Here is a 144179-nt window from a genome sequence, read left to right on the forward strand (position 1 = left end):
CACTGAGAATTGTACAGCGTTAATGCTGAAGGACTTCCTGATTCCCAAAGTCATTTTCTCCTCATTACTCACGCGGGTATTAGCACCTCTTGTTTTCCACTGAGATAACACTCTGTACCTAAGCTGGCTCTTACAGCAGTGTCACTATTAGTAGATATTTGTAGGTTAAACATTTTGTTCGGCTGTAATGGATCAAGGGAAACATAAAATGCACAAAAAGTACCAGGGCATTTCAGTCTTTACCTGCAGCTCACTTTTTGTGCTGGTTCCAGTGATACAAGGTACAAAACCAATCATGATAATATGATGCTGAATGAAATGCAAATGAATGTTAGCCCGGTACATATGCCATAAATGTAATTTTGTTGCACTCACTAATGAAGGGGGGCCGCATAAATGCTTGAATGTTGTTATTGCTTTTGGAAATCAAATGGGACATTGGATTTTAAATTGTCCAAATGTGTAAACAACGATAATGTAGAAGAATAACAACAGTAAACCACCTATGAGTATAAAGCAATTGTGACTGAGGGGAGCAGGTGAAATGCCTGAAATCGGGCAATTGTTATGTAAAATACAAATAATGATTTACCCCAATGATGTGCTCTGGACCATGTACACAATCTCACAGCTCTCATTCTTCTATGCTTAAAGTATAGGTACTCGAATATTATTCTGAGATGACTCAAAATGAAAAGACCCAATCTCAAATTCCTTCTGTCAAGTCAGAATAAGTGAAGACCATTTCCACATTCACATTTCACGTGTTATACTGCTCTCAGTTTAACTCTAGTGCACATAGGTCTAATACTGAATTTGGCATAGGTTTGTACTTTATTTGAGTGGGGTGTGGGGTGATTTGTGCCTGCGGGTCTGCTAACAACTCAAAGCTAATAAGCAAATGATCCAAATCCTCACTGTGATAGTGTTTTAATTGCTGATAGCATCAGTAGGCCTACGTGGTCTAAATCTAATGTGCAACTGCAATATAACTGCACCACAAGAGACTGTGTGAGTCTGTGTGACCTTGTCTGTTTGCAAAGGTGAAAAAGGCTTTTGTTCATTATTGAAAACTTTGTAAATATTAAGGGGGTAGTTAAATGACTGGGTGGCAATATAGTACAATATGTGTCAAATTTATTCATTTTTTGTTATATCAAACACAATTTCATGGTTGACATGACGGAAGAGGATTAACACCCAATTTTTCTACCTTTAAAAGAAGCAGGCTGCTAATACTGTAGTGGCTAATCCTCCAGCACTCGGGGCGTGGATGTGCTACATCTCTCAGTTTGCGTGAGGGAGGGAGCTGACTCAAGCAGTGACGGAGGACGGGTGCAGGGGCTACAGGGAAATCAAGAGTTGTTGTACCCAGCAGCTAGAGAGTGACTTGACAGTGTCAAAGGATTATGTACTGTGAGGCTAACAATACTAATGGCACTTCTTTTGCATTATGATAATTGCCAAGACAAAATTGCCACCTAATTTCTCCCTGTTTCTAATTATTGGGCTCTTCAATGCAAGCAGGCAGAGGGAGCAGCATTGGCAGGCAATTAAACTCCTGCAATTATGCCTCTATTGTAAAATACGACATTACCAAAGATTTGTAGGTCAATGAATGATTGCTCCCCAGGACAATTAAAAACAGGATAAATTTGGACATGTAATTGTATTTTGGAAAGTTTACTTTTGTTCAAACTTTTGTAAGCCATAAAATGAAAAGATTAATGTCCGAGCGAGAAGCGTGCCACACTGTATAGTTTAAATACCACTCACTATTATGATACAGTCTGTATTTAGCCTATAGTCTTCTCTGCAAATCCACCTGTTCTTTGTTTAAAAGTAAAGAAATCATAATCTCCAGACTTGCTTTGTTCTCGCTGTATTCATCTATGGCTATATTATTTCAGTTTCAAGTGGTCCGCCCACCAGGTTCAGCAGCATGTTCACCTGCTTTTGAGGTTCACCTGACTTTGATAATTAGGCTCTGGTTTATGAGTGAAATGAATGGTGTGAAGTAGAAAAAGGCATTGTTTGCACAGGTGTAAAGCTGGGGAAAATAAATGAATAATAATTATGGGTATTATTTTTCTATTGTTTTATTATTGTAGCCTGGGCCATAGAACCGTAAATTGTGAAAATAATTGGATAATGATTAAATTGACATAATTAGCAAACAGATGATAAATTGCTTTCATTTGGGTGGACAGTCTGGTTTCTGATGCTTAAAATATTCTTTCGACTGCTACTTTCAGCCACCATGACTGACTGTTGTCCAACATTTGCCTGGCAAGCCAAGACTACACAGATTTCCAATAGAAACATAGTCTGGTCCCCAGTCTTAGCGTCTGGAATTTACATGGGTGTAATTGACAAATGGATTATCGACTCATGAAACACATGTAAAGTGCATTGTGCGCTCTGCTGAGAAGGTGATCGGCTGCAGACTTCCATCTCTGCAGGACCTGTATGTCTCCAGGGCTCTGGGACGAGCAGGTTGGATCACAGCCAACGCTTCTCACCCTGGACACAAACTATTTGAGCCACTCCCCTCAGGTAGGAGGCCACTCCCCTCAGGCAGGAGGCCACTCCCCTCAGGCAGGAGGCCACTCCCCTCAGGCAGGAGGCTATGGTGCATCTGGACCAGAACCTCCCGCCACAAGAACAGTTTATTTCCTTCTGCCATTGGACTCAACTTACCTGACACTTTAACAATACTCAACCAATACTATTCAGGCACTGCTCACTTTCCGCACTATTTCTGACCATCTGTACATTTGTGTGTAAATATCTGTGTACATACCAAAACAAGTGTATTTTAATAACTTCTTAATTTATGCATGCCATATTTGATTCTATAGATGTTGCTAGTGACAGTGACAGACTGATCCACCCTCGCTGTGTGAAGGAGAGGTTTTGCAGGTCTTTCTTTCCTGCTGCTGTCAGACTCTACAACAAACACTGTTAGCCCTGAACACGTGTCATTCAGCTTCATAATCATGTGCAATACTGTCGTATTCATGTGCAATACGTTGACATAATGTCAATCATCTTGGTGCAATATTCTCTGTCCATATAACAGCAGAGTATAAGAGGTTTTTTGTAAGTTATCTGTTTTTTATTATTTTCTTCTGTACCTACTTTGTGTTGCAACACTGGAATTTCCCCATTGTGGGACAAATAAAGGCATTTATCTTATCTTATCATTATTTTATGTTGCACCTTTAACGCTGAGATGAGTTCCTATGTTTGCAAACTGTGTTCAATGACAATGGCAATAAACCTTTTCTGATTGTGATTCTAAAATCGGCCCTCAGAAGCGACTATTGTTGTGATTTTGGGCCTTACAAAAATAAATTGAATTGAATTGAATTAAAAAACCAACAACAAAACACAGAGTACTGAGGAAAAAGTGCAAGATTAATGGGTAAAGCATTAAATGCTGTTAAGCAGATTTGAAACTAGTTTGGGGTTGTTCTAAAAATAAAACAAATGAGCTGATTTGTTTCCCATGCATCATAGAAATTAACTTGTCCGACTGCACGACTCGGCTGAGTTTGGCCTCAGATCCAAGGGAGGAAGTAGTGGACCTGTGAAATCTTTTGTATTAGAAAATACAGAGAAAGTCTGTCTGCAACCCAGGCTAGACCAACACAACACATCACTTTAAGCAGACCCACCAACCAAACTAAAGCCCTGTACAGTATCTAAACATCAGCTATTTTGGATATTTGCAACTCAAAGCAGAAAGTATAGCTTGCTCTAAGGAATTCTTTTTGATTGTAAAAAAAAAAAAAGTCCCCAGCAAGTCTTTTACACAGACAATGCATGTGCCATTACTGCTGTATGAAGAATGACAGTGACAGCTCTGTAAAATTGTTTCGTTTTGAAAGCTGAAATCATCATGTTCACAGGCAGGCATCATAAATCATGAATTGCCATATGTTATGCGCCAGAAATATTTCAACAGCTTTATACTGCGCCACCACTTCCATCACCCACAACAGTCTTTTTTATTGCTTTCCTTTTCACCCCATCCTTCTTTTATGGAAGCTTTCAAAAGTGTTCCTTTCCTCTGTATGACACATTGCAGGGCTGAGGATAAAGACCCTGGATACAAATAGACAGACGCTCGTGGTTGAAAACAATGCACATTTAACCTGTCATTGATCAAAATAACAGATGCGAGAACGTCGGTAAAAGCATCATTCTACACATTTGGAAGTTTGCGCTTCTTGAAGACCACAATGACGATGTAAAATGGGGCCATTTAAATGTCCAAAGATGTAATACAAACAGGACCATTTGCCCCTCAAAGTGCTGTCACAGGGAAATCACCAAAAGGGTCACTCCCTCCTCCTCCCCAACCTCCGAGCTTCACTGTTATTAATGGCGTCATCATTTTTTTCCTCAGCTCACTCTATTTCCCTCTGATAGTGGGTTTGCTTCATCGTGTTCTGCCATGTTTCTGTAATTGCTCCAACAGCCCGCCTTATGCTGACTGTATGATTTTGTGCGCGCGCCTCTCTGTGGGCGCATATGCACGTCTATGTTGGTCCGCACCCCCCGAGCCCGGCTGTGAGTTTGTGGGGCAGAACCACGCTGCAGGCTAGCAGGCGCACTGAGCGAAATGACAGTCTCCAGGCCACTGTTGGTTGATGACCGTGAAGACATTGCGGTTAACGTAAAGTGAGCAACCGGCTGTCACTGTAAGGTGCATCTGTGACAATACCCTCATGTAGGCTTAAAACGAACGATTGTCAAACTGTGCCAAGGACTCACAACCACTTTAGAGTTTTAAAGTGTACTGCAAAGTCAAGAAAGGACTACTGCAATTTGTCAGTCTCTCGCTTTTCAAAAAAAAAAAAAGAAAACTCTTAAAGGTTGAGGTGGGCAGGAATAAAAGCTGAGCCGGCGGTCGAATGAAGAGAATGCCTGACTATCACTGGTGCCTGTCGGGGTCAGATAGAGTGAGGAGTAAGTGCTTGGAAAGCTACAAAACAAGAGACACTTGTGTGGAGGAGGTGTGGGGCCAGGCATGAGCGCCGCTGCCTTTACCCATCATTAAACGAAGCCACTTAAAGAAAAAAACGCTCCACTCAAAAAGGTCAATACGAGGCCCTCCATAAAACGTGATGGTTTTACACCGCTATCTGGAGAATCGTTCGCACTGCAATGGAGAGGCAGAATGTTTGGACAACAGCATTTCAAATAAACAGTTTAATCTATCAGATGTTGTGAGTGAGGAGTCTTTGGATTGGAGCAGAAAAGCACTAAATAAGGGGCCAATTTTGGGTTGTAGAGAGGGATGATTACAGCACATCAATTCTAACCTCTCAATTGTTAAGTCAAACTTGTGTCACCTTCTGCTTGCTCTCCCGCTACACATATACATGCACACACTATAACACTAACACAGTTTATTATGCAGTAACATTACCAGATCCCCTTAGGCAGCTGTGCATCTCCGTATGACTGATGAGGGTAATTTCTTCCAAACAACAGAATGATCACTTTGCTAGTGTGAGCTACAGACCCTCCCCCTCTCTGGTCCTCTCCTGCTCCTGTCTCATCCTTAACTTACAAAAAACACAAGTAATGATGGATATTTAGGACAAAAGAAGATTCCGTTTTATTTCAGATATTGTTATTATCCATTAATACAGTTATGCTCTAGTAAAGGGCACAGTTTACGACACAAAACTCTATTATGATATATTTGACGTACATTTTTAATGACATGGGCATATCATAGAACTTGATCCAGTTTAAACAAGAACAATAACTGATGGAGAGAAAACTTTGAGTGTGACAATAAATTAAATATGCATTAAATTGCATGCATATCATATTAACAAACCAATAAGATCAAGATATGCCAGTCAGCAGCTTCAACACTATAGTTTGGGTGCTTACAGAGTGTATCAAAACTGTAACTGTAAAAGGTTTGCAATTTGTAATAAAACAATTTATCTTATTGTATTTTGTCTGTTTTGTTAGTGAATGTAATGACAAATATTTCAGGTCAGGATTTGTGATGTATAGTTTCAATATTGATTTTTAACCTCTAAAAAGACATGTGTGATGGGGGCCTCCAAGATCTCTCAGCCGCAGGGCTCAAATATATTACTTAGCATACAGAATGCAGCCTTAAACTCTTCCTATACCTAATCCTCTGACATAGCAACATCCAAATATTTCTTAATGAAATGTGTTTATTTGTACAGTATTTCTTTCAGTATCATGATAAGTCGACAATTAATCAGATTAATTTTTTTACATTTTTCTTGCTCAGTGTCAACTTGAATCCGATAAGAAAAAGACATATTAAGTTTAAGGAATATGGGTGTAACGGCTGTACACAGTTTGAATTGAGCCACCTTGAGTTTATTGTTTGTGCAGAGCCGGGCATCACAGACACCGAGCAAAGAGTAGTTAAGGCTTGTCTGACTCTCTCTTCTGGCCTCATAGGTTCAGCCTCACTGGTCTGTCTTTACCTATTCTCCCATCTGTCAGTCACACTCCAAAACAAATCCACCTGTCCACCGCCAGGCTGGGCTGAACGGGCAGTGCCACAGCTGTCTGTGGCAGGCCCTGGACCATGCAGCGCCCTCCACTGGTGATGGAAAGCCCATTAAGATACTTATTACCACAGCTGTCAGCCCCATCTCCTTCACCTACACAGATATGACAGCCTAATGAAGACAGTCAGCATTAATATTGCGCCCTGAACATAGAAGTCATGCTTCTGTGGTTTTTTGGGGCCCTTGTGTCCTTGATCGCAAGAACTCTCCAGGTTTTGAAACATTATAGCAATCCATGCGTTAAGAGACAGCATTCTCACCGCACCACTTGATTGCCTCCACAATGAAGCTATTAATGCCGCATTATGTAAATCGTAATGGTCGCAAACATCTAATAGGATAAAGGGTAACTACAGTGCAATTTAATGCCGCTGACTTTCACTGGCTCTTTGAAGGATGTTTTAAATTATAAGCCCAGCTAATTTAATTCACTGTTTTATGGCTGAAAATGCATTTTTAAAGGTTGACTGAATCTCTATTTCAGAACTCGAGTTTAATCAGTCATGTACATTGCACACTAGAACGTCCTCTAAAGAGACTGACAAAGTTGCCGGGGATCTGGGCTCTCTGTTTTAAAGGGACATGGCCCCTACCCACTTCTCCTCTTTTGCTCTCTGTATAATTGTGGGAGGGAGTGCATTGTTGTAAAGGATGAAGAGACCGGTGCCTTTAAGAGGGCTGTCTCCACTCTCCCTCATGCTCTGCCTCAACCACACTGACACTCCTCCTGTGAGCATTAGTGAGGCAGCTTCTGTCCCTTATGTCTCTATGGAGGAAACAGAACACACTTCCCAGGGCAACACAGCAGAGAAGGACAGTGCTCCAGGGATGACGCCCCAGGTGCCGACCTCCAGTGGACTCAACTGCACTGCTAGGATGAGAAAAAGAAGAGGAGACACAGCTGTACCCATTCTGGAGTAAAACATCCAGAAGCACAAAAGCTGCAACTTTCACAGCTGGGTCAAAGCAAAGGATTCATTTTCAGTTGACGAAACATGATCAGAAGATGCAGCTATGTCCACAGCCTCAGAGAATAAGGTAAATTCTTGAATTTTATTGCTTTCATGTGGTTTGAATAAAGTTTTAAAGAGAACCATTGTTGTGTCAATACTTTTTAAAAGCATGACTGCTGTTAATATGATGAATATCTGAATGCACTTTTTGTTTTATCTGTCACCAGGCTACTTTCCCAATCGCCATTTGTGGTCTGAAATTGAGATGGTCTTTGTCCCAACAGTCCTGTTAATTCAGCAGCCCGGCGTTTATCTTATTTCTCCAGCTCTTACTGAGAGGAAACATTAAAGGCTTCACTGATAGTGCTCCTGGGGACTGGGGAATATTTCTTATGAAGTCTTTAAAACTTTACCACTGTTGACTGGAAGGAAAAAATGCCACAGAATATTTGGTGAGCTGTATCTCTGCATAGAGTGAGACTTTTATAGTTCATAAACATGTTCACAGGGTGCCAAGTGGCCAGTGCCCACAGCCCATACCTAAGCAGGGACAATTCTGGGATATACGCAGGACTGGATGTTAACAGACAAATGCAAATACAGAATAGTGGAAGCATGGCAATGTGCTCTGTGTACCAGGGTCAAACCTACAACACTCCTGTCCCGACACCAGTGGTCAACAGTGTCCCAATCCCACCAAAACCACTGCCACAAATTGCCCCACCTCCTGCTGTCAAACTAGGACAAGAAGGCTTCAAAAAAGTCTGTCGAAGTGAAGAGGACAGCCCCAGTCCGTTTCCAGGACTGCCCTCCGGAGTGTTGGAGATGCGCGTGAAGGAGGGCAGCAAAATCCGTAACCTAATGGGTTTCGCCATGGCTCGGATGCAAGGCGAGAAGGGGGCGAGCGGAACCGAAGGAAGCGCCAGAGGTCTGAGGCAGGTGGTCTTCAGCGGGTCGGGCCGAGCAGTCACCAAAACCATCACTTGTGCTGAGATCATGAAGCGGAAAGTAGGGTCCCTTCACCAGCTCACCAAGCTGCGCTACAAGACAGTCAAAGAGGTGTGGGAGAACAGTGAAGGGGGCGCGTCTGAGATGACCGTGCACAGGTCAGTTCCCTCCATCAGCATTCTGCTATCCAAAGACCAACTTGACCCCACGGAACCTGGCTACCAACCTCCGGAGGCTCTGAGCGCGCTTTGGGAAGAGAGAGAGGGGTTTGATTCGTCACCGCCAGCAGCATGTAAAAGACCTGCAGGACTTTTGCCATACGGCGCTGCTTCCCCCCCTGGTAAAAGAGTGTGTCTGGGGGAAGGGTCTTGGGCCGCGCTCCCCCCTTTGCGACTGCAGGCCGAACTCGTGTCAAACAGTGGAGAGGATTGAATCAGAAGGAGTTCATTTGGAGCTGCCCTCCGCTCAAGCACAATGCTGAGACAATCAGAACGTTCACTCAGATAGAACTGTGCACTCCGAGAAGAACTACTGGAGAGCATGTGGGCCATTTGGAAGCTTGACTCAATAGCATTTCGAGGGACGTTGTTCTTGGGACGTCCTACATCACATATCAAAACTGACATTTTCATTCAATGCGTTTTTTCACATTGATACAAGAAAAAGCCATGAAAGTCTCGGGTAACAGATTTCCCGGTTTTGCTTCTTGTGACAGACATTGGCCCTTCCATCTTTACTATGTAGCGGCTGAGAGTATGACAAAAACAAGCCATCGCTAAAAACAAATGCAAATAATTTCATGTCTGATTACAAAAACAAATTAAATATTGTCTTTCTGCCAGCCATTTATTTTTGTATTTAATCTTCCCAACTTCCACACTCCATTTGCAGAGCTTTGATTGAACTGAGTAAAGTAAATCAGTGTGTTGATGGTCTGATAATGGCAGTGAAATTTGTCTGTAGAAAAGCTGATTTAATGACAAAGCTGTTGATAAGGCGCCGCTCCCTGTAACCACCACGGGCTGACAGAAACGCCCAAGGCAAAAATACAGGCTAAGATTATCATTAAGATAGCAGCATAGCATTGCACAACACAGTGGGGAAAAGGATTAAAACTAGGTCTATAAAACTAGATAAACCCTCACATACTGTCCTGCAAAATATAAGTCAACCATGAGATCCTTTTCGAACAACACACCTGTAAAAATCCACCTTTCAGTCTAATACTGAAGTCTTGAGGCAAACACTTTAATACATCACATATTTCCTATAGTTTTGATCTGATTTCTTCTATTAACATGAAATTACATGTGTCAAAAGATATTTTATTGTAATAGTTTGACCATAGGGACCTTCATTCATTATAAAATGTTTACTGATTTCATTGTGAGAAATTATGAAAATTGTTAGGTGACGTACTAATTTCATATTGCTTTTTTCCCCCGCTAACTAATTTAAATGTTAAAAAAAAATGACTTTGAATGGAGCAATTGGACTCAACCAAACTACATGCCAAAGGTTGTTTTTTAAATGGCCGAGGTTAGGAATTAAAAAAAAATGCCTATAAAATTATTTTAAAAACACAAGCTTTTCAATTTTAAAAACGCATTGAAAGCATTTAAATTCACAAAAAGATATAAGAAAAAAACTATAAGGACAATGTTCTAAATTCTGTAGAACTGTAACATCTCATCTGCTCTGACTTCAGGGTATAATAAATTAAAGTCGCTAACTCTTGTCTGCAGCCTTACCATTGATCTTAATGAAAATCTCCAAAAGCAGATGTTGCCCTCCTTTGCTATATTAATCAAAGTGACAATACGCTTGAAGGGAATGCTAAGGCTTCTCCTGATCTACCACAGGACTTTTTTATATAATGGTCAGGTACCACACAGAGTGATTAGCCTCCCTCTCGATCCTATTAAGGACATCACAGTATAGCAGAGCATCCAAGGTTGAATAAGAAACGCTGCAACTGCAGCAGCAAGCAATGAACTGTGTGTCCTCAAGTCTAGAAGGTTATCACTGTGGGTCGTTGTTATCACACAGTTAACAGCTTTTTACACTGGAGCCCATGGGGCAGCTAGATGCGGGTCAAAGAGATAGTGACACTGTAAGTAAATTTCCAATCGAGTAGAAAGGATCCCGGGCCAAGTGTGAAAATGCAGGAGAAGGTAATTGGGGATAGCAGCATTGCATACCTGAGTGAGAGAACAGATAAAATGTAGTGACAAAAGTATTATCCCACAGCCAAATTCAATGTGACTGGCATGAAATGGTTCAGTGTAGGAGTCGACAAAGTGCATTAGTAGGTGAGGAAGGTTATTTACTAGTGCCTTTCTCTAGCCGATAATGTTTGTTTTCAAGTCAAGGTTGATTAGCAGAGGATCCAGGCCAGACTGTGACTGTGTGTGCATCTTTACCCAGCTGCACAGTGACTTTTCTGCTTCATTTAATCCAATGAGAGAAAATGTATCTGTTCTTTGTATGGCCCAAAATATGAAATGCCAAGTGTTTGTTCGTTTTTTCATAATTCGTGTTAATTGTATTTTAATGCAACCAAAATCACAAAAGGTGATTTTGTTTTAAAAGGGCAGGTCATCTTTTTCCGAAATATCAGCCCACCTCTGTATCACAGCCTCTCTGGACACACCAGTTAGCTAAATTCAATAGATTAAATGGTAAATATAAATGGACTATAAATATAATAGATTATAAATAAATAAATTCACTGCGTGCTGACATAAATAACCTGGGTATTTATTTTAAACAATTATTTTTTATGAATACATTTATTGTTTCTTCTTTTTAAATGAAGATGAAGCAAATATTATGAATGGTGTGAGTGAAAGGAAATACATTTTACTTTTTCCACATTTATCCTATAACCAAATAGGTAAATATAGGTTATCATAGGGCCTTAGTTGAGATTCATATTTGTTTGCCTACAAGCTTGCACACAAATTTAGGTTATTATTGTTCTGTTAGACAACCGTTAGACTTCATCACTATTTTATACATGTTCTAATGACCATTTATACATTTTAAACCCATTGTTGTACCATTCTGCTCAGCTTGACCAATTAGGCCTATTGCTGTTTATCGTGGTGGACAAAGGAGTACCGGTAACCTCCCGTTTACTGAAGCCAATAAGTGCATGCTGTGAATGTGAATTAATTCATTTTGAAGTTAACATAATGAAAGTGTTGGCACTCACTTTCTCCCCTCTCTGCTGCTGCTGCAGATGAGAGTGAGGTCTCCGGGATGGCGTGGGAGTTCGCTATCTCCCTGCCTCCAGATGGCTCCGTCTTCTCTTATCTAGAAGAAGGGGTGCTGCCTCAATTTTTCAACCCGCCTTATCTCGGAATCCTTTAAATTGAATATTTACTGGGGCTATGTTTTTTGCCTGTGTTAGCCCTTCTCAAGTCAGCATTCTTCTTGCTTTTTCTCACTCTCAATACACTTTGTCTGCCTGTGTCAAGTAATGGGACAGTGATTGATTATGTGATTGCTGCAAGAGAATAGAAAAGGTTAAGCAGTTAAGTGGGGAGCAGTGATGTTAACCAACAACAGAAAAACTGCAATATTTAACATGAGACAAGACACACTTCCATATATGTCAAAAGAAAAAGGCCAAATTAATCACTCCCCTCAATGGTCCATTGTTTTCTCTGCAGTGTACACAAGAGGTTGGGAGAGCACTTAAGCAGCCAGTGAAAACATATTATTTGCAATATGACTGGCTGGTCTATCAGCATAAACAAGCCGTGCCCCAGCTACTCCCTGGTAAGTGTCTTGAAAATGTCTTTTTGTGAAATGCCTCCATGTTGGATTAATCAGTGCAGTTGAGGATGTAATTGCCGTGCTTAAGTCAAAGCTGTAAGTGGCGATAATGAATGCTGACTACAGGGCTGCCAGCATCCAGGGCACAAGAAATGAGAAAGTTCAGTGAAACAAAATGTCCCCAGCTGCCTCGCGGAAGACATTGCAGATTATCCCATTGAATTTTGCAGCAGACGCTTAGCATTTGGGTAAACATAATTTACAATAAAGTGGTAGGTATAAAGTAGAAATACATAAACACATTAGAAAATTATTTGAGTTATAATTCGAGGCCATTTTAGTTGGAATTTTTATATGTATATTTTTTTACATGCATTTTTGGTTCACAATCATATCCATATCCGCTGAAAAACTTGTCCAGAATACTGCTGCCCTCTAGTGGGTGTTAAAAAAAGTGTATTTTGTTTATTGGACTGCAGCAGTGACTAAGATCACTACATTCTTGCCATCGGCTCTATGGCTGGGACTGCATGGAAACAATTTAGAACATCTCTGTTTTAATATGTAATTCATGTCTCTCTGTACATTCGTCCTTCAAATAAAGACTAAACTGAAGTAAACTGTTCTTAGTTTACTCCATTGTTTATTCATTGTTCTATACAAATGAATACCTGGGATGACTGTGGTTAAGGTGCTTGTTCTAAGATGAAGGGTTGGCAGTTGATTTCTGCTGTGACCAGTTTATACTGTCAGTGAGTGAAACACTTCAGCCACCATGCATGTGTGAAAATGTGTGAGAGCGATTGATGATTGGCTTCTGCTACCAACACATAGAGAGAGAGAGAGTGAGAAAGAGACAGTGAGGGAGAGAGAGAGAAAAGGAGACAGAGAAAGAGTGACCCAACCTCTAAACAATAGTTTTCTGTACTTTAATATTATAGTTTACCAATTCTGCACCACCAGCTCCTATGGCAGAAAGCATAGTCTCCGACATGACCACACCCAAATGTGAGCTGTGACACCTGTGTACTCTCTCCATTTCAGTGTACACATATTGAGAAGAGGTATGTATATATGAAATATTTGAAGTGTGAAATGTTTACTGGTACCTGATCAAAGGGTAGTCTTTACAAAACCAACATTTAGGGCTGTCGAATTTGAGTGTGAAAAATAAAATTAACTGTAGTCAAGTTTTGATTCTTGTTTTTAGCTTCCCAACATTAAAAAAATGAAATACATTTTTACAGTGGGAACTCTTGAACCCATATTAACAACAACAAACATGTTTTGCTGTAAATCAGAAAATATAGACCTCTTAAGTTTTCATCTAGACCAGGGGCGTCTAACCTTTTTGAAGCTCGCTTGAACTAGCCACTGTACAAAAAGGCATGTAACATTTATTTCAGGTCTTTGTCACAAAGCAAGGAGGTTTGAGGTTTTTGTGGTAGAATAACTTGAATATCTAATCAAAACATCCTGCCTTTTATTTGGGCATATTTATATAACTAGGCTAACCTGGCTCACGCCAGATTGATATCACTCTGATTTGAGTTCTACAAAATATCAATCTGGACTCGCCTTAAGCAGCTGGGGAAAGGCTTAACGTCCTGAAGAATATTTGAATTCGATCTTGTCAAAGCCCAAAAATCTAAATGTTGTTAAATTCAGTCAGAGAAAAGCACACATTTCCCCCGTCCTGAATTACACAAATTGCTTCTATGATTATGTTTATATATTACAAAAAAAAGGTCAGTAAAACAATCTATAAAAATTGGCCAAAGTATGCTTTTCCCAAAGCCTAGTACCTTCCCTTGCCTCCAAAGTTGGTTCCTCCAAAGTAATTTCATTCCAATCCAAGTAAATTGTCCTCAGTCGAAAAAGACAGGCTTTAGGGGGAACGAGCAGTCACACAAATATATATTAAAATGCATACAAATGGGGGTGTGATGGTCACATAATATTCTGGGGGTCACATGTATTCTGGGGGTGCCACTTTTTGCACTATTCTGACCAACTGTAAATTGTGCATATATGCAGACCAAGTTTATTTTATTTTATTTGTACGTTCAAAAAATGTATGCATGCTCTTTTTTTTTAAAATATATTTTACAACACTTTTTATTCAGTGTTGTATGTTGCACCTTAATGCCAAAGTCATTGACAATGGCAATAAACCTTTCTGATTCTGATTCTGGGGGGGGGGGACATAATGTGGTGGTGGGGTCTTTCTCGGGACGGGGACTTATTATTTTACTTTATTTTATTAAACAATGTATTGTATTTAATTTTATTTCATTAAATAACCCTACAATGAACTGGCCCCTGTCCAGGGAGTATCCCACCTAAGGCCCAAAGTCACTAGAATAGGCTCCAGTCACCCACGGAACCCTGAGCGGAACAAGTGGTAGAAAATTAAAGGTTAAATAATAAATAATGAATAATAAATAATAAATAATAGATAATAAATAATAAATAATATATTTAAATTAGTTTGTGTGTTTAGTATGTTTTAATTCAAAAGCAATTTAAATCCATCCTCTTATTTTTGATTTTCTAAAATTATCATGGTGCATTAAAGGTAGTTTCACCAATTCAAATCATTGAAGGCTACACCAATGTATCCTTGGTATATTAGCCACCTGCTAACCAAACAGAGGACACATGCCTCTGGTGGACAGAACATTGTACCACCTGGATCCTTAACCACGCTCAGATCAGCAAGGCAAGGCCCCCCAGCTATGGTTTTGAAACCCTAATCCAGACCACATACAGTATGAGCCCTTGTTTTCAAGAATAAGGAAGTTTACATTTCCATTCAGTTTCTGCTCTGAGTGAATTGTTCAAACTGAAACATAGTGCGTTGGGGGTCCTGATAGAGTAATATCACAGTTATGATTACTTTGTACAAATCACACAGGGATCACAATCCTCTGAACCAAATCAACTCACATATCTTCTTCCTGAAAGCGACTGTCCATTTTCACCCACTTTATGGGGTCGGGTCACGGAGGCAGCATTCTTAGCAGGAAGGGCCAGACTTCCCTTTCCACACTCCCTCTAGCTCGTCCGGAGAGATCCACAGGGTTCCCAGTCCAGCTGAGAGGCATTGTCCCTGCAAGCATGTCCTAGGTCTTCCTCATAACATCACTGCAAACAGCAGAGATCAGCTCCTGTGTTCCTCCAACTGGACAAATTCAACCCCTGACTGAGACTAGAAATTCTGTTCATGAAAGCATTGAACAGAACCAGTGACAAAGGGATCGAAATGCAGAGAGGAGACAACAACACCTTCTCCAGATGCACAAAGCGCGTGAATGCATGTGGACTGGTTGGGAAAACCCTCATGAACCCCATGAACCCTTGAACACCCGATGGTGTATTGAGCTGGTCCAGTGCGTCATGACAGGTCCTCCTAAATCTGAGATTCCATTTTCGGTCGGATTCTCCTCTTCAGATCTCTGGAATAGACCTTACGGGGGAGGCTGAGGAGTGTGATCCCTCTGTAGTTGGAACACACCCAGGCAACAGGTCCCTGCCAGCACACAGGCCAACAGACAGCTACAGAATCAGTTTTAAGATTCCATTAATTGTTTTTAATGCTTAAATGGAATGGCCCCATTATATTTGAGTTTTTTTTTTTTTCCATGCATGTCCACTCCAGAGCACTGCGCTTTGCTGACCTGCTCCCACTGAATGTGCCCAGGACACATTTCAAACCAGAGATCTGGGCTCTGTTTTTTATTTATTTATTTATTTTTATTTATTTATTTCAAAAAACAAAGTCCAAATGACTACAACTGAATAATTGAACACTCCTGGACACATGAGGGATTACGCTGACATTTCAAACCAGAGGAGACAGGGCTTTCTCTGCTGCTGCCCCCAGACTGTGGAACAGCCTATCCCTTAGTTACAGATTGGCCCAATATCTAATTTTTTTTAAACTGCATGTTTGTAACTGGCTTTCAATTCAATTTTAGCTGTTTCTCATGTTTTACTTTATGTGTGTTTTTTCATCTCTGCTTGTCTACAGCACTTTGGGCTGCCTCTGAGTCTTCAGTCTCTGCTTCCTCCTCAGGTGGAAAGAAGTATTCCTCCCACCGTTTTGACAACATCCCCAGTAGAAGTCAACACTTCGCCACCCTCACTGTAAATAGTGTTGGTGAAGCACTGCTTCACCCTCAAGGCATCGGACGGTCTGCCAGTATTTCTTTGAGGACGACCAATAGTTCTGATCCATGGCCTCTCTGAACTCCTCTCAGCCCTGAGGTTTTACCTCTGCGACAGCACGAGCTGTGGCCTGCCTGACACCTGGTACCTGCCTCAGGACATAGCAACAAAAAGTTCCCATGTTTTTACATGTTGGAGCCAGCAATTTCCATTGCTATTTAATTTTAATAATGTGAATGCAGGGCATTATGTGTCATAGCACTTAACATTAGTGTGAGCAATGGTGTCTCAAGTCAGCCCCAGGACATTTTTAAACACATTGTATCATATTTCATCATAGGTGTAGGTTTATGTTCCCTTTTGCTCAGAGGCTCTCCTTCTACTGCACTTCTCTCAGACATAAATATTCAGTCTGTGCTTTAGACAGAGCCTCACTACACAACACTACAGACTTTTAATAGTTGATAGTTAAGGAGGCTATTTTTGTTAAATAATAGAATCCCTCTTTTGCCATGATGGAGGTTTAAAGTTCAATTTACTGGTTGTGTACAACAGCATTTTCTATGGCCCATTACAAGGCTGTTAGGGGAACAAAGAAGATTCTTTTCAGGCGAAACTTAAAACAGGACAGGCTATTATCATGAGATTCCACCCAATCGGCAGGGCTTACACAGCTCAGAGTAAGATAAATATCTGAGCTCTCAGGTTAGGTCCACAGATTGAGGATGACTTTTTGGATGAAAGTGGAAACCCTTTTTTTTCTAAAGTCCTTTGTTTCAGCATCCTTATTTTCACCTCTCCACAAATCTGAATTGTAACTGTTCCTGGAGGGGCCACTGCTTGTCTCCATAGAAAAAGCATATGCCATTAGGAATACATTCTAGGCAAGAAGTCAGATCTAAGTCAACAAGCAGCTCCATCACAGGTGTTAAAGTTATATTGTGTACCGGTGTAGTCCCTCATTCATCCAGGAGAGTTCCATTGTAGAAAAAGGTTCAGTTGAAGTCATCTGGACTCAAACAAAACGTTTCGACTCTCATCCAAGAGTCATTGTCAATTTGCAAATTTAGACCAGGAACTCAGATATTTATTCTATTTTTTGATAAGCCCTGCCCACCAGGCGGGCCCTCCTGAAGTAGAAGAAAATGTTATTTGTTTCAACAGAAACTTACACCTCTTGGTTTTCTATCAGGCTAGCCTCTTGTTTACTATCAGTCCTTTAATGGGCTATTAGTCTCCCTTTTGTGTCCCTGGCTCACTCACCCTGAGCACCTGATTAGTGTCCGAATGCCCTGTACGTCTACCTCTCCAGGGATTCAAATAAACCACAGGAAGATTGAATCTTAATCAGTCAATCAATCAATCAATCAATCAATTAATCACTCAATCAATCAATCATTCCTGTTTAAAGAAGGCCTTTCTTTTTTAACAAAAATAGCCTATTTAACTCCTTTTTCAAACCATCTTTTCTCCCTGCTTAGAATCTCTTTTGAAGACAGTGAGGTGAAGATTATTTATTTATTCTTTATACCATAATCAGAATCTTCCATGATAAAACATAATGCTCCATTCAATACAGCCGAATGTTATTGAATGTCATTACTTTCATAACTTTGAGGACAATATACATTTCATCATCACAATCTAAAACCTGTTCTCTCTCTCTCCTGCATTTCCCTTCTCATTCTAATAACCAAGTAAACCAACACTAAAGTTGAGACATGTACTAACTATATGCCTGATTTAATCATATTAGAGACAGTTATGTGAATGAAACAATCAGAAAGGTCCACGCGCTGCAGTTCTCCAGTGCTAATGAGCCTCGCGGTAAATTAATCCTCCAGATTTAACATGCTTTGTGTTTAAATTCTCCTTGAACGCATTGGGACGATATCAAACTCCCCAAAAGCTAAATATCTCCTCTGCCTAAGGTCTGGATGTGTGTCTGTGATTCCTCCTCTGCCCTGCACATTGGGCCCTAAAGGCTCTGGCCTCTCCAGTGCGGAGGAAAGACTCCGACTCAAGGAGCCCACAACTTAGAGAGTTCCATTCAAAGAGTCAGTTTCATGGGAGTTTGCGCTCTGCAATAGACAAGAGTCAGAGCAGCATAGTGAGGTCAGGTCTCATAGTGACGAGCAGCTGCTGTGAAAAGTGGGAGGGCCGTGTCCCTTAATGCATGGGCCCTATGCGTGTGACTGTGAGGTTAAGAGCAAGCCCACACCGGCCCACACATGTCAATTTAGTAAATGCATAAGGCCCGAAGTCACTGGGATTTAGTAGGTCTACTACAATGTTGTTTGAAAACGGCTAATGTAATTAATACATTCTAGTTTAAATTCACTATTCTGTTGAAAATTATATAGACTAATAGCTTTAAAACAAATATATTTCAATGTAACAGGAAATGTTGTTTTGGTTGGACAAGGCATGTAGTCACCAGAAGATGGCATCAGCGAGCAACCGAATGCTTTGGAGCCTTGCATGATAAGATGAAGATAAGTTTGACCAAGCATAGGTTAGATATACAGTGGCAGGAAGACGGCGCTGCACGCACGCCTCCGCACGCACACACGCCTCCGCACGCACACACGCCTCCGCACGCACACACGCCTCCGCACGCACACACGCCTCCGCACGCACGCCTGTATGAGTCCAGGATACCCCGACATACGCCTGAACGCACGCCTGCACGCACACTAGACACTCGGAAAGTTCGCAGTGTGTGTCCAGTTGTTCAGTGAAGTAGACAGCAACACTTTGCAACGAGCCAGCGGTAAGTGAAAAACATATATATATATATATATATATATATATATATATATATATATATATATATATATATATATATATATATATATATATATATATATATATATTGTTTTGGTGGGCTTATTGTGAAACTGTAAATGAAATGTTTCTGTGTGGATTTTGGTACTGATTGGTTTTGCGTTTGGATCACATTTTGAAACATGATTGTCTTTTTCTATGTAATATTTAACTTTATAAGGTTACAGCTGTCGAGCCATGTCCCAGTTGCAGTGCATCATCCTTTTGTCCCTGTGCTCCTGGATTTATGGCCATTCAGAAGAAGAAGAAAAAGTGAGAGTTCTTATGTCTCAATACCCTCTTATTGATGGGTAAGATCTTTATTAAGAAAAACATTTATCTCAACTAAACTCAACTAATCTAATACAAATTATTACATCTTGTGTCAGTCACAATGATCTTGCTCTTCAGCTGAGAAAACTCTATAACAACAATGTGAACAAAATTGACCTCCATAATATGAGCAAAATTGCAACTGACATCAACCGTTTCCGTGCTGGTCATGTCCAGGCTCAGGTAGCAATATACATTTTTTTTTTTAAAGATAACTTAATATATATACATAATTGTAATTTTCAGATGTTCTTAATGCTTCTTTTATTGCCAGATGTTTTCCGTGTACGTGTTGTGTGGCGCTCAGGAGAAAGATGCTGTGAGGCTCACACTGGAACAAATAGATGTGCTCAGACGCCTATGCACAATGTATAAAGACTTTGAGCTGGTCACATCCACCAAGGGTCTCCATATTTATATTACACTTGTTATATTTGTAATGGCGTGATACTCCATTTATAGCTCATCAATCTTTCGTCAATGTAGAACTGAGAAACTCACATCAGAATCGCAGCATAGCCTTCATGCTGAGTATCGAGGGAGGTCACTCCATAGACAGCAGCCTACCAGCTCTGCGGATGTTTTACCAGCTCGGGGTCCGCTCCATGGCTCTCACACACACATGCAACACACCGTGGTAATGTGTTTATTCTCTATATTTCTGTTGGACTGATCTAATGAAAACAAAACTGCATATTATTCCTATATCATTCTCACCATGTCACTAGTAAGAACTGTAAGCGCATAATAATAAGAATTGATTTCATTTCCTGTTTCCTAAATTAAACTTTATTGCACAAAATTTGCAAATATACATATTTACATATCCATGCAAACTAGTTCCATAGGTACGTCCACGCTATGCTACATTTCTGAAAACAGTGCTCGTTATTCTACACAGGGCGGAATCATCGTCAAAGCTTTATAAATTTTATCAAAGAAAGAATGACAGTTTGACATCTTTCGGAAGAGTAAGTTAACATGTATCAAATCAATTCCAGCTTGTTACATCTTTCTTACCTTAATACACTAAATACTTGTCTGTGTTATTAGGCTGTAGTGAAGGAGATGAACCGTTTGGGCATGATCATAGACCTCTCCCACACTTCATGGGGAACAGCTCAAGCAGTGCTGGATCTGTCAAAGGCGCCTGTCATTTTCAGCCACTCGTCTTCATATACTGTGTGTGGCAATGGGCGCAATGTACCAGACTGGCTGTTGGAAAAACTGGTAAGAAAACTGAGCTGACAATCATGCTTTGAAAAAAGCTTTTTTATTGAATTGATGGGTTTATTCCATGTCAGTGACACTCAAGATGCTCTTTCCCTCACAGCAACAAATAACAAATAGTCCTAATGGATATCACTGATGCTGTGTGAAATATTCCTCTTCTCTTGAGGAATAGTACTGTTTTATGGACATGTATCTGTAACGTCAATGTGTATTTCCCCTCAGAAAAACAACCAGGGTCTTATTATGGTCAATTTCCATTCCAATTTCATTTCCTGTAAAAAGAAGGCAAACATATCTATGGTGGCTGGTGAGAGCATTTATTTATTTATTTAATATTAGCTCATTTATATTTTGAATTGTTGTTGAATGTTGTATTCATTTGTTTTTTTGTTTTTTCATGCAGACCATTTTGATCATATTAAGAGGATAATCGGTGCAGATTCGATAGGAATTGGTAGTGACTTTGAGGGGGCTGAAAGGTATGAACTCAGTAATGCAAGAGGGTTAGGGTTACTAAAACTAAAACATGCATTATACCAACCTTTTTATAAGCATTATTATTTGAGCAAATGTAATGGCTAAAGGGCTGGATGTGTATTTGTCTATCTTTAGCTTCCCTCAGGGGTTGGAGGATGTATCAAAGTATCCTGCCTTGATCCAGGAATTACTGCGAAGAAACTGGAGTGAACAGGAATTGGCGAAGGTTCTTCGTCTGAACTTCTTGAGAGTTTTTGAGGCAGTGGAAATGGTGAAAAGCTTTATTATGCATTTAACCATTTGAGGAAAAAAGCAATGTCAATATATAATATATTTCAACAGGTCCGTGACAAAATGATCAAGGAGCCTCCCAGTGAGATGCAGATCAGCACGGAGGAAGTGCTGAACCCCTGCAGACTGGAGCTGAGGCACCCAGGCTCAGCCGGCCATCCCTCTGTGTCACGTGTGTCATCTGATCAAAATCAACTATCTGTTCCACACATCATTTTATCTGCAGTCCCACTTCTTTTGACTTTATCTTTACTGTAATGACTGACAAACTACTGTTGTTTGTATCCTATGTGTGTGATCAATTGATTAAAATATAGTCCCTTAAATTGTCACAGTTTGTTGTGCAGCTGCAGTTCATGTGTGTTTCAAGAGAATAACAATAATTAATTTAAAAAAGGAAAACAAACAAACAAATTCTCAAGACTGTATTTTTGACATAGAAACAAACATGGTTTCCGGTAATAAACATATCTTGATTAGATGCTATTTTGTAGCTTCCACATATGGAAGGCCATGTCAAGCAAGCATGTCAGCAAAACTATGAATCATTATTACATATAATATTTACAATAACACTTGCAATGTCCAGGGAACAGTTTATAGAAAAATAAATAAATAAATAAAAAAAGTGTGCTTTAAAATTCAAAGGAGTTCATGTGACACTACAAGTGATAAACGATCACTACAAAATGGTGCAACACTAGTCCTTTCATATGGAACTTTATAATACTGTCGACAGTTGCCTCATTGATCAAAATATGATTTCATTTCTGAAATGTTAAGATAGCTTTGATTTGCAATAAATGTTAAAACTGTGAAAAAATAGAATACTGCTGTTGTCAATTCTAAAAAAAAGACAATTAATTTCCCATCGCTTTACAGTTTGAAGTCCACAGCAGCTCAGGCAGAATGCAGTCTGTTCTAAAAGGAAGTGGGCTGGTCATGAGTATATAGTGATGACCTCGCGACCTCCGCCTCTGACCAGTAACACTCTCTCCAGCCCCTCGGTCAGCACCTCCAAAAACTCCATGTCTAAGAGCAGAGTCAAGAAACGCACAACACCAAGCAGTCCGGGATCTATGTACCTCACATGAAACAGCGTAAATACAACAAAATATAGTAGTTCAGTCCAGCCAAAGGATACAATTCTCATCACCGTCGCTGTTCCTGGGAGGTCCCGGCATGTTGAGGAGAACTAACCGAGCATCATGTGACCTGTTCACGATGACCTCGTTCAACTTCACTGCTGTGTGCATTCGTCGGACATTGGACTGATCTCTGCAGGATAAAAATGAGAGATAAAATTGCACGTAAACTATATAATCAAATCTATGAAGACAAAATTGAGCAAAGCATTCATTCAGACTGAAATACCTAATTGCAGCCCCCAGCTACCTCCACCTCTTCAGATCTCACATGCTCCTTGTCCTAACACCAATGTCTGTCTGCCACTGCCCATCATTCTTCTTCCATCCCTTCTACAAATATATGCTTGTTCATCTAATGCTTCCCTTTGTTTCCTTCTGAGACTCTCCTGGGTGAATTGGAAATGTGAAGAATACACATGTGTAACTCACGGTTTAAGGCTGATCAGCTCCCTAAAGTTCTCAGGAGCATTGTTCCTCTTTCTTCTCTCTGCCTCCGCCTTCTCTTTTGTCCATGTCATGTGAACCTTCTCTGGTGGGGCTTCAAACACTTCCTCTTCCTCGTCCGATATCAAGCTGCCCATGCGCACCAAAGAGTGTCTGTCCTTCACCAGCTGGGCCTGACAGAACAAGTAGAGTCTCAGAAAATGTTCAAATTGAATGTGTCAAGGAGAAAGCGGGCGAATTCTGCATACTTCTCTCTGTCGTTCTGCTGTGGAGAGCCTCATTTGCCTCAGCATCTGTGATCTCTGCTCCATCATTAGTGTCCGCTCATATGTGTACGCTGAGATGTCACTGTCGTGCTGAAGTACACATTTTAAAGTTTAGAACTTCAAGCCATGTTTTGATTAGGTGTAGTTTTTAATTGTCGTAATTAAAACGTACCATTTCCACAACTTCCACCTCAGCCTCTATTCTTAACTGGTAAAGAAAGGTGGCCAGATCTTTTTTCATCTGGATGCTGTTGTCGTCCATTTGTGCTACGGTAAAAATGCGCATTTTGCATTTCCTCCAAACCTAGCAATAAAAAAACAGGTTAGGTAGTGGAATCAATTTAAAGTAAGAATATAAGAGCTATTTATTACTTTATGTTGCTTCAGCAAGAATGGTAGCAGCATCAGCATCCCTCCATCATGGACAATCCACCACACGTCAATGTTGCCGTCCATGAAGCGCTCGTGGTTGTTTGGATAGAACGACACATTTTTGGGCACCATCAGAGCCAAATGAGCAGCAGTAACGTAGCGAACAGTGTCTGAGAGGGACAAATGCAATCACGTGTAAAAACACATCTTATTACAAATAAACCAGTACTGCACTGAGTAAAACAACTTACTGATGAAGGTCTTCCAAGCACGTGGGTCCTCACTCTGTCTCCAGCCATAGGGCCAGCCCATGACCACAGTATTGTGCTTCATGCCCCCGAGACCACAGGACTGGATGAGATGGACGATGCCTTCTCGCACCTTATTTGCCACCACAACCTGACAGAAACCCTTGACCCGTTCTATCTCCATCATGTTTTTAACAGCCTGGAAATAATTGAATGGTTAAAAATGAGTACAAAAGTAAAAATTGGACATGCTTTTTTAGGCACCTGTTCAGCAGCCTGCAGTTCACCAAAGCTATCAAGGAAGTTTCCTTGTATGACTGTTCCCACAATGGTGAGGCCCTTTCCTGCTTTCAGCTGGGAGGCAAAGGTGAGCATCCTGGGATATTTCACATGCAGGTCTTCATCCAACTTCAACAGGACCAGCAACTGGGGTCTGTAAATGAAAATAGACATGTTAAAGTGCCTTGTTTTCCGTTTCAGAAGAAACAACAATAATACAACCAGGGTTATAAAATTATCACCATCTGGTTTAATACACATAAGTGTGTAAAGTATGTCTGGACAAAGTGCTATTCCAAAAATGAATATTTTAAATCATAAAGCACCAAATACAATTAATATCACTTTGTTCTATAAATAGCTGTACCTCCAGTTTTTGGTATGTGGGGGTCCGACCTCCAATCTTAACAAGGCATAACGTGCAGCACTTAGAGAAAGTCCTCTTATGCCATCACCCCACTCCTTTTCAGCCCTGGTAAACACAAACAAAAAATGCAAATCAATGCTCATAAAAAGGTTATTATGGTTGTAGTTGACGTCAAATTCCAATGCAAATAACACCTACCCTTGGTATTCAATGTACTTGTAGATCATCCCAGCAATACCCATGGCCACAATGGCATAGTACCAAGAGGAAATGAACATCAGAGCCAGGCAAATGCTCATTCCAAGAAATGACAATGTCCTATATGGAGAAAAAAGAGGAGTTTCATCTGTTGTGGCTCTACAGTGGCTCGCAAAAGTATTTGTACCACTGGAACTTGTCCACATTTTGTCCCATCACAACCACAAATTAAATAAATTGCATTGGCATTTTTTGTGAAAGAACAACACAAAGTGGCACACAAGGAAAATTATTCATTAGTTTCAGATTAAAAAAACAAAAAAGTAGTGCAAAAGTATTCAGGGCCCCTGAGTTAATACTTCCTGGAACTGCCTTTCGCTGCGATAACAGCTGCAAGTCTTTTCATATTTATCTCTATCACCTTTGCTCACCTACAGGCAGATGTTTTTGCCCATTCTTCTTTGGAAAACAGCTCACGCTCAGTCAAATTTGATGTGGAGCGTTCGTGAACAGCAGTTTACAGATCTTGTCACAGATTCTTGATGGATTTAGATTTAGACTTTGACTTTGCCTTTCTAACACATGGAAATGTTTTGTTTTAAACCATTCCATTGTAGCTCTGGCTTTATGTTCAGGGTCATTGTCCTGCTGAAGGTGAACCTCTGCCCCAGTCTCAAGTCTGTTACAGATGCCAACAGGTTTTCTTCACAGATTTCCCTGCATTTGGCTCCATCCATCTTCCCATCAGCAGCTTCTCTGTCTCTGCTGAAGAAAAGCAGCCCCACATCACGATGCTGCACCACCATGTTTGACAGTGTGGATGGTGTGTCCTGTTGGTTTTCCACCTCACAAAAAGGTCAGTTTTAGTCTGATCAGACCAGAGCATCTTCTCCCACATGTTTGCTGTGTCCCCCACATGACTTTTGGAAAACATCAAACAGGACTTTTTTATGGCTGTTCTTCCTGCCACTCTTAGCCAGATTAGTAGGTTTGTAATTGTGCCATACTCTTTCCATTTCCAGAAGAGGGATTGTACAGTGCTCCGTAAGATGTTCAAAGCTCTGGAAATATTTCTATAACCTAACCCTGCTCACAACCCTCTCCACAACTTTATCCCTGACCTGTCTGGTGAGTTCCTTGGACTTTATGATGCTGTTTGCTGCCCAACATTCTCTTAACAAACTTCTGTGGCCTTCACAGAACTGCCACATTTATCCTGAGATTAGATTTCACGCCAATGGACTCTATTGAATCATTTGTTCAACATTCAATCTTTCAGGAACCATCAAGCAACATCAAAGCAGTTGTTCGTTGATTACGTTTCTATTCCGCACTTTTAAGTTTTTTTACTAAAAACAAATATATATCTGGAAATTATGAATAATTTTCCTTCCACTTCAAAATTGTGTGCCGCTTAGTGTTGCTCTTTATATATTATGTACCAGTATTTAAAACATTAAAAAAAACACCTCCCTCACCAGTGATAGTACTTGAATCTTGGCCTCCAGTTTGGGGTTCGCAACAAGGTCTGCACTGCACAGGCCAGGTTAACAAACAGATAGCACATCAAAAAGAACCTGCAAAAGGAACCATGTTTAACTTGTCAATATAAACACTGGGATGTGGATGCACGGAAACTAGTTTTGCATGCCCAGCGTTCCATTTGCATGTGCCTGTTTACTCACATTGAAAGTATAGGAGCTACCATATCCAGCGAGGCAATCAATATCCCCAGCTCAGCGATCAGTCCCGTTAGCAGCAGGGCCCATGTGGGCTCTCCATTTGTCTTCCCATGGCCAAATACCTGACACATGATGATGCAATTACAGCAATCTTATTAGATTCGGCCCAGATGTTGAGATGTTGGGTGAGTGAGTCATGAAAACACAAAGTTTGGCTTCAAAATGATAGAAGCTTTTTACTATCTTCAGACTATTTATTAGAAAAGTCGTCTTATAGTGCTTCACATTTTCTGGCAAACACATTTGTATTCAAATGAAGTGGGTGTAATAACAGAAGTGTACCCTGAGGAAAGGGATGATGTTGTCTTTGGCAATGGCCTGCAGGAGTCGAGGTGCTCCGGTGAGGGTCTGCAGACCAGCCCCAATCGTGGAGAAGAAAGAGCCAATCACAATAACCCAGGGAGACGGCCAAGACAGAGTGCCCACCACCAAGTTATTATTCACTGCATCCCCAAATCTGAAACAGAACAGCGATGTTTCTTAAACAGATGTGTGGTTTGTTCAATTACAAAATTACAACTTGAATACAATTTGTTTACGATGAATAGTTCAGATCTTACTTGTCTCGAAGAACAACACCTTCAATGCATGCCCCAAAAAGAACCACAAAGCTTATATCTTAAAACCAGAAGTCAAGAAAAACCTTGAGCATTTTTCTAAACTAGAGAGAGAAAATGAGTGCACTGGACGAACAAGGATACAAACAAAAGACGTAGTGGCAATGGCTAATATGGTTCCTACTGGGATGGACTTCTGAGCATCCCTCAGGTCACCAGACCTGTTAGAGCCTGCCATGATTCCTACAGACAGAAAAATATATATATTTTGTGTAAGTGTCATAATAGCATATGATGATACCTGTTTACAATGATGACAGTTGCATACCTGTGGCAGAAGGAAAGAATATTCCAACTAGTAGAGTGAATGATGTGGCGATATCGGCTGTCAGATACATGGACACCTTATCTAGGCCCCCATGAGCATCCTCAGATGGAAGTCCTGTCTTTTCAAGGACCTGTCCCTTGTACATGTAGTTGCTCCACATGTTGTCTATAATGGGGAAAATACATTATTGTTTTTCTCAACAAATTTGATCCACGTTTGTTCCCTTTTTAACAAAAGTCTCACCACTGATGATCCCACTGCTCAGACCTGGGATGCCCTGAATCTGTGTCACATTGTTCTGAAGGAAGTAATCATCGCACTGACTATTGCTCAGGTTGCCGGGGGTACAGAAATGCTCCCATAGCTGACTGGGCACCGTCTCATTGTCTTGCGTTACAGTTTTGGCGCACACATCGAATTTGTTGCTCACCAAAGTCCGATTTCCCAGCATGCAGATTCTTAGAAAAAGCAAAAAGACAAGCAATGATGATAACAAGCTTAAAATAGAACACAACTGCATTTTGAATTTATCCAAAACATGCTAAAGATTCCATTTCCTGTTTTGGAGGCCAATGGCTTGTTTTTACAGCCTCTTCCTCTGACTTACGGGAATTCTGGAGGATGGCTTGTAGATTTGATTGCTCCGGCATAGATCGACACAATTGAGATAATAACACAGGCGAGGAAGAGGGAGGCCAACTTGTTGACATATTTGACGCCCACAAAAACCACTACAGCCATCAGGCTCAGGCAAATGGATCCATACACTCTCATGTTGTTTAGGGTGGCACTGTCAGTTCCATGGTGGTCGGCAGCATGGAAGATTGCTGCTTGGGGGACAAGATATTTCTAAAAAAAAAAGACAGAAATAATAGGCTCATAAAATAGAAGTGAACTGGCGCATTTGGACAAAGCAAGAAGAATGCTTGTGAACTAACCAAAAAAATTTCAATAGCTCCAAGAATATACATAGAGGAAGCAAATGTGGTGGCCAAGTAGAAACACAGGCCAACAGCTCCTCCGAACTCTGGGCCCAAAGAACGTGAAATCATGAAATATGATCCACCAGCTAAAACAACAACAGAGCAAACAAACTCTTACAGCAAGAATATTACTCATCTACTACTAACACTTGCACGACGCTGCCATCTTGTGGACAAACATGAAAATACATTTTAAAGTCTTAAATTTGACTTGCAGTACCTGGAACAACTCCATTTGTTGCGATGGCACTCATAGATATGGCAGTGAGCATTGTCTGCAAAGATAACAAGAAAACACCATTAGAGGACTGTAATACCAAGAGGATCAATTAGAAATACTGTAAAGTAAGATAGATCCATGAATATTTAAAGCATCACCGTGTAAGATTTAAACCAACACATAAACCAAAATAAAAACATTTATTCATGCTCAATAAATTAACTTTCATTATGGGGTTTTATTGTACTATTAAACTTTAAAAACATGCATTCTTACTTTTTAGTAGTTTGACTTTTTTAGTATGCTTGTAAATAGGCATGGCAATATATCCTAAAATGTTTATCACAAAAGGGGAAATTTGCATAAAAATATAATTGGCAATGTAACGTGATGGTGGAGAAAATATTTAACGGTGACATTTATAATAGTTGTACTTATGTCAGGCCATCTAATTTATAAGTTCCTTTTCCTCTCCCATTTAAGTGGTTAGATTTGAGCTGTAATATCTGTCTACTCATGCAATTGTACCACAATACATCAAATTCAATATTACCTCCAAAGCAAATGAAGATATATGGCAGCTCAGCCCGACATGTAAGCATGCTTTTCTTTCACTGGCTATGTTAAAATGCACTCCAAAAGTCTGATCATGATCGGATCTCTGGAGTTATCAGGTTATTCAAATTTCATCTGATGTGAGAAACATGATTTCGTTCTGATTGTTCAAACCTTTGCAGATTTTGACAAGGACAATAATTGTCATTTGTCTTCATTTGTGTTTTTCCATAATTATTATGGAAAAACACAAATGAAGGACAAAATTAAATGTGTTATTTTAAAATTCAGCGCGTTTTGTTTTCCAAGATTTAGGCTGAATAATAATGTTGTTTTTGCTAATCAGATATATTTTGTGCATATAAACAGCAAAAATCTGATCTAATTATTCATCTTATTCAATCATCCCTGGTATACTAACACAAGTGCAGCACATCAGGACGATCAGAAGAGACTGCATGACGCCGGCCATACCAACTATCCAGGTCAATCTAAGGAACAGAATGACACCAAATATGTTCTGTAGGCATGGCAGGTAGACCCCCATCAGAGTGCCCATGTTGGGGGACTGAAAGAGAGCAGAGCAAGCGTTAGAGGGACACGTATTCACCATTGATCCATTCTATCGACTGCAGTACGTGTTAAAGGTCGTTCAATAACACTAGCTTCTGAGTATAACCTAGATCGTGCACGGCCTCAACTTCAGTGTGCGCTCAGAGGCAATCAATCAACAAGTGTTAATCGAAAATGTAGAGGAAATGAAAGATGGCATTATATGAATAGAATGGAGCCAGTGTACCTTGGGTGTGTGGCGGCGTAAAGACTCTGGGATGTCCTCCTCTTCGTGCTCCTTGGCTCCTTGCGTGATACTAGTGTAGTTGACCAGGCGGCTGAGGAATGAGGAGACTTTGGGCCTGATGTCCAGCTCTTCCTAGCACCGAAACAGAGATGGATATGAAGTGAGTTTTTAAGATTGGATACAAGGGAAACGTTCATTTGCAGAGGAAAGTAGTTCAAAGTGCTTTACAGATCAAGAAAATATGCATTAAACTCCCTATACAAACAAATAAAAACACAAATAATCATTATAAATTTGACTTTTAAAAGATAAAAGTGTAACTAAAATCCTTTCTGTAAAATGCACAGAAAAACAAGGCTGTAAACGAAAGATGCAAACCTCAAACAATGCCAGATTCCTGTCATAGTAGTCATTATTTTTTCCTCCGGCCTCGGCATTGTTGAGAAAAGGGCTGTCTTCTTTGTTTCCCTGTCCTGCAATCGCACACACATGAAGTACACGATGAACAAGTACACGATGAACAAGTACACAATGAACAAGTACACGTTCAAAATACATTGCATATGGTTGTAGAAGCAAATGTTCACTCAGACAAGAAAACAAGGTGAAATCGTTGTTCTTTGAAGGAGATCAGAAGAGCATGAATAAATTGTCAGGAAACTGGATAGAAAAGCATGTACAGAAGGTCATGATTATCCAATTAGAAACAGTTTGAAGCAGATAAGTCCACTGTGCTGGAGGTCGTTTAATAACCAAAGCTCACAGTCCCGAAGTCTCCTTACATAAATCAAACTACTTCCAGGCCTCACAGAGAATAGTTGGGTGCATGTCCAGACTCACCTGTGTCGTAAGGCTCTGTGGTGCTGCTGGTGCTGAGCATGTGTGCAGTGTACTGTGCAGTGTACTGTGCAGTGTACTGTGCAGTGTACTGTGGCGAGGGGAACAGTGAATGAGTATCCAGGACGCCCGGTGACTCAAGGTGACACCAAAGGCCAGTTTGACCACATGGTGCACTGTGAGGGTGGTGCAGGGGTTCAGACACACACAGGGCACACATGTGGAAGCTTTGCATGGATTTGTTTTTCATAAGCACTATTTTTGTGTGTTTATTAAATGTACCGTTGTCAATTTGGCATTTTTCAGGGCAAATAACATCATCTTGACTTGTTTTTTACTTCTGATAAAAGCTCAAAATGTATGTGTTATGGTTTTGATTGAAGGATTACACTGCCATCTAGTGTTGGCTGGATACAAGTGATTTTTCAAGACATTGGGTGCTGTGTTTAGTGAAAGCTAAGGCTGTGGAGGACGTGGTGAAATCTTGACTAATTACATGCAGGGAAAGGGCGGTATTTAGCATTTTATAGTGTAAACAAAGGTTTTCACTAGAGTTTTTTTGGGGCATAAAACACAACTGGCTGCCAACTGCCATTAAAAGTAACACCACCACCACCACCACCACCACAACAACAACAACAACAACAACAGCATCCTTGGTTGCTAACTACTTTTGCAGTGAGGGGGGAAAACACAAACGGGGGCTGTTGTTAATAAACGTATTATAAATGTAAAATTAAGAAGATTAAAGAGTTATTAAAGAGTTATGGAGGCAAAAGTCATGCTGTGAGCACAAAACACTGCAAAAATGACAAGCAAGAACTTGCCAGCTCCCACCTGAACAGTCTGGATTACTGCCCATTCAGGCTCAGCAAGGTGTGTGCAAGGTCCTTTCTGTTCCTAATACTACTCCATTTAGAACATGGCATTTGTTTTTGTAAATATTGCTTTTCACAGATAATACATATCACACATACTTTTCAGAATTATGAAAATATAAGACCGTTGCCATAGAGATTAACAATTTAAAACTAAATATTACATGTTGGAATCTGGAAAAACTCCCCTAAATGTTGCATAAAATAGGAAGCAAAACCCATGAATAAGATTTCACAAAAATATATGATTTTTGAGAATCGCTCAAAAATACTGCAAATTCTTGCAAAATATGTTTTAAATATTATAATTGAAATAGTTACATCTAAAGTGTAGTGTTCATTTACAAACTTTTTCAAAAACCTCATTTATACAGTTCATAACATTTCTGAGGGTCCCCATTTGTTGTGTTGTTGTGCTGTTGTTACCTAAACATGTTCTGGACGCAGCATTACTGCTCACGGCCTGGAAACATTTAGAAAAATGTATATGTAAAACATTGTAAATATTCCTGAGGTCAGTGACCTCAGGAATCATTTTCCAGCTGGTCACAGCTGGAAAATGAAAGGGAAACACCCTAAAGTGCTATGTTTAATAAGGAAAAACATGTGTTTTTGTAAACTCTGTTTACTGTTTAAAAACTCTTTATTGTAAGTTTTCAGATACACATCAGTTGGACCTTTCTCATCCAAAAAATGAACAAAGCGTCATTGTGTGCTATTCTGAAAAACAAAACAGTCTTTTATATAATGTTATTTCTCATAAAATAAGAGCAATGCAGTTATTGTTTTCCTCCAGAATTGTTGGCGCGTGCACGCCCCCTGGTGGGCAGAAAGTGGGTGCAGCGGGCGAGAGCGAAGTCTGTTCTCTAGAACTGAGGGAAAAAAAGAAAAAAAACTGTGCCAAAGTGGCACCGCCACCGTAATCCTTCTTGACCGGTTGTATTAGTAAACATAGGACGGCCAACCTCGAGAGAAAATAAGTTTTACACAGACTAAAAACACATTTTCAGGCCGCCCAAGGAATCTGTGACTTGTTGGTGCAGAGTGCAAGACGTTGGACATTTTACACAAATCAATCTACTTTATAGAATATTTTAGCGACAAGACTTTTCCCTCGTTCTCCACCTAAGGGAGTTCCCTCTCAATTATAAGTGCGATTACAACGGAAGTTCTGATCTTTGGCAAAAAGAGGCAAACGTGGGCGGGGCGGAACAAGATGTGTAGGTTGATCTTGATCTTTTATGGCTGGAGTAAGGTTGTTGGCGCCGCCATGTTTGTTTTGGTTCAGGTTGTTTTGACTGCCGCCAAAACCCGAATGCTGCTCTGTGATTGGTTCCAGTCACGCCCTAAATGCCATGTGATTGGCCCGTTAAACCACTGTGCGAACAGAATCAGCGGTAGCCTAACAAGATGGATTTGTGAACACATAAAAATCTTCATCTTGCTGGCAAGATTGATAAATGCACTGTGCTTTTGAAAAAGTTTAATTTCTTTCATTTTGTCCTACTTCTCAAGAATCACAGATATATATTAATGAATTATCAATATTTCTGACCTTATAGATGTTATTTTTAGCTAAAAGTAAACTATTTGATACTATTTATAAGAGGGGAAAAGCCACGCGTTGCCCTTTCAAAAGCCGATCACAGAAAGTAATATCACAAATCATTAGCCTCTTAGGCAGTTAAAAGCGTCTTTGCTAAATTTCCTCTTTAATGAAGACTTAACACTGTGCACAGCTTAGCGCAGTTAGACCTCATGAACTTTGTGGGGCTTGTTGTCAACAAGGTGTGAACTTGTAGGACAAACATTACAAACACTTTGGGCTTTTTATGGGTCCAAACGATGTTATTGTGCCACACAGGAAAAACAAAGCAATTTTACCCTAAGTATTGTCCACACAGTTTCAATCTGCTTCTGTAGCAAGCAACAGTAATTGGCCCATGGCTGAACTGAAGTTAGGAATGTGATCCTGCTGTGCTAAGACATATTAGCTTTGATGTGCGTGCTGATGATCAAAACAGAGATGCTGGAGTCTGAAAAACAGCAGTTACAAGTGCACTACAGGTTAGGTGAGGTAAACTAAGGATAGGGACTGTGCTTTTCAACTGAAAAATAGTACATATATTATTGCTGTAATTAGGTCAGATCACTCAGATTAGGTCAAACAGAAGGTTATATTTTTAAGGTCAGACTAGAGTCTAGTCTGACCTTAAAAATATAACTTTCTGTTTAATGAGTAAAAATAACAAGCAGTACTTTATTACTAGTCACTAGACATTACATTCACTTTTTCCTTTTCCTTCTCTACATATGAGAGTTTTATACTCGACTACATTTTTGAACTGGACTGAAAAGTAGAAAGTACTTTTAACATGGTTTGAGGGAACACTTTTAGCAGATTCATTTTAGATTAATTTAGATTACATAAATCTGGAACCATCTTTCTGAAAATGTGAGACAGGCCTCTATGTCCAAATCCAGGCTAAAACAGGTCTGTTTATACCACTCAAAGGTTGTATCTGCACTCTTATCTTTGAAAGTACATTCTATAATGATTATTTATGATTTTATCTGCATATCTATCATATTTTCCTTTTTTGTATGCAGGCATATTCAAACTATGACCAAATGTGGCCTTCAGACCAATTTTAGTTTGCCCTCCGGCTTCTACCTAAATTGGTTCAAACAACAAAAGTTGTACTTTTTACTGTAAGATTGGAAACATTCAAGCATTTTGATGTTATACCAACCTAATATGAATGTTCCAAGTCTTGTTAAAGGTGTGGAGGCTCATCAAAACTATGTCAAATGCAACATTTCGATTGATTCACTTTGTCAAATTCAACATTGTCGAGTTGTTTGTGGCCCTCAAAAAATGTGGACACCCCTGATGTAAAGCACTTGAATTACTTTGTGAGTGACTTGTGCTCTACAAATAAACTTGCCTCGCCTTAGAGCATCGAGCATAATTCCACCTTGATTAGATTCCTTTTTAACAACAATAGAAAGACCCTGGACCCTGTTTGTGAGAGTGCAATGCAGACTACATTTGTTCCAGCTCCTTCATCATCACTGCCACATTCATACATCTCAAGTACACATTAGAAAGTCATTGCATTGTTTTCCATGATATATATTTGAAAACATTGCTCGAAGATACTGTTTTTTCTCATTGCCAACAATTGCACGGCATCCTTTAAAAGTAAATGAAACTGCATTCTGCCACTTTTCCATTACCTCCGACTGAATGTAAACACAAGCAGTCGCAGAGTAGAAGTTGTTTCAGGCAAGTTGCTCCTGCCACAATGACCCCACTGTTTACGCTGGACATGGCTGGGGACTTGGAGCTGGCCCCTGAAACAGGCTGTGCACTGTCATATCCTCCGAGCTGCGCGCTGACGTCACACTGCCCCTCTAACCCAGCATGTAACACCCCTGTACAAGCCGTCCACTCCCTTCCTCGCCCATCATGAAGTCAAGACATCCTTATTCATACGGAAAGCCGGGCGGAAAGCACCTTAATAAAATATACAAAAGCAACTTAAATGTCAGCGATTCAAAAGCAGCTGCTGAATACTGTATATTGAAGCGGCATCAGTGCTTCAAATTTCACGTATTTCATGTATTTTAGACACATTTCATCTCACTTTGGGCGAATGGCAAACTTTGACACCAACGGTCATGTCGTTTCTCATGCTCTGAGGGTTGTTTCAGGTCCCATTATCTCTCCTGCACAACCTCACGTGAAAGGGGCAAAGTGCAACACATGACACTACTTTTAATGTGATGTAGAAAGTTAGATTTTGTATTGAGTAGTAGAAAAGTAAAGTAGACCTGGTCCCTGACATTAAAACAGACAAGAGCAATACTATACTTACAGCATACAGCACAGTGGGACATATTCACAAAATGCAGTGTTTACAGATTTCATTTCATTTCAATATCATCAGTTAAATATCATGTCTTTTTGTTTGTTTGCCATCTTTGTAAAAAACGGTTGTGTTGTAACCCAAGCCGCCTGGAGTGGCCTCAAATCAGGTTAGAATAACTGTGAACACCGCAGGGACTACAGGCTCTTTTCATGGCATCTATAGTTAGAGAGTCTAGCACACATTTGTGGCCCTTTTGAGCGCCTCTAACCAGTGCCCCACCCGTGTGCCTGCCCTTTCAAAGCTTTCCCCTCTCCACTCAACCCACACAAACCAGGAGCTCGTCTCTTGTTTTGTCTTGCCTCACCATTCCCTACTGCTCGTGTTTTTTTCCAATGCTTACACGGTTTCAACTAATGAAAGAGACATGCTTAGGCAGAGGCTACACGTGGGGAGAAGTTCAGCTCCCGTCCGTCCGGCTCATCCAATACGTGTGAAAGCAAATCCCTCTTCCTTCTGTCTTTTGTTTGGAGATGAACTCAAGACTTTTCTTGCAGGGGTGGTATTCTGCCCCTGTCACAACCCCACCCCCTTCTGATCCTTTCTGTGCAACATTCTCACGCCTCCCATTGTGTTTTAGAGTTTACGAATACTAAGATTGTTTCTCCGCACATGTATTCTATCCTTTAATCTTTTATCAAGGAAAGAAGCGAGAAAATTAGCTAACTTTGTAACCCCATGTTGCCCTGGAGACTATACACAAGTTGTTGTTGTTGTTGTTGTTGTTGTTGTGTTCATCCAGACAAGGCTGTGCAGTGATTCATGTGTAATTCATAGCACATCGCGTCCAAACTTTAAACATATATGGAGTGTGTTGGGGACGAAAAGAAGTTCTGACTCACCATCAGAGCTGACAGTGTCTTGATGGTCAGTGTAGTCTTGTCCAGTGTCCCTGTAGTCCACCCAGTTGACCCCCTCCAGGCTGTCATAGCTGCTCTGTCCTCTGTCCTTCACCGGCACCACTGTGAAATGAGGCATATTTTCATCACTCTGTCTCCAAACTCTAACTCCTCATAGCAAGTTAGCCTGTTAGCCAGTCCCAGCTTCACTATAATGGCAACTACATTCCACCAGACTGTGCTCACTTCCTCCAGGGGTCATTAACATACGGCCCGCCCCTGGGACAGCCCCCTTTTTGGGTCCTCTGGTGTGCATGAGTTCTTCTCTGTGTTTAGAAAGACCATCACAGATCAACAAGTAAAAGCTCTGATAAAGGACTGCTTTGGCCTGATGCTTAGGTGAAAGAAACTGCTGGGTCAGATTAGGTTGTTATCTATGTCCTATTGATTGTAGTAAACGTTTAACAAATCTATGACAATCTATTTAGCACTGCCTCTCCCCAGACTAAACGTGGCAGTCTGGAAAATAATCAAACTATGACTAACTAGGATGTGCACAGTGGAGGAGGGGCGGAGGGACGGGAACATGATGACAAATAGCTTCTCGTTCTTTTAAATGGAAAAGTAAAGTTTGCCCTTTCAGAAGAAGAGTTATTTAGAGCCATAAAAGTTCCACATCAAAGGCTCGTGCTCAAGGTGCTTATTAACAAGACTGTGCTTAGATAGCTGCTTTTGAGAAGGCAAGTGTTTCAGAAGTTTTCAAATAGTCCAGTTGTGTTAATATTGTGGGAAATGAATCATATCCAATAGGGGAATGTTATGTTAAGTTTGAATTATTGCTTTCTATTGCTATATCTGTATATCTATGTAGCTATCTAACACTTTTATCAACATAAAATGATAGTAGCTTTTTAACATTACCTTGTGGCTTTTTGCAATTTATTATATAGATCCAGACCCTCTTAAAACTAGTAAACAGTATTTATACTTAAATAGTAGTGGAGTCATTTTGATACTGCGCATCAGTTTTTTTTAACTACAACTGAAACAGCAACCCTACCACTACTATTTCTGAAATACATTTTCCCATGGGAATATTAGCTCAGGAATTTTAGGAATTAAAAAAAGTTAATTAATTGACATTTATACAATAATATTTTTCAAACACATTTAGTCTGTTAGCAGTAAGTTTGTGGTTACAACTTAGAAACCCTATTTATGAGTTTCAGCTTCCTGTTATAAACCACATTTTGAGGACTCCTCACCATTCAAAGATGGATTACGTGTTTTTTAATTTAATTTATATTAATTACGTGTTTCTGCTAATTGATACAGCAACGGTCCTAGTTTTTAATAATTTTAATAATTTTTAATAATTTTTTAATTTATTTTTCACTTTCTGTGAAAAATAATACAACGAGCTTTGATGCCCATGGGTTATGAGAAACTATACGTGTTCTTTAGAAAAGCATCACTAGATGGCAGTGTTTGAACGTTTCAACTTTCTGTCCCTTACCATTAGCCAAGAGTTCTATCATGGGAAATTATCAATATACAATACAGTTTATTTCCATATTTGGGCTAATGTTCATATAGCTTATCATTATATTAAAGATTTTTATTTTTTTATTTTTTTGACATGCCTTATTAATTTTTTTTTATTGACAGTCCACTTTTTACTAACGAACTTAGAAGGTAATTTGAGGCATTTGCTCAAAACAATGTTTTCTTTGGATTTTGATTACTAACCCAATCTAATTGGATGTGAAAGTTCAGCTCTCTCTAGCACTGACATTGATTGGGCTTTTCTCATACTGTGCCCGAGGAGACTTAAGTCGATCCAATTACCTTTAGCTGCCATCATTAGTTTGACTTGGCCCCAAGGGGCCTTTCACTTGGTCCCCACCTCTGAAGCTCTGCTGTTGACAATGAAGCAGCTATGTTCTTTACCAGTGCACCTGCTTAATGCAAATACAATGGTCACTAATCTTACTAATCTAATCTTACTAACTTAATTTGTATGTTTCAAAACACTATGGAGACAAAATATTACAAAGCTTCAGATTTACTTTTTGAGTGTATTTTAAATAAAAAGATACAGTTCTAAATAAATGTTTTTTAAAGCAGCACCAGGGAAGATTCCTGGTTGGGGCACGCCTCCTGCATGTGTCCATGGATATAGAAAGTTAAAACCAACTCTAGAATAGTATCTATGGAGATCAGTCTAGGGTGCAGTTTTTTTCTATAGAAAATATGTAGTGCGGGCTCAGCAGGGGGGGGGGCTTGTACCCGGGGCCCAACATTTGGTGCTACACCACTGAACATCTCCATGGAGACAAGCAGGTGACCTGAACACTACCAGGCCAAGTTTCGAGTTAGCTCTGTTAAGACGTAAGCCTGATGTATGATTATGCACATTTTCAAGTTGTATTTTTAATATTAAGATAAATACTTCTCAAAAATGCATTTCATTTCATTTTTTTTTTTTTTTTTTTGGTGGAATATATTACAGTGAGGCTTTAGCTATATTATCTAAGCCTCTGCAGTATGATTGACACAGAATAGAACTACATCATCTGTAGGCTACACAGTAACAGTCCATCCAGTCAACATCACATTTAGGCCAAGCTGAGGTTTTAGCCTGACAGGCTTATACATACAAACGATGACATATCTGTCACATTATTAATAATCATCATGGCTGTTTGTTTGTGTTCATTCATTTGTCAAATATTTGGCTTTGACAATAGGGGATGTGTGCTCTGTCAGAAATAGCCTCCAAACAGCAAACACTCACCATCCTCCCAGGAAGTAAACTCTTGATGGACATGATAACATCAGCACATACTCTTGACAGATTGCAAACTATAACATAAGACTGAGAACAATTTCATAAAAGGACTCAAAGTTTGGAACATCGTACCATCAGAATGCAGCAGCCAAGGTTTTAACTAAAAAGAGAGCAAAACACTCCTACCTACTCTGGTTTCCTTCTGCTTTTACGATTGATTTTAAAATCTTACTGACTTTCATGGTCTGGCCCCTGAGTATAAAGCAGAACTACTGTCCCCATGAGCCAGTGCTCTGCCTGAGGTCCTCGGGCAAAAAGCGCCTGACTGTTCCCAGGTCCAGACTCAGAGAGCAGAGGGGATCCTGCGATATACGGGCCCCTCGGCTGAGGAACGAGCTGCCAGTGGAGCTCAGGCTGGTGAAGTCTGCATCTTATAAACTGCTTTCAATTAAACTCATGCTTTTATGGATACACACAAGAGATTTTTATTTTTTGCATTTTGTTGTTTTAATTGTCTTTTATAACTTTTATATCCCGTTCCTGGGATGCTGCAAATAAATAAAAGTTACTATTTTTTGATGATAATACATAGATTAAGGTATTTCCTTACTGTGTGACTAGTTACTGCCCAACATGTGACAATGCAGCTTATCTTATGTGATGATCCTACAAGATGGTTGTTAAGACACATATTTAGTGGTGCCTGTTTGTCCAGGAAATGGCTGCAGTTTATCATGCTAGCATTAGCAGCATGTGAATATGGACCAGAACAGACACAGGGAATTCTTTGCAGGTCAGATTTGCTGATTCATAGAAACCCATTCACTGGCAAAGGTGGGTCATGGTGTAAACAGGAAATACATAAATCATGCAATTAGCCCATGGGATTTGAAAAGTTTCTCTGTAGACACAGTATGCACAAAGGACCATTTAAAAACATGTCTGCAAAGAACCGTGCAAAGATAATTGTAGTGGAAACTCTGCTCGCTGAGTTTCTCAATATGAAATACTGCATTTGGAAGTATTTCATCTCTTAGTTTATGATCACCTCTTATTTGTGCAAGCTTCTCGGCCTTTATACATCTCACCTTTAACTTGCTCACATGGATTGTCCTCTTAAAATTAGATTTGAAGTTTATAATGGTTCTTTAAAAGGCACATTAGAAAGGAATCATTAGTTTTGCAATTACAAAGCAGTCTGCGGTGGTCCCACTTGACTTTTATTGTCTAAACAAATTTGATACAAACTTGTGGTTTTGACCTTTGAAAAAAGCACTGAAGAGATCAGTTAACAAGGGCCAGACAAAAACAAGTATGTCTTATACACAGCAGGGGATTTTCTAATAACATAATAGGCTTAAAATAAATTAAGTGGTAATCTTGTGGTCCTTTAAAAACATCTTCCAGGGTCACCACCAACTCCTTAGTCCTTTGTGATTTATTATTTTTTTATTTAGCAGTCACACATAACCTCCCATGCCCCAAAAAACAAAATAATAATAATCATCATCATTTTAATGGACTTGAGGCACTAAATATTGCATTACCGGTCGTCATTCATTCTCTCACATTTAGCCCCAGCTGCCTTGGGGCTGATCGACAGAGACGAGCCTGGCAATCCATGCCAACGGCCTCTCAAACCACTACCAATACCTGATAGACACAACGACTGGTGTCCGCCTGCTCTTCCGCCTGAGCCGCACACGCCCTTTCACACGAATACTAAATATAAACCTTCAAAACTATAAAATAATAAACAAATAAAATCACATCAGAGAAATTCTTTATTTTAATATTTGTAAATATGTCATACTTCTCCATAGATACTGTATGTGGTACTCACTCTGGACGTCACATGGGTATTGTACACAATAGTTTCTGTAAACATAGTCCAGGAAAGCCAAGTGGTATTTGGTCACAGTTCTTAATCGATGAAAGAGCCAGGAGTTACACAGGAGAATCTTATAATTCTTCTTCGACATCAAACACTAAGTGATAACAATTAACAGCTACGCTTAAAATACTTTACATTCACGTCTTGATATAAACAATTTGATAAATAGCCTATATATTTTAGATGTAACAAAAGAATATATTTATCGATTCTTATATAGTCCACATTTATTTGCTTCTTTCTGGCTTTTTTTTTTTTTTTTCCATTCGATAGGGGTTTTAAATGTATCTTTTTTTTTTTTTTTACAATAAATACATTTGTAAAAAATAAAATAATAAAAATACCTTCTCTCACGTGTCAGAATTTGGACATTGAAAACATAAAGACAAGATGTGACTTTAAACATAAGTCTCCATACGACACTGGACAGTTTACACACATTCCTCCTCACAAACTTGTAAAGGCTAGTTTGAAATCAGTTCACAACGGTAGCAATAGTCATGTATCGGCCAAAAAGAGCTAATGTCTGACTATAATCTAGACTATAATCCAGAAAAAGAAGCCCTCCTTGGTTATTTTAAAGCTTGTATGCAATTCCCTTTTAACATGACAGACTAGACCTTTTCCTTGTCCTCTGTCTCTGACCTCCTGTTTTTAGATCTGAATGACATGGACAGGGTCAAAACCCACAGGAGAGGATCGTGGCCAATTAAACTCGGTACGGTATGTTTCTGTAATAATAACTAGCAATTCTTTTCATACAGCTATGCCACTTTTACTGGTGTGCATCCTGGACTACAAGTAACACCTCACGCCATCTTCCAGGGACAATTATCTTGTTCAAAAGTCTTGTTCCAATGAGAAACAGAGGCAGGTGAACGTGGCACATTCCCCCCTCGCCCGTCTGCTTTTTTTTACGCTCCTGTGAACAGATAACAGTCTACACACTAAATTTAGTGGGTTCCTGAGTCAACACGTTAAATTGTCTCTCCTTTTTGTACAGTAAAATATGAAGTGTCTTCTTTGATAAGGCACTAACACAGATGAGAAATTCTGCCAACGGAGGCGAGAACGAGAACAGCGTCATATACCGTAGCATAATAAATAAATAATACAACGTAATGTAAATATACTTATGTGCACCAAGGTATTAGGAGAAAAAAAATGCATTTAAATTGAACTGAAATGTTTGAATTTCTCTTATGTTCTGCCCCATTCGTGTGCTTTATGTAAGAGTCAGAGGGCAAACAGACGATGCATGATGTAATGTTAAAGTATAATGTTACTTGTCCGACCTCGGTACCCAGACCTCTCTGTACACCAACATTTTCAGATTGATAACCAGTGCTTCAGCTGAAAAGGGAAAAATACAATGTTAGAAACTCAGTCGTTCACATTTTGTAGTTTTGTTGTTGTTTGATACTTATATTAAACCAGCACTTACTTTAAACTGGCGTACGTCACCCTCTGCCACTTTGTGATAGTCTTGTTCAGGTGTGATGCAGTAGGCTATTCGCTGCAAAGAATGAATGCAACATATCACATTTTCAATCTTATTTTTTATTTATTTTTTTCGTTTCCTTTGGTCTGGTCACAGTGAATCATCTGTCTCTTTGTGCGTGCAGCAGTTTGTATTCGGCTGACAGAATCTTGTGCGTTTGTCCTGGCACATCTCAAATCTGGAAAACTAAGCCCCATAACAACGGCTGCTAAATAATCCTAACCCGACCCGTAGTTTATGTTGTGTTATGAGTGTTTCTTTACAACAACTACACGACACTATTGTGAAACGGTAACAGCGGTGTGACGAGTTATTACTTACTGGAACGGGGGGACATATTTTTGCCACTAAATTTAAAAACATGCACGCAAATCCGAATCAAGAGACAGAGTAACCAGAGCTTCTACTGGAGGCAACTGTGCAATTCCTTTGAGACGCACAAACTTCAGTTACCACGTGCTGTCAGGCAAAGGCAACAAGATTTGTAACAGCATTCCAGCCGCTCGCAGAGACCGTTTGACATTAAGCACATCTAAGACAAAACTTTAAACGTCGGCTCAAGAGGAACCAGATCTATCCCCAATGAACCTGAAGTGCTGCTGTTTGTATTTAACATGTGTACTGTGTTATATATTGTTTCTGCAGATGGAAAGCAGCCAATGGGCTAATTCTGGCATATTTACATTGTATGTCCCTTTAAATAAACACTTTAATCTAAAAAAGAAAAAGAATCCTGCACAGATTTAAAGATAATTCATACTTGGTCAATGAGTTTACACTTCTAGCACTTTCTAATATACATCTACATGAACAGCTAAACCAACATTTGCTAGAGTTATCTTTGGTACAGATAAATAGCAAATACAGTGAGACAAAAAAATTCAGTTTCAGACGTTTTTTTGGGAATGTTCTAATTCTCACCTGTAAATTAAATAAATAACTGAATCGGGATGACTGACTCTCTTGTTTTCGCTAGTGTTCTCCAGGAATGGTGATGAGTGGGAAACCCTTAACACAACAGGAAAGCGTTTGTGTACACTTGAGTGGAGCTGGCAAGGCTTGACTGATGAGGGATTCAAATAGCTGTGAAATACTTTGATGATGAGGGTCAATAAATCCTCATTGGTTTGATGCAATCGCTCCACTCCCCCGCACTTGTGTCCTCGGGTAAGAGCAGGAATGTTAACTGATAAATGGTTATAGTTGTTATTTTTTTCCCCAAGTTGAAGAAAACAGTACAGTAGTGTGTAACGTATCACAACATCTAGGAGTGGTTATGCAATGACTTACAGTATGTGGAGTGTGTGTGAAACCCTGCTGTATCCATAATGCACATGAGAAAGACTAAGTAGACTCTTGAGCATCTAAGTGACAGAAATTTCCTTTTCTCACACAGGTCTTGATACTGACCTCTTTGAAAGTGTGTCCCGGCACAGTGCAGAATTTATACACAGCGTAAACAGGAACCAAAAGCATGGACGACATGGCGATGCCCCAGCCCAAGACGTTAGACCAGTGAGGGAAGACATAATCGTCGTACTTGAGGCTCGTAGCTGTAAGGGTGCTGGCTATAACAACAAACTGTGAAGAGAAATGCGACATGGTTTGGGTAAGTTTGTGTTACAGCTCGAGGACAAACACGAATGAATGAAAACAAACAGTTGAAAAGACTAGATAGGGAGTAGAAAGAAACACATGCTTCGAATTACCACCATCCTCACAAAGTGACGTTGCCTGAGGATCTGTCTACACTCAAATCGAACAATTCACCTAAGCTCTAACCCGTTCCTGACACCGCTCACAGATGGCCTTTATGACTGGAGCCATTGCACGTCCATGTAAAGGCCATGCTACAGAACTTTGCCTGACATGTGACAAATGCCAAAAGGGAGAAAGAGTGCTGAGGGTGAAGGTTCCCAGGCAGAATATTATGAAAATGCTCGGAAAATCTGTAATTTTCAGTAAATATTCTACTGTCAATACAAAAAAAAAATACTTCATGTGCACTATGTAACTTTTCTGGTGGGGGTTCTCATGGAATGTTGCACAAAATGGTATTGAAGTAATCTATCTTGCATTTATTCAGTGCATTATGTGCTAAAATATACCTTGAAAACATGTATGAAAACAGATCTGACTCGTAACTTGGTCAGGTGACTTCATTTGCATGCAGCCATAGAGAAAATAAGTTAAAAACCATACAGTTGAATTGTCCAGGCAAAACTATAACATCTCTCAACAACAAAGAGGTAGCAGACCCTTTACCAGAAAAGTTACAAAGTACAAATTTAATTAGAGCAGCACATTTCCCCAACCAAATGTGTGACTGTTAGATGAAAAGATGTGTATGACATTGCTTATTTTAAGGTCATATGTCGGACAGGCTCACGGCTTTCTTTCTCTAAGACACAAAAGCTTGTCAGGGCCATTTACATATCAAAACAAATGTTGACACTGTGTTCATTCATAACGCTTTGTTCTTTTTGTATCATGAACAATTATCCCTGAATAGAGCTGGTAATTTACACTATTTGGATGATGGCGCGGACAGCCTTGTGAATGACAGGAAGCACGTGATCGCTCCACTCTCGGCTGGGCAACAGTTGACACGGCTTTGCTCTTCCGCTAATGCACGTGGACTGACCTCCTTCAACAGTTTATCTTCAAACCACACAGGAACTTGTGTGTGGTGCCGAAAATGGGATAATTGTGCTTCAGAATTTCAGAGAAGTTCCTGTATCTCAGACTAAGTTGCATTTTGACGGCCTAATAACAATAAATATTTCATTATATTCATCATTCTTTGTTTTATTTTGAGTGTCACTGCAAGTCATTTTCAAGCTAATACGAATAGATTTGATTTATTTATTTTTATGGGACCCTTTGTATGTTATAAAGCCCCAGTAATATACACATGTTTTAAGAAATATGCCACATTTGGTGTGATTTTCTAACATATTGAAGTGTATTGTGTTCCTCTCACCAGCAGAAAAGCTGGACTAACATACTTCCAGCATAGTCTCCAATAGAGTCCTGGCCTAAAGCCCATCATTTGCTCAATATCATCACTGAAGCGGTCCACACCTAGGACAAACACAGAACCAAAGTTACATCACACATGTTCAAGGACAATACATGTTGTATACATTCCCACTGGGAGGTATAGTAAAACAATGACAAACTACACCCATGTGCATGACCTAGTTGCTTAGTGATTGTGTAGAGTATTTGGTTTGTATGAGTGTTATTGTGAGTGTTTCTTACCGTAAAACCATGACACTCCAATAGCCTCAATCAGCACAGCGAACAGTATGGAGGTCCCTGCTGCATACTTGTCCAGCAGAGTCAACACATAGATTCCTCCCTGCAGCAGGGACACAGACAGACAGATCAGTGTGTGCATTGTGGTAATATTCATCTCTCTGCTACAGTGATATGTGACACAATGTTGTTTAACGCCCTACTGTGTAAGATTGCAGCCAAAATAAATAGACTTAACACCTACAAGTACTTGATTACAGCTGCTTTAATAGTCCTATTCCTAGGACTATTCCTAGTCCTGAGTAATCCTACTCAGACAAGACTGAAATAATCGTTTTTGGCCCACAGAAACAAAGAGAAAGTGTTAGCGGTCACCTCCAGAGTCTCGCTCTAAAACCTGCAAACCAAATTAGAAATTTGGGGGTAATAATGGACTCAGACTTGAACTTTAATAGCCACGTCAAATCAATAACATCAGCAGCTTTTTACCATCTAAAAAACATTGCCAAAATCAAAATATAGTGTCAAAACCAGATTTAGAGAGACTTATCCATGCGTTTGTCTCCAGTAGATTAGACTACTGTAACGGCCTGCTCACTGGCCTCTCCAAACGAGCTGTAAAACAGCTGCAGTACATCCAGAACGCTGCTGCTCGGGTCCTGACTAGAACCAGGAAGTATGATCACATTAGTCCTTTTCTCAGGTCTCTGCACTGGCTCCTGTGGCTCAGAGAATAGACTTTAAATCAGCTCTGCTTGTGTACAAGTCTCTCCATGGCCTAGCACCAAAGTACATCTTGGATATGTTAGTGCCATATGAACCATCTCGGACTCTGAGGACCTCAGGGACCGGCCTCCTGCTGGTGCCAGAGTCAGGACTAAACATGGGGAATCTGCGTTTCAGTTTTATGCAGCTAAAATCTGGAACAGTCTTCCTGAAGATGTGAGACAGGCTTCTACTCTGACAATGTTCAAATCTAAGCTAAAAACAGTTTTGTTTAGCTGCGCATATGACTGAAACATTTTTTTCTTTGCACTCTTCTCTTTTGTTTGTGATTTTATTAGTTTAGAAAATCAGTTGGATTGATAATTTTTAATTTAGTTAATTTTATTGTATTTCTGTTTCTGTAATTTATTTGTGATTTGAATGCATTTTTCCTGCTGTGAAGCACTTTGAATTGCCTTGTGTATGAAATGTGCTCTACAAATAAACTTGCCTTGCCTAAAACAACTTCAAAAACATACTTCCAGCATAGTCTCCAGTACAGTCCTGGCCTAAAGCCCATCATTTGCTCAATATCAATGCTGTCTTGTTTCTCCACAAATTTGACATGTAGCTTTCCTGGAGGAGGATCTGCCACCTGCTTGTCTCAATGGAAATGTTCTTTCTTTGCCTCTAACATTCAACAGAATTGAAAAAAATAAAACAAATAAATCTATCATTTTCCACCTATCATGGAAAATGTTCTAAAGCTTGGTTTTAACTTTCCCTCCCCTCTGTGGAGTAATGCAGGTGGTGTGCCCACTACAAGGAATCTGCTTTAAATAATGAAAGAGACAGATGACTTATGGATACAGCAGCGAAAAAGAATGCAATAATGTAGGTGACATACCTACTCATACTACAATAAATAACATGTATTTGGAAATACTTATTCCATAGCTAATAAACACTAATTATCTTGTGTAAATGATGACTGTAACATAGCACTCTGCCTTACAAAGCAGTGCTCTTGATTTGCTCAAATACAGACGAAAGACTGATTTGTCCAGTGATGATTTGAACACTTTTGCGTATGTACTATGCTTATATCCTTGAAAATAAAAAAAGCTGAGTGTAGTTTTGTGTGCTCCCTGCTATAATGGGTCCACAGTTGCTGGTCGATGGCTTTGATGACTCTAAGGCATCGACAAGAATAATGCTGCTTTAAATAATGATTATATTCGTTGACCAAATGCATCATACTTTTCAAAGACTGAATTTATCAAAGCTGGAAACCTGCATCTCTTGGTAATAAATTATTCTTCTACAATAGAACATACATTACATTATGATTAGTTAGGTTTAAATTGAATGTCTCTTTGATAAAACCTTGTGAAAATGATGTGCCTAATATCACGATGCAGCTCACTGCCTGAATCATAGCAGGTTTTATTAAGGTTACATAAAAAAAACAACGCTTTTATCTCTAACAACTGCCTAAAAAGCATGTTTGATCAATTATACTGTCAACTACATCTTGAAGCACTGGCATTCATTTCAAATCAAGTTAATGACACTGAAATGCAAATGTAAAAAAGTGAAAGTTAGTACTGACATTTGTAACACAGCACAGCGCAATCAGAAAGGTTCCAAAGGCTGTGGCAAAGGTGAACAACTTTCTATTCCTCTTTAGAATCTTAAAGTCGTCGGTCAAGCCTGTGATGACTGCCTCCATGCCTCCCATCTAGAAAATCCAACACAATCAACGTTAGAACACTGGGGTGAACCGCCAACTCATTATCTGTACATGAAGGAAACTCACTGCACTGTCGAGGCCCAACGTCAGCAACATGATGAAGAAGACGATGGCCCAAAACGTGGAGCCGGGCAGTGTGGAAATGGCTTCTGGGTAAATGATGAATACCAAACCTGCCCCTGAGACGGACAGTCAAAAACACACACATTAAGAACATCTTCAGAATATGATTTGTCCAATAAACTGTAACTGACCCTCAGTAGCTACATCTTCTATTTTCACCCCATGTTTGTAAGCCATGTATCCGAGTACTGAGAAAATAGCGAATCCAGAGAAGAAACTGGTGACGCAGTTCACCGTGCTTGTTAAAAGGGCATCTCTGAAAGAGTGAAAGAAAATAAAGTAAGTAAAGACATATGTGAAGATATTAAAATTCAAGATGTATAACGATTACAATAATATAATAGTTCTGTTATTGCCAGCACAACTTGTTTATTGGAATTGTGAAGCTGATATCAGGAAAAGCAAAGCAAACAGACTGGACAAGACGGAAGCATTTAAGAAACTAATCAACCAAACGACTGTAATGGCAAAAGCATTATGAATTTACAAACTTCAGCTGCAGCAAGATATGTTTTGTCCGTGGGGTATGATGTATTAAAATAAATAATTGACTTGACTGATGTTTCGCCCACAGCATTTGCTATAACTGAGGCGCTGCAACCAATTATGAGGAAAAAAGATAAGCCCAGATTTAATCCAATGTTTGCTTTTCTGTGACGCCAAACAGCACAAAGTAGTCAACAACGCCTTTGGCCATGACTTTTCTAGTGTTTCCAGTCGGTATTTTGTTCTACACATTATGGTACAGATAGATTGGATTACTTTGTGTATTATGTAGTTTTTAAGTCATATTCTTACCTGTAGCAATTGTTGTCAAATTTGTTGTAACTGGCAAAAGCAATGAGCACACCGAATCCTGCTCCTAATGAGTAGAAGATCTGGGTAGCAGCGTCTATCCATACCTAGAGAACAAACCAAAAACAAATATGTATGTGTGTGTGTGTGTTTAGTTTAAATTCTTTGTCAACTTGATGTATCTGGTTCAATTCAACCATAAAGGCTCCATTTGCATGCTCTGCTAATACTTTAAATTGGTATTTACGTAACTGCCCGTAAATGTTCTAAGAGGTAAACTTTTCCTCACCCAGACAAACGCATGGTGCACTTTGAGTCAAGATTATATCAGTGAAATGTATACATGGAACAGTTCCTGGATTCAGTATGAATCAGAGCCCAGGCATGTGGAAAGGAACGCCGACTTAAATACTGCAAACTGAGTAGCAATACCAAAAGTATCTCTTACTGGGAAAACTATTTTGAATGAAAGCGTCACTGCTAACCTCCAAATTGTTGAGTCTTTTAAAGTCAATGTGGAGATAGGCTCTTATTCCATCCATAGAGCCGGGTAGAGTGACTCCACGGATCAGCAGCACAAAGAGCACCACGTAGGGCATAGTGGCAGTAATGTACACCACCTGGAAAAGGAAACTTACAAAAGGTTAACAACTACAACATTTTATAGAATACTTATACAAACTGTTCTCCCAAACCTACTGAGAATGGTGAATTAAACCGTAAGCGAGCCGTACCTTCCCTGATGACTTGACGCCTTTCCACAAACTGAAGAACAGAATGAAGAGCACTGCGATCAGACACAAGGACAGGTCCCATCGTGGCATCCCCAGGTCTTGGATCCCTCCGCTCTCGTGGAGGCGCAGCACACCCCTTCTGCACAGGAGAAGAATAACTCAATCATTTCCTGCTCCTTTTGTTGGTTGTTTTTAACCTAATTTTACCTAGTTATTTATGAATTAGATGTTATTATTATTATTTAGTTCCAAAGCTAAATGTTAAACCAAACTTTTTCGATTTTCTTTTACAGTATATCAAAGTCTAACCACCTTGTACATTTCTATCTTAGAAATGACACAGGTTTGGATGTAATTGAGACCCAGGGACCAGCCCCAGCTCCGGTCACTCAGACAGGACAATTGTGAACCCAATTGTCTGCAGGAGCGTGCAGCATGCAGCCTTTTGAGGCAAACCGTTTACAAGTGAGTGTCACTCGTCCCCCAGGGCCCCAAGGACAAAAACAGCACCGTCTAATCCTCTCTTTAGAGGCCTATGTATGGACTCAGGAGCTACAATCCTACAATCCATAAATCAGCAATTTTATAGTGATTCTGAACATTTCAAAAGCTTCTCCTATATGTGTGTGTGTGTGTGTGTGTGTGTGTGTTGTTTAATTTGAGTATGAAAAATTGGTCGCTGTTGTTGTTGTTGTTGTTGTTGTTGTAGCAACCAGAAGCATATGTCTTCAAATAAAGAAACAGCTGTATTAATGGTGCATGTTTTTCTTTCTACATATTCGTGGAAAGCTGTGTGTTTCTAGACGAGACGAGTGGAATTTGTCTGCGACAGCACAGTAGCTCCAGAGCTCCAGTTACAGTTACATATTGGAATGCACTTAAACTCTTAGTTGTTATTCCTGGCAATGGATGCAAATCCATGACGTGTGGCTGGTTTGTGGTTGACAGTGTTTGTGTTTCCTTGTGCCACATGGATGGTACAGTGAGACAGGTCCATTTCAGGGGAGGTCTATGACGGGCACAATGGACATTTGTGATACTATGAGTGTTTATTTTTTCCAAAATGTTTTTATTCCAGAGCAACATTATTGTTTCACCGTTGTTTCTCCTCCTTTTTAAGGAGCGGTTTCTTCCCCACACTGGCATGTGGAGTGATGTTATGGTTGATAAACAGTGGAGTTGGTCAGACAGAGGGTCTTTACACAACAGATGGCCTCACGGAAAGCTACAGCTCAACACGCTAACATCTGAAGTATCCTAATGTGCACAAGAGTGATGCAGTCCCTCTTCTTGTCTATCTCATCTGATAATACATTCAAAGACATAAGGCCTTTTGGGAGAAAGATAGTGACAAGAGGACACAATTTGTTTGGCAAGGGAAATTTAGAGCCTGGACATCTTGAGTTAGCGTTGTAATGCCCTTAGGTCTCCTTGTTCATTTGATAATGTTGATAGCGTGCGGCCAGTAAGTGCGTACTATAACATCAATCCTTGTCCCTATGGTCCCATTACTGTAAACACATTTACTGTTATCATCACTCAGCAAACTGCCTTTACACCACTTTCCTGACACTCACTATTCCCATTAAGTTCTCCTTTGTGTACTCAAGAGTCGCATGCTGCTGTGTGCATGGTGCATCTACAGTCAACATTGGACAACAAACAAGCTATTAAAATAAAAACAAATAAAGAAATTATTAAAGGCATATCAAGTATCCATTCCAGCCAAATGTTTTAAATTGAATTCCATCTCCTTTTCATTTAAACGCTTTATACAAAGAAATATGGAGGTTGTTGTGTGCGAAAACTAAATGTAATTCCCTCAGTCAGTGTAATTTGATTTGGTTTAAATTTGTGCAATTTATTAAACCCAGTTAGATCTTAAGTGAAATCCCTGATGTGAATGACTGCACAGATTAGGTAACGGTACAAACTGATGTCTTAGAAATAAATTCAAATGAGCAATGAGAATGAAAAGCCAATACTTAGTCCGGACCAATGAAGAACTGTCTTCTAATTAAGGGGAAAAAAGAAGAAACATTTGACTTTTTCACTTACATTGGTTCAATATTGATTTTTTATTTTCAAAAACTAAATAAAAATGGCTTTTAGTACAGATTTTCTAACCATAAACAAGGCAGACTTTGAATGATTGTAAGTCAAATGGTCAATTTCCCTTCCACTTAAGTATTTCACTGACGATACATTATGGCTGTCTCACTAATACACATAAGGCCAAGATCAGAGAGTGTAATTTGCTGTTCCATAACATCAGAGCTCTCTTTCAGCACATTTTATTTGTTCCAGGACCAGAGTAAAGCCATCAAACTAAAGGTCATTAGCTGTAGCCTGTTGGTCAAACTTGATGAAATGCACATGTTTCTCTGCTTTTCTATAAAACAGTGTAGTAGTGGATTGTGTCAAAGTACTGTACAGCCTTCTTCCCAAGCATACCCAGGTTACCCAGAGGTAATAGAGAATGGGTGAACCTCGGAGTGAATAATGCTAAATTTCCTTATGTGAACGATACTTTACAGCTGTTGCATAACTTTTCTGTCATCTCTCCCAGTGTAGACTTGTTTTACCTTGGTTTTCCATAATAAATCCTTCCCCTAACGTGCAAAGATTCAAAACTAATTTGTTTTTGCAAGGTGCCTTCACTGACCCAAACCCCCGTGTTTATTAGAGCTTGGCACGAGCATAAAAAGAACAGTGGCTTGTGACCCCTTGTGCCTGACTTCCAAGTTCATCATATTATTATTTATTTTCCTTTAATCAGACAATGTGCAGAAGTAAAGCGCAGGTCGGAGATTACTTTCACATCCTGAAAGCCAATTACTGACAGCAATATGCCCACATCTACTTTTTTGGCACATCCTGGTTCCTCTGCTTTGTCCCTTCCTCACCTCAGTTTCTAATAAACCTTGTCTCATGCTTTGAATCAAAACAACATCATTTTATTCATACAATGTTAAGTTGTAAAGACCATTGGAGGAAAATAAGTTAATGGGGTGTCACAGCAAAAGTGGAATGGTCAAACTATTGCATTGTTTTTGATCATTTTTGGGGTTTACAATATATTTACATACAATAAAGACCTGTATGATAAAGAACATAAATGTAGCAAATTAATACAATAATGAATGCAGGCAATATAACTTAACAGATGAATGTATGAGTTGACCAAAGAAATTCACATTTTTATCAGACCGTGTGGGGGCCGGCACAATACCTCTAAAACAGGCTGTGCCAAATTAATAACTTCAAAAATGGTCAGAAAGTCTCCTTTACAGAAGAAAAAAAACTGGACACCTTCCTTTATATCAAACATGCTCCGACTGCTCTAACATATTTTTTATATATTTATTTATCAGAGATGTTTCAAGTTCAAAACTGAATATGCCCATGTCCAGATATATTCTACACCATTTACTGTAGTTGTACAACAAATCTGCATACAATAGCTGTAGACAGACACAGCTCTGGAGGATGTCTGTGGAAAAGAGGTGAAGCCAGGCACTGTTGATTCAGGGGGCCCATGCTGTGCCTTGGCATCGCTTCACTGCTTGAGAAGGATTTACTGCCCCCAACAGAGGCTCACCCCTCACCATATTCTGTCTAGAAGGACCTCATTGTTAGACTGTCCATCTTAGATAAGTCCACTTGGAAATAGACCAATATCAACCAAAACCTTCATATCGGGGCTTGAATAACAGTCCCGGCCTGATTTCACAGTAATAAGCTAAAACTCATGGATTGAATGATTTGGATTTGGATGAGGAAAAGGAAATCAAAAAGCTCAATCGTCTGGGACGCACTGCACTGTCAGTAGTGGCACATGTCCCAGGTATTGTCCCTGGTCACTCGAGCAGACTTCCGCTGGACTACACCACTAATGCTCACAGAGGCCGGGAACACACAGATGGACTGCTTTTCCTGCATACAGTACTTCAAAGGAAGCATTTGAACTTTTATGTATACACCTTCTACAAAACAAACAGTGAGGCATGGATAATTTTAGGACTCTTCCACTTACAGTGTCAGCGGGTCACACTTTTCAACTGAACCCACATTCTGTATGTCATATATAAATTTAGACCAAAGACCAAACATGTTGACTATTTTTGAAGTCATAAAAATAACATGGCCATTGTACACAACTATAGGAATCAAGGAACTACAAATACATAATACATAAAAGCTCATGATCCACAAAGGGTATAACTGGTGCAATAAAAGCAAATCTTCCTCACTTTAAGCGCTGCCATTCTGCACCTACAGATTCACTGACCACTACCAGTCATTCAAGCACATAAAGGGCATCCATAGTCTCGCAGGAGCTACGTCGTGCTCCAGGACATCCGTGCCGATAGAGAGCATTATTGAGGATCAAGAATCCCTGAACCAAATATTTCTTCTCGTCATTTAATATCTTAATAAATCAGAGAATAAATGAACACTTACTCATAGTACTCTGCTGAAGGGGTGAGCTTATACTTGGCGTAGGATGTCCCGTTGCCGAGGACAGAGCTGTTGATGCCTTGGGGGTCGGTGCAGTTGAGACTGTTCCAAATGTTGCCGCACCTGAGCCAGGGCAGCTCTCTTGTCATGGAGGAAAACAGGTAGTGCAGGGACCAGGCGATGATGACGTTGTAGTAGAAGCCCACATACAAGGCTATAAGGATTACTGTATATCCCACACCTAAGGGCACAACACCAGAGATTAGAATTACAAGCTGCAGTGTGCGCAGTATTCTTCTTTTATTTTGCAAAATGTTGAGTTGACAATTTATTTTTCAGAAACTCAAAAGTCATAAAACATCATATCCTTTCATCTCTCTCAGCACAAAAAAATACCTAATTTGGGCCCCTGCAGCCATCAAAACAGTATTCACTCCTGTTTCAGCACTTTTTCAGCGCTAAACCAAACCTCTAATGTAACTATATCCAATTGAACTGTTGTCAAGTTCAAGTTAATTCTGATACATGTCTCAAACTGATGGATTCAACATCAAACGTGTTCTTGGTGAATAGATATTGATTTGGCATTTACAGTAACATGAATGAGGGCGAGGAGTTGAAGAACAAGAGGGGACCTGAAAAAAGCCAGAGGTGAAACAAGAAGCTCACTGTGACAAAGAGATTAGTTTTAAGTGACACCTTGAGGAAAAGAACTGCAACTGTGGGCTAAAATGAAAGGCCAGAGCCCAAGAGAGATGAACAGAAAATGAGAGGTTGTCAGAGATTAAAGCGAGAGAAGACGAAGGGCATGTTATGTGCACGTGAGCAGGTATGTGACTGTGAGTCTAGGTCACCTTTAAATACAGGACAGATCTTCCAAACTGTGGCTGCCCCTTCTCTGTTGAACTGGCCAAGAGCAAGTTCCATATAGAACAATGGCATCCCCGCGATGAACAAAAATAGGACATAAGGGATCAAAAAGGCACCTGAAAGACAAGGAAGTTATAACGTTATTAGTCTGTCAGATGAGGTGAAAGGTCAAGAGGGCAACCAGGGGTCACTGATGTCAGGTACACAAATAGTGATAATGTACAGTACGGGTAAGTAGGCAAATTAAGAAGCTCAACATATCCTTTTACAGAGTAAAATGTTATGGTCACGTGTCTTAATCTCATACTCATTATCACATTATCTACCATAATAATATGCAGATTTAATTCAATCTAATGTATGAATTAAAGACGGACCAGACTGTAGCCTATGCCAATTGTATTACCCTACTATGCACTCCTGCAAGTAATAAAGTACATAAGTAAGTAATTAAGTAAATAAATAAGTACAGTAAGATACTTACAAAGTCAGTGCTTCACAGCTGTCAATTCGCCCAGAAAAAACTTCCTGTCCGGATCACGTGAATTGTTCATTTTGATTCATAATTTAAATTGAGCGCATGATGCGCGGGTTTAACCAGACTATTTACAAGGTTTGGTATATTTATATTGAAAATAGGTTTTCCATTCCGTGTGTACTATCTTTTACATCAATAGAACTTTGACCAGCACAAGTTTGTTCACTCACCTCCTCCATTCTTGTAGCACAAGTAAGGGAATCTCCAAACATTGGCCAGGTCGACTGCAAAACCAATCACTGACAGGAGAAAGTCTATTTTCTTGCCCCACGTTTCTCGGTCATCTTCGGGGTTCCCGGGCGGACCTGTCCGGTGTCCGGTTGAGGGCATGACGGACGAGCTGGTGTATTGCACGCCATTCTGGTCCTTGACGAGTATCAGTTCTACCTCCTTCTTCTCCACGTTGCATTGCTTAAGCGGAGCCACTGAAGAGAGCTTGTGTTCTGGCACCACTTGGATATTCATCTTCTCCAGGTGAGAAGTGCGTGGAGAGCCCACACTGCGCGCTGGCCCCCTGCGGCGGAGCGGATGCTTTCAGACGCTGCGACTGAACAAGAAGGATGGCAATAGTTTGATTTAAAAAAATAAATCGGCCAGTTCTGTCCACGGAACTACTGGCCACACATCTGTGTACATTGGTTGCAGAGAAAGGAAGATTAACTGAGCTTTGGAGAGGTTTGGAGGTGTGCGTAAAGTTGTGAGCATTACAATTACGCACTACACATCTCTGGAACTCCTTGTGGTTGTGCATTCATAACAACAAATACATCAGGAAAAGAAGATGACAAGTCAAAATGCAAAATCCTATGCGCCATTGAATGGCATAAGAACTGAATAATAAAAACGACCAGGTGGGTCAAATGCAATCAAATGTCTACGTTGTCATTTCAAAAAAACACCGACCGTTACTCTCTCGCGTGTGGTGTTCTTGTTGTGCTACAGAAAGCTCTTCATGACTTTGTGCCCCTGACGTCCAGACGAGTGTGATGAAAGACTGCCCATTCTTAAGCAACCAAGACTCGCCTCCTTCTAACGGGGACTACATTAAAAACCGAGCTTTTTAAACCGCCTTTTCCTCTCTCTCCCTCACGTGATCCATCATAATTGAACACTGTCCTCCCAAACGTGATGGTTTTGTTTGGGAGGCGCGTCTATAGTATCAAAAGCAACAGAGTTGTTTCAACAAGAGTTCTTTACTAAACCACCTGTTCTGTTCAGGGGCACATGCTGAACACATGCTGAACTTGTTTGATAAAAAAATAACCTTGTGGTGTTGGACTCTGCAGGGCACCTGGCTCAACACTCTGGCTCTTGCACAGTATCAAGACTTTCTGCTTTAAGCTCACGTAACTCACATTTTATACCAATAGTTGGTTTCTACATAAAACTCAAACTTTTTAATGTTATAATTTGAAGTTTATCTGTTTCTTCTCTGTACTAAACTGATTGGATTACAGTCTTCTTAGAAGCCGTAAAAGCATTGTGTTCCATGTGTAATCCAATTCCACAGCAGCTTTGGCCAGGGGCAATGATTTCTATTAGATATGGTTGATCACTTCATCCCATTAAAGTCAATGAATGTCTTTTTTGCTCTCTGCTTCTGTTTTTACAAAAGCCTAATAGGGCTGGTTTGTGTGTTTTGTTTGTGAAGATTGAATATCTGCAGTGATGGTAAAGCCGCATCTAACAAGCCCAGCGTGTTGCCCCTCTTGTTTTCTTCTTCTTCATTATTATTATTATTATCATTCTGAGAGATCAATCGTGCAGATACAGAGATGTTAAAGAGGACTATGCAGATGTGCAACAGGCCGAGATTGCAAAAAGATATAAGTAATATAAGTATCACACTGGTATGTCATGAAGACTGCGTTTGATCCCAGAACTTATAACAACATAACAATGAATTTAACCATATCCTACTAAGATAAGTTGGTTCATTCTCTTTAACTCCTTCACAATAAAGCCAGTGTTATGGGGATTTACTCAACCATTTAAACTCTCCTCATCCCTTCACAACCCTTGACCTGCTACCATTAAAAACATATGAAACATCGGCCAGTAAAATACCCAGATCTTTAAGAGTGCCTGCTTTATTTTTTAATTTCGTTTAAAATATTTTTGGTGTGAATATTTGTGTTCTAACGTAACATAGCAAGAGCAAAAACTATACTTTGAAGTCCTTCAGGTGGACTGTAACTAATGTGTCCTGTCCAATATGTATTCAGCACTTTATTGTTTTAAGGTGATATAAGGTATAAGTAAAGTTGAGTAAAAAGAGGGTCAATATTTACTAAATGTATAGTCTAATCACAGCTCAGTAGAACGTTGGTAGTCGTGATAATCATTGAAAGCAGCATACAGTTAAGAAAATAAGGTAATTCATTAGTAATAATTAAAAATGTGAAAAAATGTCATCATTTGAAATATCCTTTCGATGGATATTTCAACGTACTATTTATGGCATCTAGAGTTTTTGTGTGTTTTTCAAGTTACAACTCCCCATTCCTTCAGACATAGCATTAGCATTAAGTGGGCTTAAATTGAGGGCCTAGTTAAAGCTTTCTGAACCAGTAGAAACAGCTTTCCCATGTCCCATCAAACTCAGATTGTCTCAGAAGCTCTGCCTCTGTGTCTGCTCATGGATTAAGCAGCTCACAAATGTGAAGTCTTCTTCCAGTCTTAAACGTTTAGGTATTTTGAGTTAGAAGCATGGTTTCTTGGTAGTTGCATAACTTCACATGTTTGTCACCTACCCATTAGAATGTTATGCAGTTAGAATGCCAAACAGCACAGAACACAATGCACACACGTAACTTAATGGCCTACTTGAAAATATTTTGTGTAGGAATGAGAACTCACATGATAAAATTACGTCAAGATTGTGCACAAATGTTAAAAGAATATCTTGTGAGTTTTGTGAGTGTGTTTACATTTGGGTAATGCAGAGTATTAGTGTAAGCATATACATTTAGAGGTTTTCTCGGGTGTGCTTGAAAGGGTTTAGCCCATATCTTTTAGTCTTTACGTTATATTATGGTGATTATTTTCTGCAGCACCTTGTGTTTCCTTCATCTCTGTTTTACAATATTTATGTGTTCTTTGTATTTCATAACTGTCTATGTATTAATCATTATTTCTTGTTTAATATGATGACCTGAGATCACACTAAGGGTTAGAAAATGGATAGAAGTTTAATAGTTCTAGTGCTGTAACAACTGTATAAAAATGCATACAGTAAAAATATTTTCATTTCAGTTGATGATTTCCTCATACTCATTCCATAACTGCAACCACACTTGTTATAAGTCTAGTGGTGGAGTGTAACAAAATTACTTTATTCAAGTTTGAGGGGTTAGTTTTAGCACATTTATGGTGAAATTCTTCCTTAAACATTCAGTTCAAGTTCTGGCTTTGCGAAAATAAAAATATATGCACAAAAGTCTAGAAACTTCAAAAATCTGGACAAAAATCAAGATCACCACATTTCACTTTAATTCATCAAACATCTAGGCAAAATACTTCTACTTTTTCCTCTAAAAGTCCATTTCAATACTTTTACTGAATCAGATTTGCATCTGTGATACTTTTACTAATGAGTTTGGACAGCACAGAACTAAAGCGTACTGTCAGCACCTTAAGCAAGACAGTAAAAACGTCATTATCCAGATTGTTTTACTAGATATTATGAAGTTTTGCTGAAGGCCTTTTTTGTACATCTGAAAAAATAAAATAATTTTGTAAGAGAATTTGCATTTTTATGACACACAACAATGGCCGTGGTGAAGACTCAAAGTGGATTGTTCTTTTAGTGAACTACTGTAATTATTCAAACTTGTGTGCCGTGGATGTGCCCTGGAGTGTGCAGTGTGGACAGTGGGTTTTTGGTATTACTTGCTTTGTGCCAAGAAATAATTAATTCCGCTTCTTCCGCCTGTTCCTATTGAGTCATGGCTGGCTGAAGCATATCCCAGCAAATATAATGAGCCAAATAGAGTACACTACTCCAGTAGACTCCACAGAACTAGTTATTTTCATTGAAACCATCACAAAAATGCAACAATTAATATATTCTATTTAATTCAAAATAAACAGGCATCTGCATTAGCTTTAATGTAGCCACGCTGACCTTTTTTTAATCTGTTTTTTGTACTAATTTGGGTAATCTAGTCCCTTTGATAAATATTTAACAAAGTTTTACATCATAAGTGACATTCTATCCAAAAGACAACTTATGGACACCTTTTTCTGTTTTATATTGTGTAATTTGAATAGATTTGGCCCTATATGTTTGTCTCATCCTCTGCCCATGTCCAACCAGGAAGTGCAATTTCAAAGCTTATTAATTTGTACATTTCCAGAAGTTTCAAAACTTCTACTGAGTTATATACCAAAAAATCCCCAAAGTTTGCCCATTTACTCCAACACATTAAAAAAAAAACTGTACATCGAGAAAATAAAATGATGGGAAAGACAATGGCAACAAGGTGTCATCGGGTGTGTCCAGGAACCACAACAAGGACGTTTAGGAAACTTCCCAAAGATCCGGAGCAGGAGAAAGTTTGGTTCTTGCACCTTGTGTCTCTATCTGACCAAATCAAAACACATCTGACTCGGTGCTGGACGCGGGCCATGTTTGCCTCAAATTCCACAGGTTCATTGTTGCAAATGATAGTTAATCTGCCAGACAGTCTCTTCCTCTTCAGAAAACATTATAAATTGTGTCAGGGATGCCAAAGTGTGAAGACCCACCTACTGTGTGTCAGGATGTAAAGAGTATTCCAAATATTTTCCTTGTATGATTGATGAAGACATTTACCGCGAACTCATTTACGTCCACACATTCTTAAAGTGAATTATCATTTTCCAACAATCACCTGCAACAATCAGAAACATCAATCAAATCTGTTGTGGATTTTATCGTGTGTACAATCTCAGTGTCCTTCTTAACACATGGGATATTGACAAGCTGAGAGATGTTTGACATACAGCACAAAAGCCCTGGTCAAATATACACGCTCCCATGTATCCTGTCCGAGCCGGAAAGTCAACATAAAGTCAAAATAAATTGTTTCTCGGGTGCAATGTAGAAACAAAATGGCTCTTGAACTTTTGCACTTGCAGAGCTGCCGGAAATGCCCACGGTTTTCTCCAAATGTTTGAGAAAAGAAACTATAATCGTGGAAAAATGACACTTTCAAACAATTTTCAAGGAGCAGGTTACAGTGCAGCAGGGTCAAGAAAGTATCAACGTGTATCCTTCTTGTGGTTATCAAAGTCGATTTGATTTAAAAGTTGATGGATAAGATATGGGCATCTGATAATGGATGTTTTGAAGTAGAATGGCGATCATTGGATGCAAGAAGAGAGCCGCACTGTCTTTTGTTTGTGTACAAGGCTCTAGTTTGCATTAGTTTATTGCACATCAGTTCAACTATTCAACGTTTGAGGTGTCAGGACATTTTCATCCTTCAGTCCCATCGTATCAACACAGAGACAGGAAAAAAACTTTGCTCCTGTGGAACAAAACACAGAGACTTTTTAAATTCAATCATTTTATGCCTTTTAATGATCTTAAAGCACTGGTCAAGGACTATCCACAGTGTCAATGCACTTGTTTTATATAATTTCATCTCATTTGCTTTTGTATGTATAAATGTGTTTTTATGTATTGGTTAATTTCATTGACAGTTTATTTGTGCTTTAGTATCCTGTGTTTGTTTGTTGTTTATTTTGTGTTGTGTTCTAACTGGGTAATCATGAAAAAGAGAACCTTTCTCATTAGATTTTCCTGTATAAATAAATAAAATTAATGAATGAAGGTTAACGTTAAGATATACTTTTGGGAAAATGTGCATTTGACCCATCCTTCAGTGCTGCAGTGGACCCATCTCCAGATCTTGAGCTCAGCTGGTCAGGGATGTAGCTGGAGGATTTGACTTATTCCTGCATGTTTTGAGTTGGTGGAGGAAACTGGAGTGCCCGGAAATAACCCACCCAGACATGAGGAAACATGGAGACTGCACATCAACACGGGGGCAGTCCGGGAGTCGAACCTGTGACCTTGCTGTGAGGTGAGGCTGCTAGTGCTAGTCTAATAAATAATAACATCACAAGAGGGTTTCAAATCCGTCATCAAAAACTTAAAAATGCCCTTGAAGCTAGGATGATTTATTTTTCGATCCACAAAAGAAGGAAGTGGGTAAATTTATCTAAATCATCCCTCGCTCTAAAAATCCTGGAATTTTGTTCAAATCCACATTTCTTAATTTTCAGGTGTGTCAAGCGAGCCAAGCTGGGATGGACCACCCAAGCACAGCCAATCAGAGCGCTGCTTTCAGCTCTTACTTGATGATGGACATTTATTTTTGATGCTGAAACTGCACTGACATCCCTCTTTGTCACACAGCCCTTTTATAATATACTCAACACAACATTTACTCATTTACAAAAAACAAAAGTCGGGGGCCTCAGCTTTAATATACTTACTTCATCTTTTTCTACTACTACTTCTACTTTTACTACTACTACTACTACTACTACTACTACACAACACAACATATAAAGCAACCAGAACAGGACAGATAATACCAATTTGCACGTCAGAGTATTTTGAGTATACAAAAAGCTGCCAAAAGGGCTGAAAAATGTAAATAGACAAAAAGGTATGTTGTAAACTCCCAAAGAAGGGAAGTATATCATTTTATATTTGTCTGATCAAACTCAAACCACAACTACTACATTTAAAGACCTGTTTTAACACATCTTTCTTTGACAGTCTTGCACATCGTTTTCAGGAAAAGCCAGTATTGCTTTACACCTAAATAAATGAAAGCAGATAAAAGCTTTCCACCCGCTCTTTCTTGCCACACCACACGAGTGAAATCCTTCCAAAATGCCAACCGTCTTGCGCCTGACCCCGCGCGCTGCCCCGTGAGCGGCGGGTGCACCTGCACACGCGGGGCCACTCCCGGTGTCACTTCAGTTTAACGGTCTCACAGCAGCTTGTCTCCGTTGACCTTTTCCCTCCGCCTGGCAACGCGCGGCCCGGGTCCAAGCGGCCCTCCGTACCTGCAGCGACCACTCACTCATCCAGGTCCCGGGGAGCCCAAATCACATTACACTTGCATATCTCCCGCAATCAGCCGTGACAGGGCCCGGCCCCCAGGCACGAGTCAAATGGATACAGCAATATCCACAGAGCATCACTGAGGCAACAGCGGGGACCAAAGGGACAGGGGAGATGTCTCCTTTTTCTGAGCGATACAGAGCACGGCGTTGTGTGAGGGGCCCCTAATTGATTCTATGCCTCCTCATCAATTGTGATTAAAAAGAAATGAGGCTCTGTACATGGGGAAAGGTTAAGAGTGAATTGACGGTGCGGCTGATCATCAGTGTGTTCAGCAGCAGGGCTTTTATAAAGTGATCGACATTCTTGCATGAATAATTAAGTCTAAGCTGTTATTTGTTTCTGTATACATCTGCAGACGTAACTGAACAGCGATAGAATTCTTATTTTTACTACATTTCAAACATTTATTTTTAGTATGCGTTTTGTCCAATGGTGGAAAGTAACAAAGTACAAAAGTAACAATGTACAATATGCAGAATAAGTCAAATGTATTTGGCCTTAGTGAATTTGAATGTAACAGTGGGTACTTGTTACTCTTACTGCACTACATTTGAGAACAGATATAGTTTCTACTGCTTTACATTTTAAACTGAACTGAAAAGTTAAAAGAACTTTTTGTATGGCTTATATGGGGTTTCTGCACTACATATGTAAATTCATCTGTAGATTTGTGTACACAGTAAGCCTATTTTTTATTCTTATAGACTATTTTCATTTTTTATTCTATAGCTATCATATAGATTTTAATTGTTTTGTTTTTCTTTTTGACTTATATAGGTGCTTTTATCATTGCTCATTGTTTTATGTTGCATTGACTCACCAAAGCAAGTTCTTATGTTTGTGAATTACATGTCATTGACAATGGCAATAAACCTTTTCTGATTCTATATGTTTAAGGTGAAATCCTGACTAAAGGCTCTGAGAAAGCTTAAATACTTTAATAGTTAACCAAAGATCAGCGCAATTCCATCTCATATCACTACATTTAACGCTTTAACAGTTCTCAAAACCTGTGTTTGTACTTAGTAACAAACTTAAGTACATCATAGCTCCGATTTCAACATAATTTATTTGATATCTAGAGAATATGCCAAAACTTGCCACAATCATTCCATGTAAAGCTTGACCGGTTTGTCCCACACTCCTTCTTTACAAAATGACATGGAGAACCCACATAAGTCAACATAAAAGACATTGACATATAACTATTTTATTGGAAAGACTTCTTGATATGTCAAAACTATGATTAAAGAACATGTTGCCAAGATAAAATCAGTTGTACTTTGGCACTAACCACACAGCAGCAATAATTTAGTTCACAGTCAGTTATATTTGATGAATTGGCTAAGACATTTGCTTGGTACAATCCTCCCCTTACAGCCATATTTTGCAATATCAGCGTAAAAAAAAAGCATGTAAAAGTATGTACGATTCTTGTTAACCTCTTTTGTAACTGAATTGCATGTTAACATTTTTTAACCGATGTAAAAACGAAAAGGGAACAACCTCTAGAAAAAAAGTATAGTATTTTTACAGGTAACTACTGGCACCTTGTGGTAAGAATGAGAATTATTTACACGTGTACATAATTACTTACAAAATCTGGACACAAGTTCTTAGTAATTAAATAAATCGCAAAAATGTAAAAAAAAAAAAAATGCAAAGTGGTTTATTTTCAACACAAACTTTGCTGTATTAACAAAAAGACAGAATAATGACTTAATGGCTACACAGTATAAATAACTATGCACCCGGCTGGAACGCTGGATGCCTTTTTGCTCACAAATTGGCCTATTTCTTTTCCACAGTGGATTTGCTTCTGTAAAGTTAAAGCAAACTCAGCAACAAGAATCTTCAGTGGAAATGCAAATGGATACACATGCAAAGCAAAACCTCTGGCTAATTATACAGCCATCTTACAACGGTCTGTGTCCCTGAGCGCCGCAGAAAGTGTAAAACACAGCGTGTGCAGTAGACTTGTACAACAGAACACGGTGGGCAAGCAATGGGAGATCATAATAAAGTACTAATTATGCTGCAACATAGGAGCACGAGGAGCCTTTGCTTATGTTTGAAATTGTGTCGATGTTGCAAATTTCACACCAATTTAGAGGAAACCGCGATGAAGAAGCGCACGGCTCAAAGTGTTAACACAAAAGGCAGTTTGAAATGAACGGGACCGAAAACATAATTCATATTGGAGTTAAAAACCTTAATTGTTAAGGCACTATCATTCACGTCAGAATCACTCAAAGCTATGTTTATAGTCAAAAATATTTCACCATTGCATGACAACTAAATATAACTCAGTGATAGAGCAACACTTTAGATTTGTCTGTCAGCAAAACAAATGTAATACGTACGAGAGCAAATTGAGTCTTTAAAATCTTTTTGTTCGTTTCTATTGAGACTCGTAAAATTCCAGTGTATAATCAAAAATATAAAACTAAGCATATTACCAATTTTCTGTTAGTAAAATGATATAAAACAAACATCTAACCGTGACTTTTGATTAAAGGATCTCAATGTTTTGTGAACTGGTAAACGAGAAACAATGAGTTTTAAAAACACAGTGTAATCAATGGAGATTGAATGGATAAAAACGTTAAGATGTAATGTAAAAAAAAAGGTTTCAAAGGAAGTCGACAGTCGATTTTTAAAAAAAAACACATTGTCCGGATGACTGCCTCCGACACCTTTTCTATGTGATTCTAAAGTGTTACCCTCGACTGTAAATGCAACTCTTTAGTGAATAAGTACGTTAAGTCAGTCATCTTTCTTGTCCGAGGTGCTGCTCTCCATCTCGTCCTGTGAAACGCTGTGACCGCTCAGCTCCAGCTCGCCCGGCGAAGCCTCCTGAATGGCCTGGTATCTCTGAAGCTCCAGGTACGTGGTGAACAGCTTGGCATACTCCGGGTGCGTCAGGGCAAAGGCTTGGAATTCATCTAACACACAAAGGAACAACCCGAAATGAAGCGGAACTCACATTGGATAAACATAATGCTAAGTGGGATACTAACTGAACGTGATGAAGCCCGAAGCGTCCGCGTCGATCTCCTTGAAGAGCTTGGTCATGTTCAGGCTGGACACGCCCAGGGCCGAGCGCAGGAGAGACGTGAACTCCTCGTGTGTGATTTTCTCGTCCTCGTCCGTGTCGAACAACTGTGTAAACAAAAAAATGTGCGCGGAATAATCAAATTACGCTTATCCTTTGATGAAGCGATGCATCGGAAACATAATATCCATTCAGCCGGCGTGACATTAGAGTTTCACGCAATAGTTAATGATGAAGTAGCAGTTTACTCGTGGATACGTCATGGAGTTAATGAGTGAGGGTTGTGTTGTCTTCTACTTTTTACCGTTTTGGTCTCAGATAGCTATAATGTGCAACACTTTAGTCTTGTTTATAAAATATGGTGTATAAATGAGTGTTAAAAATGTGTTACAGCTAAATTTGGTGCAAAATCTAAACCTCTAAAATGTAAAAAAAGGTCTAAATTAGAGCGATATATTCAATTCACGGGATATTAAGAGTTTGTATATAATTTAAACCCCATAATAAAGCCCACAACTGAGTCACACTCACAAGAGCCGCACTTTATGAGCACGACTTTGTCCAAGCGGCTGTAACTGCTGCTTCTGTTGTGTCTACACAGACTTCGAGGACCCGCTGTCTGCAGGGCCTTCACATCAACTTAGTCCAGCGCAGGGTGATTTAGTGCACTCTTCCCTTCCCCTCGGACTGTACATCATCATCAGACACAGCTCCTCCTCAACAATGTTATGAAGCACTTGTATTCAACGCCGACACTTTTTCATGTTGCATGGATTTGATTTGTACAGAATGCAGCGTGTAAATGTTTAAACAAAAGAAAATACATATGCTTGGGAATTAAAAGGCGAGGAATTGTGCAAAAATCTATTTGTTTGTCAATCGTTTCCCCTTCGCATTTGTGCACTCAAGTTGTATTGAGAGTGGTTTGTGCATATTTGAGTAATCTGTATTCTCCTGCATTCGTTTCTCTGTAAAGTCCCGTTTCCCCTGATATCTGCACCTATGTTCTGCACTTTGAGGTCATTTAAAAGCGGTCACAGGTCGCGCAGCCCTTTTGGCATGAATAAAAACATTTCCCGCTAACCACCATGAACTGTAACTCTCCATAGATCAATACTGCGATCTACTACGAGCTGTAGTTAAGCGATTTCATTTCGGTTTTGTCTAGACCTCGGTTCTTACCTGGAAAGCCATCCGCAGAACATCCTCCGTGTTGGCAGGTCGACATAAGATCGTCACGCCAATGACATATTCTCTGAAATCTACAGTGCCATCTCCATTCTGGAAATAGCGCAAGCAAAAACCCGACCGTTACAATATTATTCACCAGGGATTATTTGGGGCGTAATTGAACTCACTCTGTCAAAAAGAGCAAATAGTTCCTCCAGGGCCGGGTTTAGCGGCAGCTGAAGGAATTCGGCAAACTCCTCAATGGTGATACGGCCTCCTTTGCAAGATCGTGCGATATTAGCGAATCCCTCCAGCTCCTTCTTTAAATTGTCCCATTTCAAACTGCGATCACAACAGAAACGTGTAGTATTTGTCCATTATTATCTAGCGTACGTTATTCAAAGGAGTCCTACTTTAGCTTGCGGCTAATTTTGGTGAACTCGACGAGCCCGGCCTCCATCGGTAAGGTCAGTTCTCCAGCAGAGATCATGAGGCGACAGTCTTCGTACGTGTGGTCTGTGACGGGAACACCCAAAGCCCTAGAATAAAAACACTTATTCTCAGTATCCAACAGAAGGAATATTGTTTATAACGACGGCTTGATTTACGTCCTACCGGGCCATTACGTCTCGCACTTTGCTTGCGAACAGGGTGGCGCTTTTCTTCTCCTCCTCTGTGGGAACGCAAGGAGGGAGGAACTAACAACAGTGAGGGTTTAGGGTCAGCGAGGCAGTGAGACAACAAGAAGAAGCAGAAATGCACGTGTTACCTCGATCTCCACTGTGGTGTAGGGCTGACATAGTGTGAGGAGCAGCAGAGTGCTCCTGCGTGGACAGAGTGAAGAATATTACTTCTTGTACACAAAACAGAGAAAATAACTATGAGTCAAATACTTACGAGCCAAATCCCTGCCAGGTCCAGGTCACTGTATCCTGCAGAAAACACGCACTCATACAGTAAATCTTCTGCAGCAAGATTTATTATACCAAAAATCACATTATTGACATTTTTGGCTGAACATATCATACCATTTTATTTGGATATCTTAGAAGAACGGGCTGTACAGCAACACCGGGAATGAAGGCACCTAAAACAATACAAAGTAGACATGATGTAACAATCAGAATAGAATCAAAGCCATTGTCAATGAGCAGGATTCAAAATGAGGAACTCATACTTCCCAACCCAAAGTCTCCCGATCAACCTAATCGAGAGACTAAATCTCCCGGTTTTAAGATATTTCAATCGAAAAATAAAAAATTGTCCTTTTGTACGCCGTTATCCTTTATTTTGGTAGCTAAGGCGAGTGGGGGGAACAGCTGACATGGGCGCCGCCATGTTTGTTGTGATTACGCTGCTGGGCGTGTTTCCGTGCCCAGGTCAAATTGAATATGAAATGGACACCATGATGATGAACGACGTGAGCGGTGGCAAAAGTAGTGACGCCGACAATGACAAACCAACGAAAAAAAAAAGAAAAACAGGTTCGACACTGCATGGTCTGATGCAGACACATGTAGAGGAGCAAATATGAGGACGGATCTGCGTCCTACAAGTCATGTGGCTCACATTTCAGTGTTTTCATTCATTAACTTTGATTTTATCTTTTAATTCGGATGAAATTTAAAATCTCCCTCTTAGGGGGGCAATATCCCGCTTTTTATGCATTATCTCCCCCTGCGATGATAAGATAAGTTGGGAAGTATGGGAACCTGCTTGTACATGAACATGATGTGTAGAACATGGCAAAAGAGGGGCAATCTTTGAGCACACAGCTACATACCTTGTTTAAACGTAATAAGACATGATCGATTTGTGCACGTTCCCTCTGGAAAAATCAGAAGCTACCAAAAAAACAACAAAAGATTAGCTTGATCGTAACACACAGATGCTTTTGGACTGTAGATAGTGCAGGCTAAAAAAAGCTGTTGACCAACCTGTGGCCAGTGACCTCCAGACTTGGCTCGGTTCTCAATTTCTTTGATCGTATTCTTCCTGGAGTCTGGGTCTCGTCTCGACACCAACACCGGCTGAAGACAGCGCACAAATCCTGCAAAAAAAACAAACAGGATTCTTTTCAAATACGTGCCTTCTTCTTTTTCCCCCATTTTCCCCCCGTTTTGCGAGACTCACGGCCGAATATGGGCGTGGCCAGGTTTTCCACGCGGGACACGGTGGAGGGCAGACCGGCCATGATGCACACGATCCCGTCAAAGAACGTGGAGTGCGGCGCCACAGCCAGGATCGGGGCCTCGCTGCTGCTCGCCTGCCTCCCCTTCACCACCACCCTGAAGCCCATGCTGAAGTAGTACAGCCTCCCCAACGCGCCCATCACATTCTGACACAGGAACCTGCAAACAAGACACACACATGATGACATTAACGGCAGGACTTTGGCGGGTTACGTCAGCCGCACGCGCACGTCTCTTATTTCACCACCACTTCCTCAAACTCCAGGAAGGTTTATACTGAACGCTATAATGTCCTGATGTCAAATAACTATAATCTGCCTTGAATCTTGCACGCTAAATCTCTAAGCATTAAGACGACAACACGTTTGGCCCATTCATGTTCATTTCCTAAACTTGAGGCCCACGATTTTAAAAACATGTTCCGTCGAGAGGAACTGAACGTGGTGGTGGTTAACTTGTGCTTAGATATGATCTCAATCAAATGAATCATCCAGAATACAAGCTGTAGGATGTATCAGCATGTCAGAAGTCATTACTGAAACAAAGTGCAGCTTTTGGTTTGTTCCTTTTTGGGGTTGTGTAACGCAGTAGAGTCGAGCATGTGAGAAAAGACTCGATAAAGTGGATACGCCTTGGCCAAACAGCAGATTGTGTCGTAAATGTGGCGGACTATAAGTAATAAAACTGCGTTGTAAAAGACCCACTCGATGCAGATACTATTGGTTGCCCTGTGTGCGTTCTGTTAGGTAGTAACTGCATGTGCTCATTAGGGACAAGGTTCATCAGAGTTCATGTAGGCAGGTTATTATAATACTTAATACTTTAATACATAGATGAGGTGTATGTTTGTGTGTGCTTTGGGCACCGTCTCCATCCGGTCATCGGCTCCACGGCTCCCTTCAGGGGATACTTGAAGGTTATGATGACTGAGACTGGCCACGTTACCATGAGAACCAGAGACACGAGGATGGCCCGGAGAGGGACCAGGACGATCCCTATCAGGACACACTAAAGACACACGGACACACAGATACATGGCAAATTAGAGGAAGTCCTGCAACAATCAGAGAAGACGGCTGTCATGAGGCATTCCCTTCATGCTGCTGACATTCCACAGAGCAGGGAAAGAAACCCAGGGCTTTCTAGAAAACAGGTCATTGTTTTCAGCTCGACACAAGCAGCAGCAGCAGCAGCAGCAGCAGCAGCACAAGCCGCTTTCCAGAGAGAGTGAGGGGGAGGATTAGGCCCCGCGTGCACTGGCCATTGATCCACTACATTATTGCACATTTATGGCTCTGTGCGCGTGAAGCTAACGCACAGAAGCGGGGCGTGTTGGCCAGGACCTGTGCATAATTCTGCCCATAACAATACTCACTCGGAGAATAGTGGCTCTGCTCAGCTTTGTGTCCTGTACAAACGGGTTGATGACCGCGGGCAGGAGAAGCGACTGCTGCCGAGGCAAAGCGGACACTCGCGGCGTCGGCATCGCGCTCTCTTCGCGGCGCGGAACCAGGAACAGCGGCGAGGGGACCGAGCCTTTAGGTTATCATTTCACTTCCTCAACACAGGCCCGTTGCTCTCCCGTACGTGTGAGTAAAGCCGCCACGGTCCCACACGCACAGGCTCAGGCGCACGCGTACAGCGGAGCGGGGGCTGGAGCGGGCGCCACCTGCTGGAGCGCTGCGGTATGGCGCGTGTGCAATGTGCGTGATAAGAGCAAAGGAGAGTTTAGAAACAGGTTTAAAGACTTATAATTTAAACTATTGCAGCTGTTCATATATAACAGATTTATCTTTATTAGGCTGAGTGATCAGATGCGAAATGTTTTACGTGTGATATTATAGATGCCCAGAAGATGGCAGTGTTTCATTCTAAATGTTTCCAGTGTGATGCAGAGCAGATGTGGCTTTTACCTTTGCCAAGAGAAGAAATACAAACATTACGACTGTTTTTTTATGTTCCATAGTGACTAATGTGATCATCATTGAAGATACACTTTACATATTTACATGAGCACAGTACAGTTTTCTTTGACAAGAAATTAACCCAAACATAGATTTCAAATGTATTTTATTAACCGTCTTAATTCATGACAAAGTGCCCAACACATAGCAATATCAACAACATAAAAAAGTATGTAAGTAATAAAACAACAACAGAATAACAAAGCAACTGCAGTGCTACATTGTGCACCAACCTAAAAATCTTCTTGAGGCAACCTGTGCCTTAAAATCTTTCTCTGGAAATCCAAAAAGTCATTTTGGCAATACAGCGGCTTCCATAATACAAAGCCACACACAGTCCAATACAAAGTGCTAGGTAAATACAAGATGTCTATGTCTGCAAATACTACTTACCAAGTAATCCCATCCATTGTTACGCAGAGAACAATGTGTTAAGGACAGCAAGCAAAAGCAAATTCTAAAGCACCATTTTCGGTCAGACATGTTGTGCACATTCCGTTAATTGAAATGAATTGCACAAAACAAAGAATTAAACACAAACAAACAAAGGACATATATTTTATTGTAAGCCTTACAGGCTTTGCATAAAAAGGCATGACGTCCATATTACTTTCCTGACCAGCCGAGACCACACTCATTTACAAGAGTTTACGAGGGGTTTCCTCGCCAGGCAAGCATATTACAGCACTGTGTTCAGTGCTTTGTGGACATACCTGATGTCTTAGCAAACAAACAAATAAAACAGGGAATCCAGTCAAGCATGGGTTTATACAGTAACTGGTAAAACTGTCAAAATACTGCAAGACAGTATCAATTATGTAAAGTATCCTGTTGCCTATGTTTGGTTTCACAGGGGCTTTCGGCTAAAGCTGCAACCTCTTTATACAGCCTAAAAGGCAGAGTCGGTGGAGAGGATACTTCATTATGTGGGTGACAATGTCCAGAGGCCAGACATCACTCCTTACCAGTTATGTGTGCTTTCAAAAGGCTTAACAACCCAGCCAGTCTTTTGTGATTTCACCAAGTTTAACAATCTTAAGGCTGCTGTCTTCCAATTTGAAATAGTGGTTCCCTTTGAAGAAGTAGCTGTAATCTAGAAAAGAAAAAAAGTGTTGTTAAAATCTGCTTACAATTAACACATTGTTCTATCATACACACAAGAATATCACTTTACAGGAAAAAAAAGCAAGTCTAAAACATGTCAACCTGAATATTAATGTTGGCATAAAGTTTGACCATCGTTGAATAATGTACATGAGAAATACAGAAGCATCTTTGTGAGGCAACACGGCCCTCTTTATGTCCCCATTCTGACCGGGAGGGGCATATCATGTTTACACTAGAATGTTTACTGTATGTACGTTAGTTAGGTTGTAATGGGGGAAAAAAGTGTTTCTTACATAACACAGGCTCAAATGAACTGCATCATAATCTGTCATTAATAATGTTGTCAGCAGTTCTGTGTTTGTACAATACAGATGGATGAAAAAGTCTCAATTTCCCCTTTACTAAGCACCATTTAGAAGAGAAAGTCTTTACCAATTCCATTCAGGCTGAAGGCAGAGTCGATGTTGTCTGGGATGCCGTTCCAAGAATCAGCAATAAGTTTAGGGAAGCCAGGGTCCATGGCCTGTTGACTGTCATCATATCTAGAAAAACACAGTGGAAAAGACACATATTTAGCGATGCTCAGATTTAAATTAAAGTACAAAGCATTGCCAACCTCCAGAACTGGTCTCCAGAAAACAGGTAGGTCTTCTTGTTTTTCCTGAAGTTGAAAGCAGCATCAATTTGCTGGATATCAGAGGGCAGGCCGAGACTTGAGAGGCTCTTGGGGTAACCTCTTTCCAGTTGATCTCCTTTAAACATCCACATCTCATTCCCTAAAACACATGGACACAATTGCATTATTATGGATTATTAAGTTATTTCTCCTTTAGAGACAGAACAACTTCACCCTAATCAACAATTTCACCCTAAAAGTATCGAAATAAGCTGAATATTTCAACCTCATCAGTACTCAGAGCATTATCACTTTTCTGGAAATGTGTCGTAAACCACTAATAACTGAAGGGACGGGCGCCTTAAGTTTCCCAAGAGCGCAGACCACACACGAGACCTCGGCCAACATTCCAGCGTGGCGAAATATTCAAACAGTACGCAAAAAAACACCGCACTTAGGTGTAGTTACGATCGACTCACCGGCCAAAAAGACCGTTTTCTCTTCTCCGTTTTCGTAGGCCGCATCGATCTTGGGAGGGAGGTCCGGCCAGTACGTCCCCACAAGCATCGGTCCACTCGGCTTGCTTCTGAAGTTCACTGACCTGAACAGGAACCTGGCACGTACAGATAAAGACAGCGGTTTTGCATGGGTGTATTATTGAGGATAATCCCAGTAAGTACGGGGGAAAAAAGGACAGAGGGGGGAGCTGTGGGGAGCCATGTGAGTTTTATGGGGGAATTTTAGTGCGAGCGCTACGCCGGTAGGAACCAGCCACAATGGCCTGATTCATGAGCATCTGGTTTTCGTTAAGGGCTGAAGCTGCAGACGCCAGTGGAACAAGACCTATCATGCAGAGACTTCCAATACACAGCTGTGCAACAACGGCAGCGGCTCGATACTTTTCCACTGACCCAATTGTAGAAACAAAAGTGCACACCACAACTATAAAGATGAGGTGAATAATATGAAAGTGTACATCATCCGTTCTAACAAAATTCCAATGGAAAATCTACAGTCACAAACAAACAGTATCGTGGACTTTACATTTCATCATGCCAAGACAAATTAGGATAAAGCTAGTCACATTATAAGCTTCATCTTGGCTTGAAACTGTGAAAAGGAGCACACAAAACTGGACTGTGACTGGACCAAATATACGGAAACATTTAAACGACTCTACACGTTTGAAATCTCACATGGTCAGCCAGTGGACACAGCAAACTGAAGCATAATTACAGCCCCTGACGCGAGCCCGCTGATGACTGTTTTGGTTGTAACTGCGTTTCCTGCGTGTGGGAGCAGCATTTATCACCGTGTGCCGCACTGCTTATTACACGCCACTCCTGAATACTGCGCGTTTCATAGTATTCACGCCACAGTTACGGTGTGTTTTACCTATCCTTAAAGAAGAACGTCTCCCCTCTGATTTGTGCCACAGCGTCAAAGACAACGGGTTCGTTACAGATGTCCATGGGAGTGACTGGCCCTTGTGTGGGAGGCATGGGCTTGTCTGTGGGAACACCTGCATACAACAAACATTAAACTGATTATTGTATTGTATTTGAGGCTGTGCCAAGTTCTCATTTCAAGGCCTTTTACCATAAAGCTCCTGAATGCCACTGATATCGTCCTGAGAGAGGCGGAAGTCTTTGGTAAAAGTGTAAACAGGAGCCATCAGTGCGCCGGGGTCCTGGGAGTGCTCCAAACCAAGAGCATGGCCGAACTCGTGCGCTGCCACCAGGAACAAGCTGTAACCTGAAGAAAGACGCTGATTAAAACTACGTAGCGCACAGTACAAGGAGTAGGCAATGCACTCAACAAGACGACAAGACTGGCACAAACAACATTTAACATATGACACTGCCGTATATAAGACACGAGCTTTTCTCAGAATACTTTGGTCGCACCTTGGTCAGGACAGAATCCCCATTTGCGGTCGTCATCATAACTCTTGGTGGTGGCGCACCACATCTTGCCATCGCTGCGTCCAGATGACGTGCAGGCTTCATATGTGTTTCCAAGGAAGGTGAACGGGAAGACGCAGGGGCTTCCCTCGCCATTTCCTCCCACTGTCGACATGGCTGCAGGAATAAATGAAGAATATGGTCTGTATAAACGACTTCAATACCTTATATATTTTAAATTATTATGCATTTGGTATGAATAAATAGAGAGAGAGAGCAAATGACATATAGAAATGCGTTAGTGTGTTTGATAGGGTTGTCCTGAGTGAGCGTTGTTGGAAACTGCATGAATTAAGATTTTGAGCAGATGATCTAAATAACTAAAAGATTAGGCAAAAGTCCAAAGAGCACATGCACACACATTGACTTGCTTTCAAATGAAAACAAATCTAAACCTGGAATATGTTTGTACTAGCGTTGTTTTCAGATACAACAACGTTCCCAGTCTATAATTCAATGTCCTCAAAATAAAGTATAAAGGTCAAACTCTTTTCTTTGGAAACGAGGTGAAACAAGCTGGAAAAATGCTCTATTGATCAGAATAAAATACAGGCTGTTGAAAAACCACAAGGAGACAAAAAAATCCCGTCTTACATGAAGCACAATTCTCAGTTTGGCTTAAATCTCGAGGACATGATTTGGACCAGCGTCATTATGGCGAGTGATCAGGATTGAACTTGACTTATTTCTCGTGGGCAGCAGTGAAAGCCAAGTGCATGGAATAAATTATCATTCTTTTATAATGAAATGTAAGTGTAACTTGTAGATGTAAACTTGTGACCTTGGGTAGACTTTGTGCACTGGTGACGGACTAATCTTGTCTCGACTAATTTCATTTCAACTGGGTTTGGACTGAACTCAGTGACCACTATTTAAATTGGGTGTTACTCTGGGTGTCATTCTCAGACAATTAAACGTTAAAAGCTCGTTATTTAGTAGAGAATAACTGCTCGAGTACAAATGAAAAAGTACCGGTTTCAGGACAGAATCCGTAAGTCGTGTCTTTGTCATAGTCTTCAGTTGTGGCACACCAGCGGTAGCCATCATCTCTTCCTTGAGTGGTGCATCCATCATATTTGTCTCCTTGGAACGTGAAGGGGAATTTGCATGGTGCTCCTTCTGCATTCCCACCAAGAGTAAAGAGTACTGTAAATAAGAACACAATGTAATCGCAGGAAGATCAAACGTCACTAGTTTCATGGAAGGACAGTGTCATGGCAGTTAACCTGTTAGTACCATGGACAGCAACAAAACACCGATCAATTAAAAATGACGGACAGGCACGCTGTGACAGATACTTGAATGACTTGAAGTGAATTCCATTACTGTGAGTGTGAAAGCAAACTCACATTCATGGGGGCAGAAACCGTATTTGCCGTCGTCGTCAAAGTTGTACGTCGTGGAGCACCACAAGAATCCGTCGTCGCGGCCCTGATCGGTGCAGCTCTTGTATTCCGTGCCCATGAACAGGAAGGGGAACTTACAAAACTCTCCATCGGCGTTGCCAAACTTTGATTTCACAACTGTGTGAGGGGGAAAACCGTATTAATAACGAATGTGCGAATGGTGCGCTGGTAGACGGGCGACTGTGCGAGCGCAGACGTACTTTGTCCCTCTCCGAGAGTCCACTGTTCGTCATCGTCAAAGTGAGAGTCTCCTCCAATCCCGGGACCGGGAGCGAAGGCGTGAGCCAAAAGGCCGTCTTTGCCGTCAAAAGGATATCCATCCCCGTGCTCTGCCAAGTTCGAACACATTTTTTCCATTTGAACAAAAGCAGAAACACAGAACCGATACTTTCAAAAGACACTGTAAATACTGTTTAGTCGAAATCTACCATTACGACCGAAGTTGATCATGATGTCGGCTTCTCCGTCCATAAGTCTTGTGAATGAGAGTGGGGTGACGTCACTCCACACTTTAAAGGCTCGGAAGAAAGCGTCGTTGATGACTTCCTCATCGAGATCGGGTGTGTAGCCCAGGATCCTGCAAAGAGACGTGCCCTTCAACGCTACATCGTGACACAAAATCAACTGTAATTAGGCCTCTCAGAGCTGATGCATGAATTATACGGTTAAGAAATACCCCGCTGGAGTCTGCAACCCCAAATTTCATGTACCGTGTGTCCTTACAGTCCATAAAAAGAAAACAAAGACTGTTCCAGGCCAGTGCTGACTAACGCTCACTCAGGCTCACTTTACGGGCCAGGACTCATAAACTCATGATGATATAAATGCCTTGATTCACGATCTAAGAGCAAACAAAAGAAAAGACTGACTGCTGCTGTAAATACCAGCATCTTTGGCTGTTGTGGGGGTGGGGCAGGGGTCAAGCAGGGCCGAGGTAAAAGCAGTAACATTTTACATAAAGCGTTTGACTAGAATTGTGCCGTGTAATGTGGAGGAGTTGGCCCTTGTATATATGAAGATTCAAAAGGTGCTGTCTTGTCTGGGATGAAGGTGTCTGACCTGTAGGTGACGTGGTTCTTCCCCCACATTGGTTTTCTGTGGAAGAAGTTGTAATTGGCCACATCTGGGACGCCACAGCGGGGCTTTTTCATGATCTCCACCGTTTTGGAATCGATCTCTCCAGTTTCTGGCAAACGATTAAACTTTTGCATTTGCTTTAAAGTATCCTTCAACTTCACCAGGTTACATCTGTCTTGTGGGCATCCATATAATTTATTCAAATAGTCCTGAGCAGAAAAATACAGATTCCGTTATTTAGTGACTTCAGATAACAGAATAGTGTTAAAAAGACTTACCAAAGCGATTTCTTTGTCTGTTTTGGGAGGATCGTCTCCTGGAAATCTGATAATAGGTGAAGGAGCAGCAGTTGCAGACTTAAACGCAAACAGAACCAGAAACAGTTTAGGAAATATCCGACAACTGAATACTGTCGAAAAATCCATATTAAATGCGTTAAATGCGTTAACTGCAGAGGAGTTGCTCAGTGCTTGTGGTCTGCAGCAGCAGTGCTCAGTCCTGCTCCAAACTCCAACTTTAGGATTTGTGCTGCACACGCACTTTGTGTGAAGCAGCAGCGGGGGAGGTCTGCCTCTGGAGGAATGTGTCAGACTGACTCACACTCGGCTCAACGCAGAGCAACAACACGTTATTACGGTAATGCAGCATAATTCAGCCACAAACAGATACAAAGCAGAAGGTTTAGCTCCGATGTAGCCTCTTTAGCTTCATTTGGCTAACACCGCGTGCCTCTTATATCCCTTTGATCTCAATACACACATGTTTTTGCTTCTCTAACAATGACCACACAATTTTGCTAAAATAAAACTTTGACTTATTGTTTGAAATCCATCTTTCTGACGATAGTTTACTGCCATCTGCTGGTCATAAGAGGTAATACAGTTTTCTTAGCTAGAAATACAATATATAATATATTTTGTGATTTCACTCACGCTCTGCAATTTCTAGATCAAGTCATGATCATTTACAATAGGCTGTATTACTTTGAACAGCACAGAGAGCTCCTCCCAATTTACAAAGCTCAGTACTTTCTGCAGGAAGATCTGACAGATGGATTGCTTACAAACAAACTGAATTTTGTTGTATATCCAGAAATGCAATTTCCCTTTCCTTTTGCTAGAATACAGTTAATTTTCCATATAGGCACCAGCTGCAGACTGAAATGTTACATCCATTTGCCAACAATGTCCAGGGCCTGTCACTTTAAGCAGGAGCTGTATTCCATGCACTGATATACATGCTGCCATCTCCTCTTAACTGACACACACACACTGATTCTGAGCAGGGCCACCCAGCACAATGACTTTACCTATTACATGTACACGGAGCTGCCTCTGTGAATAGAACACACTGAGATGTGAGAAGTTGCTACAGTAATTGAATGCCTTGCTTGTGAATATCAATGCAATTTTGCCTGTGAAAGTGGCATAAAGAGATTGCATAGATAACATTTGATTTGCATGTAAATTGTTTTCTGTGCGTCCCTGGGATCCTCATCAGGATAGTGTGTCTCTGTAGTATGCACAAATATATTCTATAAGACGTGGGTCCCTCTGCTCTTTGTAGCTTTGGTTTCATTTGGGTTTATGTGTGGTGGAGTGTCTTTTTATCACCTTTAAGACAGTGTCTTACGCAAGATAAACACATTTTGCATATAAGGTGTAAGGTAGAGCGTTGTAACCTTTGGAGGTGAAGCTATTTACAATTAGACCTTAGATTTAATGTGTGTTTATCCTTCCATCTTAATTCTTGATTTATTTAGTAAATTACAACAAGCTATATTTGTTTTGGCAGGGAATACCATGGCACACCCTCTTCTTTTATCCTGGTTTTGAACTGGCACAAAGTAACCAACCAACCAACCATACATAACAACAAGTATACAACAAGTTTGCTGCGTTATAAAGTTATTCTATGAGTACTAAGGATTGTGTTAGATGTTTGGTGATAAAGATGTTTTGATGAAGGTACCAGGCTGAGAGGTGCAAAGACAAAGACAATATTCTTACCATTAAGTGTCAATATTTTACGCTCCTAAATAGAGATCGTGCGCCCGATATATTGAGCAACCAGTAATCTTTCTCGCTTTCTCCCGCTAAATCTAAAGTGTTGATTTAACCAATATGACGTCATTGTAAAACAAAAGTAACATCGCATCACAAGACTACCAGTTGCGCTACTTTGTGGAAAGAATGATAAGAAAATGATAAGAGGGGCTTTCTTTTTTATAATCCACTTGCTGTAATTGTTGTGGAGAAACCTCTTACTTACCCTGGCTGCAATCTCTTCCGTTTCTGGCAAAGTAAAAACCTTTTGCATTTGCTTTAAAGTGTCCTTCAACTTCACCAGGTTACATCTGTCTTGTGGGCATCCATATAATCTATTCAAATAGTCCTGAGCAGAAAAATACAGATTCCGTTATTTAGTGACTTCAGATAACAGAATAGTGTTAAAAAGACTTACCAAAGCGACTTCTTTGTCTGTTTTGGGAGGATCGTCTCCTGGAAATCTGATAATAGGTGAAGGAGCAGCAGTTGCAGACTTAAACGCAAACAGAACCAGAAACAGTTTAGGAAATATCCGACAACTGAATACTGTCGAAAAATCAGTGCTCAGTCTAATGCTGCCTCCAGACTTCTCTGTCCTGACAAACTTTGAAAAAAATTGGCATCGGCGATAGAAAAACCCATGGTCGATCTCTACTCCTGAAAAGAGGATGCAAGAGGATTTCAACACTTTGAAAATGCATTTGCACCCTAGTAGACCCAGGCATGGAAGGTGCTTTAACAAATAGAGGTGAGGAGTTTTTGGTGTGGGGAGAGACAAAAGGAGATTTAATGGAGTGACAAGATGTTTGTTTGGGAACAACCGCAAGATTCTGGTTAAAACGAAAGGATTCAGTGGCTGTCGGTCTATGCTTAACAGAGATCTACACTGAACAAAATAAGAAAAATAATGTAATATACAGATCAGAGACTTCCTTCTTTTGATTAGATTATGGGGATCCTCTACTGTGTCTGGGACTTGGGGACATGGACAGGCCTGTCATGGCTCTCCAGCTGGCTCCGAGTGTCCACACTGACTGATGTCCTAAGTCCAGTGAAACATGCGTGTAACCGTGCTTCTGTGTGCCACTTCCTCTGAAGGGTCATCAAACCAAACTGCCTATGTGGCCACAGTGCCAAGGTCATGAATGACACAGACTTCTGTATTGTCCATACTCCCTTTTTACTCCAGACTTTCTGGGAGGCAAACTTGCTGTCGTGATATAGCATAGAATAGTGAAATATCTGTGTATTGGCTGTGTTTGTTTTATGAACTTCGCAAGAGTAATTAAGCAATGGTTGCTAACTAAATGAATGCTGCCACGGCACTGTCAATAAATCTGTTTCAAGATAATTTAATTTGGCTAAGCGTTATGTGTTACAGAACTCTGTGACACACGCTATATCATTCAGTTTGAAACATTGCAATGATGAATTATTGAACATAAATCCATTATCTTGCACATATTTTATTTATGAATACTTCAAGACACTGGAGGACTGTTGGATAATTATTGTTCCACATTGTGTCACCACTCGTCTCTGCCGTTCAAGTGCTATGAATCAAACCGACGCTGATTGACAGTGTGCACACAGCAGCCCCTCAGCGACATTAGCCCAATAGCTTTAGTTAACGTTTTCTCTCACATTCTGTTTCTCTTTTAGTCAGTCTTGTAAACACTGATGCAATAATGCATGCCATTATACAGACGAGTGGAGTCTCTCTCGTGGCTCCTTCCGTTGCAATAATAGGTCAACAGCTGTATTTAAAAAATTAATCACTTTCTTGGCACTAACAAAGGTTAGCTGCAACTCCCTGAGACTTGATATTGGATGCTCAGATTGGCTCTAATCTCAGCGGAGATGAGGAAGAGTTGCCTTTGATGAGTACAGCATGTAAATGATTTGTGTGTGTTTATAGGACATGGGGCTGGCCCTGCCTCACTCCAGTTCTGAGCTGTCGGCTCCACTCTGTGGCAGAAACTGGCAACAGCACTGTGAGAGACATCAGGGGAACTGACCCCAAACAGCATACTTTGTAGTCTGTCTGCTCAGTTTAGCTCCTTTCCCTCTATCTCTTTTAAGAACACGGATATTTCCTTATTTGAGAGTATAGTTTATTGTTGCTTTCAAAAATAATGATAATGATGACAATAATATCATATAAATGCATTTCTTGACACTTAAAATACGCTTCAAATGTGTGTGATTGTAAGAAGCTACATTTTAATGGAGTGCGGAACTTTCCTTATTATCATTGTTATCATCCTGCAATTATCATAGACACATCACATTGACTTCATCTGTAAAAAGACAAAACAAATAATGTATATCCTCCGTCACCTCAGGTCATGAGGGGCCGCACAACAGGTGCTCGTGTTGTTCTTCAGCTCCATCTTCCCCAGCGTGCTGCAGTACTGCAGTACTGTAATACTGTAATGCTGTGTGAATATGCATATCAAATATGCTCAAAGGATGTGGGCCAAACCTTAGACGGACTGTATGAGACAATACTATGCAACATAATTTCTGACCCCAGACATGTTCCACATAATGAATATGTGCTGTAACCATCTGGACGTTGGTTTAGTGCGCCACTCTTTAACAGGGTCAGGCTCAAACAGTCCAGAGCTTAATCTACACAAAAACACATACAAATCAATGATGTCTTAATGGGAGCGGATAGTTTTTATTAGATGTCATTTGTACGTATGTGTCTGTAATGCCATTGTGCTGTGTCAGGTGACGGAGCTGCTGTTTTAATAAAAAAATAAAAAGGCACGTTTATTTGTAGAGCACAATTCAGAGTGCTTTACAGAGCCACTCTACAGTCCACTTGTGCTTTGTGGAACTGGAGAAGACATTTTACCGTGTCCCCCCTGGTTTCCTTTGGGGGGTGCTCCAGGAGTTGCAGGTCCGGGGCCCTTGCTTAGGGTTGTCCGGTCCCTGGATGACCGGAGCAGGAGCTGTGTTCGCATTGCCGGCAGTAAGTCAGACCTGTTCTCAGTGCATGTTGGACTCTGCCAGGGCTGCCCTTTGTCACCGGTTCTGTTCATTATTCTTAGGGACAGAATTTCTAGACGCAGTCAGGGGTCAGAGGGTGTCCGGTTTGGGGACCACAGGATCTCATCCCTGCTGTTTGCTGAGGATGTTATGCTGATAGCTCATTCAAGCTTGCACCAGCCATGGTTCTTGACCGGAAAAAGGTTGGATTTAGATTTATCTATTTAAAGGGACAGTGCAAATTAAGAACATACAGTATACATTTGCCATTCCTGAGGACCTTCTACGACTCTGTGGTGGCATCAGCCTGTATGGTGTGGCCTGCTGGAGCAGCAGCATCACAGAGAGGGAGAGGAAGAGGCTGGACAAAGTCATCAAGAAGTCCAGCTCCGTCCTGGGCTGTGCTCTGGACTCGGTGCAGGAGGTGGGGGACAGGAGGGTCCTGGCTAGATTCACATCTATGCTGGACCATGAGTGTCGCCCCCTGCAGGACACTCTGTCCGCTCTGGAGAGCAGCTTCAGTGAGAGACTGATCCACCCTCGCTGTGTGAAGGAGAAGTTTTGCAGGTCTTTCCTTCCTGCTGCTGTCAGACTCTACAACAAACACTGTTAGTCCTGAACATGTTTCATTCAGCTTCATAATCATGTGCAATACTGACATAATGTCAATCATCCTGGTGCAATATTTTCTGTCCATAACAGCTAACAAGAGATATTTTTTATTAAAAGTTTAAGAGTTTTTTATTATTATACTGTGCCTAATTTGTTTCTGGACCTAATCTGTGTTGCAACATTGGAATCTCCCCATTGTGGGACAAATAAAGGTTCCCTTATCTTATCTTATCTTATCAGAATTGGCCCATTAACTACATCCATCTTTAGTCGCTGGTGGCGCTCCCTCTCCAGGTGGGTGGAGAGTCCTTTCCCCAAGTGGAGTTCAAGTATATCGGGGTCTTGTTCACGAATGAGGGAAGATGTCAGATTGACAGATGGTTCGGTGGAGCGTATCGGACTGTTTTGGTGAAGAAGGAGCTGAGTCGAAAGGCAAAGCTCTCAATTTACCGGTCAATCTACATTCCTACTCTCACCTATGGTCAAGAGCTTTGGGTAATGACCGAAAGGACAAGATTGATTGTGGATACAAGCGGTTTCCTTCGCAGAGTGACTGGGGCAGGAGGAGGAGCTCAGTCACATGGGAGGAGCTCAGAGTAGAGCCACTGCTCCTCCTGAGTTGAGAGGAGCCAGCTGAGGGGGCTCGGGCATCTGTTGCGGATGTCTCCTAGAAGCCTTTCGGTCTGAATTTCCCACTGCCAGGAGGCGGGAAGATATGGCTCTCCATTGGCCTGGGAACAGCCCAGCATCCCCTCAGAGGAGCTGGAGGAAGTGTGTGTTGAAAGGGAAGTCTGGGACTCTACTCTGCTGCCATTGCAACCTGACCCCGGATAAAGCAGAAGAAAAGGGATAATCAGTATAAAACAAGACTATGATTATTTACAGTATATTATAACAGATCCGTGTGCTTTTTAAACGTCACAAATGTAACAAGACTTATATGTCCCATAATGTTATTTATAATATAATAATGTCATCATTTATTTGTGCTTATTTAGTATTGCTGATGAATACTATAATTTCAACAACATTCTTTAATTGTAATAATTGAATGTAATACTTTCTTCCCGGCCCCAGCTGCATCATCTTTTTGTTAATCCACTGTTTTGGCACTACATTCTGATTCTAAATTGATGCATTATGCTAAACACAAATAACAGCTCCTTGTGCAAGGATATGCAAATGTAATATGACCTGACTTTTTTCTCATATTCAAATGTGTATTTTTGGAGTGTGGTGGTGAACAGGCCTTGGGACATGCAGATTGAGATCTCATTTAAATGTCATTGCAGATGGATGAGATGTTATGCATACTGCTACCTGCCTGGCTTGTCGGAGAGAAGACGCCGCATGATGCAACAGAGTGAAAGGTGTGTTAGTATTCTGCCATAAATATTGTAATATACATTTTAACATTTAGAAGATTGCCGTAGGCTGTTTATTGTTAGTCTGTTGTTTAGGCCAGATGCACTTGTAAAAGTCAAGTCTATTTTCCTTTGTAATCGTTATATATATTTATTTTTATCTATATAAAAATTAGTGAAAAATATATATAAACGCAACATTTTTGTTTTTGCTCCCATTTTTCTTGAGCTGAACTCAAAGCCACATGGGGCCTCGCATTATCATGCTTGATTGGTGATGATCATGGGTGATGATTGTGAATGAATGGCACAACAAAACATGTCACTCATTGAGCATATTTGGGATTAAAGTATACAACAGTGTTTTCCAGATCCTGCCAATATCCAGCAACTTCAGTGGACTTTTCATGTTCAGGTAACTTTATTTATACCCACAGTAATAATTGTTTTGCAGCTGAAGCTGGCCTCCATACATCACCATAAATCATATTTTGAAAGTAACCCAGTGCTGATCAAAAAGAAACAAAACCACAACCACGACTAAACAACTCAACAGTTTTCATTGAAAATATACACACATAGGGACAATAATTACAGCAAACAAACTGCTGCTTGGATAAAGCTGTTTTTTAACATGCATCTTGGGACCAGTACATTTTGTAGAAAGCCATTGTGCAAAGTGTGCAACACATTATTGGACATAATCAGATACTGACAGGTTTTCTGACCCCCCCAGACCCCTTAATAAAGCAAAACCAGACCCTTCAGAGCGGCCTTTTATTGTGGCCAGCCTAAGGCACACCTGTGCAATATTCATCCCATGTCAGATCTTGATATGCCGCACCTGTGAAGTGGGATGGATTATTAATATTAAAATGACTTGCTCAGTTAGACAGATTTTGAACAATATTTGCGATACAGAGTTCAGCTCATGAAAAATTGGCACAAAAAAAAGTGTTGCGTTTAGATTTTTGTTCACTATACATATATGCTCCCCAAGGATATTTAGCAATGATATAAAGTATAGATATATAAAAAAAATATCAGTATTGCAATATAGGCTAATGGAATAATCCATCGCCATAAACTAAATATTGTAAAACACTAAGGTTCTACATCTGACAGAAATATTTAGTTTTATTCAATAAATATGTCAAGGTGGCCAGCGGCTATTGCTTTAGCCTCACAGCAAGAAGGTCCTGGGTCCTCAGGTTTCCCCATTAACATAAAAAAACACAAAAATGCTGGACTTTCCTGGTTAAATAAAATAATACAAAATTAGCCAGATTTTAGTAATTATTTTCCAAGTGAGTTTTAACAATACCACACACCACACCATACCATACTATACCATACTATACCATACTATACCATACCACACCACACCACACCATACCATACCATACCATACTATACCATATCATACCATACCATACCATACTATACCATACCATACCATACCATACCATACTATACCATACCATACTATACCATATCATACCATACCATACCATACCATACCATATCATACCATACCATACCATACTATACCATACCATACCATACCATACCATACCATACCATACCATACTATACCATACCATACTATACCATATCATACCATACCATACCATACTATACCATACCATACCATACTATACCATACCATATCATACCATACCATACCATACTATACCATATCATACCATACCATACCACACCATACCATACTATACCATACCATACCATACCATACCATACTATACCATACCATACTATACCATATCATACCATACCATACCATACCACACCATACCATACCATACCATACTATACCATACCATATCATACCATACCATACCATACCATACTATACCATACCATACCATACCATACTATACCATACCATACTATACCATATCATACCATACTATACCATACCATACTATACCATACCATACCATACCATACCATACCACACCACACCATACTATACCATACTATACCATACCATACCATACCATACCATACCATACCATACCATACTATACTATACTATACTATACTATACCATACTATACCATACCACAACACAACACACCACACCACACCACACCACACCATACCATACCATACTATACTATACTATACTATACCATACCATACCATACCATACCATACTATACTATACTATACTATACTATCATAATTTTATATATGAATTAAAAAGCGAAAGTCACTGGGAACAAGCGATAGAATTAATTCATGAATATAAAAGAAAAAACATGTTGCCTCTGCAGTCTGATAATTAAATGTTATCTTTGGTTCCAATGGCAAAACAATTCCAGGTATAAGTGAATTTCCTATGTCTTGGGTGACCCCAGAGATGAGAAAGCATGACTTAATTAAGTCTGTTTTTAACATTTACCCCATGTTATCGCATGTTACCCTATAGCTTAGGGGTCTTTCTACCCTGCTTCACAGCAGCCTCACACTATTAAGGCTGGACACCTACAATCATTCATACAAACACACATTCCTGCTTTAGACCTGTTCCTCTTTGTTTAAAAGTTTGATCACCTTCAGACTAATTCTGATTTTACCACAGTTCACTGAAGTTTCTTTCAGTGGTAAAAGCACACCTAACCCACTTAAAAGTTAGCACTGATTAAGTGTAAAAAAGTATGTTTGGCAAAAGGGAATGACATGATTCCAGTGTTTTAAAGAACATAACATAACAAGATATTTGTGAAACAAAAGCACATGGCTTGTTTTGATGAACATTTTAAGTAGCGGATTTTCCTAATCAATCTATACATGCTGCTTTTACTTGACCTGTAACTAAATACCTTTTGAAAGTAATCCTCCCGTCACTGCCTGTAGCTTCTTAATTTAACATGTTGGGTGTGTTTTGCACCATGAATAAGCTGGTGTTCTCCTGGTAGGAGCACTGCCTCCTCTCATTGGGTTATGCTGTGATCTTAGATTTTGAGTGCTGTCGTAACATCTATTGCAGCCCATAGGCCCCGAGTGTTAAAGCAGCAGATAGCATGCATCTGCGTTTGGAGCAGATTGAAACAGACTTTTGTAGGAAGCTGAGGCCCAACAGTCGTTGGGGGATAGTGAACATGCTGTTCTAAATTTCAATATTGCCTTTCCCCTATTTTCTGTTTAAAATACGGTCTATTATGGTTGGCATTGACTACACTTATGTCTTTTAGCTAAAACCTAAGAACATGGCTAGAAATATACAAAATAATGCAGCCATTTCTATTAATATAAATGAATACTTTCATAACACCGTAAAACAACGTCTGTGCCATAATTACATTTGTGGCAGTGTGTTATAGGCCTATGGCCTCCTGATGCATTTTAGATTCAGCTTTTAAATTAGACTGTGATTAAATGAATGCATTTGTTGAAATTACATTGCTGTCCTCATTCATGGCTTATCTTTAATTTGTAATCCCAAAGGAATCAATGATATTGCTTCGCGTAACGTTAGAAACACTTTGCCATAAATAAATTAACTTTGTCTTTTTCCTAAGTACCCCGATGCATCACCCTATTATCTCACCGTTAGATGAATCAGATTGCATATTATACAAGACAAATGTATTCATATTGCATATTTTTCTAATTTTTCTTCTTTCCCTCCATCTGTTTGCTACCAAGATTAATCCACTGATCCCATTCGTATGAGAGGGAGGATATTATTTTCCCAGACACACATTGTAAATTAATGTCCAATTTGAGGTTAAATAAAACCATCTATTTTTAATACTTTTACTATTATGCACTATGGGACTTACAGTGCCCTGTGTTCCAAACGTCTGAATGTGTATGTCACATCTGGGCATAAGGGGGCAGACTATCACCGTGTGTCCAGCATAGTCCATTTGAGTGGCATATGGAATTGTGACCGCGGATGAGTGTGCTAAATAACATAATCTGTGTGACCCTTGCCCAAAGCAAGGAGACGTGGGTAAATAAGCCCAGAGTTATAGTTTGGATCAAAAACCTTCTCGAATGGCGTGACAAAGGTCAAAGTTCACTCACCGACATGGCCTCTAATGACCCAAATTGTATTAATCCTTTGCTACAAGCCTCCCATGATTATTTTTTCCAAGAAACCGCTGCATTTGATCTCGCCGCGTCTCTTTTCGGCTGTTAATTGGCTTTATGGCTTAAAGTGTGATTGAAGTCAGATGGTGATTTACACAGAAAGCGTTCACCTAGTGTGCTGTTCTGGCCTGTTGCAGCCAATGTCTTACAAGTGCCCTCCCAATTTCACTTATGTAGAACACTTGTCTTTCCCAAGGCGGTAGACAGGACCAGCGGGTGCGCCGGCAGATTGCAAACTAGTGTTAATGATTGTCTTGTCAAGCAAAATCTGTATTACTTAATCTCCTGCTCCTGCTGTATCTGATCAAAGGAATGCAAATAGAAGATGGTATTGATTTCTACATCGTCTTTGCTCCCTCCCTAATTTTACCTCCTTTTCTATTACCTACCAGCCCCATCTCTACCCTTTTACCCGGGAGATGACGTATTCATCATGGCTGACTCAAAATATATTCTAGTAGAGCCAACATTGTTTTAATCAAGATATCTGCAGAAAGAGATGGGAGAGAGGGAGATCCAATCCAGGCAGCGTGGTTCAGGAGGACATGAACAACGATCAATTTCAACCGTTATGAATGAGGATGTTTCTTTGCATCAGATGTAGGATTTCTGCCAAATGAGTTAAACAAAGCTCTTAATTTCACACTTGCACATTATCCAAACTGTCAAAAAATAAATGGAACAAGGAGACTTCTATTATCATTTTACCAGGGCTGTAAAATTGCAGTGAAATAGCAAATTGAAATAGCAATTTTAACGGTTGCAATTACCGAATCAATGTGATATCCTTCATGGGATCTTACTAGAGATGGTTTATCGGGTATCAGTGATATTGGGTATCAGTGATATTGGGTATCAGTGATATCGGGTATCAGTGATATCGGGGGATTTCTGCACTGCCCCGGTCCCTGTGTACTCAGAGATACTGTGGATTCCCAGTTTATTCTCAGTGTATCAGATTTGTCTTTTTTAGATAGAAATATATGTTTACATATTAAACCAATGCAATGCTTGTTATTGCATATTTACACAATCATGCATTGCAAATAATTCTATTTCCTACATAAATGGGTTATGGGTTAGTTATTATTGTTGTTAAATATTTTGTTATTATTTTTTCAAAAGTAAAAAGTTAATTTAACTTTGATATACAAAAAATTTGCAAAATTGCTCTTATTGGAATTGCTATACAAGAAAATAATGATTTCAAAACATATTTATTATATTCACAATGAAAATTATGTTTAATCAGACACATACTTTCACTTTTTTGTTAATAAAAGTGTAGTTGTTTTTCACAAATTATGTAAGAAAAGAATCCATTGGGTAGCTTTTCTGTTAACTGGAAACATATGAGTGTCAGTCTGAATCTCTCTAAACTCAAGTTTAATTGACCCACACGGTGCGTGCGCTTGTGTTTAGACGGCGCCCTCAGTCCTCTAATTGATGACTACTGTGTGAAGCCGGCGGATGCAGGAAGCCAATGTCAGAGCTGCTTTTCTATCAGATTGCTCTTTGAACCTGTCGAAGAACTGTTGACAATCTCTGTGCATGGCAGTGCCCCATCGCCTTCCTTCCTCTAGTCAATCCCAGAGACTTGTGGAATCCGCTAAGTCAACATGAGAGCACAGAGAAGGGAAATATCCCGCTGTTTTTCTCTCACAAATCTCTAGAGCTCTGTGATTTTGACTTGGCACAAAATGGAAACAGTGTTGTTTCTTTTCTTTAAAGGCAGCTTTGGATAATTTCTGACACGAGAGGCCTGTTGAGCCACTCCCCCTCCCTTGTGTGCCAGTTACATGGGCTTAGTTAGGTTGACTTATTGGTTGCATATGGTCAAAGTGGACCACATGTTGTCCTCACGCGAACGAGCGCTGAGGAAATTGCCGAGTGTTCTGTCAGAAGACATCTCTTGAAGGTAATTTCCTTGGCTTCTCACGCGTGGCCTGGCGTCAGTCCGGTGTCCAGAAGTATAATGAGGCAAAGAATGTCTAAATGTCTTATGCTGCTTAAGATCAGCAAGGTCTAACTGTCTTATGCTGCTGAAAACAAAAAATCAACAGGGGATTAGACATACTGTCCTTGGGGATCCCGCTGCCCCATGTTTTACTACTTTAAACCTTGCATGCTTCACAACATAATTTAGTGCCTTGAGTGATCATTTTTATTTCTACGATATTGGCGTCTATCTCCCATGCCCTGGACTCAATCAGTAAAAAAAATGAAAGTTTTTTGGACTTGTAACCCTTCTTCCTGCGTTGGTAATCAGCCCAGAGCTCTGTAATCCCTGGCACATGCAGATGCCGCTGGGGGAATATTACTGTTCATAATATTAATCTGCTCTCAAATACCTTTCTGTTTCCAAGATGAGGGGCCTTGTGCAGCATGTTCTTATGGGAATTAAGTGTGCTATGTGAGATTCATCGAGAGGTAGATTCTAGCTCGTCAGGGATCAGGCCTGGGTTGAGGTTGTAGCGCTGCTTTAAGGAACACCCACAAGCTCCTAAAACCCATATCCATATTCTCATAAACAGGCCGACATGAAAGACACAGTTCCACAGCGGGGACTCACATCCACACCCAGCTCGCATGAATCATGTCAGCCGGATCCAAAGCAGGGTTAAAGCCTCTTTAAGGTGTTCAGTCCCCGCAGGTAAGCCCCAGTGCCACAGGGTAAGAAGAGCTGCATTGTCTCCACCAGCTGATCAAAGGCATGGCACTACACCACCCATGCACGATTGTAAAGGTACTGCAACCAAAATGAAATGCATTCTTACTGAACCCTGCTCCCATTCAACTCCTTATCAGCTCTCACCTGGATTTTGGCAACAATTGTACATACATAGGTTTGAGCTGAGGTGGATTCGAAGCTTGTCAACAGGCCTCGGCAGGACACAATTATCATGCTAAACTCCAGGGAATTTCATTATGAATTGTTAGGCTAATGACCACAATAGCTTTTATCATGTTGTAGCTGCCTTTGAGGATGTAAAACTGCTGCATTAGCAATATGTTATCTCTTGACACTTCCCCCAACTGTTAGTAATTCAACCACTGAGTTCCAGTATACTTTGTGCAAGGCCCGTGTGCAAATAAAATAGCGACGTAACAATACTCAATATGATATTTGTTCAATACGGCCGTCAAAATACAATACACGTGTGGCTCAGTACGCTCATGTCGCTATACTGCAGCACCATTTGGCGCAGCAAGAAATGGCAAGGGTTAATCGTGCCATACTTTTGCAGATACAGAAAGAAACCTGCTCCATAAAGGCCTAACTCTAAGCTATAAATGGCATCCAAGTTATAGAGGAAACATAAGGCATTTCAAACATTTTTTTACATATATTATAACAATTATTGTTCATAGTATGCACAAATAGCAAATAAGGAGCTTCTGCTTGAAATAACACATTGTATTCTTAATTTCACATAAATCTGTCCCATTATCTCACTTCTATAGGCAGACACAGCAGTCCAAATGTCCTTGATGTGCATCTGCCACATTTCCGTCTCTTTCAGATTATTTCTAAAGGGATCCATGTTGGTCTTCCACTGAAACATCACAGCTAGAAAAGAAAGAAGAAACAACATTGCATTTGTTAGAATCTTTATAAATGTCTAATTAACTTGTCACCAGACTGTATTGTAAACAGGCCAGATCAAGTTTTATGTCACATCACTTAAGTTATGTGTGTGTAACTCTGTTACGTGAGGCCAGTGGTTTACTTTGTGTTGTTTTGAGAGCTGGACATCTGCAGATGATTCTTCACTGAGTCCTTTTGCAGCATTAGCCGCTGTGTCTTGGCTCCTCTGCGCAGACTTTCTGTTTCATTATCGCCGTCCTCCGTGCTCTTTCCCACAACAAAACTCTGCTCCATAGACTCATGTGTGAGTTTAAAACAGACCACTTCCTCCTTTTTCTACAATGTAAATTAAACTAATCAACTTTTTGTAATTTACTTGATCAATTGTTTCAGCCCTAATACCAAAAATAAAAGGGCAGAAAAGTCTGCATAAAAGTCTATGGGGACCACAGAGTATGAAAATATGATTTATAAGTTGCATTAAAAATACAGAACGCTTTTCTATCATGTTGCTTCTAGCAGTACCATATGTATGGATTTGATTGTTTGTTTCTCTCTCATACATTTACCTGAGAGGTAGATTGAATGCAGAGTATTTATGCAGTCAGGGAAGGCGCAGGCTGAGGTGTGGTGGGGCCAATGGCGTGTGAAATCTGCCGGCTGGATTGACACCCAGATGACAGATACCTGCAATATACATTCACAGCTTTTGAGTCGGAAGGATTATTTTCTCCGGCGTTACAGAAAACACTCAGTGACAACATGTTGGGACTTCCTCTTTTTTGAAAAAAGTAACATACCACAATATAAAGAGCATCGGCCTTCAGTGCTGAAATGTCTCCAGGATGTGCATTCAATTACAAAGCAGAGCTGTGTGTAAAGCTGCTTGTTCCCTTTCCTTGAACAGCAAGTGCAAATTTGTAATGGAAAAGCATTCTCCTGAAACACTGAACATATGCATGCTAGGTGTTTATGTTCCAGCTCTGTGCAATTGGATGTAAGTGTACATTATTTCTGCATTATATGTTTCAGTGGCTTTCCGTATAGTGGAAATAAGATTGAAGGATTTGTGTATTGATTGGAGATGCCTCCTGTAAGTGGTGTGGCATGTTATGACCCTCTACATGGCATATTAGTCACCATTAGCTGTTCTAGGTCACCTTGCAATGCGCTTCATGTCCCTAAGGAAGAGACACGCTCATCCTCAAGGACAGCTTGGCAAATGTGCACTTGTATCTTAACCTTGACCTGTGGAAATGTATATTCCCACATTTAAAGATTCCCAATGTTTTTTGTGGGAGATTATGTCACAAATTGTGCTATTCAAGCCCTTGTGCTTATCCTGCCTCTTGCTCAGACCACTAGCCCCATGAAGTGCATGATTATTCCATTTTCAAGATTAATCTGATGCTTGTGTTGTATCCATCATTGCTGTCATTGTCCGCAAGGACACAAAGGCACTATATGAAACCCTTTTTGTTCATGTGCACTTCCAAACAGTCAGTCATTTTGAGCCTTGTTTAGTTTGACATCATCAGCTAGTGCTTTATTTATGTCAAAACCATCAGCCTTTAAAAATGTAATCAATCAATGATTGAAGTTAGGTACTCGCTGATGGACTTTCAGTTATTATTAAGTAAGCCAGCATCATAAGTATGTTGTCTTGAACGCTGAGGTTATGGTGTTCTTCCTACATGCTGAGCTAACCCTTTCTTTTAACTTATTTTTGATAAATATTTATGACTCCGTTGTCAAATTTGGTCCATGTCGCTCATATAATCAATACATTTTAACACTTGTCATCTTAATGCACATCTCACTCACAAATTGCTATTCACTACTTCACCTGTAGTACGGGCAGTCAACACTTAACAAATGAGATCAAATAGTATATTGTAGTTTGTTTCTTTTAAGCAGTTTGATTGTGTTTTTTTAGGGCAGATACTGACTGCAGCTCGTTGGAGGGAGCTTAGAGGAACATTCTCAGCCTATTTTATCAAAATGTTTGCCGTGCAAAGAACTTTCATCTTTTTTACAGTGGTTCCTTAATGTAGTCTCAGTCCCTCAGATTGATCCCCCAACTCAAGCTGCAGTTTATGTCTCATAAGGCTCTACAAAACACTAACCACTTCCAGATATACCACTAACGTTTGCATATCTAGAATTATAATGAATAAAACTCAGAGAACAGTATATTTTAAGGTCTACGCTTCTAAACTAAAATCTAAATAATAATTCCAAAATAAGGAACAAATTGCACTCCTTATCAGTTCTGTAAGAAACATGGGTTTTTCGTGTCCAAACAAGGAACAAGGTTCTATTGAACGGTTGGCCACCCTGTTCACCTGTGATCATAATATTTTGCCTGTTTGGAAGACAAAGCACTCAATTCTCTTTCTGTGTGTTCATGGCTATGGCTACAATGTACTAAATTTGTCACGCTGAGTATGTCTGATCAAGAGAAGGCCTAAAATACAAGTGTTAACAAAGAGCCTAGTCCATAGTAAGAGTGGTTTACAGCATGTATACACTGTGTATGACTCCAGAACAGCGATTCAAGCCTCAGATGGCATCACAAGTGAAGCCCTGATCCTTGTCCTAGTCTTGTTCCACAACCAATAACATTGCTTGTCCACTCTGGAAGAACATGGAAAAAGAGATTTAGGCCTTGGCTGCCTCATGATGTTTATATTTTCACATTTATTACACGTTGTTATGTTTTACATCAGATTAGGCATGTAGAGGCTGAGATAAAGCTCCAGCTCGAAGATGAAGTAAAGCAGGTTATGTGGTGTACTGTACGTAATAAGAATATTTAAGCAATTTTGGGGTTATTTTGAAAGGCTTAGAAGTAACGTGTTTTGAAGGAGATTTTTGTATTGAAAACATCACATTATCATCAAGTCATCGGCGTTAAATGTTTATTAAAACTCCAGTACTCCATGGAAGATTGTATGTCCTTATGTGCACTGTTGCCTGGATGGTGATAGGAAAAAAATCTACAGCAATGCAATGCTTCTATAAATACAAAAAAATTACAGAAAAAAAAGATGACACTTTACAGTTGCTCGGAAAATAAAAGAGGTGAATAAAAAACCTATTCAGAAACAGTTCAAACGTAGGTGTCTGGTATAAAGCACTGATCTTCACTGGTTTACTTCACTGAAGACACTCTCAGCAGTTTATAGGGTCAAACATCCTCGCTCAAGCTATGCGTCACAAAAAGGGACACTCAAAATGGACCCCATGTTGCATGCATAGTATATGTATAAATCTGGTCTCATAGCATAATCCAAATAGTGCTTTAGGCTCAACTGAAATGTGCAGATATGTTGTGTATTACATGCTTGACTAACTCTGTTGCATTTACGGTAATTGATTCTTTTGAATGATTTGGAAAAGGCTCAGGCCCCTTCTGCCACTGCATGTTCAAGTGAAATGCAGGCATGTCACGCATGGCTAACCCCTGGAGATAGTGGGATTCCATGTAATTCAGCCCCCACTGAACAGAGGCGCTGCGCCTGACCCAGGACTGATCTCAATCCTTTATAAGTGTAATAACATTATAGTTGTACATTTAAAAAAATATTCTTAGTATAGGGCAATATATTGAAATTTAGATCATATTGAGAATGTTTTTTTTGAACAGTTAAAATTAGAATATTGACAATATCATTTAGAAGGAAAAACTAAACTAAAACAAGAACTGAATTGAAAAATGTTCCAATTCCATGGAGACATTTCTTTCTAACTATTTATAATACAACAACAGACTCATACTCAAGGATATTTCAACTTTATTTCTTTACAAAATTATGGCAACAAAAAATCTATCAAAATGGCAGATACAAAATGATCCTTACTTCAGGTTCTGTGAGGAGGATGAAGAAAACCTGTTTTATGTGCTGTTTTATATTTATTTGAATTAGATTTTTCTAAGATATTTTGTTCCTGTTTTGTTAGCTACTATAATGAGTGTGTATGAATAGTATGATTGCAATGAGTGGATGTTTGTTGCATGCAACATTTTTGTCATTCTTTGGTTTTAGAAAAATAAATTAAAAAACACTTTTTATTCGGATGCTGCATATTCTTTTTGAAAGTGTTTTATTTAATTTCAATATCTGTAATATTGGAATACTGGAATACAGGATTTTACACACACGGCATAAAAATATTAATGGCAAAAAAAAATGCGCCAACTGCTCTGCTTTTTCCTGCATTGTGCTAGTAAACAACAGACTTATTTTAGAAATGAAGCAATTAAGCAGATCCAAAACGAACACAACCCCCTTGTAAACCTACACATGGCGATGTCATTTGCATGCCTTTGAATAGCTAATCTCTGAGGGGACTTCTTTCAGATAGAATACTCAATGCCATACAGCCTTTGTTTTACGCACAGCAAACAAACAAAAGTGTCAGGGTTTTACTCTGATTCACTCTCCTTAATTCTGACTTTCAGTCTTCAATCCAGATGACCTACACCTGACTCTCACAGACCATCACTCAATGATGACATTAAAACTATCCTCTTATTAGATAAAGGGAAACTATGAATAAGAACTGCTTTTTGGCACCGTCAAAGTCCAATCCATCATGGTCAGAATGCTTTTATTGAGGCGGCTGATTGGGGACATGACAAATGAATGTGGGAATAAACTGCTTGTCAGTTTGAGGAGGGAGATGGATGTTCTCTCAGCGGGGAGGAGTACAGTTAGCTGTAGCTGGCGAGTGGCCAACCTAGCGCTGCTTCCAAAAGTCTCCTCTTGCTTCACCCTAGGGGGCAGCACTCGCCCCTCTTCTCCTCACCCCTGAACCCCCTTTCACCCTCCCTGTGTGTATTTATTAGTAAATTAACACCATGTCAAGAGTAGGAACTTCCCCCTACCACCTGCGCTTATACAGCATGACCCGCAGTTATAAATCAAAATGAGATGAGGGCGGACTAGTGTGTTGGACCAGTTCTGGAACACTGCTACCATGGGGCGACTTGTAAATGAGTGATGAATGTTGTAGGTTGTACTTATGCCTGGATGGATGTAATTATAAAACTAGCATTAACTAGTCTCTAACTGTGAATAGATTAAAGACGATTTAGCACAATGTTTTATTCCGAGCTCGAGGGCCATTGATGTGCAAAGCAGCGCCAAGGGTTGTTGAGTCCAAACTGAATTAGACTCTATTAGAGAGCGTTTGACTGACATACTGTAAGCCCTTTCTTCTTTTCGTCATTATTGGCAAACTTACTTTGATCCCATAATGCAGCAGACAATTGTTATTCTTAGAATGAAGGGGGGAAATAATAATGTTATAAAGATTAATGCAGTTCTACACCTCATTCTCCTGTCCGCCTACTTTGGCAAACCCGGCTCTCATATCAATTTGAATTGGTTTTTCAATTATTGCACTGCCTCAGTTTCCTCGCTGGCTAAACAAAGAATTTCCAACCCATTCTACCGAGATGAAGTCAGATTATGCATTACTGAAAAATCAAATTTAATAAGCAATATTTCCTTTATTTCTTTTCAAATGACTTAACGAAGCCCGAGCCTCTGACAAAGGCGTTCTCGTGACTGAGACAATTTTAAATCATACTTCCTCTAGCTTAATACATTTGATTAACGGAATGACATCTTTGACTGCAAATACCTTCAGAAGTAACCGATTATTGTCAGCAGAATCTAATTTTTAACCATTTTTGTCATTCATCAGTTTGCAGCCATTGTTTTGTCACTCCTTATTACCGACTTTGCACACTTATAGAAATCTTTTATATTTCTTTTCTTGCCTTTAAAAACACTGTGTCAATGTTGTCATTTCAAATTTGAGGAATTACTCTGATTGAGAGCCATAAACAAACCTGCCGAAGAAGGGAAGAAAATACTTAAGTCGGCTTCACTGTCACATCCAGATTCTTTAGTTTTGGTAAAACAAAGAGAGCGGAAAAAGGGATTGTGATTGCAGCTCAGTGGCATATTGGAACAAAAGCTCCAACCTTGAATGATTTATCCATCCCCCGTGTTTTTGAAGCAGAGAATCGCTGTCTACCCCACCGCCTGTGTTTGAGTAGGGAGCACCTGGGGAGGCAAGTGGAAGGCTCGTGTGAAGAAGCTCTCATGTCCCCCTCATATTTAGTCTATATGCAGAAAGATGGCATACGGAAGCGAGCGGCGGTACAGCGGGTTTGGCCTGAGGCGATCTTGTGCATGGGTTCCCTGCGCTTGAAGGAAAAGTGTGTGAAACATTTGCAGAAACACAGATGCATTTTGTTACTAAATGAAAGGGCATGTGACAAGTATGGAGACTCATGAAAATTAGAAAAAAAAGTGACAAGTTCTGAAGATGCCTTTGTGGATGCTCGTGATTAAAATATCCAAGATGACTTTCGCTTTGTACTATGAAAGGAAGTGCCAAATAGGTTGACAAGCCCGCTACAATGATAGGAATCCTTCCTTTACATGCCAGTGCCGTGCATATATCTTTCTTATTTGTATCTCAAAAGATGAATTGTCTTATTTAGTATGGTATTCCAAGACATCTGTTATGTTATTAATTTCACATAAATCTTAAGCTCATCTCTTGAAATGGGGCTTCACTCAAGCTGAATTAATGAAACATGATTGTAAGTCCCTGACGTTTTGGCGGATGTCATACAATATTGAGTTGCTTATAATGACTGTGTAATCTCAGTGTCTGCCAGGGGAGGGCAGCGCTAAAGCCTGCAGTGAAACAATACTGTGAGAGGAGCAGAAGTAACTCAAACAGGGAATATCCCTTATGACTGTCAAAGAAAAAGAAAAAATGCATGCTTCGAATTTACGAAATGTTGCAAAGTATGTCTGTCAGGATCAATCATCTGTGCAGTTTTTTCCTGATTTTAGATCTTGACCAACAGCCAGATCATTTAATAGGTTTTGTTTTTGTTTTTATAGTGATTTACAATCACATCAAGACATCCACTTGGCGTTAATAAGTTAAAAAAAAAAAAATCGGAATAAGGCACACAAAAACATTGAAATTAGGATAGGTCTCTTCTATGTTTGGCTGCACCCACAACTTAATTAAAATGGGAGTACTGCCTGGCTCCTTTGTTTGTGCTGTATTGCAGCATTGTTCATCAGAAGTGAGCAGCAGTACAAATAATGGAGCGCAAACACTTCCTCCGGTGAAGCTAGCCCTTCCTCTAGAGGTTTAGCCTACTTTACTTTTCAAACTGACAGAAATGGGTTGTCTGAAATCTGCCACAGCATTACTTAATTAAAGAAGTATTCTGCTTGAAAAAAACAAATAATAGACCCACTTCCCCATCACATTCCCTTGCCCCCCTTTAACAGGCACATAATGCACTTGCCACCCCACCCATCCAAAATGTGTCACATCCCCTGCAATCTGTAAATTTGGACTCAAGGGGTTAATTGCCTGCCATAGCATCAAAGCTGAGTTTTGATGTGATTTTTAGGGCTGTCTTTAGCCATGCTGAGCAGTGGAGAGATGCGATGTGAGCATACGGAGAGGAGGGCACAGGAGATTTGACTCACGGCATAGCAGCACTGGCGTCTCCTCAGGTAATCCTGCCTCTCAAAGGCATTATTGAATTTTCTTGTTTTTCTTCTTCTCTTTGTCGAGGCAGGCAGGAGCGAGTGTGTGCACAGGGAGAACTGAGGAGGGGGGGTTAAACAGACAGAGCCTGACTTCTGAGGGGTCGGCAGCGGGTGCTTGATTCTCATTCACCTCTGCAGATCTGCGTCAAAACACAGCCAGACCTTTTAAGGCACCTAGCTTTGAAGTGCTAGGAGCGCCTCAAATCCGAGCTCTCCGCCACATATGCCCAGTCTGAAAAATTAGCAGCCCCGTACGTCTCCCTGGCCCTTTGAAGTTCGGCACGCAGCACTTCACTCTGTGTTCTAACAGAAAAATCACAGCCTATGTGGTCAGACTTCAAGATTAAGAACAGTGATTTTGAACAATGGCAAAATAATAAATTTCCTTCATTGAGTTGCACCATGTAACCCCCTACTTTGGTAACTCTGTTTACTAACTCTGTTAAGCTCTGCAAAGTTGGAACAACTTGTCCAACAGTTGTGACAAAACCCCCGTGTGATCCGCCTGACATGGGGGTCTGTGGGGATACATCACCTTGTTAATAAAGGTTCTCTTATCTTATCATTGCAGACTCCCACCCAATCCACATAGAACTGAACTGAAGACTTTCATTGAGTTTAACTTGAAGGGACCCATGTAAAGCCTAGTGTAATGAACACAAAAGCCAACATTGCCCATTAAAATAGGAAAATATTCAGCTATATTTAGGTTCTATTTTAGTTGGAGCTGAAATGCCTTGTCAAGAGCAGTCAGACAACAAGCTGAAGCTGCTTATCCCATTGTAATCTGACTTGATTAGAGGGGTTTGATTAAAAGAGAAGGGGGCCACACGCCTCCTAATCCCCAATGTGCAACGCTCTGACCCCGGCTAACCTCTTCAAATGCCATACACACCTTCTGTCAAGACGGCTCAGTGCGGGGTCCCAAACAGACAAGTATGCTGCGCTGTAGTTTAAGGCAAATCCCCCAAATCCTATCCCTTTGTACTTTTAGCCTCACCACTTCCACTTTTTACTATAGGGTATGTTCATATGACGGTAGTGGGAAACAAAACTCAATGGACAGATCATCCTCTTAGTCTCAGTGTGCAGTGCATGCTTTATTTAGCCACTAACCGCATAGGTCAAGATTCTTTTCATTTAATTTGATTTAATTTGAATAAAAGAAGAGAAAAAAAACTAAATAATTTCTAGCAAAAAACGACCACAGACGCTACAAGACCAACACTCAGCTGTTCACGGTCAATGTCTACGCTCTGGCTCTGGCTGAAAGGTTGGCCCAACAAAATCGACCTCTGTGAAAGATGTAGATCAGACAAACACCAGTTTGTTTTTACATTGCTCTTTATGGAAAAAAAATCTTGGCTGCAGAGGGTTTTTGCTGCAGTACCACTGGACTGGCCACTAGTCCAACTCACGAGAGGATTCATCTTGCAAAACAATGTCCACATTTAAAAAAAATCCATGGTCAATATGTTAACATTCTAAATTATCTCAAGAGAATGTGTGTTTGTCTATGTCTCTCTGTACTAAAACTAAATGACCACTGTCCAGGATATAATACACCTATAATACACCTGCAGTTCCAAGCCCCCTAAAACAAACATTCTTAAAAATAATAACGATGAAAGAATATGCATTTGTTGGTTTGTTTGCTCATGTTCTCGCTCCTCACTTCCATTTCAGTTTTTGACAATATCAAATTCTCGGGACATCAACACATCCCACATTTTCACAGATACCCATAAGTAAACATATCTCACTGACATTCTGAGCCTTTGAGACCAGACTCTGTGCCTCCCAGACAAACCAACACTTGTAACAAGGGAATCGTCTTTGCAAAAGCCCCTCTTAGTGACACATCATGTTGTCAGAGGGTCTGTCTAAACAGGTATCACAGCTGCAAGCCGCCTCATCACGGAGCATCCTTCATTTTGTGAGATGACTGTCACGCATCATCCTCCTGGCTCAGGAGAACGCAAAGGTATCAGGGGCTTCAACCAAAAACATCATTTAAGTGTCAGAAATAACATCTTCTTACCATTCCTGCACGTGTTCAAACAAAAGTGCATTTAGGCACAACCACAACTGCACGTCTAAAGATACTTGTTTACAGTCAATGTCACAAGTAATCTGCTGATCTAGCTCTACATGACATCAGTCGTCATGTAGGTACACGTAAACTGGTTTTCTCAGTGTCACTAGGGTTATCAACAGATGGAAAGTTATATTTTTACAAAGTATTTAAATATATCCGTGCTACATGTGTTTGAAGGTAATGCGTAAGAATCTCTGCAGGTGGCTTGCTGCATGAACCAGGAAGAAGGCTGTCGAGAAGTGGCCTGCCGCTGTGGGGATCTGGTTGTGGTGTCAGAAAGGGAAAAGAAGAAAGATTAATGACTTTTGGGAAAAAGAAGTCCTTCCTCTCTCCGTCCGGGTTCAGGGCTGCCACAGGAGCTCACTTTCTGACTGTGGATCACTTCAGACCTGTAATGTCTGAGGGTCTCTGGGGATACGGGGTTGGTACATTCTTTTGAAAGGTATCTGAGCAATGGAACACCTTTGCCTCTTTCAACAGCTCTCTTTTATATTGTATTGTCTGTGTTGCATCTCAAAGAAGTCCAAATGCAAACTTTATTTCAGGTGCATGGTATATATACAGTATAAAATGCCCAGCTGAAATATAAGGGGAAACGACAGTAAACAAAGGGAAATAGCAACAAAAAAGTAAAACGAATGCGCTTTAAAGTTCAATTCAATTCAATTTATTTTTGTAGGACAACAACAGTCGCCTCTGAGGGCCGAAGTAGCCCCTATGTCCATAATTTCTGATTTTAAAAAGGTTAATATTATAAAGGCTATATTTTGTATTCATTTATTTACTAACCTTTATTTAACCAGGTGAGAACCCATTGAGATTGAGACCTCCTAACAAAGATATTTTGTTTTGGATTGTTGAACACTAAATTATTGTATTTTATCTGCCTAGTGTTTTTAAAGCATACTTTTTATGCAGAAAGAGTCCTCCACTTTTGACTTGGGTGGCATCCAAGCCCCTCTGTTGTCCTTGTTGATGCTTCTGGAGCAGTGTTTCTTGATGAGCTAAAGTTGGCTGTCTGTCAGGACAGTTACGGTGCTTTATTGCGTATAAGCATGTTGACAAATGGTTCTTTGTAAATGCTGTTACCCACAACATTTATTGTGTACCAAAGCAGTTACTTGAGCTGGCTCCCTGGGCTTGCTTTCTATTGAGCGTAGTGATCAGTTGTCTGCACGCCAGTGGCCCCTGGGCTGACAGCCCACCCATGATGGGGGCTTCACAAAGGTACTTATTCAAATTGCAACTGAGAGGTTTGCTAAATCACTGTTTTACTGGTGTCAAGCCAAGAGGTTTTAGTGTTTTAAAATAACATGTTAATATGATTGTCTTGGCAACCAACATAAAAGTGAAATTAGCACAAAGAGGTAGCCATGAGCAGGAATCCCAATGCCAAATTTGTCGTGCCTGTTTTAACTTTGAGGTGGGATTGCAGAGAAAAATGTAATTAAGGGCATTGTTGCAGTGCTCTGGGGGGCAGCATTTGCTTTAGCTAAGCCTTGTAATTATGAATGATATCCTCTTTGGTCTTCTTAGCGTTCCGTCTGTGCCATAACAATTGGATTTGTTCCACACAGGCGTTGAAGGCACGAGATAATCTTTGACCCTAATTGTCGTCACCTGCATTTGCCGCTCAGAGCAATCCTCACGCGGTTCATTTAGTCTATTCACTTAAAAGCTTGCCATCTCATAAGCAGCCTTGCTAACACGATCATCACAAAAATGTGTGCCCAACTGCGGAGGGGCTGAGTGATCCCATCAGCGTTGGGTTACCTGGCTGGCCTCCTGTTCACTGTACCTGTTGAGAGGAACATTAGTGGCTGGATACTGAGGCAGGAGAGTGGATGACCTCTGTGGGGCTGCTTGGCAGCCTGCTGGCTCCTGCAGGCCTGAGTGCTCTCTCTCTCTGGGAGTCTTACCTGGCCAGTTAGACCCTGCACAGACCAGGCTTTCTTTCCCCTTTCGCCCCGTGTCTTCAGCTCCTAATAAAGTTACCATTTGATCCCCTTGAATTTCTAAATCGTTCTCCTTTTGATTCCCTCTTAAGTCGCTCAGCTTTTTTCCACTTTGTTTTAAAGGGAGGTTCAGGTTACAGTTTTAAATGATGTGAGGTTTACTGAACTGTTACTGAATTGTGTATAGTTGTATGGGCTGGTCTACATGGGATGAGAGGATTAGTGGTGACACCGTCACTAATTAACATTTAGAATGTTCTGTCCTTAAGTTTATTGTGGTATAGGCATTATAATTTGTGTAAATGACACGGCTGAGAAAGTAAAATATCCTACTTTATGTTTGGGGTGAGACAGACATTTATTGTTCTCGGTCAGAGTTTGGTGTAAGCCCAATTGACGCAGTAATAATTACTGTTGACATGATACTACAAAGTGGTAAGAGAGCCTTTAGCCCAATGATTAAAAAAAAAATGGAATGCTTGTTCGACATTTACTCAAGAGTGAGTGACTGTATGATTACACCTTTGGGCTTCAGAGGCCTGGGAAATTATAGGTTTATTTTAAAAGGCTGATTATTTTCTGCTATAATGAGGCAGTCATGAATTTGCATGGCCGTCTGGAGGCACAGCCCAGAGTGTCAGGATAGAGCACAGTTTTCTTTGTAACACCCCTGTTCAGTGCTAAGTACGGTGTTTAAGAAAATTACATCCCATGTTACAGTCACTCCCTTGCTATGCTAATTGAAAACTGCTTATATCACTGCTATTTAACAGATTCTTACTGTGGGGTTGGTTGGGCAATTATCTCCTTAAATGTAGAAATGTATTTTGAAGAAGGTTCTAATTAGATGGACTGATGTTTTAACAACTCTGTTTTTGCACCATTTTTGGTTTGTAAACGTAAGTAATAAAATAGGGCAAAGGTTGTTGAAACTTTACTGCACAGAGAGAAAGCAGCAAACATTTGAAGGTTTTGTGCATGAATGAAACAGGACTACTCCATGTTGCCCGGTGGTTGAGTAGTTAAGGCAGCAACACATATGCCAGGCTATGCAGAGCCGTAAGTTAGAATTCTGTCTCCGACAATTTGCTGTATGTCCCCTCTTCTCTCGTGCTCATTTCACGCTAAGGCTGTCCTCTCTAGTAAAGCCATTGGGCCAAAAAAATCCTTAAAGAAAAAAGTAACAAAAAAAGGACAACTGCTCCTGGTAGTTTCCTGACACTTAACTCTCCTCCTCTCCTCTGTGTTTCATTGCATATTGAATGTTAAGTTATGTTCACAGTTTGGTTTTCTGATTCACTTGATCCTTTTTCTCCCATTTGAAATCTCTCTGTGATCCTTTTTATTTTTGCATTCTGTGCCTCTTCCACTCTGCTTTCCAAATGTCAGGGGAGTGTGAACTCAGTCCCCGCGTTCTTAGATCAGAGAAAGTATTTCCTGACATGTGTCGGTGCCCTGGCCTGTACCCGTGCCTGGCTCCCTGCATGTGTATGTGTGTTGTGCCGGCAGAATGAAAGAGCTTCTATGTTGGTGCCAGTAACAGTGGGCCAGCTCAGCCAGCCTCTGTCCACTCTGTCTGCACTCCCCTCTGACGCTGTATGGACATGGCCCCAAGCAAACCATTAGCACATTAGCATGAAACCCATCTGTACAAACATATTTTTCTGGTGATAGTTCATAAGTAAAATAGATTTTTTTTGATTGTTGTATTTTACGATTTTAAATAATTTCACTTGCATGTATATTTTACTTTTAAATATTAATTAAAATATCAAAGACAATTGGAAATAGTAATACAATAAAGTGTGCGTATCTGAGTTAAAACGTTGCCTAGAATGATCAACGTTGTCAACTGTAGATACAGAATACAAACTAATCTAATTCCTCATAAAGTGTAACTACATGAATGTTGTTGGACTGACTAGTGTATGTTTGTACAGAGCGTGTACAGATGTACTGGTGATGCCCAGCTCACCATGGCTCGACCTCACAGCTAATCTGTTCCACAGCTCGGATCAAAGTGCTAGAGCTGGCAGAGGCCTGGGCCCTGGTTCAGTCCGTCCCCAGTCCTGCTGCAGCTTCTGAGCAGGAACAGCAGGCCTCATGGAGTTGGAGAAGGAGCTGAAAGATTCATGGACTGGAGGTGTCATTAACCGCCCATGTTACTGATCCCCCACCAGTCTAATAATGTCACAATGCTCAAAAGGAAAAGTCAAATATTTTCGATGTTGCCCGGTGGTTGAGTAGTTAAGGCGGCAGCACACATGCCAGGCTATATTGTTACCACTCAGCCCTGTGATGAAGAAAGTGGTCTGCCAGAGTTGATTCCTCTCCTTGGCTATTCTCAGTGAGACTCCAATACAGGCTATGTGTTTAATTGTTTGGAAAGCACAAACATGTTTGCAACATGATGTTTGGTTATATAACTCAATACTGTATTTTTCCTAAATATCTCTATTTTATATAATATATATATATATATTTTTTTTATTTTTATAATAAGGTCAATTATTTACATGTATCAGTCTGTAAGTGTAATTATGTAATGACTTAATGTAATTTAACAGTTTCCTCATCACAATATATATACCTCCATCAGTGCCCGTCACTTGTCAGTTCCTTTGGTAATGCTATTCATACTACATGTCACTGTGTTGGTTACATGCTGGCACAGTAATCTCATTTTTTCTCCTTTTCAATAACGGGCCTCTTGAGGCAGGTAGGACACACAGACAGGAGTGAGCGTCTGCTCATTAATTAGGCGAGGGAATTCCAGCGGCCCACGTGCTGAGGGGGGCAGAGGTACCAGATGGACCCTGTGAGGGGTGCTGCATTGTAGCAAATACATAACTGGACAAAAGAGTCCTCTCTTCTCTGAATAGGCCTAAAAACAACCCAAAATGTCTAAACAGATGAAACAAGCAAACAAAACACCAGACACGTCTAACCCCTACTAATGCTGAAAATATGACCCAATAAGACACAGAATTTAAAGTGTTACAACATTATCAAACTATCAAAGAGAATTTGTGTCCCTCCCTGTAAAATACTGTAATCTGCCACAAAGCCAGCTAGGCTGTGTTTGACCCATAAATATCCTATTTGCATTTTGCCAAAGTAAATCCTCTGCCGCTCCTGCTAAATTCTGCAGCAAAGGAGCTTAAGAAAAGATGAATTTGTCGCTCATGAATACAGTTAATGTTGTTTTTCATCTCATATGTTACTTGATTTTATTGTCTGTTATTGTTATTTCTAGTCTTGAATGATTTCTACTCTACAGGGAAAGAGTATCTTGGACAATGGTATTATCACTGGACATGGTTGTTTTTGACCTCTTATCCATTCTACACAAACAACATCCACCATGTAAAGATAATACACGCAGCTAATGGAACAGTGATTGGCTCAATCTTAACACATCTTTAGATTATACAATTATCTTATTTGAATGTATTACGTAAGTATAAAGAAGAACGTATTTTTTGGAACCAAAGTATTGACTATAATACGTTATGTTTCACTTTTCATTTTGGCTAAAAGATGGATTGTTGTAATATTCCGCTTGATGATGAAAAATGTTGAAGTAGTGAAAGTTGTATAAAAAATGATGCTGTGAAGGTATATGATGGAGTATGGCCTGTGATCAGGGGAGTCGGGCGGGGAACGGTGGGCAGATAAGAGTTTGACAAAGCCCTGTGATGGATAGATAAAGAGGCGGAGTGGGCGGCGACAGTGGGAGATACTTGATTGCTGGGCTGTGGCAGGTTGACTGGTCGCTGACAGCATGCTCCTGCTCCGACCATACGGCCTGTCTCCGGAGCTAACAGCCCCAGCTGCACAGGGAATGTCCCCGGACCTGACATTTTGACACGGGCGCCACGTTGACAAATAGCTGGAGTTTTCACCTCCTGCTACACTGTCTGTTTCTCCTGGGCCCAGTGTATGAGGAGCAGGGTGTGGCTGACAGATCTGCTGTCAGAGCAGGAAGGGGTCTGAGGATCCAGGTCTGTGCAGGTATATCACTGGAGCAACTGTTATCACTCGCTCTGCCCCAAGCTAACTCATTATACTAATATCATAACTAAAGGGGGGAGATGTATTGAACAATTGATAATGTTACAATGTTTGCTTTGGAGATATGTCATGTTAGAATATCTTTTATATTGTTTATAATTAAAAAAAATGCCCTCAAAAAGAGAAAGATATTATTGTTGTCAATTTTATTATCCATTCACGTTTTATGCAATATTTGAACCTCAACCATTTACAGGCACACTTTAGGACATTCCTGATGCATTCTTAAAATATTGTCTGAATATTATTATCCAGATCATGGGAGAAAAAATAAATAAATCTAGAAATACATTTAAAAAAATATCACCCACCCCTAAATTTGCGTTTGATATCACAATACAAGATGTGTACTTTGAAAGCATTGAGATTCATTGTTATTAAAAATAGCTTAATATTACAGTGTACTGACTCCATTTTGAATTAATAGCCCCCAGTCCTGAGGTTAAATTTGCTATTATTGTTTATGAGCATCTCGGTGGTCTTAACTTCCACTAAAACACACAAAAAAGTAAAAATATGAATAAAAACCATAAGTTGACTGTTCTTATTACTAGGCTTATCATTATTGGTTCCCATCCATTACCAGTGTACTGGGGTCGTTTCAGCATCATGAACCTACTTTATGAAGACCCGCTTTGTACATTTTTTGGCCTTTTCTAATATGGTGGGTATTTGATAAAAAAACAAAACAGATAAAAGTCATCCCTCTTCTAGTTGTTGTTGAGAGTAAATCTCAGTGTGATTATCTGGTGTGCCAGGACTGAGCGTGTTGTCCGTTGGTTCCGGTGGGGCGCTAAGTGCTGCTGGTTGCCTGTTATTATGGGTGTGTATTGATTAATCCCTTTGCCTGCATAACCTCCAGCTCACTTTGAGGCGTCCCCAGTGTGCCTATGCTCGCCGCTCTGTGATTAATGCCCGCCTCCCTGCTCTCACTGCTACTGCGCGTCACGTCAGGCCAGATTTGTCAGCTCACAACTATAGATTCTGTTCAACTTTGGAGGTTGTAGTCAGCCAGTTGAATAAATCTGTCCCCTCCATCACCGAGTGACAAAATGGCGTACGCTATTCACTTAATAGATAAGCTTAAATGTGCTTGACTTTCTTCCTTCCCCATATCTCCTGCCGCCAAAATGGAATTGGATCAAAGACGGATAGAATTGAGTGGGGGGTTTGCCGAGGGAGGGGTTGCTCATTGGGTTTTGTTAAAATATTTATAGGTCAGGGTTGAGTGGTTAAATTGAATATCTATGCCGATCTCACTTGCCTGTTTAACTTGCGCCTAGGCAAATATGTTTCCTAGGTGATAACCTTTTATGTACCAGTCTGACTTCATTGAAATGCATAGAGATAAAAATGTGTCACACTTCGCAGCCAAGCTTAGGCAGCCACTGATGCTCGATTATTCAAATGATAATTGACCCCCACCTGTGGCTATTGCTTATATTCACTACTAGTCAATCACTTCATCCGCTGTTGAGATATGGGAAGAAATACACTTCTGTCATTTACATTACAAACCACTGGTGAATGTCAAGCACCTTGGGCGAGCTATTTGTGAGGCGAAGAATGGGGAAAAGTATATGGCCAATTATGATTTTCAATCTATTTAATAATTTAAATGCTGTTGATGTGTGAATTACTGCCAGCGCTGCTGGAAGACCTGTGTGCTGGTACGCTCTAGCAGTGTTATTTCCTGCCCAACAAATGACTCGATCTTAATCTTCATATATAATTTTTGTTTGTCTGGTATAATGCTTTAGTGGCTTGCTGTCAAAGGCTGATAAATTGACATGAAGTATTACAGTGTGTGCTACAGCTATGTGCAAAATGTTGGTTGGCCGAGACATATGCTTTTTCAACTCTATGGGGCACTCTGTGTAATGAATACAGATGCATATTCATGTGCATATGGACAATAACTGCCATTGTGAGCTTTGGTCTAAGACTCAGACGAGTTGAACCAGAATTTGAGAAAGGCTTCGCCTGTAAACAAGGAAAATAATGTCAAAGTGATATAAATGGCAGAAAAGTTCTGGGTTTATCCGCTTTCCATTTAAAAACAGAACTTCCCCATCAAAATCAATCAATCAGACTTTGGCCCATCTGCTGTGTATTCTGTGAACTGTCTGAAAGAAAACAAACTTTGTCTATTATCAGATTTGAGTTTGAAGTATTTTTATATTCTGGACTCATGTCCAGTCACTTTAATTGACATTTCCCTCTTTGTGGTCTCGCCCTGTGAGTCTTACTGTTGCCTCTGCCTCCTAGAATGCACTGATTGTAATTACCATACATTTCCAAATGGAAGGCATGAAAGCATGCTCGGCAACTGTGCCTGTTTGTTTAAAGTCAGCCAAAGCGCTATAATTAGCAGTGTTTAATTATGGAAATGGCTGCTGAGGAGAATTTCAAACACACTTCTTCCCTGGATCATTAGTCACAGGGGCAAAAAAATGAAATGCTTTCAGCAATGAAGGGTTCATATTTCAAGCTTATAGCTGCTAAAAGGGTGTACTCAGAAAATCAATTTTATGAAAGTCCGTTCAGCACTAAAGGGAGTTCCATGCAACTAAGCAATTTTGAAATAATGTCGGCGGGGTCCTGATTCATGGATGGTAACAGAACCTTGCTCTCCTTGCCTGGGACATTATCCTCTAAGCCCAGGTCATAGGTCAACCTCTGGTTTAAATCAAGCGGTATTTAGCATAACTCGATTCCTAACGCTCTTGTGGTGAAACCATGCTGAATAGATAAGTAGAGCAAGCAACGCGACCACCAGATGAAAGCCTGTCTGATGCCTAAAGCTTAAGAAGAAGAGGGTTGCAGGCAAAGTAACCTTGACCCCATGAAATGCTAGTTAGCCTATTCCACAACAATGGTGTCTTAACCTTGGCCACAACCTCACACGCTGACAGTAAACATACAATTTGTGCATGCCTCCCAGCACACAGGCGCCCTGCACACCATAAATCCAGGCCCTGCATGCTGCTGCTTTGAAAGCTCGCCACATCAAGCTGGGTGTCATTCCCTGGTAACAAGGGTATGGAGGACACATGTGCGGAGGAGCGCTTATGGGAACCCCAGGTCTCCCATGGCCTTTCTTTAACTGTGTCACCAGGCAGAGCCACACACTGCGTTGGAGGGCCCACCACTGTACTTGGCCAAAGTTTGGTGTTAAGTCGTTCTCTGCTAGTCTTACATGTTTATAGATTACAGTTCAGATCCTAATAGATATGGAAATATTCTCACCTCACTCACTAAAACCACATGAACGAAAAGAGCATGTACTCCTAAACCAGAAGATCACTGGTCTGCATGTTTTGGTTTCTGCTGATAACTTTTCTTTGTTCATATTCTGTTTTTATTCTACTTTGTTGTGGTGCTTTGTTTGTCCCATGGCTCCGGTGACAGTGGGGACATTCTGCTGTATGGTTTACTTTGGGAGGTCACACAGCTGCACTGGGACGGCTGGCCCACGCCGCTCACAGGGAATTCCCATTAGGCAGATTGATTGTTTCCTTTGCTCTCCTCCTTTGATTCATGTCTTCCATCTGAGCTCTAATGAGCCAATGGCCGTATGGCACCACTCATCTCTGTGTCAACCCTGTACTGTACACAGCTAATGGGAATCATACAATGTCCTGTAAATACATGTACGGTACAGTTAAGAATCACAACTTTTACACTTATTACTTGGTTGTGTAAGGTACAGTGTATAGCATCTTTCTTCTGAATTGTGCATGCAACAATCAATATATTGCACATGATAATCTGTGATGCAGCCCTATTTTTTTAAAGAACCTAATACATCGTGTGCAATTTGGAATCCTGTGTGAATAAGTGCACTAGTTTCTACTCCTTCAAATGTATAATACATAGTTTTAATTAAGACATTCAGCAATAGATATTCAATGGAACATATAACCAATTATTACCATTACATTTGCCAATAAGTCTCGTATGCAATAGAAAAACTGTAATAACCACACAATGTAATATTGAATGATTTTACAGATTTTATTTTTAGACAGTTGTGCAGTACTTTTAGTGTTACCTGTAGGGGTTATTATACTACTCAAAACAATAAATACTGTTTATTTATCTTATTCTAGGGTATACTATGATTATACCTCAGCGTCCCTCACGATTCGATAGAATAGATGACATGGCTCACAATATGATGACACTGTTTTTAAGAACTGAACACATTTTACCAAACATTATCTCTTTGTTACAAACATGACCTGCACAAATGTAATATGAAATACACTTTTTGGAATAATCAAAATAGTTAATATGTCAAATGTCTTGCATAAACAGATAATACAAGCAACAAAATGGATGCATTGTCACAAAATAATTGTATCACATATATTTACATAATATATATTCACACACATCTTTAATCTTTAACTACTGATTTAACCTGCAAACAAACATACCCTAGACACTATAATAGCATATAGTATGTAATGTATGTAACGCCCTGGACTGCACACCACAGGTCCCTGTATGTGGAGGGAGCTGTCTCTAGAGGTCACTGCAGTTCCACGGGTTACACACCAGAGCTTGTCCTGGTCCACAGCCACATAGACAAAACGCATGAGAACTGCAGAGCGGGACCTAGGACAAAAAATACCACAGTGAGTCTATACACGCATAGGTCCACACTATCAGACTGACATCGTCACCAAGGCCAAACTAAAATGTGCATGAGAATATTTTGCCATCCAATAATAGCAATTTCACAGTGACACCCAAACACCATGCCTCTGGAGCATATGCTCTGTTATGAATATTAAAGTAGTACCATTTTCTTTGTGTATGCTGTGTCCAAAGAGAATATTTGTATCTCCACAGATGTTAGTCCTTTCTCTGGAAATTTGCAATTGTCTAAGGGATGGTTTTCATGCTCAAAAAACTACATTCAAAGCAAACAAACAAAAATCCTTTCTTAGCTTAGTTGTACTTGTCAAACCATGAAAAACGTGTAGCCAGGCGCCTCTTTCACTGTAATTCTATTACACTAGGTTATTTTTAAAAGTTCCCTTTCTAAACATTTACTGTTCATAGTGTGCTGAGCGCTGCCTGTACCATATGCTTTGTTTATATTGTGGTTGTGGTTGTTGGAGATGGGGTTGACGCCGCCTGCTTCCAGTCAAGCCTCGTGGCCGCTCCGTGATCCATCATGCCAAGTTTAAAATTAGTAACAAATTTAATATGTACTATGCTGGCATCCACCGGCTTGTGCAGAGGACAAAATTCGGAGTTTGTCACTGGGGTCTCTCTGGAAGACCGCAATTTAGCTCAATATAGAAACTGGAAAAGAGACCGTGAAGGAAAAAGAAAATAAAAATATTCAGTTACCATTCAATGTGGCAAAATAACCAAACTTGAGTCTATCAAAAGCTTAACAGGCATCACACCGCGTTTGTACGCCACAACCTCAAGCCCAAACTATTAGCATGACTCAAATGAATAAACCATGCTACCGTTAATAGTATAATCATGAAAGGAAATGATATATGACTTTCATTTTTAAGGTTCACACTGCTCATAACTCCTAATATGGAGGAAAATATCTGTTTTCACTAAGACAGCCACCCCTCCCATAATGCCTTATAGGCTGTTAAAGCATGGAAAAGAACTTATTGGTGTCATAAATCTCGATTTTGAACTAGACAGTGTGAGATGGAGTGGTAGGATTATAGACAGGAGCAATAGTGAATAAGTTTAACCAAATCTTAGGATTACATTTGGACCTGACCGCGATCTTGTGAGAGGTTAAAGTCATTTTTAACAACAGTGTTTTATCTTTTCTTAACTTGTGTTGCCATCCGAGATTTTCTCTACTGCTCTGATGACGAGCAGGAGAAGTTAAATTAATAAAAAGGGCTTTTCTTTTTAGTTAACCTCAGAGCTATAGTAGTGATGTTACAATGATGCCTTAGATTTAACTGGATTTGCACAGAAAAAATAATTGAAATACTTATTTTATTCAATATAATAAATAGATGATCTTTTATGAATATCCATGCAAGGGTAACTGCTTATTTAAATACCAATATTGTAATGTAATATTATTGTGCGTTTTATTCCTCTTTTAAATAGCACGCTGACGGATTAGGGTGCAATTTCACCTGTGACCAACAGAGGGAGAGCATGGCTTCATTTCTGTCCGTCTCCAGCATAGATCTCACATTATATTGGCCTCCCTGGGGACCATGGTTGATGGTGACTGATTTTAAAGAAACGTGTCAGTTATTATTTTTAGCTCAACACATAATATAAGAACAGTGGGACCTTTGATGGCTCATTTATTTAGTTTGGGAGATAAGCATGTTGCAGCGACAGCCTAGGAGCCTTAGAAGCTAGTCACAGGGCATGATTAAAAGTGACTTCACATTGGCCCATAAATATTTGTCAGCCCACCTTTTTGAATGGTGTTCTTTGCCCCGGTCGCCACATGAAAGTGCAAATGGAAACGCTTAGAGTCGGGTGCCGCATCAGTCATACAGAAGGAGTAAGATGGGCAATAAAAAGGCCGTAATTATGAAGCTCCATCATTTGACACAGCTTGAGGCTTTGGGTTGTTTCAAAGAATGCGAGACTATCCCACCCGTGAATAATGGCTTCTGTAGTTTTACGAGCACGCTGTGTAAAATGTGTGGTCCCTGTGCCACCTCCACGTTAGCATCAGCGTCCGTTCACTTCTTCACTCTTTTCCGTGGCATGTGATGTATAGTGCGGCACAATGGGTACACTCCATGCCCCTGTTAGCTGCAGTATCAAAGCCACGTCCACAACAAGCAGGCCTTGTTTGCAGCCACTTGTTGTGTGGTGCTTTATGGCCCGTGCATTCATGTCACTTGATGAGCGTCCATGTCCATCATTTAGGCCGCTATAAACAAAACCATTTTTCACATTTCATGGAGTGTATACAATGTATTTATAGGATTTAATTGGAGTTACAGGCCACACAGTTCGCCTCATTGTTGTAAATTACTTTTGTTTTTGATCAGTGTAGAGTAATTGCAGTTTTATGTTCCGCCGTTCATCTCTCAGGGTCATCTCTGCAAATTGTCTGCCCCTCCTGGCAACTCGTTTTTTTGTCGTCATATTCACAAAATGATGTTTGTGTACCAGTGCAGAATTGTGTCCAAAAAATGTTATTGATGAGGTTAAATCTTATAGCTCTCTCTCCAACCATTCCAAGTTTGGGAGTGCGACTGACTTGTGACCGTTTGTGACTCAATTACAAGAGTAATTAGTGCATTAATACAACTTTTCACTCTAAGACCCCCAAAAAATCATGAAGAATATTCAAAATCTGGTTTAACTGTATTTATTTTAGTAGTAAATTACTGCTCTAGTAAATTAGTAGTATTAGATTTGAGTGCACTTTACTGTACTTTTTTAAGCGTTTAGTTGATTAATTTGTCAACGAAGTATTGGTTGATAAAACAATGATATTAGCTGACTGATAATTATATTGGAATTCCATGGATTTATATGGACCACAACAGAAAGAGAAGTCCAAACATAACCGACAATGATTGATATTTAGGTTACAAGAAGCAGAGCTAATATGGTTATTAGGCAGGTGTTGAGTCACCATTAGTACCAGCAATCATCCGCCTTGCACACTGGTGTCTAATTCTACATGGGAGCTTCACACAGAGCCCCCAAGCCGAGCACAGTGGAGCGGAGGCCTGTCGACACCACACCGCTGCATTGCCCTGCTGAGAGTTCCACTGCTGCCCGCGTGATGCCAATGAAGCTAATGTAGCGGAAATACTCTGGAAGGAGAGGAGAACTGTTCATTATATAGCTACAGCTGCCCCACTGTCTCATTGTGAGGCATATCTACTGTATGCGGTAAGGAAAACAGGCAGGCGCGGCGAGGAGAGGAGCGCGGCTGCCTTTAAATACTGGACTTCATGTGTCAAACCTGCAGAGGGGTTGACGCAGACTGAGCTCGCCGCGCAAGAGACACAAATTGAAGAAAACCGATGGCACTGCTGCTTCTTTCCAGGAACATTGTTGCTAAAAATTGCCCCTTGTCTTCAGTTCAAATCAACTCTCCTACAGCCAGACACAATTGAACAGAAATACACCTGCTGGTTACTAAGACCGGCCGAATCAAAAGTCATCCAAAAGCAGATGTATCTTTTTGAGCATGTACTGAATTACTCACGCACAGTTGTTTGGTAAGTTTTGTTGTAGGTCAGAACTTAATTTGACAAAGGGGGCATAGGCTAGTGGGACATATGGAGGGACATCTACTTAAAAAAATGAGAAAAAAGAAATCAAAACCAATATTGAGGTCATTACGTCATTAATTAATAGTCAGTAATGGAGATTATTTAGAGACTTAACACATCATGGGTCAGCACCAAAGGTTTTCTGAGGTTTGCGGTTTTCACTACCATAAAAAGTACAAAATACATTTCCTCTTCTGTCTATCTAGGTCACAGTTATGCCCATGTCTGGCAACAGGCCACTATATCTGCCAAAATGGATGGTTGTTTTTAAGGCTGTGCAATTTAGAATCACAATTTAATTTATTACATGTTGTCGTAATTAAAAATACAATTCCTTTTTTTCCCATGTTCAGTAAGATATGTGCGCTTGTTCTGCAAAGCCACTTTTCTACATTTTTAAAACCAAAGTGTCAATAAAACATTTGTAATAAGAAAATATATTAGGTCTATACTTTCCCCATACGTTTATTTTGACACTTTGTATGTTTTTGTTTGAAATATTCGTGTTCTCAGCCAATTATGAGCCAAATCAGGATTATCATTTTGAATGGCATAGACTATATTGTATCAAGCAGTATATTTGTACGTTTAATTTTTTGGGGGAAATAGCTCATCAAAATATAATTTTTTTTTAATGTTTATTGTTATACTATGTTATGGTAAGATATTATACAAAGCATGTTTTTGGCTTAATGCTGAATCTCATAAACAGCAAAAAGCAGGTTATAACCACAAGCAGATGCCCATCATAAAGAATAAGAAAAACAGAAGGAGGGAGTGAGATTAAGATGAAATGGGGATTATAACGGGCATTAAAATGACACAGAAGATTATAAATGACGCTGCCCTAAGTCAGCAAAGATATAGCTGCCGGTTCAGCAGTAAAAGCATAAAAGCAAACACACCACAACAAACAACATGATGAGTGAATGTACTGTGTCAAAAACATATCTATGGCACTGACCAAGTTTGATTTGCTCGTGTTTTCTTCGCAGACTTGTCCCTTTTGGCGTGTGTAAGGCTTTCTTGACCGGCTGACCTGCTTACGTCTGAATGTGTTGATAGTAAACAAGGCGGTTGTTGCTCTTTTAATCCGTCTGAGGGCCATTTGCACACTTTCCAAAGGTACAGATGGTCCAGTGACTGAGAGTGACCTTGAAAAGACGGTTTAGCATAAAGAATGACATCCAGAAAGATTACATTGTTCCATGGTAAGAAACCGTTTTTTCTTTTTCTTTTTGAATTGATTGAGAAATGATAAAATAGCTGAACAAACAAACAAACAAACCTTTTCTTGTAGTATTGTGGAAAATCTGGACAGACATCCACCAAAACTGTGCTGAATTAGTGAGAAAAATCAAAAACACAGGTCTTATAGTGAGGGCATGTACAATTTTTGCTTCTTTAATTTGGGATAAAGGTTCTCTTGCCGGATATATAATTGCAGAACAAATAGTGAAGCAAAAATAAAAACCTGTTTTAATCATATCTTGTGTTTTCACTGGAAAATAAAATGCAACTGAACGAGAATACTATCCTCTGATTCGACAAAGTAACAGAATATGTTGAAAAATGCATTTTAATACAGCGATTCAGTATTCTGTAAAAGTACTGTTTACTTCTCTAAACGTTTCGGAAATGATGCAAATGAAAAATAACTGCCTTAACCCGCCACAAGTGTCACCAAAGCCCTGCCCTGCATCCCACACCGTGATGCACCCTCCGCTCTGATGCATTGGAATCAACTCAGGGTCATGTACGATGAGGCCAAAGGTGGTGAAGCAGATCAGGGCACCGCAGTGACCACTCAACGCAGGCCTACATTTCTTGTTTATGAAATCCACTGGTCAAATGCAGGGTTCAGACAAAAGCATTGGTTTCACTGCAGCATCCAGGCACACTGCACAAAGCCAGCTTTTCATCCCTCCCTGGTCATCCCTCCAAGTCCATAATTATCTTTGACAAAACTCATTAGCGGGGACCTTGTAACAACATCGGCCATCAGAAATTCCACGAAAGGGCGACATGCACAGAAACAATACGCCACACACATTTCATTGCGCCTTTTGACAAAATGTAATGAACTGTGTATATTGTCCCCCTCCTGTGAACCCTAAGATATTGGTAAAAGACTTGTTTTTTGTGCCCAGCGTGGGACACATCAGATAGCACCTACATGTCGCCTTATTTGGGGAGAATTGTTGTTTGAGAAGTTGTTGTTATTGTGCTGTCTATTTATAACAGGCGGCTATTGCTATCATGTCAGGATGATCTATAGTCTCTGTATACGTCAGTAGAGGCACATGCTCATTAAGTTGGGGCCTGTTTGCCATGCTTTGTAATAGATTGAGAGTTTTGCTAATTGACAATAAACCCTCGCTTTGCCCTACAGAACAGAATAGCACCCATGAAAAGGAACTCACTGACTTCAAAATGGCAAATAAAGTTCAACTGATTCCTTTGCCTTTTCACAAGGTAAATATAGACTGAAATGTGAAATGTTAACACCATGGATGCATTATATTAATTGCCAGCAAATCTGTTTTAGTAAGTAAAAGATAAACAATAAAATACATTGTATTTGATAAACAAAACACTTATGACACAATCTTGTTTTGTGAGGGGCTGTAGGGGACAACATGTTATAAAATGACTGGGCTATCTATTATTGGGTATGTGTAATATTAATCACACATTTCCTTACATAAATACATCAATTATGACTTTATATACATCCACATACATAGGATTGGGGGTCATGGTGTTTACCCTGGTTTGTTTTTCTTGCGTATTTGTGCTTCATTCACAGATTATCTAAAATCTGTTTTGGATTATAGCCGCGTGCGCTCATACACACCCCCATCCTTGGCCTAATGAAAATGTAATTCATGAAGATGTCATGTATTAGGAAGATTACATTGTGTATAAAGGCTACCTAAGGAGCCATGCATTGTCCTGTGGTGCTGCATATTCCATGTCTAGGCCCGGATTAGATGTCAGACAATCAAAATATCTGGTCTTCCACTTGAGCTCGACTCCAAACGTGATGTTCCGATCTCTCGTGGCTGGTGCAGCTGCTGCAGGACTATATGCAGAGGCCTGGACAGACTAATTGACCTGTTAGCTGCTGCCGGCATATGCTGCTATATGAGCCCATTATAGCCATTATCTATGGTTTCCCCCTAGGTACATTGCCATGGTGGTAATCCCATTACTCATGCATCATTACCTTCAATGGCACAAGGCAACTTTTCTTTATAGCCTCGGATTTAATTACATTTGGTTGTAAATATTTTATACACATGCCGCATGTAAATGTAAAGAGGGGACCCTGTCATTACACGTGCAGTGGTCCGTCAGTGGCTCCCTATTATTGTTCGGAGCGTCTATAGTAGCATATTGTAGCTTAATGAACACAGATTATTTTCCTTGCCGAACCATACATAATTGAGACTCGATCAGCAGGAAAACTAATATATATTAATCTGGCCCCTTGGCTTTTTTTGACTGAATTGTATTGCACAAAATGTGGTGAAGAGCTGGGAGAGACATCAAATCGTTTAAGCTTGGAATTGATCTCACAAAGCTTGAAAGTAATTGAGACATTGTGCTGCAAAAAATATTGCAATGGAAAAAAGGATGATGCATAAAAAACATTTTTTTTTGTGGTCCCAGAAAATAATAAAATCCAATAAACCTGAAGAGGCAGCTCTATTCTTTCCCCAAATGTAATTTAATCAGAAAGTTGGTGCTTGACATTATTATGGGATCACTGTGTGTATGGGAAGGGCAAAGGATTACTCTGCTTGCACACACACTTATTTGAAAGTGAAGAAAGTTTCATGCCATTGCTGCATCTGACATCACAGAGCTGCTCGTGGGCTCATCTCCGCCAGCTGTCCATGCAACAAGACGGACTTTAGGCAAAATATCTGAATCAAAGGGACTGCGATGGCCCATGTGAATTTCTCTGGTGGGTTTGATCCTACAAATGACCTTTTAATGAACACAATGTTAGGTTAGTGCACAGGCTGCCTACACAAGGGACAAAAGCACCATTCATTCTCTGCCTGTGCCGCGAACAGTAACAAAGTGTTTGATGCCACTCCTGATTAGATGACGACAATACAGACCCGATGTCCCTCTTTTATTCCTCGTCTTCCAGTGAATTATGACCTTCCATCGGTACAGCGCCTTTTCTTTTCCATTTAAAGATTATAAACTTATATTCAAACCATAGCATTTGGAGTGACTTATAGAAATAACCACAAAACAGAAGATTCTGGAAAAAGTATAATTATAAAAGAAAAAACAACCAAAAAATGACAATTACAGATAAATCACATTTGCAGACAATGACAGTTTTGTCCAGGTCCGTTTTGCAAAAGATTTTGGATCTCTGGTCATTTTTGTGGAAATGTCAGACAAGTCTTTTACAAGCAGGATTACAATACCATGTAAACAAACATTTAAAATACATTAAAACACATTCATAGTAAATAAATACAATAAATATGATGAATAAATATCTACCCTACTTGATTGCCATAAACACATCAGGCCATGTATTCAATAAAGAGGCCGTTCTTGTATTTTTGCATCTAGACTTTTTTTGCATAAAATTGATGAAGAAAAACAAATGTGCAAAATGATGATCCACAGTTTAAGTAAATTTGTCTCTGAATGAGTCCATATCATTTCACATCACAAGCCGACGCTCCATCCAAAACATCCTTTAGTGCATATTAATGTCCCAGTGGAAAGGTGTCTGTTGATCTGCAAAAGATAAAATTAGACTCATTTTTATTTGAATTGTCAGGTTTATGGGGAAATTCAGAGCAGCCAGGTGCAATTCTTTTTTAAAAACTTAAGTAATTAAGACTTTTTGAACCATATTTATATTATATATAGTTTTATATTTTACACTTCATTGTACTTAAGTAAATGTAAACATGAAATACTCAAAAAAACTATAAAAGTACTATATACATAGTAGCATTTTAGATTTTTTTTTTTGTTTGCAAAACTTAATCCATTAAACATTTTAAAGCTGAATTCTGGTGTTTTAAACTGCAATCTGCAAATTCTTTGAGCCTTAGACAACCAGATCCGGTGAAGCACTGCTGTTATGTGGGTGTGTGTTTAGAAAGTTGCAGAGGCAGTGGTGGATTTAAACTTTTTTTGTTTTTAGTATTTAATTACAATTTCATAGTTTGTTATACTCAAGGGCCTGTTAAAATTACTGAAAAAACTACTGTAAAAGCTAAATATTACTTGTTTTACCCCACTAAAGGCCTCTCAGCCCTATAGCTGTTCCAAATATTTTAATTACTGTTTCCATTATTGCAAATGTACCAGTGTATATTATGCATGATGTATTTGTAGGTCCCTTGTTCAAACTTAAACAAGTGGTTTACTTAAATGAAAAGCAAATAAAATGTAGAAGAATTATGCATGTGTGTTTTTCAGTTTGCAGGTCAGTGGGGCTCTCACCTGTTTCACCTCTTCATCACGGGTCTGAACGCAGTCACTTTGTCATCTGCTAAGGTTGCACAGGCTTGGGTCAGGTCAGGGGACGGTGTCTCAGCTTTGCCACTTGGGAACCCTGCAAGAGCAACGGAGAAAGTGCACTTCAGCCACAGTTTATGGAGAATACTCAGCAATGTTTGGGGTTTAGTTTGGGATTTATCTTTGTGTAAAAAACAATAACAGTTCATATTTTTTGCATATGATTGCCTAAATAGTTGGTCATTTGTTTGCATAAGCATGGGAAATATGTAAGACACAATAGAACGGCATGGAGCAAACAGGCCAGAACAACAAAAACACAGTGGCATGATCCAAATCACTCACTCTTAATAGAATCCAATACTAGTTTTGTGATGCAAATATATTATAAATTCATGCTTTGGATTGAACATGAATATTTTTTGATAAAATTATAGTAAACCTGTAATAAAAAGACAAAAAAGTAATTAAACACAATTAAAAAAAAATATGTTTACCTTCGATAGTGGTAGCATATGGATATGTATCTGGCAACCCAGCGTAGGATGAACAGTGCAGATGGATGCCCTTGTGGCTGTAGCTCCCAGCACCATACACTTTTGGATGCAGCACAGAATTTTCAGCGGAGAAAGAGTTTTCCGAGTTGGAAAGATTGGAATTTTCATTAAGGCCCCTTATGCCTGCACACTGTCCAGCCAGAGATACAGGAAGCCTGGTGCTCTGGAGCTGGCAGGACGACCCCGTTCTCAGCTCTGAGCCGTGCTGTGGCTGCTGTTGTGGACTCAGAATAACTCCCAATGCCGCTGTGCGAGCCAGAGACCAGATCCTGGGCTTGTCCAGAGATTCAAAGTGCGACAGAGTTCCCATTGGGCTGGAAGAAGACCTGGAGACCGCCGGATCAGGGTAGTTGTTGAGAGGGGGGAGAGAACTCTTGATGGGACAGGGGAATGTAGGGTGAAAAGTGTTAGGTAAACTCAGGTTTAGTTCCGAGCTGCAGTCTTGTTTTTGGAGGCTCCCAGAGATGGTCATAACTTGCTGTAAGTTGGGGTCGTCTCCAGTCACCTTCTCACAGTCACTGTCCAGTTTGTCACAGTCCTCATCATCCATGTCATCCAGGTCGCTCAACTGCAAGTCCTTCTCCTCTTTGCAATCAGAAGAATCTTTAAGTACAGAAAAGGGAAATGGTCAGCACAATTACTTTCTGAATACCAGACTTTTTTTTGCTTGTTGATATATGTGGTTTGGAAATAAAATAAATAACGTTGTGAGAAATGAAGACAATAAATGTATTTTCCCTTTAAAATATAGTTAAATTAATAAAATATGGTTAAATTAACAAGGTGTAGTGTAAAATGTATAAATGTCAGTATAATATTATAGAAATTACAAAATTGCAGGGAAATGGTGTATTGATACAATGTTAAAGCAAGATACAATTTTTTGCATGCACAGGCCTTTGTTGTTCTAAACAAGTAAAAACAGAGAACAGTATCTCCGACGTTACCTTTGGTTACACAGTCGAGGTCATTTTTATCAAGTTCATCCTTCCTATCCTCCCCTGCTTTATTCTTAGGTGACCAAGTCATCTTGTTCTCCTTCTTGAGTCTCCTCCTGGCGTTGGCGAACCAGGTGGACACTTGTGTGAGGGTCATCTTGGTGATGATGGCTAGCATGATCTTCTCGCCCTTGGTGGGATAGGGGTTCTTGCGGTGCTCATAAAGCCATGTTTTTAAAGTGCTGGTGGTTTCCCGAGTGGCATTCTTCCTCCTGGCTGTCCCGTTAAAATCTACTGTCCCATACCTGGATGCACACACAAGTATAAACACACATACATGTCATGAGTTCTGCTCAGTCCTGCACCCCTCACTGTTGCCAGGACAGGGTGAAGTTACTTCTTGACATTTGACACTGAATGGCTGCTTTTAGTTTGCATATTGTTTCGTAAAAGACCAAAAAAGTGCTACCTGTCATACTGATACTGTCCCAGTGAGTGGTCATAAGGATAGTATGCAGCCGTCTGAGCGATTCCAGAGTGTAACGCGCCAGTGCTGTCCTTGATGTCATACTGTGGATTCTGAAAATACACATTCCATTACAATAAACACATTTTTTAGAAAGACACAATTCAAATAAAAAAAATAAAAAAACATTGTCAAATTAATGTTCAAATTCATTATTATTATTATTATTTTTATTAATATGATGCTTGAAAAAATAAGATTTACCTTCATAACAGAATATTACGCTTTCCTTTCCCCCCCATTTAATTGTGTTTCAGTAACATCAGTCACATGCCTGGTGGCATGAAATGCACAAACATGTTGGCTTTGATTAAGTAAAAGTGCACGGTACCCACCAGAGAAGAGTAGATCGCGGATGGGTCGGTGCTGTAGGGGAAGTAGTTGGCATAGTTCTGGCTGGCGGCAGCAGCGGCTGCGTACGGGGAGCTGTAGACTCCCAGAGCCGTGTTGAGCTCCGTGCGGCTGCTCGCCAGGAGCCGGTTCTCGTAGGAGGGGCAGCAGAAGGACGCGGCTGCAGCCGTTTGGGATGCGCCTGTCCCGTCAGAGACAGATCTGGAAATCGAATCGCAGCAAGTCGTACTGGGGTTTGCCGACACGAAAAACTGCATGAAGAGATGGATACAGTCACTGTTTTTGTTCGGTTTGAGAGACCTGCGTGTGTGAAGTAGTTTCAGGTGTTCTGCGAGTTGGACCAATGTGTAACAACCACACTTGTCATTGTTTAGATTTTTAGGTTTGCGTCAGAACAAATGTTAAATTGCACAGCTGATACGTGGTTTCAGTCAGGTGAGTGGATTTTAAATATTGCTGAATAGGTTAAGTACGTTAAGGTCGACAAATATGTGTTTTTATGGAAACAAACAATTGTAAATGTTGTTTAAGCCTAGAATAACTTTAAATGTAGCCACATCCTCTCTTTGTATTTCTTTGTTGTATTAGCAATATAGACTAAACTTACAAAAAAAGAAAACAACTTTGACACCAGAGAAACTTTTCTGTATTTTTTTTTTTTTAATTTTGTAGCTTACTAAATTGTATTTGTGCAAAAGCCTAACATAAATAAAGTCTAAATGAAGCACTCCTCTCAACTTTGCGCCTTTTTTTTGTACAACCACTTTCACGTGGCATTCTAAACAAGTTGTGGACGCGTGCGTGGCAGCCGATTTACAACTCGCCCCGGTTGAGATAAGTGACATTCATCTCTATTGTCATCCAAAAAACACGTGAGTTCATTCATAATTCAGTGTAATTGGACACGTCTCTGTGTGCGCGCCTATTGATATTTGGTCCGACAACAAACGCGCAAGAGAAAATAGCCGTCAATATGTCAGTCAAAGATTATTTCCCCATCAGATAAATGTGTGCTGCAATCAGGTCGTAAAAATATACTTAGAGAAATAGCATGCAATAAAAAAATTATGTCTTACCTGTGACGTTGCATTGTAAGGATATCCAAACTGTGAGAAAGACATAGCAGCGTCTTTTGTTCCCATCAGCAATATTCTTTACCCTTGATCGATTGCAACCAATTCTACTTCAAATCCAGCGTCTTACACACATTTCCACACACGGCCTTTCGCTCAATAATAGATGACTTCACTCATAGATAGGAGGGAGACTTTGGGCTGGCTCCAGCTGCAGATTGTTTTATATGAATGAATAATCCCCCAAACGACCCGATAAGAAATTAAATTAAGCGTCAATAAGCGCTGCAACCCAACCAAAATGTTGTTGTTAGCTAAAGGAGGCTTAAAGGATAACGTAAGACTTGCAAGATATGGACTCTGCTTGTGCTATTATTTGTGGCTCTATAGTTCTTTAGCATTCATCCATGCAAGGGTATCAGCGTGACGTCACGGTAATCCCGGAACGCCAGGGTACCAGGGATAGAATAATGTCTTTGCCAATCACGTCCAGCCTTTGCTTTTCTTAAGATACACTGTACATGCTGTTTCTCTTGTAACAGATAAATTGTTATTGTATAATTACACGTATAAACCAGGGGCTGAATCAGATAAATCATACCTCATTTATTATTATTAGGGAATTTAATAGTTGTTCAAACACCAATCAAAGCAAAAGAAAAACACTGACATATTTGTCATGCAAACACGCACACTGTATTTGTGTAGTTTTAATCTCACCCCCTGGCTCTGTGACCAGAGGTCCAAGCCCGGAGTTAATGACGATGATGTTTCTATCCTTCTCTATTAGAGAAGGGGCAGTCCCAGCAGGAAGGCTTTTTGGCAGGTCAATAGACCAGTGATTGATGCGTGCCTGGAGACCTACGTGACCATTACGCATAATGCGTAATTGTATCAATTAACAAATGGATACACGCCCTTGTTAAACTAACAACCAACAGAGCAAAATATGCCTTAGGTGGAATCCAGAAAGTGATGTTGTTAAAAAATAATTCAATGTGCGGCTGTGGTTGACAATACGTTTTCTTTAATTGATTGATTATGTAAAATATCGGATGAAGATATACAATTTAATGTTGTATTAAATCCACAGTTAACATAAATGAATAAACAAGTTTCCTTTTCAGCTGGGACAGTACAAGAACCGTGTCTTTTTGAGTGATATGTCATGATTACCTCAAAAGGTATTTGGTGGCAGATCCCGAACTCTGCATTTTGTGACTTGTTTCTCCTGAGAAACGTGTGTGCGATTACCAGCGCTCTCTCCGGGGGGCGCTAGAGAGCTGCTGTGCAGCAGATCAGCATATCCCTGCAGAGATCTGAGATAAGAAAGTGGTCTGAGCGGTCATGGTCCACCAACACCAAGGATAAAAACAAATCAGAAAAACATGTCTTTGGTCGAGACAGTACAACCTCAATAGGCAACAAAGTTCCAACAAGATATGTATTTCTGCTACTCTAAACTTTGTGAGTATAAAATATGATATTCAATCACTTCAAGATATTTACCATGGACATTCAATGTCAAATGTTCCGTCTTAAGTTATAGGCGGGCAAAGAAGAGATGCTTTTTTTATATACTTTTTTACATTGGCATAACTTGTGATGCTCATGTAATTATAGACCAGAACATTTTTTCTAGTATGTTTTAGTTTTTTTCAGAGGGATTAGAAACATGTCCAATCAGAAAAACAATGTCTTTATTTCTAACCAATTGCTAATCATGACCTCTTCAGGCTGTGTGGTTACTAATACGCCCATGTCTTGCATGCTTCTTGATTAAAGGCATTACTGGATGATAAAAATGCAGAAAGGTTAAGTCAACACTCAAAAGCTCCCAGCCCTATATTCTAGTTAATACATTTCCTATGCAGGTTTAATGAACCACACAAAGCCTGTCTAGTTTTTCATCAGATGTTGGTAGAAGATGCCAGTCGAGCAAGTTGTGTGTATGAAATTGTAATATGAAGTGCAGACCGGCAGAGGAATGGGGGGAGATACCCGAGTCAAGCAGGTGATGAAGCCGCCCCTACCTGGAGGTGTTCAATCTCATTAAAACCAAATTGGTATATACCAATAAATCTAGGGCATTTGTGGAATCCTGAATTATGAGATCCATGCACAATCTAAGTCCCCTCACATTATTAGTACATCTAAATTATCCAAAATGGAAAGAAAAGTAATAAATATTGTAATGAGCTATATTGGAGCAATTGCAGATCTGGTCACAGCAGTGGTCCATTATTGCCAAAACAAACATCTCCAGGGCTTCTGAATTATTACACAGCACTGAAGAGGCCATTAAGCTTCATCTGGGAAAAAAGATGGGGCTATAATAAGGTAATGTCAAGAAGGCTGTCTCAACTTAATCTGAAAGGACATTATTAAGGAGACCATGATGTACAGTTTACATTAGCCAATTGGTAAACAAAAAGCTAAATGACTTGCCAAATAATACCACATATATCTCTCTAACACGGCTAGTTTGCATTTGCATTAGGGAATGTGCATTGCCAGATAACATTTATCTCACCAACAGTAAAAACAACAACATTTTCCTCTCCTTGTACAATAGTTAAATGTTTATTCAAGTTACCTCCAGCCCCTTAACATGAATGCACACATGGATTGTACATGAATGGACATGTACGTGCTGTCTAATGTATATCCTAATGACTTTGATTGATTCCAGTCGGATGTTCAACTTTCAGTTGGAAGCACTACGTATCCCAGATGCCCCAGGGGCTCCTGGGAGAGGCTGAGGTAGACAAAGGCAAGACAAGAGACAGGGAGGCGTATGTGTTGTTTGTGTGTGCTTGTGGCACAGTCCCCCTTGAGGCTCCGCTGTAATGCTATCATCAGTGTGGTGTCAGGGATTTGTACTTGTCACACACACAATCACACTCAGCAGTACTAGTGACTCTGGGAAATCACTGCTTATAGGAGTCTGCCCAGTGTCTAGTGTAGAGAGCGTGAGGCAGAGAAATGTGAACAAGTGGGAGGAATATACGTCTGTTTTGTCCCGAGGGGACGTGTGTGAATACTGCAGCTTGTGTGTTGATATGTGGATCTATGTTACATTCTTTTATCCACCAGCCTTAGGCTGTGTTTTTGCCGTCAAGCTCGCTGTATCTACATCGACGGTGTCAAATCCCCTGTAGTGACACCCATGTTCCCCTGTGCATTCATATGCACACTCCTGATCAAATGTGTATTTGCAGTTAACCCACAACAGCAACGACCACCCTGCCATGTCCAGTTTGACTGTGTACCAGTGCTAGGACTGGTGTGGACTTCAAACTGATGTTGTTCTTCAGACTGAAAGCAGAGATAAACTAATGTCATTAGTTTTGAATAAAAGGGGAGGGGCTTTTACTCTATGACAACATGTGTTCCTGAAAGTGCTTGTTGGCTCATGATCGAGTTTGAAAGTCCCACTGGCCACAACATAACCCACATAATCATCATTAAAACATTGGTCTGGGGAGAGTATCATCATGATCATTGGTAACTATGTGTATGTGACCTCTACTGTTTCTTCCTTTGTTTACACACACAAAACCAAACCAACATTTTAGACATTGTAAATTTGAACCTCCACTTGTACATTTAAAGACATGTTTAACTTTCCAATAGTGTATAATTCATAATATCATTACTGGGATACTCAAAAAAATGGCCATATCTCTAATAAAGTATTTGTTTTAAATGGAGGATATGGGGGTTATGTGATGGGGAGTTGTCTATAGTTTTCTCTTGCAGTTTCCCTGAGTGTTGTGGAGCTTCTCTCAGTGTTGTACCACAAACGGCGGCCCGAGCCCATCTGGTCTTGCTTCAGTCGGGTTTACTGGAGAAGCATTGCCAATCCAAATAGCTTTTCTTGATATTTGTTTACATAAATTGTTGTGAAAAGCATCACCGAGTGTTTTTTTGAGTGGATTATGAAGGGGAAGTTTAGGGCAACAAAGCATGGTGAAATAATCCTGTGTTAGATTTGTTCGTCTTTAAAAGTGGAGCAAATGTTTTGATTTTCCCTTGGTTTTGGCAGGAGGTTTGGACAGTGACGTTTTGTGGCTTGTGTGATTGTCTTTGTATATTTGTGCACGGGCACACGTGTGTGACATGTGGTTGTACTATAATGGAGAATGTTGGGATGTTCTCTCTTTATTTTAGCATAGTGGTGTCAGTTTGGATAAAATCACCACTCGCTCTAACACAAGTAAAGGTTCAGCTGAAGGTTCAGAGGCCCAACTCAACAGAAGGGAAATGTTTCGGATCGAAAAGCCCTTGTGCAGCCACTTTGATATTTCTTCTTAAGGTCAAGGTATGACCAAAAGGAAGGTGACTGTGTACTACGGTGAATTAGGGTTGTAATACATCGCTGAAAACATATCTCCAATTTCACCTTGGCCTCTTTGCAGTTATATCCTGCTCGTGCTGAAAATATTGTGTCCAATTTAAACAACTTTGATATCTCCGTTTAGCAATGAATTTCCTGTTCAGGCACAGTAGTTTGTCTCTAACTATTTTGTCCCAAACACATCACAGATTACATGTGGTTTTGTCAAGAACCATGGTAAAATCCAAATGGGATGAAAATTCTTATTCAAACAATGACACTTACATTGCAGCTCTGTTCCAGATTTGCTGCCGCCAGTGGAGGTCTTTTCATGGAACTTCCAACTAGATCCAGATGCTTTAGCAATGGTCTTTGTCCTCAGATCCTCGTACTATCTATCTGCAGGAACTAATGGACATTTTTGCCCATAGTCATAGATGTATATCTATGTTAAAGTGATGAGTAGCTTTTTATTTGCTTTTTTTTTTTTTTTTTTAGGTTAAGCAGGTTTACAGGCCTATTGAGTTTAGACCGTTTCAAAGGTTGCACAACTACTGGCTTTAGCTTCAGGTTGTACATTTCATTTGTGTCTTTTCACTGCCTAATGTAAACATGCCCCCACATGCTAACTGCCTGTACCCTGACCTCTCCCTTGCAGCATCACATTTCACCAAAATACACTTTGTTTGATCTTGGTCTTTTTAGGGCTAATTTCTGATTTGCTGATTGTCAAGGCTACTTTAGTGAACCTCACAAAACAGGATCAGATCTCATGCCGTTGAGTAAGAGTAACACACACTGGGTGTACTTATGACTCTTTTTGTACTAAAGGTTTGAATACAGTTAATAGAGCTCAAATATTTCACAATAGTATTCTGTGCAAGTATTCACAGTGTTTCACTTTTTCCATTTTGCTTTGTTACAGCCTTTGCCTCAAAATCTTACAAGCAATAAGTGAAAGAAGGTTGTTTGAAGTATTTGCAAATGTATTAAAACAAATCAAAACTATTTAAAAAGCACATGTACATAAGTATTCACAGCCTTTGCTTAATTCTTTGTTGAAGCACCTTTGGCACTAATTACAGCTTGAGAATAATGATACTTGGTAGCTTGGTACACCTTTTGTTGGGCAGTTTCTCCCATTCTTCTTTGCAGAACCTCTCAAAGCGCCATCAGGTTGGTTGGTGAGCGTCGGATCACAGCCATTTTCACAGTTCTCCAGAGATGTTCAATTGGGTTCAGGTCTAAGTTCTGTCTGGGCCACTCGAGGACCTCCACAAAGTTGTCTTGTAGCCACTCCTTTGTTCTCCTGCAGTGTGCTTAGGGTCATTGTCTTGTTGGAAGATGAACCTTTGCCCCAGTCTGAGATCCAGAGCGCTCTGGAGCAGGTTTTCATCCAGCATGTCTCTGTACACTGCTGTATGATCCTGATTAGTCTCCCAGTCCCTGCCTCTGAAAAACATCCTCACTGCGTTCCACCACCATGCTTCACTTTAGGGATGGCACTGGTCAGGTGATGCCTGGTTTCCTCCAGACATGACGCTTGATATTCCAGCCAAAGAGTTCAATCTTTTGTTTCATCAGAGCAGAGATTTTTGTTTCTCCAGTCAACTTGTAGAATCAAATCAAATCAAATCAATTTATTTTTGTAAGGCCCAAATTCACAACAACAGCTGCCTCTGAGGGCCACAGGGAGAAATGAATCAACAGTGTCTGTGGTGGCGATGGAGTCAGTATTCTAACAACCTTCTTTCACCTTGTCATCATGGGGTATTGTTTGTAGAATTTTTAGGCAAATAATGAATTTAATACATTTCGGAATAGGACTGTAACATAACAAACTGTTGAAAAAGTGAAGTGCTGTGAATAAACTAATGGATGCACTGTTGTGTGATGTGTTTACATGGCAAATAGGCACGGCAGAATACTCCACCACTTACTGATGGGAATTTACAGCATGTATTTCAAGCAAAACACGCCAAATAAACTAAATTAAACTTAAACAACACATGACAGTGCTACTTCCATGTGCTCTTGCATTATTTTGGAAAGTAGAATGGAAATAGAATACTCTTAATGATAAAATAAAGCATCTGTTTCTGGGTGTGGATTTTGAAGATGTAACATACTTGACAGAGGCAGAGCCAGTTTAATAGAAGAGCAAGGCCCCAGCGACGTCTGCTCAAGGCCTTCCAGAACACTCTACAAGCCCCTTCCTCACATCAGCCACTTTTTACTTGCCACAGCCTCAACTTGCCTAGACTCGGCTGTCAAATATAACAAACACATAATAATATTGTCATACAAGACATTATAAGCTTGTCACGCCTCAAACTGTCATCATTATTCATCCACTCCACACCTGATAGTGGAAAGCAACTTGTGTAGCCACAGCTGCCCTGCAGGTAGAATGAATGTGGAGAGGCTGCCAATCTCTGCTTTTGACTTTGAGTTCAAACTGACAAATCTTGGAATCACTGAATTTAAAATGTGATTTTCTAAAAGCTTTTTTTGTTTTCAGATTTTTTTAGTAGAAAATGTATGAGCTGCATGACAAGCTGTATGACATCCCTTATAAATGATTTGGTTTTACAACATATCATGCATATTTGGTAACAATCTTTACATTTTTGAGATGATTTGTTCATTTTACACATGTGCAGACCATAATACCATTTCTGCCGTTAAGTGGCAAGGGATCAAAACACATCATAAAGACTCTTCAGATTAGATTAGCCCTTATTGTCCCCGAAAGGAAATTTGACCCATCCTTCAATGCCGCTGGGATAACTTGTCGAGAGGGAGCGGTGGTCTCTGCAGTGCATCTCCAGGTCTTAATCTCAGCTTGGTCAGGATTTCCACAGCTGGAGGATTTGTATTGTATATGATTTGAGTTGATGGGAAAATGGGAGTACCTGGAGGAAACCCATTCAGACACAGAGAGAAACTCAATTCGAACACTGCAAGAAAGGCCCGTTCTGGCCCTGGAGTCGAACCACGCAACTTTGCTGTGAGGAGAGTGCGCTAAACACCATAGTAACCAAATCCCCCCAAATAGTTCAAGTGTGTAGTGTAGTGAATCATGGATAAATAAGGAACCGTTTTTAAACATAGAATAAATGTCTTGGTAAAAAAATATAGACAATAGCATGTGATATGACCTAAGTTGAGTTTGATTTTGATACAATGCTATGTTACCGTAGTCTAATGTAGCATACTTGGGTAAAGTCTTTAGTGCCATTTTATGAGTGGGCGCACTTCCATTCAAGCACACACTATCAAATTTAATCCAGAAGAATAGCCAATAATATGATTCCACTGAGTATTTCGACTAAGTGCTGTCTTCATTTGGTGCGCTGGCTGGTCTTGGTCATTAGGGACACTAGAGTCCCGGGCAGTGAAGCTGAATGGTTGTAGCCCCCAGTCTAACCCCCAGGCTGTGTGTGTACTTGCTGGGGGCCTGTCACTTCACACACAATGTCATTTTATGTTGTCTGTCTCTCTGCTTATCCACTGCACTTCCACTTCCTAAAATCCCATCTTTGTCAGAGTATAGTCCTGTTGAAATGTCGTCACCCGGGTTTGTAGGTCTTCCTTTAGGAAACGGAGATCCATGTTCCAACCACAAGCTGATAGTGGCAGCCCGATAAATCCTGAGCCAAGCACTACTTCACAACATGACATAAAACAGATGCCCTCTTGACCCACATCTCTCTGGGAACAGAAGAACGCGAATGCTCTTAATGTCTGGAAGTTATGAGTTATAAACTGTAGAAAAAAGGAAGTAATCACATCATAATTAGAAATCATCTTATGATTAACAGCTGCCTCTCGTAAACATTTTTGTATTTAGCAATATTAAGAATATTTGGTAACATCATCAAAAATAAAAACATATTTATTGTCACGTTCTTTTTATATGTAGAGAAATTGGGACATGGGAATACCATTAGGGCTGTTTACATCTGTGTGGGATTTTACATAGAAAAATCACATTAAAGTTACGTCCGGTCAATTTTTTTCCAAAAACACAAAATAAATGTGATGTTTCTCACTGTCATACTACATGCAGTACTATTTGTAATCCTTGCAGAAGTACAAATGTAGTTGATCTGACTGTGGCAAACCTCATACTCCAAAACATGGGTGAGAAGACTTGCATTCCCATTGTGGCTCACTTAGTGCACTCTGAACTGATGTGCACGGGCTGGGGTGGCTTAAGGCTGTGGGATGAAGCGCTTTACATATCCACAAACTCACTTCCTCCGGGGGATAGGAAAACCTCTGCTTTCTGTCAGGGTGTCCTCGGCCACACACCCTCCGAGACCTCCGTCGGTGGGAATGTGGACTCCTCACTCGGCGGCCTGCCCCTTCCTTGTAGATTAACCAGCAAACAAGACCTCGCTGAGAAGATAGAGGTGGTTTTTGTTTTCTTGGCTCCCCCTCTTCCCGATCTTCCCTCCTTCCTCTTCCCTAAAGTCGATCGTGTTAATTGGCTCACTCAGTCACCAGCGCATTGATTGTGGTCGCTAATAAAAGGGCTATTGATCTGCACTTTGTTTAACACTGGCCCATTGGGTGAGAGTTGCCCTCCAATACCATCAGGACAGCAACCTCTTCCTGTTTGCCAGTCTCTTAATGTCATAAATTAACTCAGTCGATTAGGGAGACTTTTTTAATCCCCACTGCTTAGGCTTCATTAGGATAAGGACATGTTGAGGTTGATGATAAAAGGACAGATGCGGCCCCACTTGAGAGAAGAGCCAGAGAGTGTTTTTTTATGTTTTCTGGGAAACTTAATTCTAAAGATGGTGTAATGAATAGTGTTGTACAGAATGTTTGTTAAGTAACCGTTTCAGTAAGTGTAAGGAAACGATTTCTGGCAAAGCTCATCTTCGTTTAATCTTCAGGGCATCCACGGCCAAATTGCTTTTGGTAACAGTAGTCATCACAATAGTTTTATTTTTATTATTTGGGATAGCTGAATGCAAAACATGTTTGGTTTCTACGTTACGTCCAAGGTAAAACTCACATTCACAAAATTGAATGAAAGACAATTTAATTATTTCAATTGGATTAAGAGTGAATAGGTTTCCGGAATTACATTTTCTTTTGCTTTTTATCCTTGATATTTTATTTTGAAATATTATTGAGGCTTTTATGAGCCTTGAATAAAATAAAATGAAGCACTGCGTTAGTTTGTAGAATACATACCATACTGTTGTTGTCTCCTCACCTACGTCGCCTTTGTGGGAATGTTTGTTAGAGAATTATGACTAATATTTGTGATTAAAGAGGTCTTTGAATTGCCCCTATCAGATGCAGGATTCTGCATAAGGAGAATTGTTCTGAATACAAATCTTTGCAAAATCATAAAAATATGTTTAGAGACAAAATTCAGAAAAAGAAAAATCATATTTAAATTAATACAACTATACTCCCCACTAAAATTTAGCTTTTTCTTCAGTCTGTCAAGGGTGGTTCTCTTCACACGCTCCTGAATCATGAGGCAGGTCTCGGGTGTAAGGTGATGAGAACGGGAAATGGGTTGTAAGTACCTCCATGAGAGATTTAATTATCACCATTAAATATTCAATGATCGATAGAATTTGTTTTAGCCGATCAATAGGTGGCTGCGCCTGGGAAGGACAATGTGCATAAGTTACTGTTTTGCATTTCAAAGCGGCTCGTGTCACGTGGCCCCATTGGAAATCTATACCATTTTGTTCGGCTGTATTTCATATTTAGCTGCTTTATCCCCTTATCACTGACTGGTATTGATTTCCCTGCCTTTATTTACTGCCTGCGAGGTTTAAAATGTCAAAATGTTTTTAGGGAATCCGATACTCCTCCATCTGCGTTACTGATCTCATATCTGGCTTTTTAACTCACTTCCTATTCCCTTGCCTCCTTTTCCCTTTTCCCCTCTCCTAGCTCTTCAGTAGAGTTGGAAATTAAACCCTGTCATCTTCCCACCCACCTAACAGATCGGTGCTCACTCGGCTGTGAATCTACACATTATTCAAATAAATATCTGGAGGTGCCAGGGGAATACTTTGAGCCACATCAAAGGCACCCCCCTCCAACACGTCAGCGCTGCTTGTTCCTGCTCCAGTCCTATTTTGTTTACTCGTACCGGCTTTAATGGCTTGTTTTTTCTCTCGTTCAGAAGTAACATTTAGCCAAGTTCAAGTGCAGTTGTTGCGAGGTCGCACCTGGGCTGTGTCTTGGATGCAAATTCCGTTTATTATTCTTATTGTTTCACCATAATTCACACAATTACACACAATTACAATATTCTAATAACTAGGAGTCTATTGTGAATATAGATTGAATTTGCCAAATGACTTGTTCTCTTTAGATTCTAACATAGTACTTCAGTGGCGTGTGGTCAGGGCAATCACGGCAAACAGTGACTGACCAATAAAATCTAAAATTACTGTGTGTCACAACTATATTTAAATTGGTCCAAAATATCCAAACGAGCCCATTTCCCCTCACTTCTGCTGCTGATGCTTAGCTGAAAGTCACAGTGTTATTTAGTGGCCTCTACAGGCTGTTGAGCATTACTGCAGGAAGCTTGGTCCTTCTTCTCCCGCCCGTTTTAATACTCTGACCGAGTTCAGAGGCCCGTTCATGCTCCGCACTCCAACATGAGCTCTTAGAACCAGCGGACAGCAGCTTGTTTTAGCGGTCTGCGCATGTGCACTGAGGACAACACGGTCTCAAACCACACTGAATAAACAAGTGTTTTCAATTGTCTAACTTGTATTCTATTTTTCTATTATTCTATTATTATTCTATATTCTATTGTGTATTAAGACTTTTTAAATACATTTTAACCAAATAAAGGTAAAAATATGGTGAGGTATAGAATATTTTCAAATAACACACAGAATAAAGTGGTATTTCATGTAATATAGTCAATTGCTGATTGTTAACTCTTCAGTCCTGTTTTACCAGTTAACAGTTTGAGTAGGTTCATCGAGTGCAGTGCAGAGGTCAGGGCAATAACCTTTTGGCGGCATGGAGCATCATCAGTGCCATGAGGATACATGGGCTCAGTCCGGACGCACAGCTGGGCCAAGACAAATCTGGACCAGCCCTGAGAATGTCTGCATGGGTCTGCACATCTGTACGATCTGCTGCTCCTCTGTGTTCAGGAAAGAACTGGAGAGTGATGGACTGGCAAACCTAGAGCTTATGTTTCATAAAGGCAGATGCAAGCAGTTTTGTCTTTTATCATTCAGTGAGGATTTTGTTTTAGTAGATACTGCATGTCTGTACAATAGGGATTAGACCATAAGTGGCATTAAGATCTATTGCGGTATTAAACAGCCATGGTATCAATACAGTGAGGATATGCTTCCTGGTGGTATTGACAGAGCTCATTTATTACACTGGGTCTGTGGAATAAGTAGCTCTTCTCACAGCCTTGACTTCATGTATTCCTCATTTTTGGTCATCATGGCCCAGGGACATTTTTGGTCAACTGTCCATAATCATACATAGTCTGAACTCTATTTCAATCTATGTATTACTATCCTATGTAGACCTAATCATATCCTCTGTTGCTCTGATAATCTATCTGTGTTTCCTCAAATCTCCGCACCGTGAAATAATGCAAAAGCCAGGAGCAATTACTGTACCAGGAGCATGAACAAACTCACTTCAAGATACAAACTTACTTGTTTCTGTTAAGCATTATAAAATATGCAACTGCATCTTTGGTTTACCAACAAATAATAATATATTTGTTTGTATCAACTGAGCAATCACTCAACGTCTCTCTCTCTCAGCACATTCATGGGAACATAGCTTACAGCCTATTTGCTAGAACACAACACTTGACATTTTCAATACTTTCTTGCATAAGTGACGGTACTGCATATGATGATTCCAATTCAGTCCTCCTAAAGGCATATAGTTTGATTACAAATGCTGACACACATTGCTCAACGTCAGACTAGGACACTTCAGCTGGTTTGTTTAAATTGCTCCCTGCTGTATCCTCAATCTTGATGGAAATCAATAGAGCTTTTACTGTCACGCTGAAGGGTGGGGACCGTGTATTGACGTTCAGATGTCATTTCAGGAGGATTCAGGGGGGTTTGTTCCCTCCTCTGACAGGACACACCACAATAGATCAGCCCAAGTTGTCTCTGAGTCTTTACATGAAATAGCTCATGGAGACAAGAGATGGACTGAGAGATAGAAGGAAAATTTGTCTGAATATTTTGCAATGCTTAAAATTCCACTAAACTAATGGTGGTTTGAATTGCGCAAAGTCTATCTCTATTCTATTACTTCATGTTTAATCTATAGTGACAGTGGTGCAGTCCTCTTACCTCCCAGTAGTGTTCAATTAGATGATGTCATAATTTCAGATAGCGGTTTATAGCTCGGGAAATGTGCGCTTTTTGAAATAAATATCCACACTTACCACAAATGTTGAACCTTATTATTTGTTAGGATTGCCTCCACATAATGTCATGGCTTAAAGTATTTTCAACTGACAATAATCACGAAGCTATTGTGAAAAACAAACAAACACAGAACATTCACTTTCGTTGATTTCTGCTGCTAGAGAAGACTTTGAATTTTGAAGGCCTTGTAATTAGATAATAACCAGGTTGAAGTATCTGAAATCTGATGGGTAAACTGCAAATACCTGTTTCTAGTCTAGAAAATAGGCGTGATATAATGTAAATGCAATCTACTGTTTAGTTTAATTTATTGATATCTCCATTAGCTCCTGCAAACCAGTTGCTATTCTTCCTTGGGTCTCCTCAAATTCATTACATACATTTCTTTATATACCCCACCCACCCACACACACTCACACCCCTAAACACACACACATACACACACACACACACACACACTCACACCCCTAAACACACACACATACACACACACACACACACACACACACCCACACACACTCACACCCCTAAACACACACACATACACACACACACACACACACACACACACACACACTCACACCCCTAAACACACACACATACACACACACACACACACACACCCACACACACTCACACCCCTAAACACACACACATACACACACACACACACACACACACACCCACACACACTCACACCCCTAAACACACACACATACACACACACACACACACACACACACACACACACACACTCACACCCCTAAACACACACACATACACACACACACACACACACACTCACACCCCTAAACACACACACATACACATACACACACACACACACACACACACACACACACACACACACACACACTCACACCCCTAAACACACACACATACACACACATACACACACACACACACACACACTCACACCCCTAAACACACACACATACACACACACACACACACACACACACACACTCACACCCCTAAACACACACACATACACACACACACACACACACACACACCCACACACACTCACACCCCTAAACACACACACATACACACACACACACACACACACACACACACACACTCACACCCCTAAACACACACACATACACACACACACACACACACACTCACACCCCTAAACACACACACATACACATACACACACACACACACACACACGAAAGCCCAAGGTATTATATATATCTACCTACATACATACAGTATATATACATATAAATATAAATATATATATATATATATATATATATATATATATATATATATATATAAACAGCAGTAAATAGCTCATTCACTAAAACAAGAAAAAAATAACAATTACACAATATTATTATTAGTTATACTACCACTATCATTCCCATAATTAGTAATCAAATCTTAACTCCATCCCTGAAGCGCATTATTGTGTAAAAAGGGAAAGCTTTAACTTCTTTTGAAATAACTTTTTGTTATTTTCAAGCAACAAAAAAACAGGCCATGTAACCATGGCCCGATAAACAACAGTGCACTGCATTCTATTGGTTCTGCAAACTGGCAGCACACAGCTTATATTTCTACTTTGTCGAGTTTCATAATTGTAAGTATCTGAGAAAAAAGTCAGTTTATCATATATTGTAAAATGTGAGCTTGTTGAAGCAATGGGGATGGATATATCATGGTTAAAAGTTAAGAAAAAAAAAAAAGACTACTTACAAATTATTTGCAATATTTCTGTCAGTCCCCAAGCTTTCACTGTTGCCTAAATTGACTTTTCTGCCTCCTCCCAACAAACCCACGAGCCCTAGAGTCACATTTCAGGCCTGGCTGCTACTTAAAGGCCCATAATCTGCCTCGGAGAACTGCTACAGTGTTAGCGGTCTGAACGGAAGCAAATTATTCGCTTTAAGGACTCCTGCTGCTTTGGGACTGAGGGCCAGTGGCGCTGCCGTTAACGTTAACACACACACACACACACACACACACACACACACACTGAGTGCAAGACGTCATTATTTATTTAGCCTGTTAAGTGTTTAAAGTGAAATGGGTCCGAAGGGAAATGGCAAGGTTGATGAATCTACTGTAAAAACTGCACAAAGTAAAAGTACCATATTCTGCCATTTGTAAAGACATCGATACACGATGTGAGATATCTGCTGTTGCTGATGTAAAACCTCCTGAACATTATATACGGAACATACAGCTAAATTACTTTTATATTTGTATTTTTATATGAATATTAAAGGTGCACTATGTAAAGTTTCAGGTTGAGAGTCCGCCACCTAAACCTGGCAAACGCCAGATTGATTTGTGCTGCTCTCATCATTCTGGAGAGGATCTCACTGAAAGTGATCGGACGTTCAGACAAATACTTCATTTGTTAATTAAGTTGATCCAGTGGAGAGAAAAGCATTGACTTATTTCCCATCCATAAATGCATTAACTGAATCCCTTTGCATGTTTTTCAAAAACAAAACAACTATGGCCCAATTGCAACAGCAACAGCAAGATGGATTCTCATGGTTTACAAACTCACACATTTTGTGAGAATATGGTCTCCATGCCTGTTATTGCTTTGCCTTGAATGTTCCACAGTTTGGCAATACACTTATCCAGCTCCATGGTAACAAGCTGCACATTTTTCAAGGTAAACATTCAGAGTCATAATCATAATAGCTAGATAGATACAATTAATGCCATACTGTGGAACATTCCTGGCAGAGAACAGGTGATGAAAAATGAAAACATAGTTGCCTTTAATTATTCAACCTTGTTTAGCTCAAAAATAAATAACTACAGTAAATCATTACCATTACATTTAAAAGGTTTAATGGTGTCTCTCCTTTATTAATGAAGAATAGTAATTAAGTCCATCTAATAATTATCACAAAAGGCTTAACTTATATGAGTGCAACTTTGCAAGGTGAACTATTATAACTTTTACTTTAGCTCTTTATGCTAACCATGTAATTTGGGTAAAACAGGGTAAAAAAAACACCCCAGAATTATTTTTTTGTACAAACATTATTTGACCAAAGTAAAACGACCACGGGATATATTTGTTTTTTGCTCTAACTTTGTGTTGGATAAGCATTAATAAGTAATCACTGCATGTTGACCCTACAGTATGTGCTTTCTATAGCAGCGTTTGCCCCCAGTAATGACACCTGCACAGTGCACACAGAAGTTTACCCCCGGGATCCTGTGCCAGGTCATGTCAGAGTCTCATTGGAAACACATTGCACAAAACAGACACTGTAAAGCTTCCCATGATGAGCACCTGAAGATCACATTGACGGAATAAGGACTTTCTTGACTTTTGAGGTAAAAATCTTCAATGAAAATACCATAAAACATTTACTTTTTGTTTACATTTTGCATACAGTTCGTTCTCATTTCTATAGTGCAAGTTAGATGTAGGTCAATACAGCATATTTCAGTGTTTGTATTACTTTGTAACTGAGACAAAAGTTGGCTATTGTCGTAATATTTCAAAATGGAATGTAGCTTAAACGTTTATTTTTATTTTTATGGATAGCGGCGTCATTGTGTCGTTTTTCTCAATATATAGGCATGTAAAAATGGCGTGATGCAAATTTTTTGTTCCCTAGTCATTAATGCAAGACCTATGACAGTTGCAGTTGTTATGGTGTATGTAAAATGTAATGATGTTGTAATCACAAAATGAAAAGTGGTAAAAGCAGAAACTGAAAAGAGAGAATGGTTAATGAAGTGGATACCTCCAGGCCTGAATAAACTCTCTGGTTGGCCGATCCCCCAGGATGCTTGCCTCCCAGGGAGATTAATGACCGCTCGGCCATGGTATAATGAAGTAGTTTGCCTTGGCAATGGGCTTGTGAATTCATCAGTGTCCACAAGTGGGCTGACTGAACACAACATCTTTATAAATCCTGCTTATGCTCCTCTCCTGCTGCTGCTGCTACTGCTGATTTATGGTCACACTACACCCAAACGCTTTGGCCTCTTTCACCAGACCGTGCCCTCATGGCCGACCAAAGCTTTCCCTCTGAAATCCAGGTCACTGCACTGATGGGGAGGAAATAGGAGGCTAATCAGATAATGGGAGATAAAAACGATCAAGCACTGGTTTGACTCTTCAATATCTGCTCTTCGGCCTGCCTCTACCATCCATTCTCTGCTGTTTGCACACACACACTGGCAAGCCTAGCTTAGGAGGTGGTGGACTAAAGCATTCAAGTCAACTGAAGGTGCCAAACAGATCGACTCCCTATGGTCATCTGGAATATGTAATCCATTATGTATTATATTTTAATATATATTATAATAATTATGACAGACACAGAAATATATGTCCATTCATAATCACAAAAATGTACATCAATTTAGTAATTACCATTTTAATTAGTGGGCTGGCCTTGTAATGAGAAACATAATGTTGTTATATTGGTGCCTGTCAATCAGCTCAGTGTGGCGTCCCACCAAAATAATATATACTATATATACTATATATATATATATATATATATATATATATATACACACACATATGTATATGTATATATTATATAAATAATATAATATATACAATTATATATATATTTTGGGTGAGATGTTGGTGGAATATGCAGCAGAGAGTGTGTTTGAAGGATTGACTACAGGTTGAGAGTGTGGTCCTATGCCGGATGACAGGTGAGAAAATACTTATTTGAGAACGTAAGGTTTGGGGGTTAATAAACAAACTACTCAAATCAGACAAAAAAAATCTTTAAAAAGAGTGTCTCTCAGCTCAAACAACAGTGCTGAAAATGTGAGCCACATTATCACCAGCAGAAAGCGGTGAGCTCTGCTGGCTCATAAAGCCTGGGTGATAACTGGCTCTCCATATGGAATTGTGACAATGAAATTACAGCGCTACTATAATGCATTTATATCCAGTCATACTGAGATTAAATTGCATTCAATTGAACTTTCTGCTAATGTTCTCATTGAGATGTCAATTTGAGACTGCTCTTTTCTAAAGCATCCCCCTGTCACAGCCTTCATAACCTAAAGGTTATTCATGAGTGCAATAAACCCAAATTGCATAATCAGAAGTTATGAAAAAACAGTGTTTATATCTAAATATTTTGTTGGCTATGAGCAATTGAGAGCCTGCACCATACGTATGTGGTATTTGCCAAGTGCCTCTTTTCTTTCCCATTCATTCTGCAGAAGGCTTATTGTAATCTACACTGTCTTTTTTCTTCCTGGAGAGGCATGAATGAGTGGAGTAATTGTACAGTTGACATCAGCTTAGACAACATCATCCCTTTAGTCCCCAGCTAATCCTACATAGTGATAACAATAATGGGCAAAAAGACAAGTTTTTCCTTCTAAAGATAGCAGAGTTTAATTTGTAATTAGCTACAGAGGTCAAAGACTGGATCCGGCAGTTGAAGGTTATCTTATTTTTCTTTTTTACTCTATCTTCGGTCACGCTGATGCATATTATGACCTTGCAAAGGAGCTTTAATTGTGTGCGTATTCTCAAATGTGTTGAGATTTCCCCTTTTATTTCTTGACAGTGTCTATGTGAATGTGTGTGTGTGTTTGTTCATTGTAATTTATTTAGGAGAGGGGGGCGCTATGACCCTGTAACCCCCCCTTACCCCATCTGCCTTACACCAAGACAGCTCTGTGTGTCCTCTTGGGGGTTCTGAAAAAGCAGTTGCCCTCTTTGCCCGTGTGTATTTGCTTGCCTCTTTTTGTGGCTGTATGTGCTCGTATTGATCCCCCCTCCTCTCCTCATAATGAAGTGGAACTACATCTCCATTACGAGCCGACTCACCATTGGCTGGAGGTAATATGAAATTAGCCAGCGTGCCGTGAGTCTGTCAGTATTGATTTCACTACCTAGATTACTTGTTACAAAAGAATAGAGCTGTCTGAGGCATAATTGAACAAGTTAACTCCGTGTCTCATAAAATGTAAGGCCTATATTGATTGTAACAGGGAGCGCTTGTGATATGCAGAGCGAACCTAAAGTCTAT

At 40.1% G+C, this 144179-nt stretch overlaps 7 protein-coding genes across 9 annotated transcripts; 2 read left to right on the forward strand and 5 right to left on the reverse strand.

The window, feature by feature from the left end:
* The first annotated feature begins 7232 nt into the window (after nt 1–7232).
* On the forward strand, nt 7233–9130 carry LOC140381353 (ribonuclease P protein subunit p25-like protein). Its single transcript, XM_072465401.1, has 2 exons — nt 7233–7622; nt 7765–9130. The coding sequence occupies exon 2, from the start codon at nt 8036–8038 to the stop codon at nt 8915–8917; it is 882 nt and encodes a 293-aa protein (XP_072321502.1). The 5' UTR covers nt 7233–7622; nt 7765–8035; the 3' UTR covers nt 8918–9130.
* Nucleotides 9131–19144: 10014 nt separating this feature from the next.
* dpep2 (dipeptidase 2) lies at nt 19145–21898 on the forward strand. Of its 2 annotated transcripts, XM_072465356.1 has the most exons (11): nt 19145–19211; nt 19453–19575; nt 19654–19780; nt 19872–20001; nt 20084–20234; nt 20499–20568; nt 20651–20827; nt 21053–21137; nt 21234–21309; nt 21443–21578; nt 21650–21898. In XM_072465356.1, exons 2-11 carry the CDS (start codon nt 19463–19465, stop codon nt 21854–21856), a joined length of 1272 nt encoding a protein of 423 aa, XP_072321457.1. In that variant the 5' UTR covers nt 19145–19211; nt 19453–19462; the 3' UTR covers nt 21857–21898. The 2 variants fall into 2 exon arrangements, with proteins under 2 accessions (XP_072321457.1, XP_072321458.1); XM_072465357.1 differs by lacking the exon at nt 19145–19211 and having other exon boundaries at nt 19431–19575.
* A 109-nt stretch (nt 21899–22007) lies between these two features.
* slc12a4 (solute carrier family 12 member 4) lies at nt 22008–36734 on the reverse strand. Its single transcript, XM_072465354.1, has 24 exons — nt 36580–36734; nt 30483–30566; nt 30105–30236; nt 29727–29873; nt 28751–28805; nt 28486–28616; nt 28155–28396; nt 27791–28005; nt 27548–27712; nt 27364–27462; nt 27223–27280; nt 26945–27119; nt 26606–26724; nt 26399–26497; nt 24921–25040; nt 24723–24827; nt 24341–24509; nt 24080–24275; nt 23829–23998; nt 23629–23760; nt 23439–23546; nt 23176–23363; nt 22743–22876; nt 22008–22630 (listed from the first exon to the last, which is right to left on the reverse strand). Exons 1-24 carry the CDS (start codon nt 36727–36729, stop codon nt 22539–22541), a joined length of 3285 nt encoding a protein of 1094 aa, XP_072321455.1. The 5' UTR covers nt 36730–36734; the 3' UTR covers nt 22008–22538.
* Nucleotides 36735–41147: 4413 nt separating this feature from the next.
* slc6a2 (solute carrier family 6 member 2) lies at nt 41148–57062 on the reverse strand. The gene is made up of 14 exons (XM_072465006.1): nt 56187–57062; nt 55463–55594; nt 54612–54849; nt 50148–50286; nt 49899–50033; nt 49417–49520; nt 48750–48874; nt 48562–48674; nt 48355–48483; nt 46041–46140; nt 45760–45860; nt 44187–44357; nt 42720–42791; nt 41148–42628 (listed from the first exon to the last, which is right to left on the reverse strand). Exons 1-14 carry the CDS (start codon nt 56479–56481, stop codon nt 42605–42607), a joined length of 1878 nt encoding a protein of 625 aa, XP_072321107.1. The 5' UTR covers nt 56482–57062; the 3' UTR covers nt 41148–42604.
* A 7735-nt stretch (nt 57063–64797) lies between these two features.
* lpcat2 (lysophosphatidylcholine acyltransferase 2) lies at nt 64798–71159 on the reverse strand. The gene is made up of 14 exons (XM_072465048.1): nt 70938–71159; nt 70428–70570; nt 69504–69721; nt 69308–69420; nt 69154–69214; nt 68399–68457; nt 68268–68302; nt 68140–68194; nt 67986–68068; nt 67784–67909; nt 67559–67712; nt 67383–67481; nt 66166–66307; nt 64798–66090 (listed from the first exon to the last, which is right to left on the reverse strand). Exons 1-14 carry the CDS (start codon nt 71046–71048, stop codon nt 65912–65914), a joined length of 1578 nt encoding a protein of 525 aa, XP_072321149.1. The 5' UTR covers nt 71049–71159; the 3' UTR covers nt 64798–65911.
* Nucleotides 71160–71615: 456 nt separating this feature from the next.
* On the reverse strand, nt 71616–78199 carry mmp2 (matrix metallopeptidase 2). Its single transcript, XM_072465355.1, has 13 exons — nt 77975–78199; nt 77679–77905; nt 77048–77196; nt 76820–76948; nt 76563–76736; nt 76186–76359; nt 75157–75330; nt 74849–75004; nt 74645–74771; nt 73729–73862; nt 73250–73409; nt 73066–73175; nt 71616–72619 (listed from the first exon to the last, which is right to left on the reverse strand). Exons 1-13 carry the CDS (start codon nt 78119–78121, stop codon nt 72516–72518), a joined length of 1965 nt encoding a protein of 654 aa, XP_072321456.1. The 5' UTR covers nt 78122–78199; the 3' UTR covers nt 71616–72515.
* Nucleotides 78200–120806: 42607 nt separating this feature from the next.
* On the reverse strand, nt 120807–125927 carry irx6a (iroquois homeobox 6a). Of its 2 annotated transcripts, none has more exons than XM_072465666.1 (7): nt 125386–125927; nt 124294–124510; nt 123902–124011; nt 123442–123737; nt 122435–123097; nt 121923–122034; nt 120807–121205 (listed from the first exon to the last, which is right to left on the reverse strand). In XM_072465666.1, exons 1-6 carry the CDS (start codon nt 125397–125399, stop codon nt 121928–121930), a joined length of 1407 nt encoding a protein of 468 aa, XP_072321767.1. In that variant the 5' UTR covers nt 125400–125927; the 3' UTR covers nt 120807–121205; nt 121923–121927. The 2 variants fall into 2 exon arrangements, with proteins under 2 accessions (XP_072321767.1, XP_072321766.1); XM_072465665.1 differs by having other exon boundaries at nt 124294–124560.
* Between the last annotated feature and the right edge of the window lie 18252 nt (nt 125928–144179).

Source organism: Eucyclogobius newberryi, unplaced genomic scaffold (assembly GCF_026437365.1).
Source record: "Eucyclogobius newberryi isolate DKJ021-1_F unplaced genomic scaffold, fEucNew1.0.hap1 SCAF_5, whole genome shotgun sequence".
NCBI lineage: Eukaryota > Metazoa > Chordata > Actinopteri > Gobiiformes > Gobiidae > Eucyclogobius > Eucyclogobius newberryi.

What these genes read in the sequence shown, in the direction of transcription:
- LOC140381353 (XM_072465401.1), top strand. Translation starts at nt 8,036, where the DNA reads ATGTTCACAGGGTGCCAAGTGGCCAGTGCCCACAGCCCATACCTAAGC.
- dpep2 (XM_072465356.1), top strand. Translation starts at nt 19,463, where the DNA reads ATGTCCCAGTTGCAGTGCATCATCCTTTTGTCCCTGTGCTCCTGGATT. An exon ending in CAATACCCTCTTATTGATGG is followed by an intron (nt 19,576 to 19,653) that starts GTAAGATCTTTA and finishes ATCTTGTGTCAG; the next exon opens with TCACAATGATCTTGCTCTTC. An exon ending in CTGGTCATGTCCAGGCTCAG is followed by an intron (nt 19,781 to 19,871) that starts GTAGCAATATAC and finishes TTTTATTGCCAG; the next exon opens with ATGTTTTCCGTGTACGTGTT.
- slc12a4 (XM_072465354.1), bottom strand. Translation starts at nt 36,729, where the DNA reads ATGCCTCATTTCACAGTGGTGCCGGTGAAGGACAGAGGACAGAGCAGC. An exon ending in GGAATCTGGCATTGTTTGAG is followed by an intron (nt 30,237 to 30,482) that starts GTTTGCATCTTT and finishes TTTCGGTGCTAG; the next exon opens with GAAGAGCTGGACATCAGGCC. An exon ending in AACTGCAGGCTGCTGAACAG is followed by an intron (nt 24,276 to 24,340) that starts GTGCCTAAAAAA and finishes AATTATTTCCAG; the next exon opens with GCTGTTAAAAACATGATGGA.
- slc6a2 (XM_072465006.1), bottom strand. Translation starts at nt 56,481, where the DNA reads ATGAATATCCAAGTGGTGCCAGAACACAAGCTCTCTTCAGTGGCTCCG. An exon ending in GTGCTACAAGAATGGAGGAG is followed by an intron (nt 55,595 to 56,186) that starts GTGAGTGAACAA and finishes CTTGTCTTTCAG; the next exon opens with GTGCCTTTTTGATCCCTTAT. An exon ending in GCGTCAAGTCATCAGGGAAG is followed by an intron (nt 50,034 to 50,147) that starts GTACGGCTCGCT and finishes TTCCTTTTCCAG; the next exon opens with GTGGTGTACATTACTGCCAC.
- lpcat2 (XM_072465048.1), bottom strand. Translation starts at nt 71,048, where the DNA reads ATGCCGACGCCGCGAGTGTCCGCTTTGCCTCGGCAGCAGTCGCTTCTC. An exon ending in TCTTATTACGTTTAAACAAG is followed by an intron (nt 68,458 to 69,153) that starts GTATGTAGCTGT and finishes GTATTGTTTTAG; the next exon opens with GTGCCTTCATTCCCGGTGTT. An exon ending in TATTTGCTCTTTTTGACAGA is followed by an intron (nt 67,482 to 67,558) that starts GTGAGTTCAATT and finishes CGCTATTTCCAG; the next exon opens with AATGGAGATGGCACTGTAGA.
- mmp2 (XM_072465355.1), bottom strand. Translation starts at nt 78,121, where the DNA reads ATGGATTTTTCGACAGTATTCAGTTGTCGGATATTTCCTAAACTGTTT. An exon ending in CAGACAAAGAAATCGCTTTG is followed by an intron (nt 77,906 to 77,974) that starts GTAAGTCTTTTT and finishes TTTTCTGCTCAG; the next exon opens with GACTATTTGAATAAATTATA. An exon ending in GATCAACTTCGGTCGTAATG is followed by an intron (nt 76,949 to 77,047) that starts GTAGATTTCGAC and finishes CGAACTTGGCAG; the next exon opens with AGCACGGGGATGGATATCCT.
- irx6a (XM_072465665.1), bottom strand. Translation starts at nt 125,451, where the DNA reads ATGGGAACAAAAGACGCTGCTATGTCTTTCTCACAGTTTGGATATCCT. An exon ending in CCGCGATCTACTCTTCTCTG is followed by an intron (nt 124,012 to 124,293) that starts GTGGGTACCGTG and finishes GTGTATTTTCAG; the next exon opens with AATCCACAGTATGACATCAA. An exon ending in CCTCGACTGTGTAACCAAAG is followed by an intron (nt 123,098 to 123,441) that starts GTAACGTCGGAG and finishes CTGTACTTAAAG; the next exon opens with ATTCTTCTGATTGCAAAGAG.